At 53.3% G+C, this 140,664-nt stretch overlaps 1 protein-coding gene across 4 annotated transcripts; it reads left to right on the forward strand.

Moving 5' to 3' along the window:
• The first annotated feature begins 4,234 nt into the window (after positions 1 to 4,234).
• Positions 4,235 to 116,871, forward strand: NUP210 (nucleoporin 210). Of its 4 annotated transcripts, XR_007146632.1 has the most exons (41): positions 4,235 to 4,527; positions 23,683 to 23,819; positions 25,765 to 25,896; positions 29,162 to 29,258; positions 32,742 to 32,892; positions 34,975 to 35,107; positions 40,209 to 40,367; positions 40,947 to 41,015; positions 43,685 to 43,791; positions 44,778 to 44,918; positions 45,802 to 45,939; positions 46,941 to 47,096; positions 48,596 to 48,794; positions 53,599 to 53,744; positions 63,197 to 63,418; positions 65,547 to 65,720; positions 71,266 to 71,458; positions 71,986 to 72,092; positions 73,847 to 73,951; positions 74,034 to 74,135; positions 82,490 to 82,618; positions 83,701 to 83,828; positions 83,918 to 84,053; positions 85,657 to 85,719; positions 85,887 to 86,066; positions 89,366 to 89,446; positions 90,508 to 90,639; positions 91,737 to 91,895; positions 94,977 to 95,068; positions 96,674 to 96,848; positions 98,268 to 98,443; positions 100,365 to 100,585; positions 101,801 to 101,937; positions 104,740 to 104,857; positions 105,874 to 106,020; positions 107,581 to 107,831; positions 108,819 to 109,035; positions 110,778 to 110,873; positions 110,952 to 111,035; positions 112,237 to 113,706; positions 116,851 to 116,871. XR_007146632.1 is itself a non-coding variant. In XM_047831570.1 (40 exons), the coding sequence occupies exons 1-40, from the start codon at positions 4,355 to 4,357 to the stop codon at positions 112,335 to 112,337; spliced, it is 5,664 nt and encodes a 1,887-aa protein (XP_047687526.1). In that variant the 5' UTR covers positions 4,235 to 4,354; the 3' UTR covers positions 112,338 to 113,750. The 4 variants fall into 4 exon arrangements, 3 of the variants coding, with proteins under 3 accessions (XP_047687526.1, XP_047687527.1, XP_047687528.1); XM_047831570.1 differs by lacking the exon at positions 116,851 to 116,871 and having other exon boundaries at positions 112,237 to 113,750; XM_047831571.1 differs by lacking the exon at positions 116,851 to 116,871 and having other exon boundaries at positions 65,547 to 65,717; positions 112,237 to 113,750.
• Positions 116,872 to 140,664: the final 23,793 nt, after the last annotated feature.

The following is a 140,664-nucleotide window of genomic DNA, read 5'->3' on the forward strand; positions in this document are numbered from 1 at the left end:
GGAAATTTGAACTGACTGGATATAACCGAGGAATTATTATTAGTTTTTTAGATGATAATAGTATTGTGGTTATAGTGTACATATCAAAGGGTCCTTCTCTCTTAGAGATACACGTGTTAAAATACAGAGGAAATGACAGGATCTCCTGGATTTGTTTCAGAATGATATGGGGACATTCAGCCTGGGGTTGTCTGCAGAAGACATCGGACTGGCCGTGGACTGTTATCAATGGAGTTCAGTATACTACCCTATCTACTATTGTGAATGTTTGAGATTCTCTATTGCAAAATTAAAAAAAAAAAATTGTTGCAGAGTGATAGTGGATAGGCTCGAATAACAACATCCCACTAGGAAGAAAATTACTTGCCTTTTAAATGATCGCTCAACCCTCATCTGCTCAAGAGCAAGGCCCTTTCATTGGGCCAGTCTGTGATCCTGTCTAGTGCTTGATTGTGGCCCCACCCGGGAGATGTAGGCCTTGGGCCCTAAGCCTTTGGCAGGGGAAACAGCGTCTGTTTGTAACTTAATGGCTTCCCTTTGCTTCGTTGTATTTATTTTTTGGCTACCTCTATTTTGGCAACTATTTTGGTTTCCTATTTACAGAAGTGACAAAGTTTTCTTCTTAAATGTATGTAAACAATTTGATTTAAAGACAAGAAATAGCACAGGTGGTACTCAGATATTGTAGGACTTTTTTTAGGGTGGCAGGAAATGACAAGTACGGGAGGCACCAATGCAGTCACAGGAAACATACAACCGTCTTAACAAAATCCCGGGTCCCTTCCATCCGGGAGGTTCTCTGTGCCTGGGCAAGATGGTCTGCTCAGGCCTACTGTCTCCCTGAATTTCAGACGAAGCACCTGACACACAGAAGGGAGGCCAACAGCAGGCAGCGGGGGCAGATCACACAGGGAAGGCTGGCTGCCAGAATGGACCCCAGCTGGGCATCAGACGCCATCCATTACCAGGTTCGGAACCAACTAAAACGAGGGAGGGGGTGAGTGCAAGGACAGCGTAAAGGGGAAAATCTTAAAGGGGGAAACTATTTTTATCCACCGTTTTGTTTCCCATTGGTTGTCTTCTGCTGGGGACATTTCCTAACTGCCTTAAGTGAACCAAACAGGCAGTCAGCAAGCTGTGTTTACCCAGATTACTTAGTTGGGGCTCTTTGTATGTTTGTTTTTGTGTAATTAAACTTTTGATATCTTTATAATTAAAAAATTTTTTAATGTTTTTAGTTTATTTTTGAGAGAGAGACAGACAGAGCATGAGCGGGTGAGGGGCAGAGAGAGAGGGAGACACAGAATGCGAAGCAGGCTCCAGGCTCTGAACTGTCAGCACAGGGCCCAACGCAGGGCCTGAACTCATGAATGGTGAGATCATGACCTGAGCCAAAGTCGGATGCCTACCCGACTGAGTCACCTAGGCACCCCAAACTTTTTATGGTTTTTAGTTTTTAAGATAATTTTATTCATTATTATTATTTTTAAGCTTAATTTTTAAAGTTTCTTTTGAGACAGAGAGGGAAAGCAGGGGAGGGGCAGAGAGGGAGGGAGACACAGAATCCCAAGCAGGCACTCTGCTGTCAGTACAGAACCCGACACTGGGCTCAAACCCACCCACCATGAGATCATGACCCCAGCTGAAACCAAGAGTCAGAAGCTCAACGAACCGGGCACCCAGGTGCCCCGAAGATCATTTTAGAGCCACCTGCAGTAGGAAATAATACAGAAGGATCCCACGCACCCTTACCCACCAATGGACTGCAACCAGAAAGCTGACACGGATGCAGTCACGATACAGAACATTTTCATCACCGCGAGCATCTCCCCTGTTGTCCTTTAAGAGTCACATCACCCCTAGGCCCGCTTGGCCAGACCCTCAGCCTTGGCAGTCGCTCGTCAGCTCTCCGTTTCTAGAATCTTGCCACTACAAGATGTCGTATGGATGAAATCAAACAGTATGAAACCTTTGGGGACTGGCTTTTTTCCACTTAGTGAAATTCCCTGGAGATTCACCTGAGACGTTGCATGTATCAACAGCTTGCTCCTTTACTACGAAGTGGTATTGCATGCCATGGGTGGGTCACAGTCTGTCTAACCATCATCCCCGGAAGGACCCCTGTGCTGTTGCCAGCTTCGGGTTACTCTGAATAAAGCTGCTATGAACATCTTATGTACAGGTTTTTGTGTGCACATAAATTTTCTTTTTCTTCTGGGATAAATGCCCAAGAGTATACATGTTTGTTTTTAATGAATTAGTTGTCATATTTTCCAGTCAAGAGATTTCACCTAAAAAAAATCCACGTTCCTGATTTCTCCTCCCTAATCACAACATCTGGAAAGACAAGGCACAGCAACTCATGATCCTAATGGGTCAGAGCATTCCAGTCCCCTTATGCCCTGCCTAGTCCCTTTTATTTATTTACCTGCCTGCCAAGGCTCCTGGTTTACCTAAGTAAGTGGGCAGAATTGGAACACGACGGGTTTTGTATATACACATGTCTGCAATTTCTCTGCTCAAGCAGAAAACACTGGTTGCCTATGGGGAAGTGGCCGTGAGGGGGAATCACTGTTACTGCGAGCCCTTTGGGGCTTTTTTAGTTTAAGCCACCTGACTGTATGACCACAAACATGAATAAAATGTGCAAACAAGAACACTAACATTTCCTCACAGATGCCCCTCTGGCACCGCTTTTCCCCTACAACTCTTCTGTTTCTTCAGGGAAGAGAATCCGGTGGAATTCCCCTTCCCAGAGCACCTGGTTCTACACAGGCAAAAAGCCCCTAGCTCTGGGATCTAGCTTCTCCAAATGCACATGTTCCCTGGTCTGGGGTCTTAAGGCTTTGACCCCCAAACACCCCTCATCACCATCCAAAAGCCCGATGACCCCTGGGCCTCTCTGAAGTCCAATCGGGTATCCATCTATACCCAGCCCTGGGGCCACCTCCTCCAAGAAGCCTTCCCAGCCTGACTGAAATTCAGCATCTCCTTCCTTGTCAGGCAGTGGCATTAATGCGTGCCTTTTTGGTTACAATTCAGTGCACACTTCCTGAAACTTTTACACAAGCTGGTCTGGTGCACCCTCACCCCACCCCTTTCCTGACCTCCCACTAGACTGCCCCCCTCACCCGCCCCCCCCCCCTTGCAATAGATTGACATTTTGGAGGCACTGGTGCCGCGTTGTGTCTGCTGAACCCACTCCCTCATGCAAATCATGACAAAGACATCTACAAACCACAGAGCACAAGACGTAGACTGAATGTAAGATCCAAGATCTCTGCATGCAGATGAATTCAGTGATGCTGAACATTCTTCTCTCTCTTTTGGAGGGGAGAGGGGGTAGAGTGAGCTCCCGCAGTGCTGGTGCTCCAAACCTGCCCTTTGGGTAACCTCCCTGACTTCCAGAAGCCAGAAGACAAGGGCTTTGGGATCTGAGAGCCCTAGCGCTGCTTGCTGGGTGATCTTTGGGCCACTCAACCTGTTTCCTCCAGGAGAAATGGGGATCATAATCTCTCTCCGGCCGGGCAGTGTGGAGGCTGAAGTGGGAGGAAGGACCCAGACAGCTCTCAGTGCTTCAGCAGGTCGCTGCCCCTTGTGGAACCCGGGTCCCTCTTCTGGAAAGCACAGACCGGGATGAAGCGCTCCTCGGCACTCCGCTTCCCCAGATTTCCGGGGTGCCTGACCCTTTGCGTGTCGACGGTCAGCCTCCCCGACCGAGTTCACGGTTACGGCCTCGTTTGAGCCGCGTCCAGGCCCGGCTCAATTGCCAGAGGCGAACAGAGCTGAATGAGTGGCTGCGGGCAAGGCCGCAAGGCTCCACACTGGCGCCCAGTACAGCTGGAGAGTTTGAAACCTCGGGGTTTGAGCGCGGAGACCAGAAAACCGGGCAGCGGATCCCGCGTGGTAGAGGGGTGGCCCGCAGGCGCAAGCGTTCAGGCTGACCCCACGTGGGCGCGCGCCCTAGCCTCTCATCCCCCGCCTTACGGTGGCTCGGGCACGGGCCCCAACCCCCACCGTGTCCCGGGGCGCGTGTCCCAGATTACCCACCCTCTCCCCGCCCGCACTGCGCGGCCAAGGGCGCGCGCGCTCTAGATGCTCCCTCCGCCCCGCGTGGTCGGGGGCGCGCGGGCCGGGGTCGGGGGTGGGGTCGCCACGGGCTCGGCCCCTTCAGTTCCCGCGCTCGGGCCCCGCCGAGGCCCAGGAAGTGGCCCTAGGCCGCGGCCCTCGCCCCGCCTCCTCCCGCCCGCGCTTATCACCTGCTGGCCCGGCGCACGCGGGCGGGGAAGGAGGGCGACAGGGGGAGCGCGCGGGCGGCCAGGAGCCGGGTCGCCGGAGGTGAAGCGCGGCGAGGATGGCGGCGCGGGGCCCGGGGCTACCGCCGCTGCTGCTCGCGCTCTCGGTGCTGCTGGCGCTGGGCCCCACCGCCGCGGCGGCCAAGCTCAACATCCCCAAAGTGCTGCTGCCCTTCACGCGGGCCACGCGCGTGAACTTCACGCTGGAGGCCTCGGAGGGCTGCTACCGCTGGTGAGGCGCGCGGCCCACGGCCGGAGGAGGGAGGGCCCCGGGGCCGGGCGGGCCGGCAGGCGGGCGCGCGCTGCAGGTGCGCCGGCGAGGGGAGAGCGCGGCCGCGGCTCGCCGGGCCGGGCCGCGCCGCGCGGGGCCGGCGGGAGCGCGCGGCTTCCGGGGCCGGGGCGGGCGCCCGGGGGCCGGCGGGGCGGCCGGGCGCGCCCCCAGCGGGCCCGCGCGCAGCAGGTGCGCCGGCGCGCGCTTTCTGGGCACCCGGGCCGCTGCCAGGCCGCCCAGGCCCGCCTGAGAGGCCGGCCGCGCGGAGCTCGGCGGCTTGCGCGCGGGTCGCCGTCACTGCGCATGGCGCCGCCTGGGCCTCCGCGCGCCTCCGGCTGGAAGGGAGCGGGGCCCGGGCCGCAGCTAGCTGTTTGTGCGGGAGGAGGGAGCCCGAGAGTCGGCCTGACTTGAGGAAGGGCTCCGGGAAGGCCCTACCAGGGAAAGGGGTCTTCAGGACTTCCCCTGTGGGGAGAGGAGTGCCCTGGAGCTCCTGGGCCGGGGATGGGGGTCCGCGTGGTCTTACTCTTCCCCTTCATGTCCAGGACTCCGGGGAGCGGATGCTCAAGGCCCTACAAAGCCCTAGCCCGGAGACGCAGGTTTCTTGGTTTTGTCCGGTGATGGGGGACTCATCCCTGGCGCCGGACTGGTGTGGGAGTTGGGTTTGTGGGGAAGTATGAAAGGCGTGCGTGGGAAGAATTATACCGGTTCGGCATCGTTGGGAGGAACATAAACCTTTGATGAAAGGTCTTGTGAGGGAAACCCTAGGGACCCATTTTACAGATGAGAAATGAAACGCAAGGACTGCTTGGTGATTCACCTCCGGTTGTCCAGAGTGGGGTTAAGCCTTTATGCTCAAAACTCAGGCTTTTTTTTCTGTCCCCTCCGCGCTTTCTGGGGCATCAGGAATTCCACATTCATTGTGGAGGGGTGGGATCTCGGAAACCCCAGAAAAGAATGAAACCAGAGGCCTCCGTTTGTTCCCTCTTACCCCCTAGACCGAGAGGCCTGGCTGGGCAGGGTAATGTGGCGCAGACCTTCCATCTAAGCCGCCAGAGAATTCAGCTTCTACTCTCACAGGTGGAGACAGCCCAGGGTGTGACTGAGGCCCCACCTTGCTAGAGATGAAAAAAGGCGGTTCTCTGCCCGCTGGCTTCCATGAGGCGCTTTTGCCTCTCTCTTCCTTTTCCTGTTTGATGCCTGGGTCAGTGCTGAGGCTCAACAAGGTGTGATCACGTTTCAGAGAACAGGTGTGCGTATGTATGTTTTGAGTCTGTCTGGATATCAGTGTGTGCATATCAGGCAGACATGCTTGACCCCGACCCTGGCCCAGAGCAGCGGTCTTCCTCCTTAAGTATGCTATTTGCAGCTATGTGTTTTCTGAAAGCGCCCTTGTGAAATAAAGCCATGCTGAGTCAGCCAATTGCATTTGGGGCTTAGTGCCTTATGCCCCGGGAGGGTCTTGTTTCTGGCTTGGCACCAGAGGCTGGCCTTTGGCTCAAAAGTTTTCTATATACCTGACTAGGGCCTTGTCTTGTGTGGGAAGATGAACTGCTAGTCCATGCTTTCCAGGAGATACATGCTTGTTCTCTGGTGGAGGTTGTCTGTTCTCTTGATATATGCGCAAGAAAGAGGAAGCTGATTGTTAAAAACAGCTGGCTTCAAATGAGTCCCTTTGGATGTATTTGTGTGCTACTTCCTTTGAGATTCTATAGCTACACTCTTTTTCCCCCTAAGTACATTTTCTTTTCTGAGAGGGGCTGGTGATTTTTAATTTACTTGTAAAGCTTCTTAGGAGAAAGGGGAGGGGGGAACCACATTCCTAATCTCCTATGCATCAGAGAAATGCTAAGTACCTTATGACTTGTTTTGCATCTGATCCATCATTTTCATCGCAAATGTGTGACTGCTTAGCTTATGTGTCTCTTCAGAGGTATTTGGTGGTGGTGATTTTCCCCTGAATTTCACAGGAAAATCTTCCATCAATCAAGCATTGAAAATATTTATTTTTAGTAGTGCTGTTCCTAGTTTAGTTCTCTGTTGCTTTAGTTTTTGAAGAATTTCCTCTGGAGGTTTTAAGAGTTGGCATGCAGATGAGCTACGTCCGCAGGTATCTAAACCTGGGAGGAAACTATCCCCTTCATCCAGGAAGTTAAGTCTGATGTGGAAGAACAAAAGAATTAAAACTCTCCTGGACCTTGGGGGAACTTTTGCTCAATCGTTTGAATTTGGAGCCAGGTTCCACGTTTACACTGAAACCGCTGCATGCCTCAGCCAGTGCCTTAAAGTTGACACTTTTCCTCTTTCTTGATTTTATAGCATCAAATATTCGGACAGCATTTGGCCCGGGGAGCCCTAGAGATCGTAATGCAAATTGTCCTCGGGGCCTCAGAGAAGGAAGGGCTCTGTGATGTGGCATAAACACAGGTGGTCCCCGACCAGCGATGGTTCTACTTAGATTGTTCAGCTTTATGATGGTGCAAAAGCGATAGGCATTCAGCAGAAACTGTACTTGGGACTTTGAGACTGTACTTGGGACTTTAGATCACTTCCCGGGCTAGCGGCATGCAGTCTGACGCTCCCTCTGCGAAGCTGGGCAGCAGGCAGCAGCTACAGGTCAGCCAGGCGATCACGCGGGTCAACACCCAATACCCTTACAAGCATTCTGTTATTCACTTCCAGGTACAGTATTCAACAGTTATAGGACACACTCAACCCTTCATTATCAGATAGGTCTCTGTTAGAGGATTTTGCCCAACCGGAGGCTAATATAAGTGTTCCCAGCACGGTTAAGGTAGGCCAAGCCAAACTATGATGTTTGGTACATTTGGTGTATTAAATGCACTTTCAACTTGTAATACATATGTTTCTGAAGTTTATTTTGGAGGGAGGGAGGGAGGGAGAGAGAGAGAATACAAGTGGGAGAGGGGCAGAGAGAGAGAGAGGGAGAGAGAGAATCCCAAGCAGGCTCCGCTCTGATGTGGGCCTTGAACTCACACACCATGAGATCATGACCTGAGCCAAAATCAAGAGTTGGACGCTTTACCGACTGAGTCACCTAGGCGCCCGATAGTTTCAATTTGAGATGCGTTTATCGGGGCCTGAGCCCATCGTAAGTCGAGGGAGATCTGTGGCAATAGTCTCTGAGTTGAGTGGGAGCTCCCGGGATGCCACCATTCCCACCTCCTTCCGGGACTTGCGGCCTCTGGCTAATTGGAGATTAAGAGTTGCACACTCTACGGACTGAGCCAGCCAGGAGCCTCAGGTCTTTTTTTTTTTTTTTTTTTAAGGTATCCTTTTATATACAAAATGGCATTACATAGAGAATTGGGAAAATACAGAAAAAGAGAAATAGGCCCTAATCCTTCAGCGTAACACGGCCAGTCACTATTTGAGCTTCCTTTTAGTCACTAATTCCCCCCCTGGAGCTCCTTTCTAACATTGCCTCATGCTTGGTACTTGGGTCATTTGGTATCTTTTTCTCTGCTAACCACCAGCTCACATTAAGGCTCAAGTATTTTTCTTTTCTTTTTCTTTTTTTTTTTAAGTTTATTTATTTATTTTGAGACAGAGAGAGAGAGGGAGAGAGAGAGAATGTGAGTGACAGAGGGGCAGGGAGAGAGAGAGTCCCAAGCAGGCTCTGCGATCTCAGCATGGAGCCTGACACGGGGCTTGATCTCATGAATCAAACGGTGAGGTCATGACCTGAGCCAAAATCAAGAGTCAGACACTTAACTGACTGGGCCACCCAGGTGCCCCAGGTCTCAAGTATTTCTTTATGGTGTTTCATTATCTTCCAAAATTCTGAGTGTCTGGGCACCATTCTGGTGTTCCATCATCTGCTCACGCTTTCCCCTGTGATTGAAGTCCCAGGTTGTTCTGCTTTCTCCCCTGGGCTTGTCTTGGAGAAAGTGAGTATCTTAGGTCAGTTACCCAGTGCAGCCTGAGACGAGGACTTGGTTGCCTGTGGTTTATTGGAGAGTGTGCTCTCCTGGGAGGCAGGATAGGGAAGAGGAAGGACATGAGTAAGGATGTGGTCCCAGAGAAAGTCTGTGTGACTCTTGTGACCTCGTGCAGTTGAAACGCACTTCAGGGCCATCTCCCTTGAGGTACAGGGGAAGCTGAGCTTTCGAGCTCGCACCCGCAGTCAGCCAGTGGCTGCCGCTGGGGAAGGGGGTGTTGTGCAGCCTTCTGGGGCTCTGGGTGAAGCAGCCCAATTGGCCAGGGGTGTTTGAATGGGTTAGGTTATGTGCGCACACCATGAGCGGCAGCATGCCCCCCGCTGAGGGGGGGGATCGGCCTGGTAAAGGGCATCTAGGCAGGGCATCCTAGAGCCCCCACTAAGCTGCTGTACCCAGACTTCTCCTCCTTCCCTGTGCCCGAAGAAGCCTTCCCAGGGCACCCTGAAGCTGCCTGGCGTGTTGGCCAGGCTGGGTCCTGAACCAGCGTGCACTTCTCAGCCACGGGTGTTAGGGTTCTTGGGAGGCAGATGGGAGCCCTTCCTGCTGTGGCGGTCCCCATACAGTGGCCCTTGTCCTTGGCGTGTGTTGCGTCTCACGCACCTCAGATGACCCTTGGCGAATCGGGGCACTTAAGAGCCGACAGTCCCTCTGCCCTTGCTGACCCGCGGCTGTGTGAAGTCCAAGGCCGCAGCGCACCTCCCAGGGCCTCTCGGCCAGTCCCGCTGCAGCCTGGGGAAAGTGGAAGAGAAAGAGGAGGGGCAGGGTTTCCTCTGGCTCTTCCGGGGCCCCTTCTGCACACTGAGTCAAGGAGGAAAGTCAGCCAGCCAGCTGCCTTCTGCCAAGCTCACGGACTCGGCCTGAAGGACGAAGGCTGTTGATGTGCTTGAAACTGGACAGGTGAGGCAGTAGAACCCAGGGGAAACTGGAGAATCAGGCCCTGAAATCGAAATAAAAAATTGACAATGTGGAAGCTTAACCAAAAAAGTGGGCTTGATTCAGCGGGAGGCCCATCAGTGCTCACTGTGAAGGGCCATCCTGCCCAAGTGCACTGGTCAGCAACACACATTTCACAGATGAGGCCTGGGGGTCTACTTAGCAGGGGATGAATGTCTGTGACTTATACCCGAGCCAGGTGCCACTCCTGGGCCTGGGGCCTGGGATTGTGAACAGGCAGATGTGTTGGTGCCCTGCTGTCCTGGAGCTTGTAGCTGGCTGGGAGAGTTAAATGATAAACCAAGATGAAATGAATGGCTGCATTTCCTATGGTAAGAAGTCTGCGAAGGACATAAAACAACACATTGTGACAAGGGCTGCAGAAGATGGCATGCGATTTTGGGCAGGGTGGTCAGGAGAAGCCTTTTTGAAGCTGACCTGGGACCTGAATGGGTACCAGCCAGAGGGAGAAGCAGGTGCAAAGGCCCTGGGGAGGGGCCGAGCTTGCCGGAGGAGCACAGACAAGGCATGTTTGGTGAGGGGAAGGGCGACGTTAGAGAGGGTGACAGGGGCCGGGCCATGTGGGACCTTGTGGGCTGTGGTTAGGAGACAGGAAGCGGGTTGCCAGGGTCAGGACTTGGGACGTGTTAGCCTGGGACCAGTTCATTCTTAGGGCCTTGCTCTCTGCTCTGCACCCGCCTCGAGGTCGGCCTGCAGCTCGGGGCTGCCTGGGCCTCGTGCGGTTCCCTTCGACGACTCACAGAGGGAGGTGCCAGGAAATGTGTGTTGACTTGAGTTGACCTGGTGCTGGGTTGTTTTCTTCCTGCCTCCTTTGCGGTCTGCTCTGCCCTGCTCTGCCCCCACAATTGGGTGGCTTCTTCCCTGCAGGCCCTGCCTCTGCCCCAGAGGGGCCGGAGCCTGCAGGTGGAGGGGAGGCGGGCTGTGCGTCCCTCCACTCCCACCCACCCCCTGCTCCTGTGCATCTCTCACTTCTCGTTTTTGGACTCTCTTTCTGGCCTGGCCTTGGGTTCCCCTGCCCAGCTCCTGTTCCTGTGTTCTGAGGAGTGGTGAGTGGTTCCCTCAAGGCCGCGGGGCCCCAGAGCGCCTGACGCAGTGTGTGTGAGCTGGCCTTCTGTCCCACGGAATGGGAAAGACTGACCCTTCCAGAAGCCACTGTCAGCCCGTTAGGTTTCCTCAAAATAAAAGTGGATTTCTGGTGCCAATGTGCAGCTTACATTTTTGTTTGTTTGTTTTTTAAATTGTGGTAAGATACGCATCTTGCAAAATTTACCATCTTAATCATGTTTAGGTGCACAGTTCAGTGGCTTGAAGTACATTCACACTGTCGTGCAGCCGTCCCCACCGTCCATGTGCAGAACTTTCGATAATCCTCAACTGAAACTCTGCCCCATCAGACAGAAACTCCCCCTCCTCCTCCCCCCACAGCCCTGGGAAACCACCATTCTGCTTTCCTTAACACCTTTGAATATTTGCATGTCTCCTGAGAGCAGACATGCCCCCCTCCTCCTGCCAGAGTCTGGTAACATTGTTTTGATACATTTGTTTTTATGGTTACCAGAGATGTAGGGCAAACGGTATGGGCTTTTCCTTTTCACTAGTGATACAAGGTTTCCTTTAAGAAAAATTTTTTTGGGGGTGCCTGGGTGACTTAGTTGCTTAAGTGTCCCAACTTTGGCTCAAGTCATGATCTTGCAGTTTGTGGGTTCGAGCCCCGCATTGGGCTCTGTGCTGACAGCTCGGAGCCTGGAGCCTGCTTCAGATTCTCTGTCTCCCTCTCTCTCTGCCCCTCCTCTGCTTGCTCTCTGTCTCTCTCTCTCTAAATAAATAAAACATTAAAAAAATTTTTTTAATTATTATTTTTTAACATGTTTTATTTACTTATTTTGAGAGAGAGGAGGGGCAGAGAGAGGGAGAGAGAGAATCCCAAGCATGCTCCGCGCTGTCAGCAGAGAGCCTGATGTGGGGCTTAAGCCCACGAACGGTGAGATCACAACTTGAGCCCAAATCAAGAGTCCGACGCTTAACCGATGGAGCCACCCCACAGGGTTTGCTTTTAAAGTGCTTTTTCTTTAAAGAAGAATCCATCTAGAAGAAAAAAATAAGAAAACGATGCAAGGGTCACCTGGATGTGACTGGACCCCTGGAGGGCAGCATACAGAGAGGGGGCCTGGAGGTGGGGAAGGGGCTGGCAGACCGCAGCTGTGCAGGCAGCTGGCCCGGGAAGCCGGACATGCACATCCAGAGGCTTCAGATATCGAAGGGGGTGTGTGGCAGAGGGAGCCAAGATAGCAGAACCAGTTTTTTTTTTTTTTCTGCGAATCCCTTTATATTATTCCCCACTTAATCCTAAAAAAAAAAAAAAAAAAAAAAAAAAAAAACCACACACAAAAACAAAAAACCCTTTTTGGTAAGAAGGACTACTCCCTGTGCAAATTGGTAGCCGGAGATACACGTGGGGTTGTGATTCAGGAGGGGGCTGAGGCCTCTTCTGCTGGAGTCTGGGAGCCCAGGCCCTCCCCTCGGGCAGCCCCAGGGCGGGTGGGAGGCCTTTGGCCCTGTTTTGAATAACAGCGCCTCCAGCAGGAGGGAGTAGGGCCCTGTCTGGACTGGGACTGGGGCCGGGAACGGGACCGGACCGGGTCCAGAGCCAGGCTGGGCTGAGCCTTTTTTTTTTCTAGGAATGTGACCTTGGGCTGGTGACTTAACATCTCTGTGGAGATCTCAGGCGTCAAATGGGGGTTTTACCAGGATGCTAGGAGCAAATGAAACAGTTGCGTTGTGTTTCACCCTGTGCCTGACAGAATAAACACATAATGAATACAAGGGTTTTTTTTGGGGGGTTTTGCTTAAAAAGAGAAAAATACCAGTACTTTGAATGAAATAAAGCAATAAGCCTTGAAGAATTCAGTCAGGGGTGTTTCTTTCGTCCAGATTCTTCTGCCTATTAGGCAACAGGAAGCTCAAGCCAAAATAGTTTAAATAAAACCAAGGAATGTTGTTTTGGCTTCCGGAACTGAACTGAACGCCCTCGCTTCTGTGCTGCAGGGGTTCGTGTGACGTCAGCAGGACCTGGCTTCTTGGTCCTTGGGTCTTGGCTTTGGCCGGGTACCCTCCTGGGGTGTCAAGGTCACAGTTCCAGCCGTACAGCCCCCAGAGGCCAGTCTAGGGGGGCACAGGCCACAGCACCCATTCGGGCTGACTCACCTGGGCACGTGCCTGGGTCTGAACCCCTCTCCAGTCAGGTGAACACAGAGAGCCGATTGGCCAGGCCCCAGCTACCTGTCTCCTAGAGTCTGGAGCAGGGTGAGCTCTCTGCAGCCTTATGGTCTGAGAGTGTGAGGAGAGGCAGCACCCACAGAAAAGCTGGGTACTGTGACTGAGAGAGGTGGATGGGGGCTGGGCAGCCAAAATCCAACATGGGCCACCAATGGGAATGACATCCTCCTTGCCTTCCATTCAGTTAGGACATTTGGTGAAATTAGGTTTCTAATTAAAAACCTTCTCAGGGGCACCTGGGTGGCGCAGTCGGTTAAGCGTCCGACTTCAGCCAGGTCACGATCTCGCGGTCCGTGAGTTCGAGCCCCGCGTCAGGCTCTGGGCTGATGGCTCAGAGCCTGGAGCCTGTTTCCAATTCTGTGTCTCCCTCTCTCTCTCTGCCTCTCCCCCATTCATGCTCTGTCTCTCTCTGTCCCAAAAATAAATAAACATTGAAAAAAAAAATAATAAATAAAATAAAAACCTTCTCACAAAGAAAAGTCCAAGCCCAGGGGTGCCTGGGTGACTCAGTCGGTTGAGTGTCCGACTTCGGCTTAGGTCACAATCTCGCAGTTTGTGTGTTTGAGCCCCACGTCGGGCTCTGTGCTGGTAAGCCTGGAGCCTGGAGCCTGCCTGGGATTCTGTGTCTCTCTCTCCCTCTGTCCCTCCCCACTCACGCTCTGTCTTTCTCTCTCAAAAATAAATAAACATTAAAAAAAAAAAAGAAAGAAAGAAAATTCCAAGCCCAGATGGCCTGTCTGTAAATCCTACAAAACACTTAAGGGATGGATAGTACATGTTTTGTATAAAGTCAAGAAAGAAAAAGGAGTGATGATACCCTAGGTCATTTTTATGAGGTCAACATTCCACTTGTTGCCAACCAGACAAAAACATTACAAGAATAAGAAATCCACAGGAGAAAAGCACAAATTCTTTAACGGAATAGTAGCAAGTCAGATCCAGAAAACTATAAAAAGGATGATGAGTCATCATGACCCACTGGGATAAATCCCAGAAATGCAAGGTTGGTTTAACATTCACGATCATGGTAAGTCACCGTATCAATGGAATGAAGAAGAAAAGCCATATAATTGTCTCTATAGGTGCAGTGCATTCAACACCCATTCACGGTTAAACATTTGTAGTAAACTAGGCGTAGGAGAGAATGTATAACCTGATACAGGGCACCTGCCAAACCTTGTACCAGAGTCTTGTGCTAAAGGTATTGGGGGCAAGAAGTCCCCAAGGAGTCCACAAGCCGCGGACTCGGTCTTCACATTGTCTCTGAGGGAAGTTGGACAGGAAAAGGTCATTGCCAAGCCGCTGCCTGGAGACATTTGTGCTTGCTGAGCCGTTTGCCTTGAATGCTCTTCCCTCAGATATTCAAAGGGCCAACGTCTGCCTCTCCTTCAGAGACATTTGAGTCTGTGCTCGTTTCACCCTCTCTGCTAAGGCTTCCTCTGACCATCCTCCTAAAAATCGCAACCTTTCCCATCCCTGCTTTATGTTTGTCCGCAGCCCTATTGTGTAAGATCCTGTATTCACTTACTTGTTTTGTTTATTCTTCCCACTGAAATGTAAGCTCCATGAAGATGGGGATTAATGCATATCTTGTCCCTTGGTGTATCCCCAGCACTTAGAGCAGCAGATAACCTGGAGTACAGCATATAACCCAGCAAATGTGGATTCGGTGCATGAATGCATGAGGACCAGTGGGGCTGTGCGGGCTGAGAGGAGGGGGTGAGGAGGCTTGGGGATGGGGCCGTGCAAGAGCTGCCATTTACCGCGAGCCACGAAGCCATGAAGGCCGGCAGCCTGAGAGCTGGGAGAAGGAAGGGCATGTGAGGTGGCGGGAACGGCAGAAGCAAAGGAATGGAGGTATGAAAGCTGGGAGGGAGGGTGGGAGGGAGTTCCGGGCAGAGGTTAGACTTGAAGTCTGATGGGTCGGGATCTTGCTGGCGGTGTGGTTTTCGGCCAGTTACCCTGTCTTGGCTCCACCGTTGACGGTGGGGGTCCCTGATAAAGCTGCTATGGGGGCCTGACAACAGGGACCAGGGTCAGGCTTCGCTCAGGGAAAGGGATGGACACGGTGAGGCATAAATGTTCATGATCTAGAAGGACCTGCATTGTCTTCCTTCCCTTAAAAAGCTAAGTTCTCCTGGTCAGCACTGCACGAAAGGCCTCTCATTTGAGAACCTTGTGTTTCCTGAACTTGAGAGCTTGCTATGTTCAAGGCCCATAATGAGAGCTTTATATCTTCTATCCCATCTAATCCACCCCGATCCTTTGCGGCAGGAACTATTTTTATTCCACCATGCAAGAGAAGAGACAGAGGCCTGGAGAGATTAGATTGTTTGCTTAAGGCCACACAGCAGGTGAGTGGCAGCACCCTGCTGTCTTAGGACGTCACCTTGTAGCAGAGACCAACAGAGAACAGAGGGAGGCCTGTCACCATCACCAAGTGCCGCTTACCACGCTGCGCCAGGGGCCTGGGGGAGCCCTGGGAGCCTGTCCTGTGGGCCCTGGGGCGTGCCGGTCAGTGGGAAGACGGGGCCCATCGACCACCGGCTGAGATGTATGGAGGGACCGTGCACGTGCGAGCTGGGGCATCACGAATCCTGCCGGTTGACTGACAGTTAATTTAAACTGGGGTCAGAGGAAGGCTCTTCAGCAGAAAAGCTGTAGGAGCCAGGACTTGTCTCTTCGGTGGAACACGGTGTTATGTGCAAATGAATTGGGCTGTGCAAATTCATTCATTCATTCATATGTGCAAATGAATTGGGCTGTGGCCGCAGAGAGCTGGCTTCCGTGGGTGGCAGGTTACCTAGAGGGTGTCTCAGCTGTCTGGGCTGCACGCGGACCTGCCTCCTAGGCTGTTAGTGCTTGTCTGTCTCTGAGCCCCGTCCCCGGGGGTCTGTCCCGAGGATCCCGTGCGCTGTTGCCTGGGATGTGTGCGGCCGCCACGTTCGGTCTTGTGGCACGGGACACATCCTCCGCTCCTCGCCGTGGGACCTGCCCAACCAGAGAGGGGACTTGCTGGTCTCCAGAGCCCCTGACGTCAGTGCGTGAGGCTGCTCTGTCCTTGTTTTTCTGGAAGCATGGGGAAATGGCAGCTGATAGACTAGTGCCAGAGAGAAGGTGTAGCTGGCGTGGTGGGACCGGGTCGCTCTCCCTCTGCCCCTTGTCTCCCACGCCGTGAAGCTGCAGACGCTTCGGGCCACTGTCAGAGTTTGGCTTTGTCTTACTCATGACCTGCATTGGAATTTACTTACTGTCTCCTACAAAATGACTCACTTTTTTGGGAAATTGATACTGTCTTTAGTATAAACATTTATGAACTCATGAGTTTGATACATTTGTTTTTCGTAACACACTTTACAATGGAAGAATAACAATTGAGGGACACCTAGGTGGCTCAGTCGGTTAAGCATCCAACCTCCACTCAGGTCATGATCTCGTGCTTTGCAAGTTCAAGCCCTGCATCAGGCTCCGTGCTGGCATTGTGGGGCCTTCCTGGGATTCTCTCTCTCTCTCTCTCTCTCTCTCTCTCTCTGTCTCTCAAAACAAATAAACCTTTTTAAAAATTTTTAAAAAATAAAGTGAAAGAGGGGCGCCTGGGTGGCTCAGTCGGTTAAACGGCCGACTTCAGCTCAGGTCACAATCTCATAGTCCGTGAGTTCAAGCCCCGCGTTGGGCTCTGTGATGACAGCTCAGAGCCTGGAGCCTGTTTCAGATTCTGTGTCTCCCTCTCTCTCTGCCCCTCCCCTGTTCATGCTCTGTCTCTCTCTGTCTCAAAAATAAATAAACGTTAAAAAATTTTTTTAAAAAAATAATAAAGTGAAAGAATAAGAATTGAAATACGTAAAGAGTTCATTTAAAAAATAGTTCGTCTGTAAATGACTCCTCTTTGCTGTTGTGTGTATCATACCCCGGTGAAAATACTTATGAAGGGGGAGAAGTATCTGACCTGGAGTTGCACAGACCTTGCTGTGATCCCTGGCCCTGCCACTGACAGCTGTGGGGCTTGGGGAAAATTACTTGACCTCTCTGAGCCTCAGTTTTGTTTTCCCAGATAGGCCAGCTGGAGGATAAGTAATCTGATGGATGTAAGTATTCAACCCTGGTTTAACATGTGGTGGACAATCCCCTTTCTTATCTTCTAGCCCCTCCCTGCGTTAGTAAGGATTCTCTAGAGAAACAGGACCAATAACATATAATTTTATTACATACGAAGGGATTTATTACAAGGAATTGGCCCATATGATTATGGACGTTCACAAGTCCCAAGATCTGCAGGGTGAGTTGGCGAGCTGGAGACCCAGGGAAGCCAATGATGTAATTCCCATCCAAAGGCTGGCAGACTGGAGACCCAAGAAAAGCTGATGTTTGAGTCTGAAGGCAAGAATAAGCCAATGTCCCAATTCAGAGGCAGTCAGGCAAGAGAAATTCTTTTCTTCTTGGAGGAGGGTGAGCCCTTTTGGGCTCTCCAAGCCTTCAACTGATTGGGTAAGGCCCACCGATATTAGGGCAATCTGCTTTACTCGGTCTACTGGTGTAAATGTTAATCTCATCCAAAAATACCCTTGCAGAAACACCCAGAATGATGTTTGCCCAGTTAACCTCGTGGCCCAGTCAAGCTGACCCCTAAGATTAATTACCATATTCTCCTAGCACACACACACACACACACACACACACACACACACATTAAAAAAAAATTTTTTTTAAGTTTATTTTTTGACAGAGACAGAGTATGAGCATGAGCTGGGGAGGGGAAGAGAGAGAGACAGAGGGAGACACAGAATCCAAAGCAGGCTCCAGGCTCCGAGCTGACAGCACAGAGCCCAACGTGGGGCTCGAACTCATGAACTGTGAAATCATGACCTGGGCCGAAGTTGGACGCTTAACCGACTGAGCCACCCAGGCACCCCCCCCCCCTTTTTTTAAGTTTTATGTAAGTAATCTCTATACCCAACATGGGGCTCGAACTTACGACCCTGAGATCAAGAGTCATACGCTCTTCCAACTAAGCCAACCAAGTGCCCACCGCTTTTATACTTTAATCGAAACACGGTCCCTGGATGTCTCAGCACTAGCCAGATGTGAGGTACGCCTGCCCATCATCACCTCTGCTATCTCCTCCGGCACTCCCTGTCTCTGTCTGCCTGCCTCTGCGTGATTAGCCACTGTGTCTCCTCCCCCTTTGGAAAAGCGAATCTTCTCTTGCCTGATCCTAGACGCAGAAACATTCCAGAATTGCATATGTGTGGCCAACTCTTCCATTCCCAGCCCTGGGAGGAGCCAGCCTGAGTCTCCGGGGCATCTGTGGGGTTTTATGAGCCCACCCTAGAGAGCTGTGAGATGCAGACACAGCCCTTCTGTGTGGTTGGGAGGGGACTCGAGTAGCAAAACACACCCAGACCTGGCCTTGATCACGTGTATCCTGGCCCTGGCATGGCCTTTAACTAGGTCCCCTTGTCTTTCTGAGCCTCAGTTTGCGTCCCTGTACAAAGAGGGCACAGCAGTAGTTTTCTAAGTTGCGTCCAATGTTAGGGGGAAGTATGTGCATTTCAAAGCTGAAATAGTTCTGGGGCACATTGGTGGCTCGGTTGGCTGAGTGTCCGACTCTTGATTTCGGCTCAGGTCGTGATATCATGTTTGTGGGTTTGAGCCCCGCGTCAGGCTCTGTGCTGACGGTGCGGAGCTTGCTTGGGATTCTCTTTGTCTCCCTCTCTGCCCCTCCCTCATGCATGTGCGCTCACTCTCTGTCTCTCTCTCTCAAAATAAATGAAGAAAGAACAAAGTTGAAATAGTATAGAAAATAACGAAGAATAACATAATGCATACCCACAATGTTACCATTGGAATTAGCCATGGGTTACAATTTATGTATTTGTTTCCAGTCTGTTTCTTTTGGGTGAGAAATCCAACACTGCCAGTAAAGCTCAAGTTCCCTTTGCCGCCACCCCACGTTTCACCCCTTACCCCTGGCAGTCTCTGTTCAGAGCTCGAGTCCTGAGGGTACCTTTCCCTTTGTAATTCCCAACACTTTGAGTGTGCTGTTTCATCCAGAATCCACTTGAACTTCACCATGACAGGGGCACATAATTGCTGGATTCTGTCATTCTTTTGTGCCTCCTAAAAGTATAGCTGAGGGGCACCTGGGTGGTGGCTCAGTGGGTTAAGCATCTGACTTCGGCTCAGGTCACGATCTCGCGGTTCGTGAGTTCGAGCCCCTCATCAGGCTCTACACTGACCGTGCAAAGCCTACTTGCGATTCTCTCTGCCCCTACCCCACTTGTGCTCTCTCTCTGTCTCTCTCAAAATAAATAAACTTAAAAAAAAAAAAAAAAGAAAAGTATGGCTGAAGCAGGCAGGCCTCAGGACGCCCCAGAAAGACTCAGATAACTGAAAAGAACCCTTTTGCTGGTAACAGAAACACCACTGGAACGACTGTCTCAAGCCCTCCTGTAGGGGGGTGGCGTGAGCCTTCCCAGCTTCACATGCAGCCCCCTGGTGCTGAGAGAAGATTCACGGGTGAAATGGGCAGGGGTGGGGGGGGGGGGGGAGCGTGGTGCGGTCTGTCCCAATCCTGGCTGTCCGCCACATCTGTTGACGTTCTTTGTCACTTTATGAGGTGCCTTCTGGCCCTCCCAGCTGCTCCGTGAGGAGAGAGCCTGGCTCCCATTGTCCCAGCTTAGCCGAGGCGAGCAGGTGCAGGGCTCACATCCCACCACACGCCCGCGCTGGAGGCTGCCCTCCCCTGCCTGCGCGGATCGCGCTGTCTTCTGGCGGGGCCCTGGACAGCCCGCTCACTGCAGGCCCGAGGGTGGGTGGGGTGGGCACCTCCTTCCAGGCGGCTGGAGGCCACACACACTGCTTTTCTTATCTGGAGGCTGCACTTCGTGCCCTTGTATCAGCCCTAAGTGTGAAGACGGGGAACTTTCTCAAGAGGGGCAAGAGCTCTCAGCACCCACCAACTCCAGAGCTGGTCCTCGGGTGGGGGGGGATTAGAGGATATCCCCAGGACAAGTGGTGAGCTGGGAATAGTGTTTGCCTGCCTGGCTCTCAGTCCTCTGAGCTGGCTGACGCATGCCTTCACCACTCACCTCATGGGACAGTGACAGCTTGGGATGCAGCTGGTCCGCATGTTGGAATGATGAGGCCTGGGGTATGTTGGGTTACATCATAGGTATAATTAAGGTTAATTCACCTGTTGCTTGAATAGGGCTTTTTAATAGGAACTTCAAAACATAGGCATGAATCGGCCGAGCACAGCATTTTTAGGGCAGTCGACTGCTCCGTGTGATGTTACAGATGGTGGATACATGTCCTCATACACAGACCGTACAACCCCAGGAGCGAACCCCCCACAAACGATGGGCCCTGGGTAATGATGCTGTGTCCGTGTAGGCGCCCCAGTTGTCACAAGTGTGCCTTCTGTCCAGGGGTGTTGACAGCGGGGGAGGCAGTGCGTGTGTGGGGGTAGAGAGTATGGAACTTTCCACACTTAGCACTCAGTTGTGTGCAAACTTAAAACTGCTCTAAACAGTCTATTAGGGCGCCCGGGTGGCTCAGTCGGTTAAGCGTCTGACTCTTGGTTTTGGCTCAGGTCACGATCTCACAGTTCGTGGGTTCGAGCCCCGCATCAGGCTCTTTGCTGACAGCTCAGAGCCTGGAGCCTGCTTCGGATTCTGTGTCCTCGGGGGCTTGGATTCCCTCCCTTGACGGTAGGTGAGGTTTATGTTCTGAGTACTTCCGGTGGCGGTGTTGGTCCATCTCCAGGCATCCTGCCAGCAGCTCAGCGTGGGCTCGTGATGTCTGTGCCACACAAGCATCCCTAGGTGTGTGTGGAGGTGCCACTGTGCCTGCCTGGCCCCGGGAGAAGCACTCGGTGACAAGTGGAGATAGATGTCTTTTTGGCTGTGGTTTCACACCATTGCTTTTTAGCCCCAGGCATTTTTGTTTTCTTACAAGTTTCTTTCTGAATACCCCAGATCAATGGAGTTCCAGTGAGTTTAAGCCAACGGCTGGGAGGGGAGCTAAGACTGGTAGAACCTGATCTGTGCAGAGTGCAGCTCCTAGGACAGTGCTGGGTGGGCACCCCTCCCCTGGGTCCTGCACGCTTCCTGAGGGCAACACCTTATTCTCTGCTCTGCAGAGTGAATCGGAGGAGATTGTGCACCTGCTGACGATCCCCTGCTGGCTTGTCATGGCTCCCAGAATAAATCTGAGCTCTTTACTTGTGGCCCCCCGAACCTCCCTGACCTCAGTTCCTGCCATCTCTTTGACCTCAACCTCCACCATCTCCTTCAAAGATTTTTTTTCCCCCGGTTTTATTGAGCTATAATTGACACAGAACATTGTATTAGTTTAAGGTGGACAACAGAATGAGTTGATACAGGTGTATGTTGCCAAATGATCACGCAGTACATCTAGCTAACATCCATCACCATACATAGTTACAATTTTCTTCTTGTGTTGACAACTTTTGAGATCTATTCCCTTAGCAACTTTCAAATGTGCAATACAGGATTGTTAACTGTAGTAACCATGCTGTACCTTACATCACCAGGATTTATTTTATAGCCAGAAGTTTGTACCTCTTGATTCCCTTCACCCATTTCCTCCATCCCCCTGCCTCTGGCAACCACCAGTGTATTCTCTGTTTCTGTGAGTTTGGTTGCTTTTAGAGTCCACGTGTAAGTGAAATCATACAGTATTTGTCTTTCTCTTTCTGACTTACTCCACTTAGCATAACACCCTGAAGGTCCATCCATGTTGTCACCCAACGGCAGGGTTTCCTTCTCTTTTATGGTTCAGTAATATTCGTGTGTGTGTGGGGGGGGGGGGGGTGGGTGTTCCACATGTTCTTTATCCACTTGACCACTGATGGTCACTGAGGTTGGTCCAGTGTCTTGGCTGTTGTGAATAGTGCTGCAGTACTCATGGGGGTGCAGATAGCTTCTCAAGTCAGTGATTTCATTTCCTCTGGTTATATTCCCAGAAGTGGAATTGATGAATCCTATACGGGACTTGTATTTTTAGTTTTAAACATTTTTTTTTTCAACGTTTATTTATTTTTCGGACAGAGAGAGACAGAGCATGAACGGGGGAGGGGCAGAGAGAGAGGGAGACACAGAATCGGAAACAGGCTCCAGGCTCTGAGCCATCAGCCCAGAGCCTGACGCGGGGCTCGAACTCCCGGACCGCGAGATCGTGACCTGGCTGAAGTCGGACGCTTAACCGACTGCGCCACCCAGGTGCCCCATATTTTTAGTTTTTTCGAGGAACCTCATACGGTTTTCCACGGTGGCTGCCCCAATTTGTATTCCCACCGATGGTGCACGAAGGCTCCCTTTTCCCCACATCCTCGCCTTGTCTTTTTGATAATAGCCATTCTAGCGGGCGTGAGGTGATAATCTCATTGTGGCTCTGATTTGTGTTTTCCTGATGATGGGACTCCAGATTTTGAAAACTGCTCAAGAAAGGCCGTTAGCGGCTTGGGGTGGTGGTTAGGAGCACAGGCTTTGGTCAACGCCTCTGGTCTCCTGGAATGGCGTCCCAGGCCTCAGATCACACTAGTCTTTCTGTTCCTGGAGCCCTCCTGGCTGCTGCCCACCTTGGGCCTTGCCCGAACCCCCCGATCTTTGTGTCGTCTTCACCGAGACGCCTTCCCCGGAAGCTTCCATGAGCACCCTGTCTGCAGAGAGCTGTAATGGCACATGCTCACCCAGCACTTTCTGTGGAGTCTCCTCTCTGCTCACCCCCACGACTTCTCATCCCACCTTGGCCCAGGACTGTCATCAGCCTGTCATAGGCCGTGGCACCGGCCTTGGGTCACTCCCCCAATCACGCCGTCCCTTCATCCTGTCGTGGAGCCCCGTCTCTCCATGGGAAGCCATCTCCTAGATTTTGCTGGTTTATTTGCGCTTATCTGCCTTTCTTCCCATCTTTCCCTAATGTCACCTCTGTGTGCACTGGGACTTTACGATTGTGGTTGTCTTCACAGCTGGTGATCTCCAGGTTTTGTAGGACCTGTTGGGGGGTGGCTAATGCTTGGGTGGCTGCTCTGTGCCAGGCCCGGCCCAGAGGTCAGCACAGATCCACGGTGTTTCCTCCTCACCTGACACCAAAGGCAGTTTTCCCACTGATAGAGAATTATTTCCTTTTTTCCCCCAATGTTCATTTATTTATTTTAATTTTTTAATGTTTATTTATTTTTGAGAGAGAGAGAGAGAGAGAGAGAAAGACAGAGCGTGAGCGGGGGAGGGACACAGAGAGAGAGACACAGAATCCGAAGCAGGTTCCAGGCTCCGAGCTGTCAGCACAGAGCCTGATGCGGGGCTTGAACTCACGAACTGTGAGATCATGACCTGAGTCGAACTCGGACGCTTAACCGACTGAGCCACCTAAGTGGCCCTCTTAGTGTTTATTTTTGAGAGGGAGGGAGAGAGAGAGAAAGAGAGTGAGAGGGCAAAGAGAGAGGGGGACAGAGGATCTGAAGTGAGCTCTGAGCTGTCAGCACAGACCCCGACGTGGGGCTCAAACTCATGAACCGCAAGATCATGACTTGAGCTGAAGTCAGATGCTTAACCAACTGAGCCACCCAGGCGCCCTGAGAATTATTTCTTGTTCCATAGAGAAGTCTTATAAGGCTTGTAAGGTGTTCCGCTGTGTTTGGTCCCCTGTTTGATTTGCTCAGTGTGTGTGTGTTCGGGAGGGGAGGTCCCATGTCCTTCGGTGGTCATGCTTGCATTAGAGGGGCCTCAGCCGGGCCCCATTTCTCCCCTGGGTGTGAAACCCCCTGGACACCACCCACCTCCACTCTGTGTTGGCGTCTGGGACAGGGCCCCGGATGGGGACCTGCAGCTCTGGCTTCTGGTCCCAGCTGTGCCTCTGGGGGTAGCCCCACCCCAGAGAGTGAAGTCTCATCTTCCTGCTGTAGGTCATCGACCCGGCCGGAGGTGGCCAGTATAGAGCCGCTGGGCGTGGATGAAGCGCAGTGCTCCCAGAAGGCAGTGGTACAGGCCCGCCTGTCCCAGCCCGCCCGCCTGACCAGCATCATCTTCGCGGAGGACATCAGTAAGAGCTCAGTGCCCTGGGACCCGTGGTGGGACAAGAGGCGGGAAGCACCCCACTGAGACCTCGGCCACACAGCCTGCCTGGGCCTGTGGCAGCGCTTCCTCTCTCTTTTGTTGGGTCAGAGGATGCTCAGGCAGGAGGAGAGGCCATGCAGGCAGCACCCCCCCTCTCCACCCCCCGTCCCTCCCCCTGGCGCTGTGTCCTGTTTTCTCCCTCATGGAGGCTGGCTTTCCTTTCTTTTTAAAAAAAAATTTTTTTTTTAATGTTTTTATTTATTTTTGAGACAGAGAGAGACAGAGCATGAGCCAGGGATGGGCAGAGAGAGAGGGAGACGGAATCCGAAGCAGGCTCCAGGCTCTGAGCCGTCAACACAGAGCCCGACGTGGGGCTCAAACTCACGGACTGTGAGATCATGACCTGAGCCGAAGTCAGATGCTTGACCAGCTGAGCCATCCAGGCGCCCCTGGCTTTCCTTTCTAAATTATTATTTGTTACCCAAATAACTCTTCAATAGGGGTTGAATCAAAATGAAGAAAATTGTTGTGATTCTTTTTGTGATTCTCTTACTGCCCCATACTTAATTGACCACATCATAGTTGTAAAATGCTTAGAAGACAATTAACGCTATTTTCTGTCATGCTTTCTTCCATTTAACGTGATATGAAAAGTTTTCATTTTGATAGTCATTTTTTTTTTTTTAATTTTTTTTTTCAACGTTTATTTATTTTTGGGACAGAGAGAGATAGAGCATGAACGGGGGAGGGGCAGAGAGAGAGGGAGGCACAGAATCGGAAACAGGCTCCAGGCTCCGAGCCATCAGCCCAGAGCCTGACGCGGGGCTCGAACTCACGGACCGCGAGATCGTGACCTGGCTGAAGTCGGACGCTTAACCGACTGTGCCACCCAGGCGCCCCGATTGATAGTCATTTTTAACAGCTGAATAACACTTCCCACAGGGGGTTGTCCTGTAAGGATCCCGTTATAGTGGACATTTAGATTGTTTTCAAGCTGCTTGTTTCAGTGTTATATTTATACAGAGAACAATTAAGAAAAAAATTTGTTTTAAATAGGCCCCATGCCCAGCATGGAGCCCAATGCAGGGCTTGAAATTAAGACTCTGAGATCAAGACCTGAGTTGAGATCAAGAGTCAGATGCTTAACCAACTGAGCTGCCCAGGCGCCCCACTTTTGGGTTGTTTTAAGTTATTTACTACCAAGGATAGAGTCCCAGTTTTACATATGAATATCTGTAAGGATTTTGATGACTGCTTTCTAACAAGGTACCATTAACAGCGCACAAAGGGTTTTATATGGTGCCTGGAGAATGGTCAGAATGATTTTGTGTCACATGCTGTTATTTTTACACTGGAGAATTCTCCAGGCAATGCCATTTGTGTATCTTCTTTATGGGGCATGTAAAAAAGTCTGTGTGCTTGCTCACATAACCCATTTATTCGATAGTGCAGTTGATAGTCTGTGTAAAAGCACCCGTGTAAACGAACAGACAGACTCAGGGCGCAGTTCCTGATTTCAGCATGGGGACGAGCATTCAGAACAGCCTCAGCTTTCTGGATGCTAACTCCTCATAATGTACCCTGGTCATTTAACTTAGTGGTCACACCCTGAATAAAACTAGGTTTTCTCGGAGGAGTTTTTTCGCACACCGCTTTAAATGTTGGTGCTCACGTTGGAGGAGTACGAGATGGGCACCCGAAATGTCTCCGAGCCCTTTCTGTGCACAGGTCCGTGCTGCCTTTTAGAAGGCCCATGTGCTGGTCAGCAGCTTGGCTTCTGAGGGTTAGTGTGGTTCTTCCAGCCCCATCTCGGGGTGCTGGTTTTGTTGACTGCTCTCATCTTTGCCAAAATGCAAGAGCACCTGACCGGCGAGACCCTGGCGGTCGGGGCGCCGCCTTCTGTGCTGACCGGTCCGTTCCCGTCCCTCCAGCCACGGGCCAGGTCCTGCGCTGCGATGCCATCGTCGACCTCATCCACGGCATTCAGATCGTCTCCACCACCCGCGAGCTGTACCTGGAGGACTCGCCCCTGGAACTGAAGATCCAGGCCCTGGACTCCGAAGGTGAGGAGGTGCCCCTGCTTCTCTGTCCCCTCTCGTCTGACCCTGCTGTCCCCCAGGGAGGGCTGCCCCAGCCAGGATGGCGAAGCTGGCGCTGGGAAGACACCGAAGAGGTCGGGATCGCTCTGAGTGGCCCCCAGGCGCTCGGGGGCAGCAGGGCCATGGCCGTGCCTGGCACACCCCGGCCTCTGCAGCAGTGCCTGTGAGATGAGAGCTTTGGCGTTTCCTGGAGGGGGACTCTGCACCTGTGCACAGGGTCATGCTGGGTAGAACGCGTCTTTGGGAAGCTAGTGTCCGGCGTCGTGGAGCTGTGGGATGGTGGGAGAGGGTCACGGGGTCAGTACGCTCTAAACAGTGGCAGTGTTCTCCCTGCCTGGCTTTGAGGGCCGGAGTTGGCTTCCTGGTCCAGACTGTGGGGCGCACGTGTGTGTACGTGCATGTGTGCACGCCAGGAAGCATCCCTGTGCCGGCCTCTGCACCATCCTTCACTTTGTTTCGCTGGAGTCTAATACTGAATTGTTCTGGGATTCTTAGAAGATCTGTTCTTGGTACCAAGTGGTCTGTGTTGGCTGCAGCCCGACCTCGTGGTCGAGGAGCAAAGGGAAACCTGCCAGTTGAGATTCCTGTTGGAGAAACTAAGTCAGGCAATAGATGTCTTCCAGGCTGAGGGATCTCCCAAAAAACTTCAGCCCAGACCTTGGCACACCTTGTCTTTGAAATCTTCCCTGACCATCCCAGCTGCCTCTGCTTTAAAAAAAAAAAAAAAAAGAATTCTCTAGATTGGAATTTCCCAGCCCGGCTGCTATCCACACTTGGGGCTAGATAATGATCTGTGGTCGGGGCTCCAGTACGTCGTAGCAAGTTCAGGAGCATCCCTGGCCTCCACCCACCAGAGGGAAGGAGAACTCCCCCCAAGCTTCATGACCAAAAGTATCTCCAGCCATTGCCAAATGCCCCCTGGGGGTGAAATCACTGCTCTAGAGCATCTGACAGTTCCCTTGTCCCTATTTATTTATCAGGTAAGCCGCCTCACTTCTCCGAGCTGTTGTCTGGTCTGTGAAACTGAGATAGTGGTGTTTATCGGGGGGGTTGCAAGGATTTGGTGGGAAGTGTGTGCGGGGCTTAGTGCCGGGCGGCAGGTAGTGGTTCCCAGTGAGCCGGCAGCTGAGCGTTTCCATCTGCTGGGCGTCCTGCCAGGTGCTTCTGCCCCCGCAGCTCAGGCTGTGGGGGAGGGGGGAGGGGCACATGCATCTCAGCAGGTGCCGCTTCTCATCACCTTGGATGCAGGTGTGAAAGCGCTGCACAGCTGGGGGAGCCGACCCCAGGGAAGGTTGGAGGCTGGTGTGCGGGGGACAGAATTCAGGACAGTTTCTTAGGGACGTGATGTTTGACCGAGCCGTCGTTCTGAAGCAGTCATAGAGGATGCTTCGCGGGCTGTGTTCTAATAAAGCTTTATTTATAAAAACTGACGGTGTGCCATAGTTTGCCAAGCCCTGCTCTAGCCCAGTCCGTTTTATTTTCTGTCTTATGTTGCTTAAAACAAACAAAAAAAAGATTTATTTATTTTTGAGATTCCAATACCATGAAATTCATCCATTTAAATTTAAATTCATCCAGTTCATTTTATATGCTTTTAATATATTCACAGAGTTGTGCAACCATCCCCACTCGCTAATTTTAGAACATTTTCGTCACTACAGAAATGAAACCCTGGACCCAAGAATGGCTGCTTCCCATTCTTTCCTCTCTCCAGCCCCTGGCAGCCGCTACTTTCCGTGTATAGATTTCTCTGTTGTGAACATTTCGTATAAATAGAATCATACGATGTATGGCCTTTTGTGTCTGACTTCTTTCACTTAGCATAATGTTTATCTATGTAGTTGCATGGATTTCCTTCCTTTTTATGGGTGAATAATATCCTGCTGTATGAATGGACCACATTTGTTTATCCATTCATTTGTTGATGGACATTCAGGTTGTTTCCACTTTTTGGCTGTTGTGAATAATACTGCTGGGGCCATTCGTGTGCAAGTCTTTATGTGGACATAGTTTCTCGTTTCCCCTGAGTGTGTATACCCAGGGGTGGAATTGCTGGGTCACAGAGTACCTCTGTGTTGCCCTAAAAGTGATGGCAAAGGCGGCCCCGTTTTCTGGAGCTTTTGCTGAGCACTGTTTCATCTGGCTTCTAAAATCACATGGGTGGGGAGGGGCGGGACCCCTCTGACTCTAAATGCCTTACCCCTTGCTCTGTAGAAAGAGCTTTCCCAGACCTCTGACGTTCTATTTGGGAGCTGGCAAGACAGGGAATGTAGATGAGGACTACAGAGTGGGGGTGGGACAACAGAGCATGGTGGGGAGTGTGGCAAACCGGAGACCGTGATCCCTTCTAGTGAGGCTGGGCCAGCCACTGGTTGGTCACCAGAGGGACGAGGGCCCAGGAGGCTGGATCTGCAGACTCTTCAAGAGAACACGGAAGTTGGATTTATAGGTTGCATTTCTTAACTTGAAACGGTGGGAAATACCTCAAAAATGCAAAAGAAGCATTGACTGGGTAACAGCAAAGCCACAGCTCCTGGGAGATCAGGCCTCGGAGTGACCAGTTTCCACCCTCTGCCCTGTTGCAGGGTTTCCAGGCGGGACCAGATCTGGTACTTAGACTAAGAAGGTCTTTATGGCGTGTTAGGACCCACACCGGGTCCTGTCTCCAAAAACCATCGCCTGGTCGCTCTGGCTGGGCTCCACTCGTCCTGACGTCCTATCAGAAGGCTCACGGGCAGCAAGCTGGCACTTCAGAGCTCGGGCCGGCTGGGTGGCTTGCCACCTCCTCCACGCTGGGACCCTGGGAGTCTCAGCGCCTAGGTGGAGAGACCAGACGCTGCCCCTCATCCCCAGCTTCTTTCCCCGCAGAGGGAGGGTGAGGAGGAACCAATGGCTCAGGTCTCAGAGGCTGCGTCTAAACTGTAAAGTGCTTCCAGACGTGAGGGGTGATGGTGTCACGCACTTCACCGCGCCTGTCGTGAGCAGTCAGAGGCTGGAGGTACAGTGGGAAGAACACAGATGCTCACCTGAGACAGATTTGGTTCACATCCCAGCTTAGTCCCTCACAGTCACCCGACCCTGGCCCTTTATGCCTCAGTTTCCCTTTCCTGAAATGGAGGCGTGACACCTGCTTTGCAGAAGGGTGGTGCTGAGTGCCTTTGCCCCTTCCCCTGGCAGCGGGGAGTTAAGTCTGATGCATTTTTTGCTCCCCCACCACCTGCTCTTACAGGGAACACGTTCAGCACCCTCGCTGGGCTCGTCTTTGACTGGACAATCGTGAAGGACACGGAGGCCAACGGGTTCTCAGACTCCCACAACGCCCTGCGGTAAGAGGCGCCTCACCTTTGCAGGAAAGCAGGAGGGGGGCCGTCGGTTGGCTGCATGCAGCTGGGGGCTTTTATCGTCACCGTCACCATCCCACCTTCAGCAAGGAGCCCAGGAAAGTTCCCGGGATGCTGGCCAGCATTCCCCATGACTGACTGAGGCGGGGCGTTTCGGCTCACACAGCTGTGCCAGGAGCTTACAGCCTCTGCAGCCCGCTGGGGCGCTCTCCGTGGGAAGTGGTCGAGGGGGTTGGGGTGCCCGGCTGTGAAACAGAAAACTTGTCCCAGGTAATGGAAGGCTGTCACGGGGCGCAGGGAACGGTGGCACATGGCCTCAGAGGGCAGCCCTCCCGTGGGGATACGTTAAAGGCGAGACAGTTTTCGGCCAGCAGGACATTCCGGCAGTGACAGCCAGCCCTTCACAGGCGCAAGAGGCTGCGTCCCTCAGCGCTGGGGGATGCAGACGGACTCCTTATGCGACGGGCTCGTTCAGGATCTTGCCTCACTCAGTCCCCCCGCCAGCCACGTGGGCTCACATACCACTGTTTTTTTGCAATTTTTCAGACCTAGAAACAAAGGTGTAAGCCACTTGTCTGGTTGATGAGTGGCTGGACCTAGAATTTGCACTCGGATCTGCGCACATCTGCACTATCCAATATGGTAGCCACTAACCCAAGCCAACCCTGGCTCTTTAAATTTAGATTCATAAAATGAAAACTCTCGCTCCTCAGCTGTACTAGCTGTGTTTCAAGCGCTTGTTAGCTATGCGGCTAGTGGCTCCTACCCATTGGACAGAGCAGGTGTGGACCAGGAAGTCCTGTTGGCCAGAGAGGTGGTGGTGCAGACTCAGGGTCTGGGTTCATATCCCCTACTATATACTGCTTTGCCTCATGCCTTATTAAGTAAAATTTCCAAGTCCCTCTTGGGGGGGAAGACTTAATTTTTTGCTGTGACTAGCCACTTATAACCTTTATTTTTTTTTTTTACTTTGTTTTATTTTGATTCTGGTACAGTTAACGTACAGTGTTGTATTAGTGTCGGGTGCACGTGTAGCGATTCAGCGCTTCCGTACGACACCCGGTGCTCCTCGTGACAAGTGGCTTCCTGAATCCCCATCACCTGTTTCACCCATCCCCCCGCACCCACCTCCCCTCTGGTAACCATCAGTTTGTTCTGTGTAGTCAGGAGTCTGTTTTCTGCTTGGCCTCTGTCTCCCTCTTCTTTTTCCCTTCCTTGGTTGTTTCTTAAATTCCACATATGAGTGAAGTCATACGGTGTTTGTATTTCTCTGGCTGACGTGTGTCACTTAGCATCATGCTCTCGAGCTCTGAGGAAGACTTAATTAAAAAAGAAAACAAAGACTTGCAGTTATTTTCAGCCTACGGAAAAGTTGCAAGTACGGTACACAGAGTGGTGTCCCTGAAGCATTTGAGAGCAAGTTGTCGACCTCATGTCCCTAATATTGACCGTGCACTGACAACTGCTAAGGACATTTTTCTGCACATCTACAAGATGGTCATCAAAATGAGGAGATTGACACCGCCTGCAGGCATCGGATGCCAGTCAAACCTTGGCGGTCTATCCCAATTCTATCCTTCGTGTGAAGCAAAGAACCCAGCCAGAGCCACCTGCTGTATACTGTCCGTTCTCTTAGTTTCTATCAGCCTAGGACAGCTTCTTGGTCTTTGTTTGGCTTTTGGGACCTTGGTGCTTGTGAAGATTATAGTCCAGTTATTTTGCAGAATGTCCCTCATTTCGGGATTATCTGATATTCCCTCCTGGTTAGACTCAGAGCTTTGCGTCTTGGGCGGGAATGTCACCGAGGCGAGATTCTGTATTCTCCCGAGTGCATCTTGTCATGACTTTGTGGGTCTGTCACCAACGATGTTCCCTGTCGTCACTTGGGTGAGATGGTGTCTGCCTGGGTGCCCCACTGTGAAGTCACTTTCTTACCACTTTGCAGTTAGTAAGTATTTTGTGGGGAGTTAAGGGTCTGGTCTTTGCTTTATACTTTTAAAAGTGCAGCTCCAGGGGCGCCTGGGTGGCGCAGTCGGTTAAGCGTCCGACTTCAGCCAGGTCACGATCTCGCGGTCCGTGGGTTCGAGCCCCGCGTCGGGCTCTGGGCTGATGGCTCAGAGCCTGGAGCCTGTTTCCGATTCTGTGTCTCCCTCTCTCTCTGCCCCTCCCCCGTTCATGCTCTGTCTCTCTCTGTCCCAAAAATAAATAAACATGGAAAAAAATAAATAAATAAAAGTGCAGCTCTGGGCTTTAGGGAACATCTTGGCTTTGCTCACGCTTGTCCCCATGGCACACATCCTCCTGCCCTGACGCTGTGCAACCTAGGCTTCCCTCTTGGGTCCGAGGTCTTTTGGGAAATGGGGCCCTCAGGCTCTGTCTTCTGAATGAGCTCTGGAATTTCTGGTGTCTCATAAAGCCGGACACATGGGCTGTGCATCAAAGAGACCTGGATTCCAGTCCTGGCCCGAATCCTGGCCCGGTCACTTCCTGCCTGTGGCCTTAGTCAAGGAACGCAACCCATCTGGGCCTCAGCAGCTCTGTGGGTTAGCATGGTGACTGGTATTCAGAGCCCCTCTCTGGGCCTGACGCCCCAGATGCTCAGAGAACACTGGTTCCCTGCCCCGTTCTGTGCCGCCAGGTGCATTTCCCGTCAAGCCCCCCGAACTTCCAGACACTCTAGACTTGAGCAGAGTGTTGACCAAAATCTAAGGCGCGAAGGCATAAGGAAATACATCACAGTGTAGTGCAGCGCCCGGTGGGTCTTGGGAGAATGAAAGCGTGTCCAGGGGATGCTCTTGTTCAAGTGGAAAGGCAGGCTGACTTGTAGATCACAGGCTGCAAGAGAGAGACTGTATGGAAAGCCCTCAAGCCCTGCTTCCAGCCTACACTGCAGGGAGGGTCACCGCATCCTGACTTCTCTCCCGACCTGGGGCTTCTCCCCACAGCCCAATCCCCAGAACGATAAGATGGGTGTGATCCCCTCGTCCCGACACCTGAGGGGGGGGGTCATTGAGAATCATTTCCCAGCGATAGGAGCTGGCCCAGAGGGGTGGATAGAATGGAGCAGGGAGCCCTGGGAGGCTGGTGGCTTGGCTGGCACCACCCCTGCTGGCTCTGTGGTCATGGGCCCGCTTGTCAGTTTCCATGGACCTCACCTGCCACATCTGTGAGAGAAGCATTTCGACTAAGCAGGCGGTCCTCCTAATTTGGTGTTTCCCATAACCACATGCACATTTTGACACAAGGCAGATCGCCAGGCTTCGTGTAGACAAAGACCTGGGCCAGGGGCCAAGAGCCTGCGTTTTTTCCAAGGAGGTTGGCAGTTCCGATGTAGGAGGTTCAGGGACACATTTCTAAGCAACGCCACTCACTGTTAGCTCCTGGCCCTCCTAGAGGTGCCGATAGATGGTGCATATGTTAGGGTCTTTGGTTCCATGTACCAGGTCTGATGACACATTCCCTTTCCAGAATCCTCACATTCCTGGAGTCCACATACATCCCTCCTTCCTACATCTCCGAGATGGAGAAAGTGGCCAAGCAGGGGGACACCATCCTGGTGTCCGGGATGAAGACTGGAAGCTCCAAGCTCAAGGCGTGCATCCAGGAGGCCGTCTACAAGGTGGGGCCCTGGGGCTGGGGAGGTGCCGGGCTTCCTGGGGGGACACCAGGCCGGCCATGCCGCTCACATCCATGCACACATTCAGGAGTGGGAACGAGTTGCTCCTCTGTGAAAGCTCCATCGTTGGTGCCGTGGGAACTTCAGGCTGTAGTTCTATATTTCTGTTTCTTTGGTCTGGTTTTTTTGGGGGCCACAGCTTTTGAGAGAGGTAGTTGGGGGAACTGGAGTACGCTGTCCCCAGAGTCACAAAGTAGTTGGGCCGTTGTCATTTTTTTTTTTTTTAAGTTTATTTATTTATTTGGAGAGAGACAGAGACAGCACGAGTGGGGGAGGGGAACTGAAAGAAGGCAGAGAATCCCAAGCAGGCTTTGCGCTGTCAGCACAGCGCCTGACGCGGGACTCGAACCCGTGAACTGTGAGATCGTGACCTGAGCCGAAACCAAGAGTCAGATGCGCTTAACCGACTGAGCCACCAGGTGCCCTGGTCCGTTGTCAGTTTTGAGGGAGGCCAGGAGCGGCAGGATTTTCATTAACTAGCAGATTTTTGACAAATACCCACGTGTCCCAGTAGAGGGATGCATCCAAGCATTTGGGGCTCTGGAAAGATTGGGGGCTTCCTGGTATCCCCCATGCTGTTTCTTCTTGGGTCCCACTTTGAGCCCCGGGACTGGTGGTCCCATCTGTGGAGGGCTCCCCACCCCACCCCACCCCACCCCATGTCTTTCTTTACTTTCTAAAGCGGCAGGTGAGAGAACTCCTCCTGATTCACTCTTTTTCGTGGTTTAGCCAGTAGGCTGGGGGTCCTGGGGGGGTTTAGAAGCACAGGACATGCCATATCCCAGGCGTTATCCTGTAGCACCCTGCAATTAGTATTTGGAGACAGTTTGCCTCCATTTATCAGAGCCCCAGCCCAGCCCGCCCCACTGCTGACCTGGAAAGGCACCCTTATCCTGCCTGCTGTCTGTAAGTGGCTTCTCTGCCTGTCGTGCTAGAAAGTACCACCACCAAGCCCAGCCCAAGGCCTGTTTTTTTTTTCTTTTTTGATGAGTCAAAGATACTATTTAAGCTAGCATTAAGTGACGAAACCTAAAGATGTTACAAATGGGTTAAAGGAGAATCCCAAGAATTTAGAAATGGAAGCAGAACTTGTCAATATCCACGGGACGATGGGGCGCCTGGGTGGCTCAGTCGGTTAAGTGTCCGACTTGGGCTCAGGTCATGATCTCGCAGTTTGTGGGTTCGAGCCTCGCGTCGGTCTCTGTGCTGACAGCTCGATGCCTGGAGCCTGCTTGGGATTCTGTGTCTCCCTCTCTCTCTGCCCCTCCCTGGCTCACGCTCTGTCTCTGTCTCTCTCTCAAAATCAATAAATAAACATAAAAAAAATATCCACGGGATGAAAATCAGCCACATCTCCACCTGAGACAATGTATTTGCATTTCTGTGGATGAGAATTGTTTCCTTTGCCAAGTTTTCTCCGACTGGAAGAGTTGCCAGCAGATCAAAGGCAGTGGAAGGTGCGGGCCCCCGCAGACTGGTAACCGGAGGGGTGCGCTGGACTCGAGATGGGGTCTTTCTCCCGTTTCAAGTCTCTCGTGCCTTTTCCTGGTGAGGAGGTCGCAGTGTGGGGTGAGAGGTGGGCAGGATGGGCTGAGCACTCATCAGGGGCGTGCATCTCTGCCCTTTTCAGGTTTGCCAGTGGCCTCCCAACCTCCCTGGCCTTTGGGTTTATGCGGGGGGAGACCCCGAGCTCCTGTTGGCCACAGTGTCCGTGGATCTCACTCCTCACTTTTCTTTCCATTTAATTAAGATTGTACCCAGAGTTACAGTGTGCGTAATGTGAGGCGACTTGCTCGGTCCGTGTGGCAATGGCCACTGAATACGTGCCTGATGTTCACACTGGTTCCCCTGGGGTTTCAGGGGACCGAAGGTGTGGGGCTGGGAGCATTGCCTTGTTTCTGTCTCCCTAACTTCTCGGTCCGCACACGAGCATCCTGAAAAGTTCTAGATTCTCTTTCTCTTGCCCACACTGCTCTCCGTTCCCCAACCTCACCTCACTTTCTCTGCCCTCCTCCGTCTTCCAAGCATGTGCACCCTGCGGAGGTCAGGCTGCTGATCTTGGAGAACATCCTTCTGAACCCAGCGTACGACGTCTACCTGATGGTGGGGACCTCCATTCGCTATAAGGTGCAGAAAATCAGACAAGGAAAGATTACAGGTGGGTCGCTGACTCTGCGGGGGAATCACGGCAGAGGCTCCCCTTTTTATTATTGTGGTAAAATACACATGGCATAAAATTTCCCATTTTGATGCTTTTCAAGCGTTTAGTAGCATGGAGTACACACGTGTTGTCGTGCAACCATCACGACCATCCGGCTCTGGAACTTTTTTCATCTTCCCAAGTTGAGACTCTGTTTTCATTCAACACCAACTCCCCATCCCTCCCGCCTCCCTCAGTCCCTGGCACCCACCGTCCTCCTTTCTGTCTCTGTGGATCTGACTTCTCTAGAGACCTCAAGGAAGTGGAATCCTACCATATTTGTCCCTTTGTGACCGGCTTATTTCACTTAGCCATGATGTCCTCAAGGCTCGTCCCTGTTGTAGCCAGTGTCCGAATTTCCTTCCTTTTTTAAGGCTAAAGAGTAGTCCACTGCATGGGTATTCACGTCTGTTGAATGTTTATCTCCGTTCACCTGCTGATGGGCACTTACTGCTTCCTTGCCTTGTTAACTGTTAATAAAGCTGCTATGAGCACAGGAGTGCAAACATCTTTGCGAGATGCTGCTTTCAGTCCTCTTGGGTGTGTGTCCATCCCTTTGTTTTCAGAACGTCAGAAGCTGTGAACCTCACATGGGAGTGAGTCTTGCCCTCGGCCTGCCACTGAGTGCCGGGCAGCCTTGGCAGGCCACTGTCCCCCCTTGGGGCTCAGTTTCTCCATCAGAGCCCTTGAGGCCTTTCTGTCTGTGCTGTGAGGGCAAAACTACTTAACGGATGTGCATTTGTTCTGGAAGTTCTAGACGGCCTTGGACCTGGGATGCATTTTATGTGATGAGCATTCTTCATGCAGCACCAGTCCTCCTAAGAATTATTACTGTTATTATCCTTTTTAAAAAACATTTACCCATGTTTCATGGTCAGAGCACAGGATGTTAGGATCTTGGGCACAGGAGTGTCACTTGTCCATCCGAGGGCTTTGATGAGTGTCTGGGCAGGTGCCTCCCTTAGGTTAGAGGGTCACTCTGTGATGCGGGGTGCATAGATGCTTCAGTATCCAAGAAATTTGGGTTTTTGTGGCATAGATGGGGTCCTCAAAGAGACTGCCTCACCTCAGAGCAGTGGATCCGGTCAGAAGCCACTGTGTGGCTCTCTGCCCTCAGACCACAGAAGCTGAGAAACCAACCCCTTCTGCATAGGACACAGGGTGGGGGCTGAGGGCTGAGCCCCAACCAGGGAGGGCAGTGAGCATGGTTAAGGGTGGATGATTTTTAAAAAAAAATTTTTTTATGTTTATTTAATTTTGAGAGAGAGAGGGACAGAGACAGAGCATGAGCAGGAGAGGGCAGAGAGAGAAGGAGGCACAGAATCCGAAGCAGGCTCCAGGCTCTGAGCTGTCAGCACAGGGCCCGACGTGGGGGCTCAAACCCACAGACCGTGAGATCATGACCTGAGCCGAAGTCGGACATTTAACCGACTGAGCCACCCAGGCACTCCAGTATTTACTCATTTTTTGAGAGAGAGACAGAGTGTGAGCAGGGGAGGGAAGAGACAGAGGGAGACACAGAATCCGAAGCAGGCTCCAGGCTCCGAGCTGTCAGCACAGAGCCCGACGTGGGGCTCGAACCCACGGACCGCGAGATCATGACCTGAGCCGAAGTCGGACACTTAACTGACTGAGCCACCCAGGCGCCCCAAGGGTGGGTGATTTAATTAAGATGACTGAAGAGCTCACCCTGAATGAGTTCAGGGGCCATAGTTCAGGGGAACAGCACATCCCAAGTACCCAGGAAGCTTGTGGGTTTAGTGACTGCTATAGACATCAAAGAATTGGAACACACAAGAGATACCCCAGGACCAGAAATAGTCATGTTGCCTCCCTTTCATCAGTGAGGTAATGAGATGGAAAATTCGTCCAAAGATAAACACACCTGTGTGATTGATGGTTGTGGTTGGCACAGCTCTGGAGAGGATTCCAGACAGATGCCTTGAGAACTGAGCCAGCCAAGGCCTGCCGTGAACAAGTCATATAAACGGAAACTCTGTCCATTCATTTTAGATGGATTTGTTTTTTTTTTTTTTAATTGAGATATAATTCACATCACTGTCATGCGAAACAAGTTGACTAGACAGGAAAGCCAGGACTGATGGTGTTACAGGGGACATGAATTTCAGCCACTGTCTGTCTTGCATGACATCCTGCTTTGGCTCGGAGAATTATAGGTTAGAGGACAGTCACGTGGATTTATTAGCATGTAGATAATTGTAACCCCAAGTTTATTCTTTCTGGGCTTTTTTTTTTTTTTTTGCGGTTTTCCTTCCTTAAAAATATAATTATTTTTTCTTCCATGTTGCCCTATGTCCCGCCTCTCTTTATTTGGTGCTTGCTGTCTTGCAAGCCCATTTATTGAGCACCTACTGTGTGCCGCAGCCTGCTGGGTGCTGTGTATGTGGCCCAGGTCCCTGCCCTCCTGGAGCGCACAGCCCAGCAGTCAATCCAATGATTACCCTGCAAACATGTTACAAGTGGGGGCCGGTGAGGGAGGAGAGGGGCTCTTGGAGCTCATGACAGGAGCCTCGGTGTTGCCTGCAGACCAGTGGGGGCCGCAGGCCTCTCCCCTCGGTTCTCCACCCTGTTGGTGTTTGTGTTGCTTGCAGACCTGGCTGGCACAGTAACCACACCATCAGACAGAAGAAACCCTAGAAAGGACAATGCTGACTGAGGGCAGTGGAATAGTGGAAATGACTGAGCTAAAATGCACTGAAGCTGGGAAAACCAACCGCATAGACGGGTGTCTGTGTCCCAGGTGGCGAAGGACTTGGCACCCAGCACACCCTTGAGCTGTGCTTCCCAGCACTGAGTCACACGGGCTACGTGAGCAGGTGCTGGAGTTGGAGGCAGGGGAGTGAGCCCCCCACGGTCCTGGGCTCAGGCCCACTTCCCCAGGAGCTCCGTGAGCCTACACGGGGTGGGTGGATTAGGAGCATGTCTGGAGCATTAGACGGGGTCCGGAGGGGTCCCAGAGCCTGTCTCCTAGAAGCATGTGGGCCTCTTGGCTTACAGAGGGGCAGCCTTTGGGGATGGCCCTTTCCCCTCTGCAGACGGTAGACGGGCTGGTCTCGTGTCCCAAGAGCAACCTTCCTATGTTTCCAGACAGATAGTGACCCTTAGCATTCAGTGCCTCTTAGAAGCAGCTGGTTCTGCGTTTGTAAGAGGTGTTTAAGGAGTCAGACAAGCCCCTTATTTTCGTTGTCTTAGGCTTTTGTAAATACGTCGTCGTGCAAGATTTTGTGAGAATCAGTATATTCCCTTCCCAAAATGGCCTATTCGTTTGGAGAACTTTAAATAAGGGAGGGAGCTAGTGCTTCATAAAACAACATGAAGTAATACTGCTCTATTGAGCAGCGGCATTATTTTATCATGGCATGGATCCTTGACGTGCTGCTGCTATTTTCTGAACATACGGTCTGCAAGCATCACAGCCCAGCTTGGCTGGGCTTCCCCCAGTTAGACACAAGAAATGGGCTGTGTGTTTGCTAAGGGATTCTCAGTTCTAGTGTGCACTGGAATCCCCTGGAGAGCCTGTTCAAACTCTGAGCACTGGGCCCCCAGAGTTTGATCCAGAAGCTCTGGGGTGGGGCCAGTCATTTGTAGTTGGCAGGTGACGCAGATGGTCCAGGGACCACGCTTTGAGAGTCTCTGCTTGAGAGCAAGTTCTTGGGGGCTTACTGGAACACACAGAAGATACCCTAAGACAGGAAATAGACCAGTTGCCTCCCTTTTAGAGTTCCCATTGGAATCCTTGGGGATTCTGAAGGATGCTCGAGCTGCAATTCCTCCTGGTCCTTGTCCTGGACGCCTCCCGTGGCAAGGCCCTGAGCCGGGACCCAGAGATGAGCAACAAGCAGGGATGCTGTCAGCGGCTCTCCGCTTTCTCTTTTCTCTCTCTTGCCGGAGGGCGGGGACGTGGCAGCACCTACAGGCTGCACAAGTGGGTTGCTGGGTAGGAAATTTGATGGACTAGGAAGAAGTCATATGAAAGTGCTTGTGGTCTCTGGTTTGAATCCCAGCTCTGCCGCTGCCTGCTGTGGGACCTCCAGCGGGCTTCTTGTCCTGACTTTTGCAGCACCACCATCTTGAGGGTGTGGGCATCAGTAGTGGCTGTTTCAAGGGTTGTTGTGGGATAAAATGGGGTAATGTGCACATCAAACACCAGGCGCAGTCCTGCCACATCTCAATTTCGTGGTCAGTGGCAGCCATTTGTATCAAAAGTGCTCGTGGCCACTACCATAGTGTGGAAAATGGATGCAGGGGTGGTGGGTTTTGTGGAACCCCTTATGTCCTTGGGGAAATTGTTTTTCATCCTGGTCCAGAATGAGCGAGTTCTCTTCTACAACATGACACAGAGAGGGGAAGCATTGATGGATGGGCAGGATGGCCACAGAGAGAATTCTAGACTGAGCTCCCAAAACCCGGTGGGAAACCACGGATTGGTGCCTTTTTGGAAACTCCCAGAGGATGCACAGATCCAGTGAGCCCCATGCTGGACCCTTAGTGCAGTAATAGAGTTCATTTAACTCCTGTATTCTGTAAGCAGTCTGTAATTGGAGTCGGAAGCTGTGCTTCATTAAAAAAAAAAAAAAGGCAGTTTACAGCAGTCACTGAAAAACTGTCTCTGAAAAATTGTCTCTGAAAATTCATGAAGAGTGTCAGCTTTCTCCACAGGCATTGAGCGTAATGTTAAAATTAAAAGGGTTGATAAGATATAACACTGTATGTTAACTATACTGGAATTAAAAAAAAGTATTGAGAAAGCTAAGCAAAAGAAAGAAATAGGAAGGAAGGAAAGAAGGAGGGAGGGAAGGAAGAAAGGGAGGGAGAGGGAAGGGAGGGAACGGAGGGAGGGAAGGAAGGGGGGGTAGAGAGGGAAGGAGGGAGGGCAAGAAGGAAGGAAAGAAGAAAGGAAGGAAGAAACAAGGAAAGTCCGTCCGTTAAGCAGCAGCCCTGGGAGATGCTTCCAGGGATTTGGGGCGGGACTGCCACATTGGCTACTAACGTTTCCTGTCTTTGCTCTTGTCTCCCCTTTTTGACTCCGGGTGGTCAGAGCTCTCAATGCCTTCCGAGCAGTATGAGCTGCAGCTTCAGAACAGCATCCCGAGCCCCGAGGGAGACCCGAGCCGGCCCGTGGCTGTCTTGGACCAGGACACGTCGATGGTCACTGCAGTGCAGCTGGGACAGAGCAACCTGGTTCTCAGCCACAGGAGTACCCTTTTCCCTGGCCAGTCTGCAAGTGCATATGTGTGCCCCACGCGGGATATCTGCTGTTGGGAAGCCCTTTTTCTCCCTGAAAGCTTGGCTAGGCTAAAAATAACCCTGTTTTCCCTCAAGGTCTGACAATCAGAAGGAACCGAAATAGCAACACGGCCGTGTAGAATTGCTCACCTCGGTGGGTGACTCACCGGAGAGGCTCCCCGGATGGGAGGTGGTGGCAGGAGCTGAGCTGTGCTCCTCGCCTCCGGAACCATCTTGGGCGTGGGCAGCCTCATTCGAGGGGCCTGGCCGCGGCTGTTTGCACACTGGCACATGGGTTGTCCCTGTCCTAGACCTGCTCCCGTGGTCTCCAGTGTCTCTTGCAGAGATCCACCTTTGCTCATATAGGAAGTGTGCTGGGCCCTTGGGTTCTGGAAAATGGCCTTATTCTATTTGGCCTCAGGCGAGCAAGCTTTCATCCCCTCTCCTTTGCCTGTGATGTCTAGATGGTAATCAAGTCATCCAAGCCAGCTGAATCCTGCCAGCCAGTCTGTTTTCCTTCCTATGTTTTGTTCCTTAATTAAGAATTCAGGTATCCGCATGCAGGGTGCTTCTAGATTACCCAACAGCACCATCTACGTGGTTGAACCTGGATACCTGGGTGAGTTGGGTCATCGTGGGTCCCCCTGGATGTTGTTTATTTATAGGAGTTAAAAAATACAAGTAAAGGGAACGGCTCCCTAGAAAGTGCTTCAGTCTGGCCAGCTCTGCCAGTCCTTGTCTGGCTGCTCCCTAGTCCTTCCCCCACTGATGCACAGACAAGCAGAGGGTAGGCCAAGGTCAGGGTAGGTGACTGGCTCAACAGAGACAGAAATATTTCGGTCGAGTCAGTAGGGCTTTGTCCCTTCTTGGGTTTTATTCCAAGGCTCTGTCCAGACCCGACTGTGGCTGTGGCCATTTGGAGGTCGGGGGCCCCAGTGGGCAGCGCAGTTACAAAGGAGCCCCTAAAGCAGTGTGGCACTTGGTAAAAGTCTCAGTGGGGAGGAAGGGGAGGTGTTTGGGGGAGGAAGGGAGGAATCTGCAGTTATGGAGGACCTATAGGGGCAGAGCCGGGGCCCAGGGGCTGCCGTAACTGACCGCAGCTTGGCAGATGTCCGCAACACGTGTCACCCCTGGTCACAGTGACGGTGCTTCCTTTGTGTTTCCTCGGAGTTGACTCCTTGTTGAGCGTACTGAACTGGTTCAGGCCAGGCAGCACTTGACTGACACGCGGCAACCCCTTGGGTCCTCTTGTTAGCCGCCACGTGAGCTTGCTGCTTGGTGCGGACCCCAGCTGACCGTGCAGTGACACCTGGCAGGGGAGCCCTGTGTGTCTCAGGGACTTCATTTATTCAGAAAGATTTTCTTGGTACCTTCCCTCTGTCTGGCCTCTGCTGGGCATGGGGGCTCTGGAGGGAGGAAGCTTAGGTCCTTGCGCAGGAGAGACCAGTGTGAACAGATGGTGACAGGACAGGGGTCCAGAGCCAGTAGATGTGAGTGCAGAGGAAAGGCCTCTGGGAGATGATGTTCGAGGCAGGTGTTTCAGAGTGGCTCCTTCCGAGGCAGGTCAGCCTGGCCGAAGTAACAGCTCGGGCGCAGGTGTGGTGAGAAAACGCGTGGCGTCTTGGGGGTCAGCCAGCAGCTGGTGTGGCCCCATGTGGGAACACGGCCGGAGGCCTGGGAGGGAGGGCTGCTCACCCGGGTAGAATGCTCAGTGCCAGGCCTCAGAGGAAAACCCCGTGGATTCAGAGCATTACTTACTGGGGATTCAGTGGGTAGAAGTCCTGCGGATTAACAGCATAGACTCACAGTGGATTCAGAGGTAGACTCACTTTGGATTTGGATCATAGACTCACTGCGGGCTCAGAGTGTAGACCTCCTGTGGATTCAGTGTAGACTTGTGGAGTCACAGTGTAGACCTCCTGTGGATTCAGTGTAGACTCACTGCGGATTCACAGTGTAGACCTCCTGTGGGTTCAGTGTAGACTCACTGTGGGTTCAGAGTGTAGACCTCCTGTGGATTCAGATGTAGACTCCCTGCGGATTCACAGTGTAGACCTACTGTGGATTCAGTGTAGACTCACTGTGGATTCAGAGTATAGACCTACTGTGGATTCAGTGTAGACTCACTGCGGGTTCAGAGTGCAGACCTACTGTGGATTCAGTGTAGACTCGCTGCGGGTTCAGAGTGTAGACCTGTGGATTCAGATGTAGACTCACTGTGGGTTCAGAGTGTAGACCTACTGTGGACTCAGATGTAGGCTCCCTGCGGATTCACAGTGTAGACCTACTGTGGATTCAGTGTAGACTCACTGTGGGTTCAGAGTGTAGACCTACTGTGGATTCAGTGTAGACTCACTGCAGGTTCACAGTGTAGACCTCCTGTGGATTTGGTGTAGACTCGCTGCGGGTTCAGAGTGTAGACCTACTATGGACTCAGATGTAGACTCCCTGTGGGTTCAGAGTACAGATGTACTGTGGATTCAGTGTAGACTCGCTGCAGGTTCAGAGTGTAGATGTACTGTGGATTCAGATGTAGGCTCCCTGCGGATTCACAGTGTAGACCTCCTGTGGATTCAGTGTAGACTCACTGTGGGTTCAGAGTGTAGACCTCCTGTGGATTCAGTGTAGACTCACTGCAGGTTCAGAGTGTTGACCTACTGTGGATTCAGTGTAGACTCCCTGCAGATCACAGTGTAGACCTCCTGTGGATTTGGTGTAGACTCACTGTGGGTTCAGAGTGTAGACCTACTATGGATTCAGATGTAGACTCCCTGCGGGTTCAGAGTACAGACGTACTGTGGATTCAGTGTAGACTCGCTGCGGGTTCAGAGCGTAGACCTACTGTGGATTCAGATGTAGACTCCCTGCGGATTCACAGTGTAGACCTACTGTGGATTCAGTGTAGACTCGCTGCGAGTTCAGAGTGTAGACCTACTGTGGATTCAGATGTAAACTCCCTGTGGATTCACAGTGTAGACCTACTGTGGATTCAGTGTAGACCATCCGTGGACCATCCGATCAAGTGTGAGTGAGCCCTTGAGCAGCCAGTGAGGGATGTGCTCAGGTTGGTCCTGGGCATCTGAGAGATCACCTCAGGTTCTGAGGGCTCAGGTTGGTGGTGGGCGTCAGATCTCACCATGATCAGCAGCTGTTCTTTCTCCTCGGAGGAGAGCAGGTTGTGAACGGCTGCGGGGCCCTGGGGCTGATGGTGCCTGGTACCATCCTCTTCCTCAGCTGCACGCCCCTGTGGTCCGGGTGGTCAGGCTTTGTTGCTTGCCTGTTTTGTAGGGTTCGCCGTCCAGCCTGGTGACAGGTGGGTGCTGGAGACTGGCCGCCTGTATGAAATTACCATTGAAGTGCTTGACAAGTCCGGCAACAAGGTCTACCTGTCTGACGTGAGTGCCTGCCTCGGGGCCCGGCGGGGTGTGGGATGCGTCTCCCAGAGCAGCGCCCAAAGCAGCAGGGCCCCCACGCGGGCAAGCTGAGTCTGGTGATTCCTGGTGGTGCTGCCGGGTCCATGGGAGACAGCACTGTGGGATCCCGGGGGCTTCTCAGGACGTTGTGAGCCTGGGAGTCTGCACCCCTGGCCCTCTCCCTGTAGGGCTGGAGCGGGGAGAGGAAGCCACAGGCAGCACAGTCCAAGGAGGCGGTGACGGGAAGCAAGCGTTGTCTGCCTTCCTGCTCCCTTGTCATTAGCCTGAGACTTACCTCACTCTGCTGAGGATGCATCTTTTCCTGCAGGGCCAGGAATACCTATAACTCTGTCTGGAAGTCCCAGGTGACCAAGGCCAACATCCGTTAGCTTTCTGGCTCTAGAAAGGAACGGCAGACATAGGTGGGGGGAGAGGAGTCTTGGCACGTTTTGTTCCTTCAGGAGAGGTTTCCAGGATCCTCATTTGGACCATCTGGGACCTTCCTGGCGGCTTCTGAGGTTTGAGAAGGAGGCAAGGTTCCCCCTTAGGCAGCTTTGCAGGTTATTGCTTTCTTTGTGTTACTGAACAAGGACCCTGACGATCCCCCTTTTTGGGGGGTGAGGGGGGGTCAGGCTCTCGTGGATAGTCACGACCTTTTTTGTGGTTTGGTGTTTAGTGGTTTCTTTGCTGGGACCTCAGGGTCTGAGAAAGCTGACATGGGCTTGAGCACCACCGGGTGATCGCAGCAGGAGCGCTGGGTCCCCGGGCCCTGCGGGGAGGGTGGCCTGGGAGGGCTCAAAGGCCAGAGTGGTCAGAGCTCAGTTCTGGGGCCTCGCCCAGCTCGTCTGCTGGTTTTGAGGCCCCTGGGCCTCAGGCGGCCCCATGGCCTGACCTTGCTCCTTTCCTGCATTCTGACTTCCGGACTCGTCCCAGAAGCGCCTCTCTCACCCATCCTGCCCCCCTTCCAGAATCTCCGCATCGACACCGTGTTACCTCCTGAGTTCTTTGAGGTGCTCGCTTCTTCCCAGAATGGCTCGTACCATCACGTCAGGGCGACAAAGAAGGGCCAGACGGCTATCGAGGCAGCCCTCACCTCCGTGGTGGACCAGGCAAGTTGGCACCTCCCTCCGTGTTCACCCCCCGTGCCCTCCCAGGCCGGACATGAGCCCTGGAAGGCCGGGGACCCCCGGCTCAGCCTGGTGTGCTGCTCTCATGGGTACCGTGAGGGTCGCCTCCGTCTGGGCTCTCGAGGGCTGTCTGGTGGTGGGGCTTGGGGCTTTCCCTGTCCCCCGTCCCCATACTGGGTGCCCCTCTTCCCCTGCCCTTTGCCAGCCCCTGTGAAGGTGAGTCTGCCCTTCTGGGATTGGGGCAGAAACCCTGTTGGGGAAACCACGCTGGGCCCGTGTGTCTAGCTGTGCTGCAGCCAGGAGCCAGGAGCATCCCTTTGGCCATTTTGGCTGCTTGGGTCCTTCCAGGTCCTTTCATTTAAAAGGCCGGTCAGTTTTAGGTGTGAGCAGGTTTTTACTGATTGGGAAATTGGCATGGGTGACGGGTGATCTCTTCCTACCCTGCACAAACCTGCCCCGGACCTGGAGGAGGCAGCTAGAGGCAGCAGAGAGAACAGCCTGGGGGTTAGACAACGATTCCTACCAGTCTTACTTCAGCTCTGGGGGTTTTGGGCAAGTTGCTTTCATGCCCCATGCCTCAGTTTTCCTGCCTGTAAAGTGGGATAACCACATCGTCCCACCTGGGGTGCCGTGAAGATGAAGTCAGGCAGCATTTACTTGAGTGGCTGTTACAGAGCCGTGGAAAGCTGTCTCCATGGAGACAGAGGAGGCTGGAGGGTATCCGGCATCATCCTTCCTGCTCCCCGACAATCACAAAATCTCCTTGTGACCTGATCTCTGGGGAGGGGTGGGGGTCTGCTTGGGTGCAAAAACTTCTGATGACCTGATTGTCATGGTGACATGCAGCTCCCTTACCCCCTTGTAGGATGGAGGGGTCCACACATTGCGGGTACCTGTGTGGAACCAGCAGGAGGTAGAAATTCACGTCCCCATCACCCTCTATCCGAGCATCTTGACGTTTCCGTGGCAACCAAAGACGGGCGCCTATCAGTACACAATAAAGGTAACTGTGACACCCCACATCTGGGTTCGCTCCTTTGGGGGTTTCCACGGGATTAGGGCTTTTTGTCTATTCTGTGTCTTTTACTGTTACCTTCTAGTGGTCGGAGAGAATTTAAAATCGGGGACTTTTTATGCTTTTTCTACTTTCTGGGGTGTCCGTCACAGCATCATATTTTGGCAATCAGAAAAAACAAAAACCCAGATCAACAGACAAGGAAGCACAATAAAGAAAGCCTCGAGGGCACATTCAACTTCAGCATTTGTTTTTGTTAAAAAATAAAATAATACTGATAAAAAAAAGGTTGTTTTCCAAAAGCAGTGTAAATATCCTAGGAGAAGAATTTGAAATTCAAGGCGAGAACATCTCTAACTGTCACCTATCAAGTGTTCTCGGTCTTTGATATGCACGCGCCCACCTGGCCTCAGTCAGCGGGCACTGACCGACTCCCATGGGGGCTCGAGCCCCGGTGGCCAGCACTGTCCCTGCTGTCTCCCTGGCCGTGACGACTGTCACCGGCACCTGCTGCCTGTTCACTCAGGTGTGTCCCCGTCCAGGGCTTGGGGTGCTGGCCCCCGATGTGGGGAGCCACTGGACTGCCTGTACTTCAAGGGAGATGGCTAGCAGCGGGGGGGCTGTGTGCCGGGAGGGAGCCTGTGCCTGGTCGGGGAAGCAGCTTCCTGGACCTTGCCGTGTGGCCCAGGGTCCTCCCACTTGGGTCTGGGGGTGCCGCCAGGTCTGGGGCCAGTGTCACGGGCGTGTGCGTGTGTGTGTGTCGGCCACAAGGCCCCCACAGTATGAGGACCGGAAATGAGACCCGGTAGAGAGAGCGAGGTGGGGAGGCGGCCTCCAGCCGGGGGTCGGCTGGTGCTGCAGGTGGTGAGAGGCTGCTGACCGTGAGAGTCAGAGAGTGAGCGTGAGTGTGCGGCAGGAAGAGACGGACGGAGGGAGAGAGAGAGCGCGCGGGCAGGCAGGCGGGCTGATGCACTGGTTTTCCTCCCCAGGCCCACGGCGGGAGTGGGAACTTCAGCTGGTCTTCGTCAAGCCACATGGTGGCCATGGTCACCGTCAAGGGCGTCATGACCACAGGCAGTAACACTGGACTCAGTGTGATCCAGGCACATGACGTGCAGAACCCGCTCCACTTTGGGGAGATGAAGGTGAGACCTCGGGGGCCCCCGGACAGCTTGGGGGCGGGGTTGGGGGTGGGGAGAGGCACAGGACAGAGGTCTCCAGCCCCCCTCCTCACATCCAGCCTTCAGGCTTATTCAGAAGCACTTCGGCCCTCAGTCTTGGACTGGGTTTTGGTGGCCGGCAGGGGGATGGGGGTCAGGCCCCAGCCCCGCCCTTGAGGAGCTCAGGTCACAGCAGGGGGATGGGTGTGACGTCCCCTGCCAGGCAGGGGATGAGACCAGAAGGGGCAGGGTCAGCATAGTGAGAGTTTCTGGAAGGAAGACCAGGGAACACAGAAGACATGAGGTAACCAAGGGGTCATTCTAGAAAAGTCCTCAGACCTGAAAGGAATGAAATCTCCAAGTCAGAAGTGCTGCTGAGCGTTGGCAAATTCATGGTCAAAGGGAGGCCCCAGACTCCGTGAGACCTGGCTCTGACTCATTTCCTTCTCTGTACTGGAGCCCTGCACCTGGCTGTTGACCCCAGGTGGTGCAGGACCAACTCACGTGGCGAAGGCCGTGGGTGGTGGGTATGAGTCACTGCCATCCACCTTGGCCTTCTGACTTCCTGACCCTGACCCCGACCTCCACCTACCTCTATGAGTTCACTTAGGCAGAAGTCAAATCTCCTTACACAGCGTGTCCAGTCTCAACCTGCTCGTATATTATTTGGGACGTGGATGGACAGGTTGTCCTGGTCTTTATATCTGGATCCACATAGACACACACACACACACACACACACACACACACACACACACTCCTAAGGATCGATCTCATTCTCACGTAAAAAGGGTCGTAACCGAGACCCTTTAGCTACAGCATGATTGTCACATTATGGATGAACTGTGACCACTGTCCTCCTCCCCCTGAGTTTCCTTAATCTCAGTACACGTGCCACCTTTCATCCAGTTGCTCAGCAGCCTGGGGACGGTTCCTCGAGAGACTGTGTAATGGCCCCAGAGGCCAGGCTGCCCGGCTCAGACCCACCGTCCAGGTTTTCTCAAGTAGAGGTGGCTAATAAAATCTTAACAAAGAGCCCGAGAGCACTGAATGAATTAGCAGTGTTTTTAGAACAGAACCTGGAGTGTGACAAGTTTTGTTCTATAGAACTGTCATCTGTGGGTGATGATGCCTCTCTCACCCTGTATTGTGGCCTTCTTTATATTCCTCCAGCAAGCTGAGCTGGTACGTGGCTCAGGACCTTTGCACCGACTGTCTCTGCTTCCCGGAATGTTTTCCCCCTACACTTCTGTCTGGCTGCGTCTGACATGGCTCTCAGGTCTGAGCTCCTGGGTCACCTTATCAGAGCGACCTTCCCTGACAGCTCTGTCCCCCAATTCAGTGCACACACCTGTCCTCCCAGCTCAGTCTTCCCACTGACGTGTCCTCAGTGCCCAGTGCACGGCAGCTCTTAGGAAACACTAGCACAGACCCTTCCTCTCCCGCGGAGCCCGATGACCTCAGTCCACGCTGCTGTCCCGCAGGTGTACGTGATCGAGCCCAGCAGCATGGAGTTCGCGCCGTGCCAGGTGGAGGCACGCGTGGGCCAGACCTTGGAGCTGCCGCTGAGGATCAACGGCCTCATTCCTGGTGGGGCCGACGAGGTGGTCACCCTAAGCGACTGCTCCCATTTCGACTTGGCGATCGAGGTGGAGAACCAGGGCGTGTTCCAGCCACTCCCAGGTGAGCCAGCACTGATGAGTGGGCACCAGACAGAATGCCTAAGTTCTCAACAGGGGCTGCCCCTGATTGCCCACTGGAGGGCTTGAGACAGCGGTGGGGGGGGGGGGTCATAGCCTGAGGAATGACACGTGTCCCCTTGTCCACCATCAGCAGTGGTCTGGTCCGGCTCCTGCCCATCGTGTGACCCACCCTGTCATTGGGCTTTGGGAGCCCTCAGTTGCCACATCTCTAAAATGGGTGTCATCTTAAATAGAATCGCATGTCCTCGTGCCCTTTGCAGTGCCTGGATTTGCAGTAGGTACTCGGGATACCTGTCGGTAGGGACTTTGGCTGGTGACAGAATCCTGACACCTTGGTGGCATGAAGCATGTCCACCCCCTCAATGCACATTGACCTTTCCTCTTTGGCTTGCCCCGCGGGGCTTCGGTGGTGATGTCGGTGGTAATGGTGGCGGTGGTAGTCAGTTTAAAGAACGTCAACCCCACCAGGTGCAGAGTAAGCACTCAGCGTGTTTGTGTGACTCATCAGACTTCGTGGGAGGGCGGGCTGTGGTTGGCCTACGTGTCAGATGAAGAGACAGGGAGCTGCTCTTCACTAGCTAGCTGCTCAAGGTCACATAAGGGCACAGGTGAGGGTGGGATACAGACCTGGGTGTGTCTGACACTGACCGTGGAGCCATCATCCCCTGAGAGGTGGAGACGGGGCAGCGAGGGGATTCCTGTGGATGAAGAAAGCCAAGGACTGACAATCCAGTGAGGGAGGAAGGTTCGGGGAGGGGTTGGAAGTAACAGGTGGGCAGGGCCTCGGTGGTCAGCCGCCCGGGATAAAGACCTCCGCGTGAGGGAGAAAGAGGCCCGCTGAGGCAGGAGAGGAGCTGCCCCCCCTGCGCTGCCCCCGACGTGTGTCCGGGAGGGGAGCCTGCAGGCCGCAGCCCAGGCACCGGCTTGGCACCCAGGAGGTCCTGGGAATGGGGGACAAGTTTGGGATTCACAGCTATGGGTCTGAGCGTCACTTCTTCCTCACATTGGCTGTGTGATGGTGGACAAGTTGCCCGCTCCTCACTAGCTGTGAGGGTTACGAACGAATGTCCCTCAGCCCAGTGCAAGAAGCGTGTTTCAAGGAGATTGGTTCTGAAGGTGGCAGCCGAGACCAAAACCCGTGGCGTCAAAATTTCCCTCAGAAAGCTCCTGGAATGTCCCTTGGTGTAGAGTACGTGTGGCTTGGTGAAGCCTCGCGTATAGGGTCCAGGCTATATGAGAAATACATACCTTCTAACCTGGAGCCTAGCCTAGCCACAGAGATGCAGGTGTCCAGAGGACCTGTGGGGCCGGTGACCAGGTGGGGCCAGCGGGTTGAGTGACATCTGTCTGGGGCCCAGGAGGCTCATGGAACAGGTGCTTGGGGGCAGATGTATCCCCACGCTAGGCTTCCTTCTCTGTCTGTCTGTCTCAGCTGAGATTGCCTGGTTGAGAGGACACATGATGGGTCCCTCAGTGGCTGCAGCCCCAGGCCCCAAGACCCCTCTTGGTGAGTTTGGGGCTCCACTTTCTTCCTGCTGGAGTTGGCAGCTGGGGTCCCATTTCCTCCTTGTCCTCATCGCTGAAGCCCCCTTGGAAGCTGTTTGGCCGTGGGCACCATTGCAAGCCTTTGATGGAGCCCCAGGGCTCCGGGCTTGGCGGGGTGCTGCGACACCTGGGCTCCTGCTCCGCCCTGGCCCTTGCTCTGCTCCCAGCCTCGGCTGGTTTTCAGCAGCCTGTTCGCTGAGCACCTAGTAAGTGCTGTGCTCTGGGGGTTCCTGGTGAACACGAGACGCGTGGTGTCTCCTTCATGGCCCACCAACAACCAAGACAGGTGGTTCCACAGGCATTTACCGTACCTGGGACGGAGTGGGCCAGCGGGCGAGCACAGGGACCATGAGTTCTGTCCCACCCCTGGGCGTGCACTCGGCAGGAAAACCTGAACATATTCCTTGGCAGAAACGTGCAGAAGTTGGGTGCCTAAGCCAGTTTGGGGATGTCTGGGAAGGCTGCTTAAATGAAGTGAGAGCTGAACCTGAAGGATGAGAGGGGGAAAATTGGGAGAAGAGTGTTCTGAGAAGCAGGAAGAGTAGGTCAGGAGCCAGAGACCGCAGAGGGAGTGACACGTTCCAAGTTCGGCCCCAGGTCAGGGCAGAGGTCGTGGGACGGGAGAGCCTGGCACTCGGGGAGTGCTGAGTCTCTACACCAGGCAGGCTGGGGCAGGGGGCAGAGGGCATCACGCTCAGGCCGCCCCGCCCCCACTCCCCAGCACCCACTTCCCAGCTCTGCAGAGGACCCGGCGTCCTATCTCATATTCAGGGCCGAGTCCAGGAGAGCATTCGCCCAGCCTCTCTGAACCCGACCGGAAGCCAGCAGGGTCCACCCTCAGACCTAGCATTGCCCTATTCGCTGTGTGTGATTGTGGACACAGGCCCACTGGGCAGAGCTGCAGTTTTCCGGGGCTCATGGGCTCTGCCCGTGGACTCTATAGCCCACCCTTCCTGGCGGTGCGGGGACTTCTGCCCTGGCCACAGTGGTGGCCATTGACACAACAGCGTGCTCTGTTCCATGATCGCCCCAACCTAGAAACATCGCCAGTCCTCCTCAGCTGGTGAATGGATGAGCAGACTGACTGTTGGACACCCTCGCAGCACAGTATTCTGCAATAAAAAGGAACCGGCTTACTGATCATGGGACGGCATAGATGAATTTCAAAAACATGATGCGTGACAGCCGCCAGACCCAAATAATGCGCTTCATTGACGTGCAGTGGGGGGCACACCGATCTCCATGGAGAGAGATGGAAAGTACAGCAGTGGCTGCCGGGGACTGGAGAGGGGAGGGTGCCACTGGCCATGGGTGCAGGTTTCGTTTTGGGAGATGAGATGTTCTAGAATTAGTGGTGGTAGTTGCCCAACTCTGTGAACGTGTTAAAAAAACCACTGAATTGTGTGTGCACTCGAAATGGGTGATTCTGGGGGGCCTGGGTGGCTCAGTCGGTTAAGCGTCAGACTTCGGCCTGGGTCATGATCTCGTGGTTCATCAGTTCGAGCCCCGCACCGGGCTCTGTGCTGACAGCTCGGAGGCTGGAGCCTGCTGCGGGTTCTGTGTCTCCTTCTCTCTCTCTGCCCCACTCCTGCTCACACTCTCTCTCTCTCTCTCTCTCAAAAATAAACAAACATTAAAAAAAAGCTAAAAAAAAATAAATGGGTGATTCTGTGACATGTGAGTTATAGTTCAATAAAATTATTATTTAATAAAACCCCCAAACCCTTAAACCATGATGCTTGCTTCCAGGGAAAGGGGTGAGCGGGGATTGCCTGAGAAGGAGCAGGAGGGAACCGTGGGGATAGGTCGTGCCCCGCATCTTGGTAGAGGTTAGGGCTTCACAGGTAGACGCGTCTGTCAGAACTCATGGCATGGTCCACTTAAGATCTGTACTGTTTCACTATGTGTAAATTTGACCTTCGGGAAAGAGAACCATGAAGAAAAACCGGACTGTGGATAATTATATGTATGCTAAAGCGTTTGGAATGAAGTGTACTGATGCCTGCAACTTACTTTTAAATGCATAAAAAAAGTAAGATCAGTGGGTAGATGGGTAGGGGGATGGATGGATATGCGGTAGGAGAAAGATAGCAAAATATTCATTGTAGAATTTAGGGGATGGGTATGTGGGGTTTCACAGAATTTTTTTCTAAATGTTTGGAAACAAAACAATAAAATACCGTTACACTCCCACTAGAATGCCTTTTTTAAAAATTGTGGAAAACGCCAAGTATTGGCAGGGATGCTGTGCAGCAACTAGGAACAGTATAGTTTGATGTAACCATTTTAGGGAACATATCTGGCAACGATGATGATATACAAACATACCCATGCTCCTGAGGAATAAGGACTAGGGGTGAAGATACCGGACTCTTAGGGATACGCCCAGCAGAAATGCCGAAATGCGTCCACCCCAGAAAACACGCATACGTGTTCACAGCAGCACCCTGCTTCAAAGCCCCACTCTGCAAACAACCCAGATGTTTGCAGTAGCATGGGGAAATCGGTCGCTATGTATTCATACAGTGAAGTCATATTTACAAATGCGGATAAAAGATGTACATTATGCAAAGTGTAAGGAGAGCTCTCACCACCAGTTGTTGAGCTTAAGAGGATAGACGCACAGGAGTTTATGCTCGGTGACTCCCTTCATGTAAAATATAGAAGCCAGCAAAATTAAGCTGTTAGAAGTCAGGTGACAGTGGTTTTCCTCTGGGGAGGGCTAGTGACCAGAAAGATCTATGGGATCTATGGGATCTATGAGATTCAGGGATACAGGTCATAGTGTTTCTCTAGATACAGGGTGTGTTCAGTTGGTGGGGGAAAAAATATCATTATGAATGGTATGCTTATGATAAGTGTATTTTGGTATGGGAATTATACTTCAGATTTTTTTAAAATTTTTTTAATGTTTATTTATTATTTTTGAGACAGAGAGACAGAGTGCGAGTGGGGGAGGGACAGAGAGAGAGGGAGACACAGAATCCGAAGCAGGCTCCAGGCCCTGAGCTGTCAGCACAGAGCCTGATGCGGAGCTCGAACCCACGAACCGTGAGATCATGACCTGAGCCGAAGTCGGACGCTTAACCGACTGAGCCACCCAGGCGCCCCGGTTCAGATTTTTCAGTTAAAAAAGTTAGATTGTGTATCAAGCCCAGGATGAAGGAGGGGCTGTCAGCCTGTCATGTTTTTCTTGGCAAAGGCAAGTTCACAGGGATCGTTTGGTTCTCTTCTTACAGGGAGGCTGCAGCCAGGGTCTGAGCACTGCAGCGGGGTCAAGGTGAGAGCGGAGGCCCAGGGCTACACCACGCTCCTCGTGAGCTACAAATATGGCCACATCCACCTGAGTGCCCGGATCACCATCGCTGCCTACCTGCCCCTCAAGGTGAGCCCACCTCTTCCCCTTGATGCGAATAATTCAGTTGCTCTGGCAAATTTGTATTAAAACCCGATTGGTGGGGCACCTGCGTGGCTCAGTCGGTTGAGTGTCTGACTCTGGCTCAGGTCATGATCTCACTGTTCGTGAGTTTGAGTCCTGCGTCGGGCTCTGTGCTGACAGCTCGGAGCCTGGAGCCTGCTTCCGATTCTGTCTCTCTCTGCCCCTCCCCTGCTCACACTCTGTTTCTCTCTCTCTGAAATATACAATGGAACATAAAAAAAAACTTTTTTTAAACGCTGATTGGTCAGAATAGCTTTTGGAATAGCTCCCGCTCCCTATCGTCATCAAACTGAAATCAGGAAGTGTGTAGAAAGAGCAGGGCCTCCCTGATGGCAGAAGGTGATCGTTGACATCTGTGGGGATGAAATGCTGTCTGCAGAGGATTCTGGTGCCTGCCTGACATCAGGTACCCAGCTGGTGTGTGAGTCCCCCTTCATCTCTCTGTGGCGAGAGGCCTTCAGAGCTCAGAACTCACTGCCTCGGCTTTGACACTGACTGCTGAGTTTGAATCCAGGTCTGACACCAACTCGGTGGCATTGACTAGTTTAATTTTCTGGGCCTCTGTTTCCCTGCCTGTAAAATGGGGCTAATACAGCACCTAAATCATAGGGTTATGGTGTGGATTAGCGGGGCTAGTGAATGAGAGGGGCTTAGAACAGTGCCTGGGAGGTAGTGAGTGCTCAGTAAGGGTTAGTTTAAAATACAGATGAAAGAGAACCAGACCTTCCTCCAAGGGTAGATGGGAAGGCTTCACGCAGGCCCCGCCGCAGGAAGTGGACCGAATGCAAAGCCTGCCTCTCACACAGGAGGCCCAGAGAGGGTGAGTCAGCTCCTCCTTCAGGGGGCAAAAGGGTTGTCCCGGGGGGCCTCCCAGGGGCCTCCCGGGCTGGGACAGTCAGGGCTTACATTTCCCTGACCCCCAGCTCCAGCCTGCAGGACAGTTCTGGTCCCCTTGGTTTTCGGCAACATGTTTTCTTCCCCCATGTTTCTCTCACCCATTAGAAGCAGGGTCCGTGAGATTAGAGCCTTTCACCTCTGAAACCCTAGCCTGGAGCATGGTGTTTGATACAGAGAGATAACCACCAACAGGTTTTTTTTCTCCTTTTTTTTTTTCAATTGAGGTATAATTGACATATAACATTATATTAGTTTCAGGTGTATGACATAATGATTCAATATTTGTGTATATTGTGAAATGATCGCCGCAGTAAGTCTGGTTAATATCCAGCACCGAAGGTACACATCTTTTTCTTGTGGTGACAACTTTTGAGATCTACTCTTAGCAACTTTCAAATATACAATACGGTATTATTAACTGCAGGCTTCATGCTGTGCATTACATCCCCGTGAGTTATTTATTTTATAACTGGAAGTTTCTACCTTTTGACTCCCTTCACCCATTTCCTGCCCCACACCCCTCCGCAGCAACCACCAATCTATTCTCTGTATCTGTGACTTCTTTCTTTTTTTTTTTTTAGATTACACATATCAGTGAGATCATACGGTGCTTGTCTTATTCTGTCTGACTTAATTCACTTAGCATAATGCCCTCAAGGTCCATCCACGGTGTTGCAAATAGGAGATTTCCTTCTTTTTTATGGTTAAATAATATTCCTCTGTGTGTGTGTGTGTGTGTGTGTGTGTGTGTGTGTGTGTGTATCATCTTTATTCATGCATCAATGGACACTTAAGTTATTTCCGTATCTTGGCTATGGTAAATAATGCTATAATGAACACAGGAGTGCAAATATCTTTTTGAGTTAGTGTTTTCCTTTCCTGTGGTTAAATACCCAGAAGTGGGTATTATTTGAGAAGGGTTGTTTTGTTTAGAATGAATGAGTGGGCAAATGTGTCCAGGCTTACCAGCCAGGACTGGAGCCAGGTCTCCTGACCGCCCCCCCCCCGCCCCCGCCACCAAAATTTATATGAATACCTACTACACCAGTCCCGGCTCTACACCTTAGGGATACAACAGAGCAAAAAACACACAGAAATCCCTGCCCTCACGAACTGACATTCTAGCAGAGACAGAGGTGGAGACAGTAATAAGCCAATGCATACCATGGAAAAAGGAAGGAAGGAGAGGGTGATAGGGAAGGTAGAAGAAGGGAGGGTGGCAATGTAAAATTAGGAAGTCAGGATCCCCTCACTGATCAGGAAGCACTGAGGGCTCAGAGAACAGGTTTCAAGAGGATCGACCTCCCTGAGATGGCGTCAGTCACTTTTGAGGAACCCCTGCTGGAGCCTTCCATGAGGTGCGGTTTCCCTAGGACCCTGAGGAGAGATTCTTCAGGGCTCTTCCGGGGTGCTTGCTTTATGACCAGACATCCCGATTATCTGGGGTGTGTGGCTGAAGCATCAGAGGGCACCGACTGAGCTCACTGTCCTGAGGTGGGATTAAGGGTGAAGATAATGTAGACGTGTCCCCAGTCAAGGCTTCCTGACTAGACAAGCTGTAGGAGAAAGATATGACTTTCTTTTTTTTATCTTTCTTCTGTCTTGATAACAGTTAAGATCAGGTTTATTTACATGTAACAAAACCTAAAACAGTGTCTTAGCCAAAAGAGAGTTTATTTCTCTTTCACGTGAGAGGTCTTGCCTGGGGCTAGTGTGACAGTTCCATAGTATCGGGGACCTAGGTTTCTTCTGTCTTTCCTCATTCTAGTATGTGGCTTTCATCCCCCAAGTTTGTCTCACAGTCTAAAATAGCTGCTGGAGCTCCAGCTATCACATCTGTATCCCACATAGCTAAAAGAGGAAAGAGCTTTCCTTTCAGCTAAGTTAGCTTCTTGTAGTAGCCTTGTCAGGAGTTTAAAAGAACAGTTTCTACCTGCATCTCACTGGCCAGAACTAAATCCATTGGCCATACCTAGCTTCAACAGAGACCGGGAAATATTTTAGCTAGATAGTTTTCTACCCTAACAAAATGAGGGTTCTTTTCTTTAAGGAAGAGGGGAGCATAGAAACTAGGAAAGCAACTATCAGTGACTGTTTGCTTGTCCATCCGTCAATTTACCCTGCAGATTGTCCCTGGGCACTTTGTTGGTACAGTCCAGGCTGGGGAGACAGAGATCCCAGGTGAAGTCCCATACTGTGCCCTGGGTGGCCACTGGTCTGTGGGGGAGGCACATGAGCATGACAGAGATAAGGAGGAGTCCCGAGGGGGACAGGTCACCAGTGAACACAGAAGGAGAAGACGGGCATGGAGGCAGGAAGCTTGGCTGCTGAGGGCACTGGAAATAGTATATCTCGGGTGAGATAAGAGGCTGGGAAGTCTCCCTGGGTCAGATCAAGGAGGGTTTTGAATGCTGGGCTAGGGGCTAGATATTTATTCTGTTCTCACCCAGCAGTGGGCAGCTGGTGAAGGTCAGGGGAGGCAGCTGGTGAAGGTCAGGGGAGGACAAAATCAGGTCCACACATAAGATGGGCACCGCTCAGCTCTGGCCCCCACCCCCGGCTTACATGTACCTTCCTCCGTCTGTTTGGACTATGGAGGCCTTGTGCTTGCTGGCTACCTAATTCCCTCCGCGGTCCGCACCCCAAGTACTCTTCAGCTTTTGTCTGCTGCAGGGATCTGGAGACCCTTGACCCCTGTGCAGGTTACTCTCTGGGAGCCCCCAGTGCCCAGGTGTGAGGACCCCCCCGGCTCCCCGTTCCCACGATGGAGCCGTTCAGTACGGCTGAACACGATGACCCTGGAGCTGCTGGGATAGCCGGGGGAAGTGGGGCCTTCACTTCCAACCACCCCGCCCCTCTCCTGCTGTCTTTTGGTCCTAGACCAAGCGTGAGTATCCTGTGAAGGGGCGTGTGCGTTCCATCTGCTAGAAATGTAAACCGTCCGCGCTAAGGGCCTCTGGATGTTTAGACTCACCCTCTTGTTCTGCAAATCAGGAGACCGAGGCCCGGAGTAGACGTCTGGTCTGACGTGCACAGGCCCTCTCCTCTCTGGCTTTGCCCCTTCAAGTATCTGTGCTCTGACATCCACTGAGGAGCCCTTATGATTTATGAGCGTCCTTCGTTAGCAGTGGTGATTATTAACCTTTCTCCCTGGCACAGAATTCTCTGGCCCGTTTATGCCTGAATGCGAGGAGAATTACACGCGAAGGTGGTAATTCATAGTTTGGCAGCTGTTAATTATAGGACGTGTGGTGCCTTTACACAGTCTTTCCCTTTGGGCTGGTGGTGGGAAAAAAAAATCCTTTAGCAGGGTTTACAGTGACCTGCTTTGCCCACAGTGAAGTTTTGCTGGTTGTAGCATCGACACACGGGGAAGAACAGGGGATCTGCAGTCGGAACAGACTGGATACACTTGGACACGTTGCTTCACTTTGCTGGGATTCATGTTTTCCATAGTTGATATTATCAAATATCAAATGGCACAGGCCATTTTTTTTTTTTTAATGTTCACTTATGTTTGAACATTATGCGAGTGGGAGAGGGGCAGAGACCGCACAGAGGATCCGAAGCAGGCTCTGAGCTGTCAGTGCAGAGCCTGATGCAGGGCTCAAACTCATGAACCGAGAGAGCACAACCTGAGCTGAAGTCTGACACTCAAATGACTGAGCCACCCAGGTGCCCTAGCTCAGGTCCTTTATTGAGCCCGTGTTGCTGGACATGTATTTGGGGCTTTCATTCACATTCCCTTGAATCTCTTTTTTAAAAAATTTATTTACTTATTTTGAGACAGAGAGGGAAAGCGAGAATCCCAAGCAGGCTCTGCACTGTCAGCACAGAGCACGATGTGGGTCTCCAACTCACACACCATGAGATCATGACCTGAGCCAAAGTCAAGATCAGAGGCTTAACCGACTGAGCCACCCAGGCACCCCCTGCCCCCAACTCCTTGAATCTCTGTGGTAATCCCACGAGGTGCAAGTTCTTGTTATACCCATTTTACAGAATGCAGAGACTGAGCCTCCTAGAGGTTAACCTGCTTGCGGTCACACAGCTAGCCAGTAACAACTTCATTCTAGTTGTGGCGACAGAAACAAATGACTACATACAAAGTGATGGCAGGTAGTAATAAGGGCAGTTGAGCGGGAAAGGAGGTAGCAGGTGACAAGAGGTTCTGCCTTACGGGATCAGAGAAGGCCTCTTGGAGGAGGTGATGTTTGAGCAAAGAGGCCTGAGTGGAGTAGGAGGGCCAGGGAGGAAAAGTCAAAGGCCCTGGTCATGCTTGGCCATTCACATGCAGAAAAAGGGCTATCTTGATGGTTTCAAAATCTGGGCATGCAACAAGGCAGAGTCTGCGGGTGGGGGCGCCCCGGGGTTTTTGAAATTGTCTGCGTCTACACACGTGCATATGTGTGCAGGGAGGGATTCCTGGAGGGTTGATAACCAATAGCAAATTCAGAAAAATACTGGAAAAAAAAAAGTTAAAAGGACAGAATTCTCATTGACAAGTGATTCCCTTTCTTTGCTAAGGGTTTAATATAAGTCCCCGTAGGCCTCAGCAGATCGTCACCCTGTGCCCCTTGAGGGCGTGTGCATCTTAAAGCTGTCACTCCGGTGACTCCCCTCCGTAGCGAGGTGGCAACTGGCTGGGGCACTGCTCTGGGTCCAGGACTACGGGTGACAGCCAGGTGGTTGGCTGAATCTGTGAGGACGTCAGGTTCTTGGCAGTTGAGGAATTACACAGCCGCCGTGGGGGTGAGGGCATGGAGGGAGCTAGGTGAAGGGTCAGGGGGCCCTGAGGGGTGGGTCCGTCACCCCAGTCCTGGCAGGTGACTACAGAAATAGACTAACACCCTACAGTGAGTGGAGTTCACACATGCGGGGCCAAAATGGAAGGGGCTGGCTCTGTCTGAGCGCTGGGATGCTTTGGTTCAGCCCAGGCTTTATGACATCCCAGCAATACATCCTGGTCTCTACCCGCAGAGGGGTGGGAGACTGGATGTTCTGCCTCAAGCAGCACCAACACTCAGGGCTCCGAGGATTCTTGGAGAGGAGAGCTTGGGAGAGCCAGACGTGGACATAGCTGTCAAGTACTCTACGTTCTAGGCATTAAACTAAGGACTCCCTCGATCTGTGTTAGCGGTAGCCTCCATACTCCCAGCATGCTGGCCATTCTGAACCAGAAGCGGCCCCTGCCCAGTGGACTCCGGGCTAATGCAGACACGGCACCTGTGTGCATCTGTGCCGTGCCCACAGCAGACATAGCTGATGGATCCTGGCGCCCTTTACTGCCTGGTGCTGATTCCACCTTAGGAACCGGCTCCGTGGACCCCCACCCTCGCCAGCTGTTGAAAGGCAGTCAGAGGAACAGGTGTTTGTAACTCTTGTTCTAAAAGACGTTGGGAATCATGAGAGGTTAAGGTATCATTTAGGCCAAGAGTAGGGGACAGGCACACACTTAGTCACTGCAGCTTTGTAATGACCCATCTGTCAGACACATTGGTCTGTTTCCAGGTGTCAGTTTTAGGGTTTGGTTTTTGTTTTTACTATTATGTATATGTAAGTTATATAGTTCCAGAGTTAAAGCTATATCAGAAAGATACTTAGGGGTGCCTGGTGGCCCAGTTAAGCATCCAATTCTTGGTTTCAGCTTGGGTCGTGGTCTCATGGTTCCTGAATTTGAGCCCTGCGTCGAGCTCTGAGCTGACAGTGCAGAGGCTGCTTCAGATTCTCTCTCCCCCTCTCTCTCTGCCCTTCTCTCAAAATAAGTAAATAAAACTTAAAAAAAAAAAGAGAGATACTTAGAAATCTCACCTCCGTTCCTTTTTGGGGGAGTCAAGAGTCACATGTAGACTTTTGACGTGCTGGGTGGGTCAGCACCCCTAACCCCTGCGTAGTTCAAAGGTCAAGTCTCTATACAAATATCAAATTGTTATGCTGTACATCTGAAACCAATGCTATGTTATGTCAATTATATCTCAATAAAAAGTTAAGTAAAAAAGTGAGTAACTGAATAAATTCTTTAAAAAGAGTGCACATTTCCCTGCATACTCACCAGCACAGTGTGTGCTCAAACTTTTAGATTCTTGCTAATCATGTGGCTACGAAATAGTATCACGGGGTTGCCTAGGTGGCTCAGTTGGTTGAGCATCTGACTTTGGCTCAGGTCATGATCTCATGGTTCATGGGTTCAAGCCCCACATCGGGCTCTGTGCTGACAGCTCAGAGCCTGGAGCCTGCTTCGGATTCTGTATCTCCCTCTCTCTCTGACCCATCCTCTGCTCATGTTCTGTCTCTCTCTCTCTCTCTCAAAAAATAAATACACATAAAAAAAAAAAAAAAGAATCTAGGGGCAGGGCGCCTGGGTGGCTCAGTTGGTTAAGCATCAGACTTCAGCTCAGGTTATGATCTCACAGTTTGTGAGTTGGAGGCCCACATCGGGCTCTGTGCTAACAGCTCAGAGCCTGGAGCCTGCTTCGGATTCTGTGTCTCCCTCTCTCTCTGCCCCTCCCTGCTCATGTTCTGTCTGTCTCTCTCAAAAATAAATAAACATTAAAAAAAAAAAAAAGAAATAGTACCACAGAGTCGTTGTAATTTCCCCTGTCTTTTTTAAAAAAATATTCTTGTTTTCTCTACGTTTTTCATTTCTCATACAGTTTGATTGCTGTGGTTATAGAAGAAAGCAGGCCCTACCTTTAATGAGCCCTTAGGCTGATCAGGGAGGTAGGTCCCCAGACCAATCATTTCCTTGCAGTATGCTGACACGAGGCAAAACAGGGACCAGAGAATGAGCTGTCTGCCCTGGCAGGCTGGGAGTCATGGGGTGAGGGAGGAAGTGGGGGCTTCTTGGAGAAAGGAGTAGGTAAGGGGACAGGGTCAGTGGGGTGGCTTCTGTGAGGGCTAGTCTAAAGGTGGGACTAGGAGAGATGAGGCGAGGGCTACCCTGGAAGAGCCCGAATCCTGGGCTAACTAAGCCTTTCTTCTGAGGACAACAGGTGCTATAGAATGGTTTAGTGCAGAAGTGACGGGGTCAGATCTGTGCTTTCAGAAGGGACATCTGGAAGTTCTTGGAGGGTAGAGTGGGGTCCAACAGGGAAGCCCGCTGGTAAGTAAGTAGTTGGGGCAACCTCAGCGAGACCCTCTGGAGCAGAGCAGGTAAGCCCCAGCAGGGAGCCAGGGAGCAAGGCTGCAGGACCCCTCAAAGAGACCCCAGCTGTGTCTGTGGAGGGAGGTGTCCTTGGGTAGAGCAAACCACGTCTTCCTGGCAGAGCTGGCCCTCTCCCTGATGTTGGATGGGAATGGCACCCTTTCTTATAGACTCTAAGCTCTGCCCTTGTCTGTGCAGGGAGGCCCTGGGACCCCAGCACAAAGATTGTGAAAGCAGATGAGGGCTTTTATAAAAAAAAAAAAAAAATATTTTATTTTAAAGCTTATTTATTTTTGAGAGAGAGAGAGAAAGCACGTGCTCAAGTGGGGAAGGGGCAGATAGAGAGGGAGACACAGAATCCCAAGCAGGCCCCAGGATCTGAGCTGTTAGCACACAGCCTGATGTGGGGCTCAAACCCACGAACCACGAGTTCATGACCTGAGCTGAATTCGGACGCTTAACCGACTAAGCCACCCAGGCGCTCCTAAAAAATTATTTTACTTTGTCCTTATTTGTTGAGTACTTTTAGGACTTAACGTTCACTCTTTCCTTCAGCAAATAATGATTGAGCACCGACTATGGGCCAGGCACTGTTGTTCTAAGTGCTGGGGACAAAACAGGCAAAAAAGTCTTGCCCCCTCCCCTTCCCCCCAGAGCTTATCCGTACGTTGTAGAAAGTGTGGGAGAGTCTGCGGAGGAAAAAGGAAACAAACCGCCAGCAAGGACAGGCTGCCTGCGTTTCCCTCCGTCTTCTGGTGTGTTTCTTTGTAGGATGGCTTTATGCTTTTTAAAGCCACGTGGCTGTGATCAAACTGGAGTCAGTTTCGTATCCGGCTCTTTGTAAATGCTGCCTCGGGGACCCGTGGAACCTCCCATTGTGTGGATGTACCACGTTTATTTACCCGGCCCCGCACTGTGGATTTCAGATTGTTGCCCATGATTTGCTATTGTAGGTAATAGTGTGACGAACGTCTCTTTGTGCGTGAATCTGTTTCTGTCCTTCCTGTTCTGTTTAGGTTAGATTCCAGGTGAGGAGTTCCTGGGTTCCAGGGCAAGTGCTGGGGGTATTTTCAAGGCTTTTACTGATTATTTTACAGAAGAGGCAAGTCTGTTTAGCCCTCCCCTCAGCGGCATATCAGAGAATGAGGAAACAGTTCTTCCCAGAGCCTTCCTATGCCTTTGGATCTTGACAACAGTCCTGGTAGTGTTGCTGATGAGCAGACTGAGTTCCAGAGAGGACTTGGGGCTTGCCTGACCTCTGCAGGGGCGAGTCAGCAGCAGGGCGAGGCCTCGCCTGCACAGGCCTCCCAGAGGAATACTGCCTCTCCTTTCCCCCTCACCCCCCCGCCCCCCACAGGCTGTTGACCCCTCCTCCGTCGCCTTGGTGACCTTTGGCTCCTCAAAGGAGATGCTGTTCGAAGGAGGTCCCAGACCCTGGGTCCTCGAGCCTTCCAAATTCTTCCGGAACATCACCTCTGAGGACACAGACAGCATCAGTCTGGCTCTCTTTGGGCCCTCTACCTCCCGGAATTACCAGCAACACTGGATCCTCGTGACCTGCCAGGCCTTGGGCGAGCAGGTAAGAACATGGCTGTCCCTAGACCCACCTTGCCCAGAGGGAGAGGGGTGCAGAGTCGTGTTGCCTGAGTACCCTGCTGTGCTCACAGCACCATTTCACAGACAGGCAAACTGAGGATCAGTGAGGTGGAATGACTGAGTAGACACAGGCAGGTTGGTCTGGGGGCAGCAGCTGGGACCCTCCTGACACATGGCGGCTTTGCTAGAGCCAGTCAGTCTCAGCTCCCTCTCCACTAGTGGGGGGACCTCTTGTCTCTCTGGACTGCATCGTTTCCTGCCACCATATCAGAGGATGGGACGAGATCGGGGGTCACAGTCAGAGGCCTCTGGGGTTCAGGCGGATATAAACGAGTGAGGCCTCAGCCCAGATTTGGCAGATTGTTTTTGGTGTTTCAGGATAAGCCAGGAATCCCAGTAGCTTTTCTTCTTTTTTTTTTTTCTGTGAAATCTCTTGATTTTTGTTTTTCACAACGCTGAATGAAAACCGAAAAAATTAGGAGACTGGGTGGACCAAACACAACACAACTGTGGCCGAACTCTCGTGGGGCTAGAGCCACACCAGAGCCCCTGTGTGAAGGACTGGGCTGGACGGGGTGGCAGCTTACCCATCCAGTCCCTGTGCCTGGCCCTCCGGAGGCTCAGGGCTGCCCGCCAATTTGCTTCTAGCAGGGATGTAGCCCTCCATTCACAGGGTGCCCCGGAGCCGGGAAACAGAAAGAGGGTGGGAGGCCAGCGTGACCCAAGAAAGAAGGAGAGGGGCGCCTGGGTGGCTCAGTCGGTTGAGCATCCAACTCTTGATTTTGGCTCAGGTCACGATCCCAGGTTCGTGGGTCAAGCCCCATGTCAGGCTCTGCACGGATCATGGAGCCTGCTTAGATTCTCTTTCTCCCTCTGCCCCTCTCCCCCCACTCTTGTGTCCTCTCTCTCTAAAATAAAATTTAAAAAACATTAAAAAAAAAAAAAAGAAAGAGAACACATGTCTTCAGGGAAGTGGAGAATCCCCTTGCATGTGTAATAGTGTCAGCTGGTGTTAAAACACACATGCACCCTCCCCCCCCAAGGTACCCTTTCATAAGGGTACCCCAAACTTGCCACACGGAGACTCCCTTGGTGTGAGCAGAAAAGATGCACAGTGAAAGACCCTGATTCCCGCTGGCTTTGTCTTTTTTAACTAATAGGTAAAAGAAATGCAAATAATACCATGAGGATAAACCCAGTCCAGAACTAAGCTAGAGAGCTTTCTTCTCCCTGACTCGGCTTGCTCATCCATGTCCCCCCCTGGGCTATAGGGGTTGGGCCTCTGAACAGAGGCGCCTCCGGGACCCTTCCACTCCCATGTGCCTCAGTTCCTTGGGACGTCGGGGTGGAGGCCGAGAGCCTGCAGGGCAGCATGGAAACCGCCCTCCGTCCTGTCTTGGGATCAGGAAGGCTGAGGGGCTCTGGGGCGGACCACGTGTCCTAAAGAAAGTGCGTGTCATTGCAGGGGCCTGGGGCACTCTCTGGGGATGGACCGTTAGCTGCGGTCATAAAACCCGGGCCTGGGCTTGATTTCTGATGCCCCAGCTCTCAAAGCAGACTCAAGCTTCCCTCTTTTCTGGCGCCTTTAATTTTGGCCTCTGCAGTGGCCAGCCGAGCTTCTCTCAAGAAGGAAGTGTGCAGGCCGAGGCCCCCCACAGCCCTTCTCCCGTCCGGCTGCCATGCAGGCCTCTGTCCATTGGCACATGCCCTCCCACACCTGCGCCTTGCTGTGATGAATCCTCCAAAGTCAGTGTGGGCTCCTCCTTTAGAAAACCTACAGGCTTGTGAATTCGCTCAGTCAACTATGAGGTGTTCGCAGGGTCCTGCGCAGCTGCAAGGCGTCACCGATCTGCCTCCTCCCTGGCTCACGGAGCAGGCGGCGTTCGGCCGGCATTCGTAGAGGGCATCAGAGCCCCTGCGGGAAGGCCTTTCGCATGTTAAAAGAGCACGCTGCCACACAAATGTCACTGGACCTTTGTAACCCCCTGGTGGGGTAGCTCTCACCTTCCCATTCTACGGAGCAGCAAACCGAGTCCAAGGTTGCTGGGTGGGGAGGCCAGGCTCACGGTGGAGCAGGCACTCGGACCCTGAGTGCTCCTGTGCCCCGCCAGGTCATTGCCCTCTCGGTGGGGAACAAGCCCAGTGTCACCAACCCCTTCCCCGCGCTGGAGCCCGCCGTGGTGAAGTTCGTCTGCGCCCCGCCCTCCAGGCTCACCTTGACGCCCGTCTACGCCAGCCCCCAGCTGGACCTGTCGTGCCCGCTGCTGCAGCAGAACAAGCAGGTGGTGAGTGGGCAGTTCTCGCGGGGGGCGGCGGGGGCGTGGTGACAAGGACGGGTCAGCACTGTGCCACCTCCCCTCCGTGCACGGGGCCTGCTTTTGTCCGGCTTTTACGTATCGGGGGGCTGTGTTTCAAACGTAAATGTGGGAGGGGGAAGAAAGTCACTCGGGGGTTCTTCTGACGAGCGGGGCTGGAAGGTGAACCCACGGGCCTGGAGCACCTGGGCTTCTGGCCAGTCTAGCCCTCCACGCCAGGACACCCAGAGACCGGGCGACAGATGTGGAGGACTTAGAAGCCCTGCTGTTCAGGATCAGGGGTATGGACATATCATAATATGGGCCCCAGCTCCCAGCCCCTTCACAGAGGCAGAGACTAGGCAGGTTTCTTTCCCTTCATTCCTTCACCGTGTATTTGTTGAGCACCTTCTCAGTGTGAGGCACGGAACTCGGGGTTCTAGAATACAAGAGTGCTCCGGTTGGGGAGACACCTGCCCCACGGAGGTGACAGCAAGAGCAGGAGACCCGCAAACAGTAGGCAAGACAGACAGAAGGTGGGAAGTGCCGTGGAGCAAGTGAGGCAGGGTGCGGGATGGCTGCCACGGGAGGCCGCTTCAGATGGAGCCAGGAAAGGCCTCCGTGAGGAGGGCACATACCGTGTCAGGAGATGCCAGCCGAGAAGAGCTGAAGGAAGGGTGGTCCGGGCAGGTAGAACAGCAAGTGCAAAGGCCCTGAGGTTAGCCTGGGGTCTCTGCATCCCTGCTGCCCACACAGCAATCAGAACCATCGTGTGTTCTCTGACACAGCTCTCACCTGTGTGCCTTATTCCCCATCGCCGGACCATCTGTGAGGTCAGGCTCATTGCATCCCCTTCATGAGTTTGTCCACAAGGCCCGGAGGTGGGCAGGGTCCCAGAGGCCCTACATCCGCCCGGCTCCCAAGTTTAGTGCCCTCTCTTTGGTCCTTGCAGCTGCTTCTCTTCTCCCGGCCCCAGCCCTGTGATCAGCTCCCCCCGCTCCAAGGCATGTCCAGCTGCCCCCTGCCTTGGTGGCTCCTGAGGGCCCCGTTCTGGGGATGGGAGCCCCTCACCTCTTTGCTGCTTGCCCTGAGAGCGCTCAGCGCATCTCCTCTGTGCACCTGACGGAAGCTTTCTGAGGCTGTTTCTGTGGGCAGCCTCTCCCACCACCCGCAGAGAGATTTGGGATTTGGCTCCCCGTGGGTGAAGCAGGAGGATGGCTTTGTGTTTTGTTGAAGTGCATTTCTTTGACGCTCTGCGGGAGGTCCCAGACTCCAGTGTCTAAGACTTGGGACCACTCCTGCCTGTCTGGCATGTGACTCTTGGCCTCCATGTCCCCTGCGAGTTTAGTTGGCTTTTCTTCCTGCTGTTCTGGTGGGCTTCTGTCTTCTCTCAGGCTTTCCTGATTGCTCAGCTCGGAGACACATGGGCGTGTGAGCCCCTCTGCTGCCCCCAGTGCCGGTCCCTTACGGGTCAGTACCTCAACAGCATCAGTTACAAATGAGGACGCTTTGCGCCCAGCGTCGGGGCATTCTCCCACCTACCCCGTGGGGGCCGGGCACCCATGTTCCCTCTTGACAGGTGAGAAGAACTGGCCCCGAGCCTAGAGCCCCTCTGGAGTCTTGTCACCATGACACCTCATTTAGCCCTAGCTCAGGCCTGGGTGTTACTGGAAGGGAGCAGGTGGCTGTCATTCCCAAGCTGAAAATCTGTGTGTTCAGGACTTTTCTGCCTCCTGACTTTGGGGGCTGTCGAGGCGAATGTCCTGAAAGGGTCACATTTTAAAACACTTTTATGTATTTAAAAAAAATTTTTTTTTAATGTTTATTTATTTTTGAGAGAGAGAGAGAGAGAGACAGAGCATGAGCAGGGGAGGGGCAGAGAGAGAGGGAGACACAGAATCTAAAGCAGGCTCCAGGTTCTGAGCCATCAGCACAGAGCCGTATGCCGGGCTTGAACCCACAAGCTGTGAGATCATGACCTGAGCTGAAGTCGGACACTTAACCGACTGAGCCACCCAGGCACCCCAACACTTTTATGTATTAACAAATTACCTCTTTATAAAGAGTATAGTCCTGCTAAGTCTGGACTCTTCTGGAAAAGCCGCTCTGCTGGTCCACCGAGTGTGAGGTCACAAGCCAGACAGCAGCTGACATCAGTAGGAACTGACAGCTGGGCCTGAATTCCTCCTTGAATGACAATGGGTGACAGCGGTCCCCTAGGGTTGTAGGGGAGAAGCGTGAGTGGTAAATGTTACACTTTAACCTTCTCCTCTGCTTAGACCCAGCCAACAGCTTTCCGCTCCCCCAGAGCAAAAGCCAAGCCCCTTTTATAACCCGTAGTCTCTGAGCTCCGGTCCCCATTAATCCACCACCCTGCTCTTCCTGTCCTTGGACACCCTGTCATACCCTGAGCATACCAGAACGTGCCCTGCATGCATCCCGAACTTACTGTCCCTCTGGCTTCTCTCTACTCCTGTGTCCCCAAGCCTCCCTCCCTGCCTCCCTCAGTTTTTTATTCAAATGTTACCCCTTGCAGTTAGGGAGTACTCAGCCTTTAGACCTTACCTAAAGTTTCTCCCTTCCCTCAACATTTCATATTCCAGTTCCCTGTTCCCCTGCCCCCAAGCTCTGCACATCATCTAATGCTGTCGAATTTACATATTTATCTTATTCTCTGCGAGTCTCTAGAAAAGACCTCAGCTCATGCTAGGAGCTCAGTAAATGTGATGGATGAATGAACACAGAAACATGCACACCATGCCAGTGTCCCTGTGCCTTCTGGCCCTGACTCTTGCAGGCTCAAATGTCTGGAGAAGCCAAGCGGGGCACTGCTGAAGAAAGGGGGCTGGGGGTAGGGGGGTGGGTGGTGCAGGCCTGGAGAGCAGGTGCCCCTCCATAGTGACGGTCTGCCCAGCTCGACTCTAGCCCATTGAACCCCAGGCTGGTCAAACGTTCTTATTTTCAAAGAAAAAACCAGGCAGATCTATATGTATCTTCCCTGTCTTTGCACGCCGGGCATTTGCCAAGTGAGCCGTGTCTGGCCGTCTGTTGGCTGTGACCTCTGGGTCAGCGCGGGGTTGTCTCTCTTGACGGAAAGACGACAGTCAAGGCAGCAGAGCACGGATCTGAATTGGCTTGCGTGTGTCGTAGATCCCGCTTGCCAGGAAATAATGGACTTCAAATACAGAATTGCTGTGTGATCCATCAGCCCTGGAGTTCCAGAGCTGTGAGCCAATCGGGCACGGCCCCTGCGATTTATGATCTCACTAGGGGACCTTGAGAAAGCTGTATCCCTGCCATGCATCCTGGGTACAGTATCAATTTAATTTTATACCTCTCCAAAGCCAGAGGCCACCCGAGACGTGTTTGCTGAGTAAATTACTGGCGAGGCCACACACCAGAATGGAGCTGACCAGTCAGAGTGACAAAGTGGAACCAGACTCCGGCCTGACCCCAGCCCTCTGCACGGGTCGTCCTGTGTTCAGCTCACTATGGCTGAGCACCCATCGTGTGCCAGGAGACTGATTAGTGGGGGCTCGGATGGAGCCTGACTGGTGTACCGGGGAGAGGCCTCACGGTCAGGGGAGGTTGCACAGTCACGGGGGAGGCCTGTGCGCTTTAAAACCAGACCAACAGTGTTCCACCCCTAAACCTGTGTGACCTCGGGCAACTTGCTTAATGTCTCTGAGCCTCCGCCTTCCCATTTGTAGAATGGGGATAATGCTGTTCCCTCAGATGCCCACTGGAAGGATCCAAGCATGCTTGGAGCAGACTGTTAACATCCTTCCCTGGGAGCACAGGGGGAGGGAAGGGCATCGGCTTCCCACCCAGGACGCATCTAGGGGAAAGAGTGGGGCCACTCCCGTCCCTGCCCGTGGTTGTAGCTCCTGACCGAAGCCAGCATCCCCAGTTGATTGGGCTGTGACCTGCAGTGAAAATTTGCAGCGTGCTTGGGCTCGGTGTTCTCTGGGGGCAAGAGAGCTAGAAGGACTTGTGGCCGAGCCCTCACGGTGCCGGTCAGTAGTTCGGTGACAGCATCAGTCTGGACAGGCGAGGCGAGGCTGCGGGAACAGACAAGCACAGATCGCGTAATTCACACAGCACGGTTCACTTCTTGCACGTCCTGCGTGTGCACCGTGGTGGCGGGGGGACCCTGCTTCATGTCGCTGTTCCCATCCTTCCAGGGCGTGGTGAACGTGGTTGGGTGCCACTGCAGAGAGAAGGAGGCGGCACTCCCTGGCGGGTTGTGTTCTGGCCGTTAAGGCTTCCCCCCGGAATTGCTGTCAAGTCCCGTTTCACCTTTCACGGGTCAAAGCAAGTGACACGGTCACTCCTAACTTGCAAAGGCCAAAACAGTGCTGTCCTCGCTCCTGGCCCCGTGCGTGCATCAGTGGGTACGCCGGGGGACACTGCGCATGACTGCCCGTGTCCCTGCCTGCACGTTTGTTACAGTGAGCCGACCTCTTGCAAATGGTCTCATACGACCCTTGGTTAAAGCAGAGTCCTGGGAGGTGGGTCCTGTTGTGACTCCCACTGGCTTGCCTGGGGTGGTGACAGGCCGAGCTTCCAGGCCAGGCAGGGGGACGTGGATGCCTGTGTACCTAGGGTCCCTGCTTCACTACCTGCCCCACCTGCCCCCTTGCCAGGAGGCGGGGAGGGTGGGGGATAAACCAGCATCCTGGGAGGAAGGAGGGCGACTTGGCTTGGGTTGCCCAGGGCGGGTTTGCCTGGGGAGCAAGAGGTAATGGTAGAGTGGTTAGTAATTCAGGGTTTGGAGCTGAACCCCGAAGGGTGTGCCACTCATTCTCGGAGTTGCCTTTTATTTGTTCCTTTTCTTCCCTGGAACTCTGCTTCCTCACCCTTTATATAGGGACGACAGCTCCCATCTCATTGGGATATTTAAGGATCAGGTGAGAACTTGGCTCTGCAAGGAGCCTTGTAAGCCGAATGGCTCTGGAACATTTTGGAGGTTGTAACTGGCGTTCCTATGAAACCCAGGTGGGGGCAGCCTTCCTCTTGGAGGGGCTCAGTGGGGCAGGGAGGAGGTAGCAAGGATTTGGAAAGGTGAGGCCAAGAGAGGAAGGAGAGAGCAGCCTGGCTGGGGGAGGGCTCTAGGGCGGGGTGTCTTGACCTTGGCACTCCTGACCTTGAGGGCCAGATCCTTACTTCTTGAGGGCTGTCCTGTGCATTAGAGGGTGTTAGGCAGCATCCCTGACCTCTACCCACTAGATGCCTGTTGCACCCCCACCCAGCTATAAAAATCAAAAATGCTTTCAGATATCGCCAAGCCCTCCTTGAAAGGACAAACCGGTCCCCCCTAGAGGACCGCGGGGTGGACTAAGACACCAGGTTGGACCAGCCTATAAAGCATCTGGACTGCTGCACAGCAGTAGTTAGTGACTTGCCCCCCTCCATCGCCAGGATGCTGGGAGCCCTTCCGAAGGCAGTCAGCCAGGTTCAGGGTGCACCGCATGGTCGAGAGTGGCTGTGCCCAGGCCTGGGCTTGGCCACGACGTCTGACTTTTGCTTCTCGCAGGTTCCAGTCTCCAGCCACCGCAACCCCCTGCTGGACCTGGCCGCCTACGACCAGCAGGGCCGCAGATTCGACAACTTCAGCTCTCTGAACATCCAATGGGAGTCGACCAGGCCGTCGCTGGCCAGCATCAACCTTGACCTGCCCATGCAGCTGGTGGCCCGGGACGATGGGAGCGGCCAGAAGAAGTTGCACGGTGAGCTGGGTGGTGAGCCCGACGACCCAGGTCAGGAGGACAGGGTGTTGTGAAACCCCAGACAGACGAGAGGGGTGCTGAGGAGGGTTGGTGGCTGCTGGGAGCTTTCGTCGAGGACTCCCCTTTATCCAGAACGGAAAGGAAGCAAGTTCACTCCTCTGCTTTGATCCTGCACAGACGTTCTGTGAGGCAGGAACTGGAATCTCTATTTCAGGGATGGGGACACGGGCTCAGGGTGCACGCAGGTGAGTCTCCCATCCCCGGTTGTACGGATCAGCCAGCCTCTGGGACCCGTGCTGCTCTGAGTCATGCTGCCTTCACAGACCCCTCGGCAGCCACACATGGAGTCCCGTGCAGCTCCCCGAAGCTGCACCGTGGGCCTTTTGCTCAGGGCCCGCTAACTCTTATGGTGCATGCAGTTTAAACAGACTCAGTGATGTATGTTTAGGACTATGGAGATTTAAGACTGCAAATCACAGGGAGGCAGGGGGCAAACCCGACACCCGTTTTCCTCTCCCTGGACTCAGGTTTGCAGGCCATCTCGGTGCACGAGGCGTCGGGAACCACAGCCATCTCTGCCACCGCAACTGGCTACCAGCAGTCCCATCTCAGCACGGCCAGAGTGGTGCAGCCGGTACGTCCCCAGGCCCGCCGGTGGCGGGGAGGCCCCCGCGTCTGCCCGCATCCTGTCCGGCCTCCCAGTGTCCTGAGTCCCTTTGCTGGGTCACGCCCTCTGTTCACTAACTCATCCCTGAATCGAGCGCCTTCCCTCTGGCTTCTGGCCGTCAGTACCCCTGCCCCACACGCCTGGCATTCAGGCAGTCTGGCCCTGTCACCTCGAGGCCCCAGCGCACAGCTTTGGGAGCCCTCAGCCTCATCTGTCCAGCCTGTTTCCTGCCCCGCCCCCGACCCGTGGCCCTGACCTCAGACCCCGCCCGAGGTTGTGCCCAGGTGGCTCGGGCTTCTGTGCCTTTGCAGCTCCAGTCCCCGCTGCCTGGAATGCTGTCCCCTCACTCCCTTACTTCCTGTTTGTTAGGCTCAGCCACAGTGTCAGCCTCTGGGAAGCAGTCCCTGAACCCTGGGCACACAGTAGCTGCCCAAGGCCTCAGATCCCCCTGTGCGCCCCCTGGTATGGTACAGACACCCCTGCACATACAGACTGTTGCCATCGTCTGCGTATGCTTGGGTCAAGGCCCGCTGACCCTAGTCTCCCCACCCCGGCATCTCATGGGCCCCCCGCAGAGGCACTGCTCCTGGGTGGCAAATGGGTGCATGGAAGGGCTCCCCAAGAACGGTCCTGCCGAATGATACCCACACCAACGTGGGTTTTGAGTAGGGTGAAAGCAGCAGATAATGGCTGGAAGGAGAGGGTGGGATGGGGTTCCCAGGGACCCTAAGTTCCAGCAGACAGGGCTTGAAATGGGGAGCAAGGGGGTGGAGACCCCAATGGGAGCGGCACTGAGGCTGGCCCTGAAGGAGCACACCTACGCCCCTGGTGGCTTCAGCCCTGGGTTGTCTGTCCCCACCTGCACAGGGAGTCCTTTGGCTGTGGGTGGCCTCGCGGGCCTCCCCCTCCAGGGCATCTGCACTTAGGCTTGTTGGCCTGTGGGCTTTTCTCTAGCAGTACTGCTCACGCCTTCGCTTCTGGGTGTCTGCTCATTTGAGAGTCCCCCCCCCCCCCACCCCTCACCCCTACCTGGCCCTTCGCCGCCTTCACAACCTGTCCTACGCGCTGACACAGGCCATTCGTTTACTGTCCCTTGTAATGTAATCCTGACATTGGATTAAATTTGCATCATTGCCTGAGGACCGCTGTGGAACCCCCAGGGCTAGCACAGGGCTGGGCGGGGGCGGGTGCTGAAGCAGGTGAGTACAGGGCCGGGTTGGGTCCAGCAGTCTCCCTGGAAGCACAGGCAGCAGCTTCGCATACGGATACGGGCAGCACCCAGGGGAGTGAGGGCTGTGCTGCATCCCCCATGAGCCCCCCGTGAGGACACCTCCACGCCTCCTCCTCTCAGCACCTATATGCTGTTTGCCCATGTCCCTGTCCCTCACACAGGGCACTGCAGCAGGTCATCTGCTGTGCACCCCCACTTTCCTGGAGTGCGTGGGAATCACCACTCTCATGGGGCCAAGCCACCTGGGGTGGGGCACCGGCCTTGGCAGAATTCTGGTTGCCTCAAAGGAATGTGTCCTCTAAGCTGGGCTTGAAACATGATGGTTTTACTGGGGCTTATGTCCCCAACATAATGAGTGCCCTGGGGGTGACGCCAGGACCTGGGGTTTCTATGTTCCTTCAGGGCAGGGGTTGGTGGGGGGGGCGACCCGCAGACTGGCCAGGGTTGGGCCGTTGCCTTTGGATCTAATAGCACTGCCTCACCCCTTCAGCACGACCCTCTCACGCCTGTGTCGGCCTCCATAGAACTCATCCTGGTGGAGGACGTGAGGGTGAGCCCGGAAGAGGTGACCATCTACAACCACCCCGATGTGCAGGTACGGTCCCTTCTACCTGCCACCTGGGCGTGACCCACGGGGGAGCCTCGCCTTCGACACCCAGGCCCACCCTTCCTTGCAGGCTGAGCTGCACATCAGAGAAGGCTCTGGCTACTTCTTCCTCAACACCAGCACCACAGACATCATCAAGGTGACCTACCAGGAGACCAGGGGCGTGGCCACGGTGAGTACGGGCCCATCCCCACCGTCCTTGTCATCCCTTGTCCGGTGGCCTTGTGGTTATCAGACTGGTTGTGTCAGAAGCAGACTCTCAATCGCAGCAGATGCGACTTGTAACGTCTTCAGAGTCTCTGATTCATTGTTCGCGAAACTTCCATCATTTGTGACTTTTGTTCCTTCTCTGCAAACTACCCACACTCTTAGTTAGCTAATGGTTTCCTGTCAATCAGTCTTTGAATTAAAACATTATCATATAAACACAAGTCTGACAACCGTAAGGAAGATTGCTTTTTTTAAAACAAAGTTTACTGATTTACTTTGAGAGAGGGAGAGAGAAGAGAGAGTGGGAAACAGGCTCTGTACTGTTAGCACAGAGGCCAACACGGGGCTCAGTCCCACGAACTGTGAGATCGTGACCTGAGCCGAAATAAAGAGTTGGACGCTGAACCGACTGAGCCGCCCCAGGCGCCCCAGGAAGATTGCTTTTGAAAGATGTATCTGCTTTTTGTGTTTTTCCATATTCCTTTCTTGACCTTCTTCCTATTCTTGCAAATATTGACTTAGCTCTGCCTGTGATATGGAAGAATTTAGTATTCTGCTTTGGTCACTGGTTACACCCTTAGTATTCCCCCCCCCCCCCCCCCCGTGTTGCTCTGTAGGCTGGCTGATTATTTCTATGCTGTCATTTGTACTTAGCCATTCTCTCTTTGTAGAGCATTTCGGTTGTTTAAATCTCTCTCTCTCTCTCTTTTTTTAAATAGCCCTATAGTTGTAGCAAAGGGTAAAAACAAACACCAGTATCCTAAATGTCTGCATATCTGCACAATGAGTTATCTTTGCAGTTGTGAAAACCGAACTTCCTTTAAAATAAACTCACTACGGAATGTGTCAGAGAACGTATCATACCACTACCAGAAGTCATAAATGTAGGCGGCCAAGAACAAAGACCTGACACCTAAGTCGTGTCATTAAATTGCCACTGTGATGTTGCCTTTGGGTGGCTCCAGAGGTCCTTTTCTCGGTTTGCATTCACTGACCATCTTGACACGGGTGTCACAAAATTATTTGCCTCTGGAGTGGGATAGGTGGAAAGTAAATGAGGGACATGAGCAGGGTTTCCCATGAGGAACGTACCTGGAAGTGTGGGAGAGGCTTAGTTTCAATGTCAGGGAGTAGTAGGGGGTGGTGGGGACTGTGGCAGAGTGGAAAGCAGAGACTGTGTTCTAAGGGACAGCTGCGGTGTGCCTCTAGTGGCCTTTTGTTATTTTTAAAAAGATTTTTATTTTTGTTTTTGAGAGAGAGAAAGCACACAAGGGGGGGTGAGGGACAGAGGAGGAGAGAGAGAGAGAGAATGAATGAATGAATGAATGAATGAATGAATGAATCCCAAGCAGGCTCCATGATCAGTGCAGAGCCCAGGGCAGGGCTCCATCCCACAACCCCGGGATTATGAGCTGAGCTGAAATCAAGAGTCCAACGCTCAACCGCCTGAGCCACCCAGGCACCCCTTTCTGTTGTTTCTTAACAGCAGCTTAATATTGTGGTATAATTCCTATGCCATACCACCCACCTATTTAAAGTTTGCGATTCAGTGGTGTCTAATACATTCCTAGGCAGGTGCAGCCATGACCACAGTCAGTTCTGGGGCGTTTTCATCACCTCAAACAGAAACCCCGGACGGTTGAGCCATCTCCTCCCTGCTTTTACACACACACACACACACACACACACACACACACACACACACACACGAGTGTTGGACTTTGGCAAATGCTCTGTGTCTCTTGAAATATTGATGTGGTTTTTTGTTTTGTATTCTGTTGATATGATGAATGGCGTTAGTTGCCTTTCAGATGTTAAACTAACCTTGCATTCTTGGGACAAGCGCTACTTGTCGTGACATATAGTTCTTTTTATATGGAACTGGGTTCCGTGTGCCAATATTTTGGCGGGTTTGTGTCATTAAGAGTCGGAAGAGATGCTGGTCCGTGCTTTTCTCTTCTGTGATTTCTTTGTCCGGTTTGGGTATCAGGGTAACACTGGCCTCACAGAATGGCTTAGAAGTGTTTCTTCTTATTTTTGGAACAGTTTTGTAGACTTGGTAGTAATTACTCTTTTTAAAAAAAAATAAATATTTATTCATTTTAGAAAGAGAGAGCAGGGGAGGCTCACAGCAAGAGAGGGACAGGGGATCTGAAGCGGGCTCTGAGCTGACAGCAAGTGAGCCCGATGTGGGACTCAAACTCATGAACTGTGAAGTCATGACCTGAGCCAAAGTCGGACGCTCAGCTGACTGAACCACCCAGGCACCCTGCTAATAATTACTCTTAAATGTCTGGTAGGATTAACCGGTGAAGCCACTAGGCCATCATCTTTCCTTCGTGGGTAGTTTTTTGATTATAAATTCAGTCTCTTTGTTTGTTATCGGCCTATTCACATGGTTTCTTTCTGAGTCAGTTTTGGTGACTTGGGTCTTTTGAGGACAGTTGAGGTTTTTTTTTTTTTGTTTTTGTTATTTGTTTTTACATTTTTTTACATTCTTCCAGTGGTCGGCCTTGGTCTTTACCTGTCTGTGGAGAGGACGCTTTTCCCTGGTATGGCCCTTCAGTGAAGGGTGAGGAACCACGTCATAATGTTCTTGTTCCTCTCAGAGGCACAGTCTCACATGGCAGGACCTCTGAGGTGTGTGGCCGTAAATCAGAGCAAGAAAACACGATCTCTCAGCACCTGGGAATAAATGTGTGCTGCTAGAAGCCCTAGATCATAGGAAGCTGTCCCCTGAGCATTTTTGTTCCCTTTATAAAAGAAAGAATAATTCCCTGGCCATCCCTCCTGCCATGTAAATGAGTGTTTGCTGTCACATCCTTCATATTAAAAGGAAAAGCTCAAATCGTAAATAATTCTGACTGCTTGAGATTTGCCTTGCTTTGCTTTACTTCTGGAAACTAAAAACAACTCCCCTGTTATCAGGAAGAGGGAAGTTTCGGGGCCCCTGGGTGGCTCAGTCAGTTGAGTGTCCAACTTTGCCTCAAGTCTCGTAGTGCACTAGTTCGAGCCCCACGTCGGGCTCTGTGCTGGCAGTTCAGAGCCTGGAGCCTGCTTCAGATTCTGTGTCTCCCTCTCTATCTCTGCCCCTCCCCCACTCATGCTTGCTCTCTCTCACTCTCAAAAATAAACATTAAAAAAAATAAAGAGGGAAGTTGCAGTTCAGAAAAATGTGCACAGTGCCAACAATGCTTGGGGACCCCTTTACTCATATTTACCTCGCACCATACGTTTTGAGTAAGCCCTGAGGATAATCCTGCAGCCAGAGAGAGAACTTTCCTCCAAGAACAAATGCTTTGAAGAGCCCGTGTTGGACTGGGCTGCCTCTGTAGGTAGTGAGTGCCCCGTCTCTGGAGGCAACCAAATGGGAGCTGGGACCCTTGTCTGGAAGACTAGAGATGGGATTTCAGCATCAGAGGCAAGTTTCCCCAGGCGACCTGTGAGCCCCTGTTCAGTCCTACAATCCTGCAGTTCCCTGTGCAATCCCCCTCAGCAACAGATGCTAGGATTCTCCAATCAAGACAAATATTGATGTCCCCATTTTATAGATGGTTCTAGTAGAGCTATAGCCCTTCTCTCTTGCCTGGGGACTGGCCCTTTGCTCGCATGTCTCATTGCTTCGTGGCCCTTATGGAATGGGACGCGGTGCCCAGTGCAGACGTCCCACAGGACAAGCCTAGCACACTATGGGACGTACCAGCAGCAGCCCGTGTGACAGGCCCTACGAGAGTCGCTTTTGCCCCAGAAGGTGTCCTGAAGGCACCTTGAGCCCTGGTGTCTCTGCTTCCCATCACCTGTGCAGAGACCTCTGCACCTCGAGGTGGAGATTGGGATCCGGTTCCCCTTGCGTCTTCTGCAACCTGCCGGGGAAGTTTTTCACGGAGCGTTGACAATCTGTGACAAATCCTAGCAGCTTCTCTCAGACGGTTGTTTCTGAAGGACGTTTACACATTTCTTTGGCATTTTCCAGCTGCTAATTAGCAACATTCTCATTTCCCTTAATCACAGAGACAAGAAAGCCCACAGGAGTTTTTCAATTAGCTCATAGAAAATGTTTCTTTCTTTCCTATTGATACACATTCGGGATGCAAGAATGGCTTCTGGGTGTGTTTCGGCTTCTGAGCGTCTGTCTCTGGAAGGCAGCCGCGGAGCTCACGCACCGGGCCCATTGTGGAGGCTATTATGTCCACACAATGCATAGAGGGCTGTGCGGAATTCTGCCCACACCCCCTAAAACTCTGCAAGGGGCCTTCGTTTCAGTTTTAGCTGGGTTGCCCCTAGGAGTGTTTACCCGAGTTAAACTTAGGGTTTCTTTCTTCTCACCGATTCTTTATATTTCAAACCAAGTCGTTCCAACAGAAGGATCTTATAATCATGCGATTATAAGAGCAGCGGGGAAGGCCCTACTGTGCGCCAAGCACTTTGTACCTTTAACTAACGCATTCATCTCGCAAAGATCGGTGCCTGTCGTGGGCCTGGTCCCGGTCTAGGCACTGGGAGTCCGTGGGGAACACCTCATGAGCCACAGTGTTTCTGCCCATTTCCTTGGTCCCGTGATGCATAGCCGATCATGGTGACATTGTACGTCTGTGGAAGCGCGTCAGGAAGGAAGATGAGGCGGGTAGCAGGTGCGAGCCTCAGGGTTTGAACTTGGGTGTGTCCTGCTTTCCCCCTGAGTGTGACCCGTGGACACAGGTACCCGTCCCAGTCCTGGCCCTGCAGGAAGGCATAGGGCTGGCTGGGGTCCCTGGCTGGATTTCCACCCAGCCTCCAAGCCAGGGTTCTTCTCGGTGTCTGTGATCTTCATGGGCTCGTGGTCACCCCCTCGGGGTCTCGATGGCATCCAGTCAGGGGCACAGACCCCAGTGCTTGCGTGGCACGGCCTGACCCACCACACAACATTGACAAGCACGCTATATAATAGGAAGCGGGAGCTGATGGCTCCTGTGACGTGTGGAAATATTTATAGGGTCCTTATTCTTCTATGAATGCTACCCATCAAGGGACAAGTCTGAAGTGTGTGGGGGCCCAGGGAAACGAGGAACCGGGATGATGCGGGCAGACCCTCAGGGCCTGACGGGCGCAAGTAGACGTCACGGCTCCAGCCCACTCACGAGCTGCCTCCGGTGCCACTGACAGTGTCTTAATGAGCAGTAATGCATTCATCGCCTCTGAAAAGATGACAGGACTTTCCTCTGGGCTCAGTGTTCGCTGAAGTTCTCAGGTGGCACCTTCAACACTTGGAAATTAGAATTCACTCTGGGCTTGGATTTTTCTCCTCCTCCTCTCCTTCATACTCGTGCCTCAATGTCGGTCAAGAAGCGAGTGGACCCAGAATGCCTGCAGAAACAGACGTGCACAGTCTAGAGTTTGCAGTGAGGCAGGCCCCCACTCTGCCTCCAGCTGCCTGGCAGGTCCCCCTGCTTCCCCCAGAGCAGCTTCTTCGTCTCCCAAGGGGCCTGGTGAACTCTCTCCCTTAAAGCTTTGTTCAGGGGGGGCGAGGCGAGCTGATGGGTGCCAGCAGGCAGGCCGGCCGGGCCACACAGCATCTCTGCGTCTGTCACCCGGAAGGTGGCCGGACCTCCAGCCTCTGGGAAATCAAGCGGAAGACGAATTGATTTCCCCTCGCCACTTTACGTCTTTGTTTAAAATGTGCAAAATGGTCCTTTTGAAGGAGAGAAAAAAAGAAAACGAGAAAGCTTTCCGTGCATTCCCCTGTGCGGGTCTTTCAGCAGCCAGTGCAACGTGTAATTTCTTCGCGCTGTGAAGGACACGCCAGGTCCTGACAGCAATAACTTCTGCAGGAGGATTAGATCGGAGCCTCGTGTTAGGCTTTCAAAGAAAGCTCTCATTTCTCTCTCAAGTTTTTAAATGAGTTTCCGTTGAGTGAAAGAGAATAAGCCAGGATGAATCGTCCTCGGCAAAACTGGAGGCCCCTGGTTTCCAGACCCCACTCCTTGGCCTGTATTTAATTCCGGACTCGTGTGGCAATGGCTCAAATTGCACAGGCATCGCTTTGGAAGGCGAGTGTGATTTCCGCCATGGGATCTTTGTTAATCGAATCTAAGTCATCGTGTGGAATAACTCAGGCACGCCTCATCCGGGTTGATGTGCCCTTGAGCTCAATGACACCGGCAGGGTTTCCAGCTTGGCCGAGCTTGCTAATGGGGCTGGGGCCTGCCTCAGCTCTGGCCTTTTCCGGCCGGCCCCGCCCTCCTCCCCTGCCCACAGTTCCATTTTGGTTGCTCTGGCAGAGTGTGGCAGAAGGAGCCCTGAACTGGGAGCTTGGGCACCTGGGTTCTCTCCCCAGTGCTGCCCTTCCAAGGCTGGGTTCCCGTCCTGAGTGGGCCTCAGTTTCCCCATATGTGCTTTGAAGGAGTTGGATCACAGCACTTCCCAAAGAGATGAGGGTACATGGGGTTTGCAGACTTTTTTTTTTTCCCTAGAATTTCTAGGTTTTAGCAAAGCAAAAAGTGAAGCTAAGGAAGCAAGCTGGAAAGTCAGGTTTCTTTGCCGTAACTGCAGTGACCTAGAGCTGTGATCCTGCATCTTGACCTGATTGGTACATGTTTTTTGGTACTGTGCCGGGTGCCAGGCTCGACCCTGAGGCTACAGCTGGCGAGAAGACAGCCTGAGGGAGAATGGACACTAGGCCACGGTCTCCGTCATGGCCAAATTATATGCAGTAAAGCTGCACTAGGAGAAGTGAACAGAGGTAGCTCTTAGCTGTCTGGTCAGGGAAGACTTTTCTGAGGAAGGATGCTTGAACAGGGGCCTGAAGGATGAGCAGGAGCCAGCAGGTGAAGACAGGGTGCAGGGGAAGAACCCCAGATCATTAAGATGGACTGTGTGGTCTGCAGGCAAGCAGGCAGGTGCTAGCTGGCTTTGAAGAACAGAGCAGAACTGTGGCTGGAGCCTGACAGTGGTGAGGGATCATGGTTTACAGTGACATTAGAGCCATGGGCAAGGGCCAGCTCGTGCCAGTTTCTTCCAGGATGGGCTAAGGATTTGGACTCACTCTCTGGGCAGTCTTTGAAGGATTTAGAAAAAAAAAATTTTAATGCTTATTTATTTTTGAGAGAGACAGAGAGAGACAGAGTGTGAGCAGGGGAGGGGCAGAGAGAGAGGAAGACACAGAATCCGAAACAGGCTCCAGGCTCCGATCTGTCAGCACAGAGTCTGACGTGGGGCTCAACCCCACAAACCGTGAGATCATGACCTGAGCTGAAGTCAGACACGTAACCAGCTGAGCCGCCCAGGTGCCCCATTTTTTGAAGGATTTTAACCTGGATATGATGTGATCATATTTGGCTATCTCATTAGGGTCAGAAATCTGCTTTTTATTTCCCCCACTGGTTCTTGATATTGAAATTCTAGCTTTGCAAGCACTGAACCATTCACTGTAAACATCCCCTGCCCCCCATGACTGTAACACCACAAGCTGCAGGCAGCAAAGCCAGGGTTAGAGACAGGAAGCACCTCTCTGGATTCACCCACCAGCTCTGTGGCGTACCCCACTTGCCCGGCCCCCAGACCACGTAGTTGAGATACATGCCTAAACAATACGACACATCACTGCAAGTGCATCCACAGCGTGGGAGAGTGATTATGGTGCAGTTTATTTGGGGAGAGATGCTTCTGAACGTGTGGTCCCAGGAAACAGATAGGGAAAGAAGGAGGTTTAAAATTGGGGGTGGGGGGGGTCTTTGCAGTGAAGACCGGAACACAGTAACCCGGGTGTGTCCATCTCCTCGGAATGTTCACAAGGTCTCTACTTCAAGCACGGCTGAGGCAGAGATGAACGAGACTCACAGAGCTAAACCTTGAGACTGTGGTGGCCTCTATGGTCTCTTTGCGGGTTCTGAGGTTCTGCAAGGTCAGGTTAGGACTTCTGAGTAAGAGATTTGTTTGGAAAGAAGCTGTGTCATGCATGACACTCTTCTGTCACCAGAGCTGCAGAGGCGGGTGGCCTGCACAGAAGCTGGGAAATCCCGGGTTGGAATCCTCATTCTACGTCCGAATTGCTCTGTGCCCCGTGGCCATCGACTGCCCTGCTTTAAGCAGCTTCCGTTTTCTCCTTCTCATAAATTGGAGTAAATGCTCTCGGAGATCCATCGCAGTTCCACCATTTTACATTCCAAGCACTTCCCCTGGCTGGCAGTGGGGGCTCATGGCGAGGGGTGGGCAGGGCAATGCTTGGGTTAGGATCTTCCTCTGAGCCCTGGCCCAGTCGTCTCCTGGAGATGGTGTCCCATGGGCAATGGGCTGCTGCCATGAGCAGCTGCAGGACTGAGCCCCACTGCAACCTTCCAGGTGTTCCCTTTGCTCCCGGGCGTGTCGACCATCATGATCCATGACCTGTGCCTGGCCTTCCCGGCCCCGGCGAAGGCCGATGTCTACGTCTCGGACATTCAGGAGCTGTACGTCCGTGTGGTTGACAAGGTCAGTAGCCACTCTCTAAAAGGCCCCTCGCTGCCGATTCACAGAGGCTGGGAGAGCGGTGTTTCTGTGGGAGTTATCTTCCTCATGCCCTGTTTCTGAGTCCCTGTACCCAGCTCCCCCTGCCCCCCCACCCCCACCCCGCCAAGTTGCTTTGAGCTTATGATGTTGTCTCACCTCTGTCGCTCCGCGTGTGTGATGTCAAGCAACCTCTGAGGTTATACTTCTTCCTGCCAGTTGACATCGGTAAAGCTCAATTGCGAATCCCGCCCGACGTCGTCTCCTCGTGAGCCCCGACTTGGGGATTCTCGGTCGCTAGCTGGTGTAGTTACTAACCGGCCAGGCATACCCCTTGCCGATGGTGAATTTTCTCCCTAGCGTGAGGGTTTTGGAATCTCATCAGCAAATGAGTAAAATGAACTATGCCAAGTGCTTTTGCAGAAGGAATGCATAATAGATCTAGGCTTTTCTTTAATGTAAACAGGGAATTTTTATTACTGCGAATACCTGAAGGAGGTGCAGCCAGGCTTATAGAGGGTTGCTGTCAGGTTCCTATCTTCCTGACTGGAGAGAATGGTTAGTAATTAAAAGGGGAATGTTCGAGCAGCTTAGAGTGCTTGAAAAGCCAATATTCTCTCACACCGCCTCAAATGTTCCTTCTGTGGTTTTACTTCCACTGGTAATTTGCTGACCAGAGTTCTACTTCTTCACTAAGCATTTCTGACTCTTGGTATCTTAAAGTTCTTACTGTATGTATTATATGGTGCCAGATGTGAGCTGTTCAGTCAGTGAGCACTTATGGAACTCCTACTGTATGCCATTCTGGCTGTGTCTGTTCACTCTAACTAGATTCTTAATTCTTTAAGAGCGGAGAGCGTAATTTTTGCATTTAAGGATCCCCAAAGCTCTTTGTGTGCAGTAGGCACTTAATTAATTTTCGTCTGTTGATTGGCTGATTGTCCGGAGTTCAAGCTAGGTCTGTGGGTTTAAGGTTGATGACGCTTTCACAGAAAGCCTTAGGGTACAGTAGGTGATGAAACTGGTCATTCAAAGGCTACCCTGAGTTTCTGTCCCCTATGATGCAGGTGGAGATTGGAAAGACGGTCAAGGCATATGTCCGGGTGCTGGACTTTCACAAGAAGCCTTTCCTGGCCAAATACTTCGCCTTCATGGACCTGAAGCTCCGAGCAGCCTCCCAGATCATTACATTGGTGTGAGTCCTCCTAGGGGTCAGAGGAAGGCATCTCAGGGACAGGACTGGCAGGTCCAGGGGAGAAGTCCTAGCCCTTCCCTCTGTTCCAGGGCCCTCGATGAAGCCCTTGATAATTATACCGCCACGTTCCGCGTCCACGGTGTGGCCATTGGCCAGACCAGCCTCACCGCAACCGTGAGTGATAAAGCTGGACAGCGAATCAACTCAGCCCTGCAGCAGATTGAGGTAAAGCTGTTTCCCTTCCCACCTTCCTGTGTGGGATCAGTCCAGCCCTTACTGCATGCGTGCACGGGGTGGGAAGTGTGTCATTTCTGTGGCGGGCCAGGAGTTATGGGGGTAGCCCAGGAAGCTGCCGTGGAGAAACCGTGTTAAAATCTATGCCCTGCGATGTCCCCTGATTAAAAGGGAGCCATCACCAGTCCCAGGGATCTGGGGAGGCAGCTCCAGAGGGAGGGACCTGAGTGATTTTTACCTCCCTCTGGGACAGAGTGGGCAGGATGTGGCTCAGAGAAAGGGAGCCGCTCGTCACACAGCCGGGGAGTGGAAGAACACTCTTGAAACCCTTTGGTGCCAGAAGGGAGCGGCTGGGTAGAAGCCGTGGGCAGATTTAGGCTCCTGTGTGGAAGCCCATCTTGACAGTCGGTCTGAACCCGCCCTTAGAAGCAGTGGGCTTTTGTCGTGAGCTCCTGGAGCAAGCAGGTCCTGAGTGAGGGAGCTCTGGGGCGCCCCGCGGTCATCTCAGTGTGTGACTTGGGACTCGTCTTGTGGCATTAGGTGTTCACACAAGCCTCCCAGACCCCATTGGCCAAAATTTCCCGTCCAAGTTTTTCCATCAGCTGCTTGCCTCCTGCCAGCGTCCTCCACGGGTCTCGTCCACCCAGGGGCGGATAGACTTTATATTAAACTGTGCCAGAGCTGGTGGTTCTGGTTCGTGCCTCTAGAAGGAAGGGCTCCTTTCTTCTGGTGAAGAATTCATTTCTGCTATAAATAGCTCAGCCCTGCGGAGACTAATCCTGATGCACAAAGCAGCCCCTCGGCCAACCGCCACACTCGTTCACTGCACAGGCTCTTCCTGTGCTCCTGCCGGGCGGGCACTGCGGGGGGTGCAGGACGATGGTGTTGGGCTTCTTTGTGCTGCAGAGACCAGGACATCCTTGTCCTTGACCCCCCACACCCCTCTTTCTTCATCTGAGAAGTTCTGAGGGCATCGAAGTAGAGCACTATTCTTAGGCAATTTATCAGTAGAAATTGGAGAAGTTCAGTGAAACGGAACATCTTGAAGGCACTGGAATGTAAACCTTGACGTACATCGGAATCCCCTGGAGGACTTGTTAACACATAGATTTCAGCCCCCCCCTCCCCCCCCCCCCCCCGCCGCCCTGCCTCATTCTGGTTCCATAGACCGGGGTGGGCTGGAGAATGTGTATTTCTAATGATTGCCGGGTGACCCTGGTGCTGCTGGTCAGGGGACCGTGCCGTGAGAACCACTGCTCTACGCAGGGGTCTCACATGAATAAAATTGTCTTTCTTTTCATGGGGTTTCACATCTGGTGACATGAAGCATCGTTGTAAACAACAGAACATGCCCCTGAGAACTACAGATCCTCAGGCCCATGGGCGGGCTGAAATCCTGGGGGGGGGGGGGGGGCGCTCAGGCCCCCCCCCCCCCCCAGAGCTGGTCAGGACCCCAGGCCCTCGCCAGTCCCTTCTAACAGAGGAGGGATGTCCAGGCACCGTGCCTCCCTGAAAATGTTCAGGGGTGAATTCTGTCCAGCTGCGCGAGCTTGGAACACGACGGCCCCCTTCTCTCTTGTGTCTCCACACGCAGGTCTTTCCCCCGTTTAGGTTGATACCCAGGAAGGTGACGCTGATCATCGGGGCTATGATGCAGGTAGGAACCAAAGGCCGCGTGCTCGCCCACCCCCACCCGTGGCCCCTGCCTGGCTCCAGGCTGGCCTGCCCTCCTGGGTGCCAGAGGGCTAAGATGGGGCGCTCCGGGCCCTGAGCTCTGAGGATGAGGCGGGGGCTGATGGGCACTGCTATTTCTCCCTACTCCAGATCACCTCGGAGGGTGGCCCCCAGCCCCAGTCCAACATCCTCTTCTCCATCAGCAATGAGACCGTTGCCGTGGTAAACAGTGCCGGGCTGGTGCGGGGACTGGCCGTTGGCAATGGCACCGTGTCTGGGGTCGTGCAGGCCGTGGACGCTGAGACCGGCAAGCTTGTCATCGTGTCTCAGGTAACGAGCGTGGGCTCCACTGGACGTGGGTGCTTCTGAAGCCTCCCTGGGCATGAGCCCTCTAAGTGCTGGGGTGCACTGCGCCCCTCAAGAGCTGGGGTGCTGCTCAGCTGGGATGGGGAGGAAGTCTGTTAACTGGGTTCTGGCTCTGCTCATGAGGACCACCCCTCTCTGAGGGTCCTGCTTCTGCCCTCTGAGTCCACAGCCCCTGTCTGCCACCTGACTCCCCACCAGGGCCAGCCTAGCCAACTTGGGGCCCCCCAAGATCGCTCAGAATTCTCCAGACTGCGTCTCCCCAAGTGCTCTTTTTTTTTTTAATGTTTGTCTTTGAGAGAGAGAGCACATATGTGGTGGAGGGGGAGAGAGAGAGAGAGAGAGAGAGAGAGAGAGAGAGGATCCAAAGCAGGCTCTGTGCTGACAGCATAGAGCCCAACGTGGGATTTGAACTCACAAACCGTGAGACCATAACCTGAGCTGAAGTCGGATGCTTAACTGACTGAGCCACCCAGGCGCCCCTCCCCAGCTGCTCCTTAAGGGACAGAGCCTGATCTCCAACCCCGTCCCTGCCCTGGGGACATTCCAGTGCATGGTGGTCACGCAGCCTGCAGCCCTCTAGTTCTCTCAGCACCCCTGCCCCAGGGGGTCTATGGCTACCCTGTTTCCAGACGACAGTCCTGAGGCACAGCTAGTGGGCCAGGGCTTGGGGACATTCTGATGGAAAAGGGGTTACTGTTAGTTCCGACACGCTTCATGGATCGCAGTGTGTGTTTTCAGGGGCGTGCGTAGCCAGGCTGCTCCAAGCATGTGGACAATCGGACATCAGTAGTGTTTCAGACCCAGAGTTCTATTTCCAGGAGAGAAGGAGACCCTGAATCACGCACCAATGAACTTAAGTTATCCCCCAAGCCTCTCGGCTGGACTTGGGGACTTTTGCTAAGCGCTTTTCTGGATCAGCAGAGACAATGGAAGGCCGAGCTAGGGGAGTCCTCCCCCCAGGAGGGTCTTCCTGCCCCTCATTAGTGGCACTGACACTAGGCGGGTGAAAGTCGGTTTCTAAGTCTGATAGTTTCCCTTGTTTCCCAGGGGGTAGAGACCTCACCGGGGTCCGAAAGGGAGACGGGAGATGGTTTCCACCTCCTGAGCAGGGCTCAGAGTGCTTGGATTCTCCCTGACGGTGCCCTGTGGAAGCGTCTCAGGGGAGACTGCAGCATGGATGTGACTGTGCCAGAAATCTGGGCTCTAAGAAGAGCATTGTTTTGTGTAACATGACTGTGGACAGCCTTTTCAGAACCCTGTCACCCTGCTCCTTGTCCAGCATTCAGGGCCCCCTGGAAGGAGTCCATGAGCTCCCATGAGCTCATAGCATCTGAACACAGGGCACCCAGGGGAGCTGGCTCTGTGCACTGCCCTGGAGATGTGCCCTTCTTCCCTGCAGCTGACTTTGATCTGACATTGAGTTCATTGATTTACTCCTGTTTGCCGGAGTTTCAGTGTCTCTGCAAGTAACCGGTTAAGCCACAAAGTCCTTTTGCATCGTGGAGGTAGATGCCCTGATTGTACCTATTGATTTTTATAAAGACAAAGTGTCGGGAATGTGAAATCTGCCCTGTGGCATACAGCGGGATTCAGATAGACGTCTTGGAGGAGAAGATGAAGGACCAACGAGGCCTTGCCTTTTTTTTTTTTTTTTCTTTTCTTCTGAAGAAAGGATTAGGGCTTCGGGAACCAGCCTATTTTTCTCCCCCTGGGGGCCCAGGTGGCTGAGATGGCAGCTGGCTGGAACTATGGCCAGAGGAGCTGACGGCCATGCATTTCCCTCCCAGCCACTTCTCTCTCTCTTTTCTTTAAATAATTTTTTTTGAGAGATAAAGTGTGCAATGAGGGGAGGAGCAGAAAGAGAGAGAGAGAGAGAGAGAGAGAGTCCCAAGCAGGCTCCCCACTGTCTGTATGGAGCCCAATGTGGGGCTTGAACCCATCAACTGTGAGATCATGACCCGAGCTGAAACCAAGAGTCGGACGCTCAATTGACTGAGCCACCCAGGCACCCCACTTCTCTTTGTGGTCTGACCTTGCTGGGCCACCTCTCTCTCCGTGTGTCTCTCATCGGGTGGGGTGGGAGAGGAACTGGGGGAGGGTCTGGCACCCCTGGGCAGGTGGAGCGACTTTGCCAGCAGTTCCATCTGAAATCCATCTCCTAGAGCCCAGGCAGGCAGTGGTTCAGCCTGAGGTCCATGTGTCCACAAAGTGTAGGGGGTTCTGCTCAGAAGCTCCCAGTTTATCTGTCTAAACCAGATCATAGAATCAGCACCTATGGCCAAAGCATGGGCCAGGACTGGCAGAAGGAGACTTGGCAGTGAAAAGGACAAAGGCAAGGAAGAGAATGGATGTTTATTGAGTACCTACTATATGCCAGGCATTAGCCCGTATCACAAGACACAGGGTGGGCTCAGTATATAGAAAAGGCTTAAGGGTTTTGGTAGCCTGGGTTCAACAGAGTCAATAGCACTATAAAGAAGCCTGATAAAAAAAAAAATTAAAAAAAAAAAGGGGGTGCAGTTGGTTAAGCGTCCGACTTCAGCCAGGTCACGATCTCGCGGTCCGTGAGTTCGAGCCCCGCGTCAGGCTCTGGGCTGATGGCTCAGAGCCTGGAGCCTATTTCCGATTCTGTGTCTCCCTCTCTCTCTGCCCCTCCCCCGTTCATGCTCTGTCTCTCTCTGTCCCAAAAATAAATAAACGTTGAAAAAAAAATTAAAAAAAAAAAAGCCTGATAAGGTTAATCTTTGACCAGATTAACAAGAGTATAGACTTCAGAATGAAGGAGAGTGTACAGTCTGCTCTAACCAGACTCTATCTGTATCCTGCATTTGTCCCAATACCCTGATCATTGACAGAGAGTAACACATTAGATTTAGGGTCAGGAGCATCTGGAATCCTGTCCTGTGAGGGCCACCCAACCTAGAGAAGAACAGTGTCCAGTGACCGCCCCCTCGTCTCTCTGGTGCTGACCCGGAACAACTCCATCCAATAGGTCTGCGGGCTCAGAGGACAAGGCTGGGAGCCCCAAGGGAACGGGAGGAACGGTGGCCAGATCTGGGTGGGGTGAGCCACCCACAAAACCAGGCTGCCTTGGGAAGAGGAGGGTGGTGCTGGACATCCGTGAGCACCTTCCAGCCATGCAGCTCCCAAGCTGGCCTTGGCAAGAGCCTCCCTGTTTGGAGGGGTCCCTTGGTGAAACACCTGTTGTTGGCTGATAGTACTCCCCTGCCCCAGCCAGCCTGAGCCCAAAGCCCTTTCCCTAGGACCTCGTGGAGGTGGAGGTGCTGCTTCTCCAGGCGGTGAGGATCCGTGCCCCCATCACTCGGATGAGGACGGGAACCCAGGTGAGACGGGCACCCTCCACACCTGCTGCCGGTGTCGCTGTCTGAGCAGCCCCCTGGCGGGTCTCAGGCTCTGAGTTCTGGTTCCGGCTGAGCTTGCGGGGAGTGGAAGTCGCTGCTAGGTCGCTGTTTCCTCTCCTGCTCAACCCCTGCTTATCTCTGGGGTATGACTGAGCTTTAGGAAGGAGCCCTACCGTTTCCTGCTCTAGGCCTCGCAGGCATTCTGTGTGTTCTCGCTCCTGGCGCAAAGCCCTCGTGGGCATAGCATTTACCCTTCTCCAGTTCTGTGTCAGCACAGTTATTGAGTGATGCCTGTGTCTCCCTCCCCCGAGCCTGTCACCCTTCCACACCTGGAATAGCACCTGGCAGGGAACAGGAGCCAACGCTTGGATAGCAGGACCTCAGGGCTTTCTGTGCGGTGACTCATTAGACGCTCATCAACAAGCCGTGAGGTGGCTCCCGGTGTCAGTCTCTATGTTACGGGTGGAGAAATGAAAGCCTAGAAAGCTTACAGCCTCTGCCCAAGGTCGCATGGCTAGTAAGTGCCAGAACTGGAAGTTGACCCAGGCGGCCTGGCATGGAGTCCATTCTTCCCGTTAGCGGTATTGCCTCCCCTGGTGGGCACTCAGGAAGCACGGGTTGAGGGAGCCCGTGAACCCCACCTGTGCCCATTCCACATGAGCAGGGAGCCCCTGGTAGATTGAGAGAGGAGCAGAGGCACGGATGGCAGGGTGGCGTGGGCTGGGCTGCCTGGGGGGCTGCAGGCCCCCTGGGGCTGTAGGGGGCCACGTCACCAAGGGGGTCTGTCAGCCAAGGTGAGACGCCGTGCACAGCTCAAGAAGGACCGCGTGCGGAGGGGCTGGCTCTGTCTCTTGTTTGTTCATTTGCTATTTCACCAGAGCTTCTCGCCCCTGTGCCAGGCCCTTCTCTGGTTAGGGAGGAAGGGCCCCCGTTGCACAAAGGAGACAGGAAAGCGCCTGGGCTGCTGGAGGTGCCCCAGGGTTTGGGGGGGCACTCTTGGTGGTGGGACTCTGCTGGTCACGGGCCTGGCTTCTCTCCTGCAGATGCCTGTTTACATCACTGGGATCACCAACAGCCAGAACCCTTTCTCCTTTGGCAATGCCGTGCCGGGCCTGACCTTCCACTGGTCTGTCACCAAGCGGGACATCCTGGACATCCGGGGGCGGCACCAGGAGGTAACCTCCCCCCCCCCCCCCAGAGTCCCCTGCCCCCTGCGTGCACCGGCGTCCGGAGCTGGGAGGGTTCTCCCCACCTTTCTGCACATGAGCTCTGCCCCCTCCCTCCCAGGCTGGTCCTGGCCCTGCCCTGCTCTCTCTCAGGGCTCGTTGGGACACCTTCTCCCAGACACTGTCCACCCCCCACCCCCAGTGACCTGCCTCCGTTCCCAGTCCTCTCGTGACCAGGAATAGGGGCTCCTAGCTCTCCCTCCTTCCCGGTCCCGGACTGCCTGCAACCCTTTCCACTTTAAGCACGTTCTTGCTAGGCGCCAGAGAGGGGCGTCGCAGGTAACCCGCTTCAGAAGGCAGCCTTGTGGAGAAGTCACAAAAGTTCCAGGCCGTCACAGGGTCTTAGTCAGGGCCCCTAGTCTGTACTTCTGACCTTCTTTCTGAGGCTATGCCTCACAGCCCTGGGGCTTTTTCCAGATTTACCCCAGAGGGCAAACCCGCCTCCCCTTAGCCCTTCTTAGAGCGACCCTGGCCTCTCCTCAGACCTCAGAGCTGGACGAGTAGTTATAACCCCCTTGTTGTGTTGACGAGCCCATACGGAAGGGACATGCCTGTCTGGCCCAGGGAGCCAGTGGGGAAATGGGACAATGGGACCAGGTTCCAGCCCTGGTGACTCTAGTCTGCCCTCCCTGGGTTATGCAGGACTCGAGTGTGGGGTGGTTTTGAGAGGTTTCTTCTTGCCTTGTCTGTGCATCGTGGGGAGGGTCCTGTCTCCAGTGCCAGGGGCTTCCTCAGACTGTTCCCATAACACGGACATCCCAGAATAGAGGGTCCCTTCGCGGAAAACTGCCAGGTCTAGCAAATACCTCTCAGTTCATCACCCACCCCACACGCTAAGGGCTCTGAGAAGCCCCGCCCGCCTGGGTTGGCCCAACATCCCCCACATGCACCCATGAACCTCGTGAAACTCCGCCTTCCGCACCTTTGATGGGTTAGCGGGCCCTGGCTGGAGCGGTGAGGCGACGGCCTTTGAGAACAGGCAGGTGGATGTCAGGGGGACTGGAGCCCCTGGCCCTCCCTGAGAACCTGTTTGGTGTCCGTCCCAGGCTTCGCTCCGGCTCCCGTCACAGTACAACTTTGCCATGAACGTGCACGGCCGGGTGAAAGGCCGGACCGGGCTGAGGGTGGTGGTCAAGGCTCTGGACCCCGCTGCTGGACAGCTGCACGGCCTCGCCAAAGAGCTCACTGACGAGATCCAAATCCAGGTAAAGGACAGGTGGGCAGAAGCCACCGTCAGAGGGAGAGGAGGTGCCAACCCAGCGGCCTCTCCCCCTGGGGACCATTCGGGGGCACATCAGCCCTTCTGCCACCCCACACCTGAGGAGTTCTCGGGCTGCAGGGGAGCCCGGAGATGGGGCTGCCTGAGGGCATAGGGTGGGGGCGGGTGGCTGGCAGGCCAGGAGGTCCGAAATAGCTTGATGTATTCCCCAAAGAGCGGGTAATCCTGAGCTGGGAGTCTGAGGCACTTTCATGGTAGAAAGAAGCCGGAGAACTGTCTGAGTGGGGCATTAATTGAATTGTCTGTGTTTATTTCGCAAACACTCACAGACCACTTACCAGAGGCGGACTTGCCATTCCCCAGTCCCCAGTGTTGCCTCACCCGTGAAGTGCCTCCCGAAGCCTGTGGGGCAGGCGCTGTGGGCGTTGCTGCTTGATGATGAGCCCGAGGCCTTAGGGGGGAGGGGTCAGAGTGTGCCCCCAGGTTGCAGTGAGTGGGTGGTGGGTCCTGAAAGGCCTGGAGGGCTGTGCTGTGTGTACGGCCTGGGAGACGGTGTGACCCATCGATTCACAGATGGAAACCGAGCCTCAGAGAGGGAGGGGGCCTGCTCCAAGCCCCCAGAGGAGCCCCACTGAGTCAGGACCAGGAGCCCAGCAGTTTTTCTCCCGCCCAGGCCTCAGTGCCTGCGTCTCTCTCTCCAGTCTGCCCTCCTCCCTCCCCTGACTGTCAGGGCCCCTCAGTGAAACTAAGGATCTGGGACCTAATAACCTCTGGGATGCCTTAAATGGCAAAGAAAAATTGGGGGTACTTGGGTGGCTCAGTCAGTTAAGCGTCCGACTTCAGCTCAGGTCATGATCTCACGGTTTGTGGGTTCAAGCCCCGCGTCAGGCTCTGAGCTAACAGCCCAGAGCCTGGAGCCTGCTTCGGATTCTGTGTCTCCCTCTCTGTCTGCCCCTCTCCCACTCAGGCCCTGTCCCTCTCTCTCTCTCCCTCTCAAAAATAAACGTTAAAAAAAATTGCAAGAAAAAAATTGAAAGCAGCTCCTGAACGTGAGAAAAGAAACAGATCAGGTCCCCTCTTCAAGAAGAAATAAAGCATTTTCTAACCTAGGCGCCTACCTAGTCAGGGGTAAAGATTTTCAAAGAAAGAAACTGTCATTTACCAACCCCCCTCACCTCAGGCTGCACATGTGTGCATGCACACACACACAGACACAAACACACACAGACACGTAACATACATACACATGCAGAGACACAGACACATATGTATACACAGATAAATACAAACACAGACACGTGCAAATATATCTTCTTCCCAGTTAAAAATGAAAGCATGTCTGGCACCTTCTCACTGGATAAAGACGGGGCTTTGCAGCCTTCGAATTCTGTGACCTTGCGTGAGTCACTGAGCATCTTTGTGCCTCAGTTTCCCTAGCTGATAGCAATTGGAAGTTTGGGTATGTCAGAGACTTAGCGATGCTGGATCCAGCCCACAGATGTATTTGATTTGGCTCATTCTGTGCTCCGAAACCATTTTTATTTGTTGCAAACATTTAAAAATAGGAAGATGTATAAAAATCCAATAGGCAGCTTGTCCTGAAGATACATGGCATTTTTCCACATGTGCCAAAATCAGCAGGAGATGGGAAGCAGCCCCTCCTGGCCCCATTGCCCCCCGCTTCTCCCCGATGGTGAGACCACCTGTCAGTTGCCATTGACCCTGGTGCTTGCATTATTCCTTTTCTTAAACTTGAGTTAACAGGAAAGTAAGATCTCTCTTGCACCTTAATTTACCTCTAAAGAGGGACAATAGGGGCGCCTGGGTGGCTCAGTCACTTAAGCATCTGACTTCGGCTCAGGTCATGATCTTGCAGTTCATGAGTTCAAGCCCTGCGTCGGGCTCTGTGCCGACAGCTCGGAGCCTGGAGCCTGCTTCGGATTCTGTCTCCCTCTCTCTCTGCCCCTCCCCTGCTCATGCTTTGTCCCTCTCTGTCTTTCCCTGAAAAATAAACATTAAAAAAAATAAAGAGGGACAATAAAGAATATGCATTTAAGACAAATAGGAAGTAGGAGGAGACATTTTTTGCATATACTTCCTGTACAGTGGCATGCATCCGAGTCAAAACCAGTCTGCTCCACTCTGGGTGCCATCTGCCTAGTGGAAGGACTCCCCTGATGCCAGAACCCCATCTAGCTCCCAAGGTCATTTATCATTCACCATTTTGGAAGTGCTGCCACACACATTGCTACTAGAATCCTGCGGCTCTTTGAGACAGACATGGCAAGAATTATTAGTTTTAGACCCATTTTACAGATAAAGAAATCTAGACTTACATATATGATCAGAACATAGCAGTGCTGGGAGGGAGGGAGTTTTCTTGGAAAACCGAGCCCTTGGGATCCAGCCAGTCTGATCAGATCAGAAGCCAGTGGGGAGCTCAGAGCTGTGCTCAGCATCCAGGCCCGGATGCCAGGGAAGGTCCTTCCAAGGGTTCCTGGAGAAAGGGACTTGGAAGGGTGGTGGGCAATTAGGGTGCATGTAGGGAGGGGTGTGGAGTGGAGTTACCATAAGTGAAGCAACCATGGGCTGGGGAGCCGTCGAGGGCCCCGGGGCTCCTGGGGAGTGATGATCAGATTCACTCAGACATTACCAGGTTTATCACCTGCCCTGGTTCGCCAACATGCCCTGTACCCACACTGTGCGGATCCCGTGGGAGCATGGCAGGAGGGAGTGAGATGGGGGTTATTCTGAGACGGTCACACTGAGGAGCAGCTGAGCAAGACCCTGGGTCCTGTAACTCTGTACGCTGCCTTCCGTGCCCAGAGAGATGTCCCCACCACCGGGAATCTGGGGAGGGGCCCGTGCTTCCTGGCTCTGTGAAGCAGATGCCGTCGGGGCCTCTCTTAAAAGTCAGCGCTCCCCGTCCCATCCCCAGCCACCTGACAGGTGCTGGCAACAGTGACCCTCCTGTCTTCCTCCCCATTGGTCTCCCTCCCTGGAGGGGAGCTGGTGCCTGGCCGTGACTCCAGTAGCATGACAGGAAACAAAACTCCCTCCATTCTAGGTATTCGAAAAGCTGCTGCTGCTGAGCCCTGAAATAGAAGCAGAGCAAATATTAATGTCGCCCAACTCGTTTATAAAGCTTCAGACAAACAGGTACGTGACTCAGCGCTTGTTTGCAGCTGGGCTGAGACGCTGCGCTCGGCATCCGACGGCTCATTTGTCAAAGTTGTCAGGAGCCGCGGGTGCTTCAAGCGAACGGCATCTTCCTGGGCTTGAAGTGGGTGCGGCTTCTGCATTCCCCCCTCTCTCCGCCATGGATGTCGTCTTCTGCTGCTCCGCATCACGTGTTCCCAAGGGTCCTTCTTATCTTCCCCGTAGCCTCGAAAGGTTTTAATGCCCACTGCTCAAACCCGCTACCTTAAAGGGAAAGAAATGCTACCTTGGAAGAGTTAAATTTTCAAATGCCCCTTTGTCTTCAAGGCTTGCTGTTCAGTGTGAATAATTCCTGACCCAGCAGCATGGGCATCACCTGGGAGCCTGTTAAAATGCAGACCCCAGACCTGCACGTAACAAGACCCCCCACTCGATGGGGATGCACATCATTGTCTACAAGGCACAGGTGTAAAACACGTCTGCAAATGTCATTCCCACCTTGCATTCAAATGGGGCGCCTTTGGTGGCAATGACTTGCACGTGACCTACAGTTGCACGGTGGGGGAGGGGCTGTAAGGACCACAGGAGTGCTCACGTGTTCCGTGGAACGCACACATGTGGTGGTCATTCGTGCACATGTATAGATGCCAGGCTGTGTGCTAGGCTCTTGGAACAGGTGCATGACGTGCTGGTGGGGAAGCGAGAAGTACGGCACGAGAAGGGGACAACGAAACAAGGTATAACGGTTAAGCCAAGGCCCAAAGAAGGGCCTTCTGTGCAAGGATTTAGGGGAGGCCTGTCTGAGATAGTGAGGCTTGAGCTATTAAAGGATGAAGAGGAATTCTGCAGGTTCCCAGCAAGGGGTTACTGATGGGGGAGAAAGTTGAAGCAGAAGCAATAACATTTACTTTAAGGTCATCTGAGGAGGGTCTGTAGGGCTGCACGCAAAGAGCACGGGGAAGGGGACAGGCCCTGAGGGCTGGACACCTTTGCTCCCTGCTGTTTCTTTGTTCTGTAACAAGCCTGAAAGAGAGTATGAAACACTGTGAGATGTGTCTCCCACCCAGCCCAAACCACTTTCTGAGCCAGCAGCCCATTTTCATCCCATTCCCTGCCCTTGGAAACAGGACAGGGCAACACCATTGCTTCCCTTTCACAGCTGGGGAGACCGAGGCCAAGAGAGGAGGCACGCAGCTGTTTGCGGGGCATTGGGACTGCACTCAGCTTCTGCCTGACGATGGTCTTTCACTGTGCCAGGCTGCCTTATGGCAGCAAATGGGGAAGTTTGCCCCAGAAACGATCTTTGACAGCGTATGTCCCATGCAGCTGATGAGAGGAGCTCAGGCCTCAGTCTCTTCTCCCAGAAGCAGCGCCCTCTTTGGAACCATCGGTTTTGCAAATTAAGTTTCCCGTGGGTGACTGATGAGGCTGAAGTTGAGCTGAGCACCCAGGTCCTAATGCACAGTGGGGCTAAGATCAGGCTTTTTCCTTCTCCCAGGAGCCATCGGGAAGCCCAGATGGCTGGATCTCAGGGCAGGGATTTCGGGCCCCTTGCTGCGACCCGCTCCCACACTCTGAAAAACCGAGTCTGTTTTTTTTCCAAAGGGACGGAGCAGCATCTCTGAGCTACCGCGTCCTGGATGGGCCGGAGAAGGTTCCTGTCGTGCATGTTGACGACAAAGGCTGCCTGACGTCAGGGTCCGTGATTGGGATGTCCACAATCCAAGTGACTGCCCAAGAGCCTTTTGGGGCCAACCAGACCATCCTCTTTGCTGTAAAGGTAGGATCATGCTTTCCTGCTTTTTGGAGTAATGAAAGCAATCGTGTCGAGGTAAAAAAAAAAAAAAATCTCCCCTCGCAGGTATAAAATAGATCTATCACTTTCCAGCTCAGAAATTGTAGGTAAGAATTTATTGAAGAATAACTTGGGGGCAGAGGTCCTAGCTGAAAAGTTCTAGCATCTTCTAGATGTCAGAGCGGAAGATCCTTGGAGATTGATTGCAGTGGCCTCATTTCATAGATGGGGAAACTGAGGCCCAGCGAGGCCCATGATTTGCTGGGACCAGCACCCATGTCCTGACTGGGCAGCCGGCACCTGGAACGTGATAGGTGCCTATGCACATTGACTGCATGTGCTGGGCACCCGACACAAAAATGGTTGCATTATACATGTGGCAGCATGTACAGTTCAGTGACCCATTTTACAGGCAAGGACACCGGGACTCACCATGGAAATGACTCGCTCGGTGAGTCACTTCAGTGGTGGAGAGTCAGGGTCTGGTCAGCCGGGCTCAGGTCATGTCATCTGGCCACATCACGGCGCTTCCCATGTCCCTCTGCCCTCCGTGCTCCGTGGTGATGGGAACTTTCTCCTCCTCAAGCATCCTCGGGTCGGGTCCCCGGAATTTCCTTCCACTATCTCGTCATAGCCACTTTCTGAATCCTGGGTGACAGACAAGATACATGACTTCATGTTTGAGATTTTGCCATGGTCACAGATCTGTTTCCTTAATAATGTCTTTTTGTTTCCGTAATTAATGCCTGGCAGGGAACCTTCAGCCTGGTTTTTGAGTTGGTGAAAGCAGCTTCCTGCTCATCCTACCTCAGCAACTATGTAGTGAGCACCAGCTGAGTAGAGGTCGCTGCACCCGCCGATCTTTATCCAAGAAATTGGGTCTTCTGAGCGGAGCTAACTTTCTGGCCAGGATAGATTTTACCCAGAGTTGGAGGGCCAGGGCCGCTCTCCCTGGAGCTCGGGTTTCTGGGCTCCGGGATTCTTTCCCTGGAGCACCTGCCAGCACGTCGTGGCTCCTGGTTAATACTTGCTCTGCCGTCCAAGTGGGCATTACTTCCACTTTAAACACCCAGAGAGCCTGGTTTTCGAAGGAAACTGAACATCGAAAGCCCAGGGGAAATTTTTGCCAATGTGAATAATGATCTAATTTTTCAAAGTCATGGGTTTTGACTCTTGTAGATTGGGGGGTTTTCTTGTAGTGAGGCCAGCCCACTGTGTGGGAAGGTGGGATTCTTGTCGCTAGGTTGGGACGCTTAGCAGACCAAGGCCTTTTCTCTTTCTGTGACCCCTGAGTCAATCAGCCTCCCGATCCCTCCCGAGGCGGGTCCCACTGGGGGCAAGTGACTCCTCCCTGGGAGGCTGGTCCCCAGGGCAGTCATCACCACACCTGCTCACTGTCCCCAGGTATCTCCTGTGTCTTACCTGAGGCTCTCCATGAGCCCCGCCCTGCACACCCAGAACAAGGAGGCTCTGGCAGCCCTGCCTTTGGGAATGACCGTGACCTTCACCGTCCACTTCCACGACAACTCCGGAGACACCTTCCATGCTCACAATTCGGTCCTCAGCTTTGCGACTAACAGGTAGGGTGTGGGTGATGCTCATCTCCCCTGTGAAGATGTGTGTCAGTTGTACTTAGATTTGATGTATGGGGGCGGCTGAGTCCACTAGACCCTCCGTGCCACTGGAAGGGAGCTTTGTTCCCTTCAGTCTTGAGGAGGGAGCGTGTCGTGCTTGCGGGACCACAGGGGGAGCACTGGGCTTGGGCGGGAGGCAGTGGTGAGGGGAAGGCAGGGCACAGAGCCTGTACCACCGCGTGGTGGGAAGCTGCTGGCGATGTCCCGTGGCGGGCCGGAAGCGAGACACAGGTGTTGGGGTTTGTGATAAACTTTGGTGTACCCGTGAAAGCCGGACTGCAGGGGAGACGTAGCCACCCTGGCCATTGCACTGGCCCTGTGATCAGCGGATGCAAATCAGTGATCACAGACGTTATAAAAGTTGGTCAGAGCAAGGCACACACATTCCAATGCTCTGGTGCCGGCGAGGAAGGGGTCTGACCTTCACTGCATCCCCTTGTGTGTGTACAGGCCTTTCCACGTGACGTCTCGCTGACTCCTCACTGCCGCCTGTTTGTAGAGGCCCAGAGAGGTCAAGCCACTTGCTCAGGGTCACGCGGAGTTTGAACACCAGGCTCCACATGCGGTTCATTTTGGCTGGCCCTGTAAATACCCCAACAACCTGGGGTTTCTTTTTAATGTTTATTTTTGAGAGACAGAGCGTGAGTGCGGAGGGGCAGAGAGAGGGGGACACAGAATCCGAAGCAGGCTCCAGGCTCCGAGCTGTCAGCACAGAGCCCGACGCGGGGCTCAAACTCACAAACCGCAAGATCATGACCTGAGCTGAAGTGGGATGCTTAACCCACTGAGCCACCCAGGGGCCCCACCATCAGTCTGTTTTAATTAGACCTCCGGGCGATTCTAAAGGTTGAGAACTACTGCCCCGGGGGCATGCAGACTAGCTCAGAGGAGGAGAGAGAAGCATCAGGCATAGGAAGAAGGACGGCTTGGGCAGGGGTTCTAGGGCCTATGGGGGGCAGAAGATTGTATCCAGGTGTGGGTGACCATTGCAACTTGGCCTCCTCACAGGCCTGCTTAGCACGCCCAGGGCCAGGTGTAGGGGGGGCTTAGCATGGTGGGGGAACTGGGGCTTGGAGTTGCAGCCCGTTCAAGCCCTAGCTCTGGCCTTTGTGGCGCCTTCCCAAACAAGGCGGCTCACCTCTCCAGGCCTCTGTTTCCACACCTGTCATACGGGGAACATGCCTAGTCCTCGGGGCCGGCAGCTGAAGCCATAGTCGTGAAGGCGTCTGGCAAAGTGTGGAGCTCTTTGCACGTTGTATGGGCCATCCATGAGTCTGGGATCTAGGCCACCCTGGAGGAAATGGAGCCAGCTCCTCCCAGCCCCTCAGCTACCCCACAGAAGTCCCGCTGGCCCTTGAGCCTCTCTCCTAGAGACCAGCGGGAGCTCCGAAGAGAGACGGCGTGGCAGAGGAGACGAAGCCAGAGACCCTACCCCTCAGACCTGCCGGTCTGGGCCTTTCCACCAGAGCGACATTGGCTGGTGTTGACCAAGCACTCACTGTGCCAGGCCCTGGTCTCGGTGCTTTATAGCTACCCATGAGGAAGTGGGCAGAGGCCATGCCTCCTGAGAATGTCCTTGTTCCCTGTTGGGAAGGGACCAGCAAGCATCTCGAAGCTCGCCTTGCCCTCTGACCTCAGCTTTCCCTCCTGGGACGTGGGGCATGTGCTGTGGGCCATGGGCTCCTCCCAGGGGAGATGAGATGAGACCAGGTTTGGGCAGCTGCTTGGTAAACTTAAGCTGGAGGAGCGCCCTGGGGCCACCGTTAGCAAGAAGCTTCGTCCAGCAGAGGACTCAGCTATGTTTCTCCCTCCGGAGTTGGGGGCTCTTTCCTGAGACTGAGAGCCCGCATCCCCCTCCTGTGCCTAGAGACGAGTTCGTGCAGATTGGGAAGGGCGTCGCCAACAACACCTGCATCGTCCGGACCATCAGCGTGGGCCTGACGCTGCTCAGCGTGCGGGACACGGAGCACGTGGGCCTGTCCGACTTCGTCCCATTGCCCGTCCTACAGGCCATCTCCCCGGAGCTGTCCGGAGCGGTGGTGGTGGGGGACGTCCTCTGTCTGGCCACAGTTCTGGTCGGCCTGGAAGGTGAGAGAGAGAGAGAGATACTGGCCGGGGTCGGGGTGGGGGGCTTCCTTTTGAGTCCGGGGCAGCCCCAAAGATGGGAGGGGGCTCCTGTCGTGGGGGTGAGACAAGCAGGGCTGGCATGACGTTCAAGAGCAGGAGTCAGAAAACCACCGGCCAAATCCAGCATGCTGTCTCTTTTTGCAAACACAAGTGCCTGGGAACTCTGGCACACCCTCATTTACATGTTGTCAGGGGCCGTTTTTACCCTCCAGCTGCCGGGTTTGAGCGCTGGCATCAGAGACCTCTGGGCCCGCATGGCCCAACAGATGTACCATCTGGCCCTTTGTGGAGGAAGCTGGCCAACCCGTGCGCTCATATAGCCCTGTCCGCTAGAAGTTTCTAGCACTGTGGAAACATCCCATATCTACACTGTCTGACACGGGGCACTCACGATCCAGTACTCTAAATGTGGCTAATGCAACCGAGGAGCTATGTGTTTCATTTTAATTCATCTCGTGCCTAGTGGTTACCATGTATTGCCAACAGCCCACATCTAGAAGGAAATGTAAGGAGAGAACAGCTATCGGGCCTGTTCCCATGCCACCTGTAGATTCACCACCTACGTTACTCAACTTCTTTTTTCAATTTGACTCCCTGTTTTTTTTTTTTACCTAATTAAATTCATTTCAAAAAGACGTTCAACACTGCCCTTAAAAGAAAGCAAATACAATTTGCCAGAAATAGAACGTGGCTGTTGAGTTATTTTGTTGTATCTGTTATATAATGCAATTGGCTTTTAACTAAGAAACGCTCTTGAACCTGACACTTGCTTTGTTTGCACAAAGGGGTTGATAAACAGTCGGGGGTGGGCAGGGGTGGTGCGTGGGGAGGTTCAGCACCCGGGTCATCCCAGGACAAGGAAGTGATCAAGAGATTCCAAGCAGGGAAGCACTGGAGTGAACATAGGGCCAGAGGTTCACTCTGGGCAGGGTCACAGCCGGGCAGAGAGCAGGTGTGCTCCAGGTGGCCGCAGCCAGGAGCCAGGGGAGGTGGGGGGCGGGGGCCAGAGCCAGGGTGCAGAGGCCAGTGGCGTGGATTCTACCCTGAGGGTGATGAGTGAGCTCCCCCGGGAGCAGGGTGGAGCATGGTGGTGGGGCAGTGTCACCCAGGTGACAGGGCTGGGCGGGAATGGCAGACGTGGGAAAGATGAGTGACAGCCAGGGCTTTCTCTCCCAGGCCTCTCTGGAACCTGGAGCTCTTCAGCTCACAGCATCCTCCGCATCGACCCCAGGACGGGCGTGGCTGTGGCCCAAGAGGCAGGGTCTGTGACGGTTTACTACGAGATTGCTGGGCACCTGAGAACCTACAAGGAGGTAGGGCTTCGTGGCATATGTGGCTCACCCTCTTGGGGTAAAAGCCTCGGCTTTCTATCCTGAATGGCACCCTTCCCTTTAAAAAAAAGAAGCACCAGCACCCTGCTAGGCAGTCAGGATCCGGAGTCGTGAGTCTGGGGTCTGCTCCCCACTTCCTCCGGGATTGGAACAGGTGCCCTTTCCTTTCCAGGCCCCTGCCTCCCACGCTCAAAATGGTGTCATGACAAGGGCTGACCTCCCGGGGCCGCCCCCCCCCCCAGCTCCCACGCACGCTGGCGTAAGGGCGGGAGTGTCCCCTGTGGGCGCTTCCCCAGGAGTCTCGGGGCGGGCGGGCCGGCGTGGCCATTTGGCATCACCGGCAAAGTTAAGCCTCCCCGGCAAGTCACTTTTTGAGTCTTTCTGGAGGTGAACAAAACCGTTCTCTCTTCTATTTATCTCCAGCCGAGAATGAATCAATGAGCAGCGTCTGGCTGCGTTCCAAACGTGTCTCATTTTAGAGCCAGCGTGCACGTGATCGAATCCAGCAGTTTAACCTAATAGCTTGCATATTTAGTGCCGGGGCTCTGCAGTGGGTGAGCGGGTTGCAGATAGAGGCACCTTGTGACTAATAAAGCTGTGCTCTCCCAGGAGGAGCCGCGGAGAGTGGGCAGGGGCGGGTGGGAGGGGGGCTGGAGGAGAGGGCACGGCGTAGGCAAAAGTGTGCAGGGCTCAAGAGTCGAGCCCCGATGGCTGGAACATAGGCAGTGGGGGGAGGGTGGAGGCTGGCGTTGCAGTCAGATCGTGTGATGCACATTGTGTTCTGGGTAGTTCCTGGTGAAGCACGTGAGCTCTGGGGCCAGGCTGCCTGGGTTCAAATCCCAGCCAGGCCACTGAGAGGCTGCGTGGCATTGGATAAGTTATTTCACCTCTCTGTGTCTGTAAAATGGAGGTAAGAGGGCTAAGAGGATTAAGAGTTAACCTATGTGAAGCGCTTAGAATGGTACTCAGCACCTAGCAAATGTTCAGTAGGTATTAGCTGCACCTGTTACTATTCCGGAGCAAAGAGGAGAAGCTTATGCCAGACCCAGTAGGGATTTATCAGGGTTTTTGGTTTTTTATTTTATTTTATTTTAATTTTTTTTTAATTTTGTAAAAAAATTTTTAATGTTTATTTATTTGGAGGGAGGGACAGAGAGAGGGGGTGACACAGAATCTGAAACAGGCTCTAGGCTCTGAGCTGTTAGCACGGGGCCCGATGCAGGGCTTGAACCCGGGAACCGTGAGATCATGACCTGAGCCAAAGTCGGACGCTTAACTGACTGAGCCACCCAGGCATCCCTGTCAGAATTTTTTTTTTTTTTTTTTAAGTAAAGAGTGATCACAATCAGAGGTAATGTTTGGAATGAGTATCCAGTGCCTGGTGGAGTCTAAGAGCCCAAGAGATGGGGAGTAGCTGCAGGGGTAGTGAGCCAGGAGACAGGATGGGCGCTCTGCTGGCCCTGTTGGGTGGGCAGAAACTAAGGGAGGGTCGTCAGAGCTTGGTGACCATTTGGAAGTAGGGGTTGAGGGAGAACCCTTTGGGGGATGACCTCCCCGGCATCCGGACTGAGTGACAAGGTGGATGTCGGTCCTTTGCCCTGATGGCGGTAGGGGGTTGCAGAAGGAGGGGCCGGCGCTGGGGAAAGATGATGAGTGGATGGAGGCGTGGCCAGTTGGAGGCGTTTGCAGCTCCTCTAGGTGAGGCGGTGATGAGGCAGCAGGTGTTTCTGGAGCTCCAAGACAGCAAGCTGGAGATGGGGTGGGAGTCCACAGCACAGACGTGGTTCTGGAAGACCTGAGAGTGGACGGGTGCACATACATGCAGCACATACCAGAGCAAGGCCTTGGGCCCCCTCTGCCAGGTGTGGGGGGAGGAGGCAGAGGAAGCAGGGACAAGATGGCAGGCAGCCAGGAGTACAGGAGAAGGTGGGAAGAACCAGGACCCGGATGTGGGTGCCCACCAGTGAGCGTGGAGGTGATGGGGCCAGCCTGACGGCCTGCCTGTGCTCTTGTGTCAGCCACAGGAGCTGCCTGGGCTTTGGGGAGGAGTGAGACCCCATCCCTGCTCTTTACGAGATCACATTCCGCTAGAAATCCTGTGGAAGGCAGGAAGTGCTCAGCGCCTGCCCAGAGGTGGGAGGACAGCCTGCCGGCTGGAGGGGACCATGCTGGAGCTGCGCCTGCGAGGGCCGATGGGGTCAGGCTCTGTGGGGGGAGGGGGGAGGGTGATCCCAGCTTAAGAGGGGCGCACGACTGGGGTGTTTGGGTGCAGCCAGTGCAGGCTGGGCCAAGGGGGGTGAGCAGGGGAAAGTCTGGGAAGACTGGAGTCTGGAGGGGCGTTCAATACCCAGGCTATGTGAGTTGCCTTTTGGTCAGGTTGATTTATTTTGAATAAATGACAGTAAAGTAAAATGGCTCCTTCTCTCATTGCTGAAAGACTAATTAAGCAAACTGATGAACAGAGAAGTGATCTGCCGCTGTCCCAGGAGCCAAACCCCACAGCCCACCCCGGACTGAATGCATTCAGACCTGCTGTTCAGCACCGCACTCCGCTGTTAGGAAAAGCAGCTCGTTCAGAGGGAGGCAGAGTCTGACCCGCCTGGGGTCTAAGCCCAGCTCTGCCACATCTGGCCAAGTCTCAAAAAGACGTGGAGCCTCAGTTTTGTCCCCTGTGCAATGGGCAGTGCCTGCATCCCAGGCAACGGGGTGAGGTCACAAAAATGCCCGTCAACTGAGCCCACACGTGGTCGGTGCTCAGTGCAGCTGCCTCGGCTCCCTCCCCAGATAGCGATCGGTGTCCCTCAAAGGATCGTGGCCCATTCCGTCCGCCCAGGCCAGACCAGCTTCCAGGAGGCCTCCAAAGTGACCGTCACCTTGGGAGACAGAGGCTCTAACCTGAGAGGTAAAGAGTGAGGGGCTTGCTTGGTCTGGGGAGGGGCCCCGCCAGTCGCACGAGCAGGGAGGAGGTTCCCCGTGGCCCTGCTTAAACTCACGCCAAAGGCAGAGAGAGCATTTAACCCCTGCTGGCCCTTTCCTTCCAGCTTTTTCGAAACCCGAGTGTTCTTTCTAAAAGAGCCCGGCACCCAGAAGCTGTCTGTGTCTGAGCTGGAAGTGCCACTTCAGCCCCAGGGCAGCCGAGTAAAGAAAGCCCCAGCTGACTGCTGGTAATCCCAAGAAAGTAATGATTTAGCAGGCCTCGTGGCCGATTTTGATTTTTGTAATTACCTTTTCCAAGTCATGCGTAGAACATCCGACCCTGGCCCTGCCCGTGACAGCCCTGGACAGCAACTGCCAGAAATAAATACATCGATGTGGGCTGGTTTGGTTTTTTTTGTTTTTGTTTTTTTTTAAACCATGTACCCAGTGGAATTAAATACCACTGTTCTTGTTCTGATTGATGAGGTAGCTTTTCTGCATCATATAACCTCTTTTTTCCTACTTCAGGGCACGGGGCCAATACTGCACAATTGCCGAGATGATACTCAGTGTATTAGTGGGAAACTGTTGCCCTCCTGAAGTCCAGAAATAAATTGCCCATTTTCCCCCTGCCGACAGGAACAGACGATGTGCATTAGTGGGCCCGACCCATCTGCTGTGCTGCGGGACGCAGGCTCTGTAGCCCAAATGCTGAAATTCTGATCTGAAATTGCCCACGATTCGGAATGACCCTCCTCCCCCATAGAATTCTCCCCAGCTCTTATAAACTGTGGTGCTGTCACGAAGCTTTGGGCAGCCCTCGGGGGGCCCTGTGTGGAAGGAATGTGGGGCATTTCGCGGCCCGGCTAGCCTGCACCTGGCCTGCTCTTGCTCCCTCGTTTCAGGGCTCTAACAGACGGATGCAGAAGCCTGTGCAGGGGGGCCGGGGTGGGGCGCCTAGTAGGTCTGGCCCATGCCCTTCTCACCCCTTCCCCTCTCCAGGTGAGTGCTCTCCCTCCCAGATGGAAACCATTGAGACTCTGCACCCAGAATCCCTCATTAGCTGCCACCTCCAGTTCAAGCAAGATGTCTTCGATTTCCCAGCGCGTGACGTTTTCACGGCAGAACCAGGATTTGATGCCACTCTGGGTACGTTTGCAAGGGTTTGCATGGGACGACTGGCTTGCGTGGAGGGTTCCTGTTGGCGTGCTGGGCTTATGGCAGCCATCTGTCCGGAAGGGCCATGTCTGTCAGGAGCCCAGCCTGGTGGTCGATGCCACCACTCTGGCCTGTCATTCATTTCGGCCGCTGGGCGGGGTTGGCGGTCCAATGCTGGGCGATGGCTGTCCTCGGCACCCACCTACACGCAGCAGGCAGGACACAGTTCAGAGTTGGAAAGCCTGGGTTTAGGTCCCTTTCTGCTCTTCCTACCTCAGGGCCAGTGGGTGTTAAGGCTGCCTCCCTCTGTGAAATGGGAAGGATGATGCCTTAGAGCTGAGCGCTGCAAGCGAGAGCTGGGCAGAAGGGCCCTTCCTTGTTAACTAGCCAAGGGCCCCACGGTGTGTCCGAACAGAACTTCCACTGCCCGTGATGCCCGCGCCACGGGCTGGAGTGACTGCCTGGCCCCGGGCATGCCGGCCACGTGGTGTGGAGTGTCTGAGAAGGGGGGTGCCCACGTGGGGTGCTTCGAGGGTTCAGTAGGATAGTTCCTGCCATATGCTGAGCACAGTGCCCAGCATACGCCATCGAGTCCTCGACAGGAGCTGCCCAGTGTTATTATGATAATGATTGTCGATGAGCATTTGGACCATTCTTCAGTTCCTTCCAAGAACATGCAGCCCGGTCTTAATTAGGAGGAGTTAGCGAGGGCATGACGCCAGACCATAATAAGCCCAGCCTGCAGCTTGCCATGGCCTGGGGTCAGCACCCAGGCCGCTGCCTAAGATGCAGGAGGTATGTCCTCAGGGCACCTGTGTGGGGCCCAAGTGCAGGGACAGAACAGGCATTTGATGGTCCCGTGCCCTGTTTATTGGCAAATGCGGCCCCATGAGGGGGTGTGAAGTTATTCCCACTTGATCCAAGAAAACCAGGCCAGCAAGGAGGCTGACTCACCCAGGGGCACTTGGCTGGCAAGGGCACGGAGGGGACTCCAGCCCAGGCATCCGGGTTCCAGGTACTTTCCAGGGCATTGCTCAACAGTGTGCATTGAACTCATTTATCTACCCAGGGCCAGCCGTGGAGGGTCCAACAAGCACCAAGGTAGCCCCAATCCACACCTTCAGAGGACTTTCTGCTGTTAGCTGGGGCCACGGGCCATACTGGGAGTCCGCTCCAGCTCAGCCTGTAGCTCAGCATCGGGTCACGGTATCCGTTCATTATTTACTCACCCCCATCCTGAGAGCCAGGATGGCTAGGCCCTGAAATGCAGAGCTGGCCCAGACGTTCCTTCCCCAGGCAACGTCAATGCAGTGGGGATCTGGCGAGCAGAGGATTCTGAGGAGTGAGCGAGAGTGCTGGTCACAGAAAGGGTGTCCAAGCTGGATCAGGGGTGCTGAAGAGGGACATCCCTGGAGGTCCCTGGAGGAGGTGACGCCTCACCTGGGCTCTGAAGGATGCATAGGAGTTTTGCAGTTAGAAGAGCAAGGAGAAAGTGCAGCGTCCGGGCGTGGGTGGGAGAGGGGACAACTCAGAGCTTGCTTGTCTCCACAGGCCGGTACCTCTGCTCAGTCACGATGCACAGGCTGACGGACAAGCAGCTGAAACACCTCAGCATGAAGAAGACGGCGCTGCTGGTCACCGCCTCCATCCCCGGCAGCCACATCTCTGGGGAGCATGTTGGTGCCGAGGTGCCCTTCAGCCCAGGGCTTTACACCGACCAGGCTGAAATCCTTTTGAGCAACCACTTCACCAGCTCTGAGGTCAAGGTCTTTGGTACCGTGGAGATTCTCGAGAACCTGGAGGTGAGTGGCGTCCATGCATGAGCCGGGGGCCTTGGAAAGGACCGGAAGGCAGGGAAGACGAGGTGAAAGGTGGAAGTCGTGGACCACCTCTCTTTAAAAGTGAAAAAAAGATTTTTTAAACGTAAATACCCTTAACCCTTTCTTTTCCCCCATACCATTATCTGTGAGCTTGTATCATTGAATTAGTTACTGGGAATGCTGCCGGACTTCCCCAACCAGGAGCTCGGTATGCGAGGGCAGTACTCAGCACAGAGCGTACCTAGCACATAGTATGTGCTCAGTGAACACTTAGTATGTTCAGTGAATGAAGTCAGTGCAGGAACGTACACTGACATGGGGGAGGAAGAAACGCTGTAATCCCTAACTTATCACCGACGCCCGCACAACTGGGGACGAGTCCCTAGCCCTGGGCCTCAGTTTCCCCATCTGCTGAATGCTGGGTGAACGATGTCCTAGGTCCCGCAGCCCAGCAGGCCGGTAAGAGATCTGGGGTGATGTGGCAAAGGGGTTTTTGGCTCCTCCGTTTGCCGTATCCCTGGTCTCACTGCAGCAAACGTGAACGTGGATGAACGTTCTTGGAGAGAGACGGCGATGAATTCATTGCTGCTGATGGAGGGTCCGCCAGCCCAGGGGTTGAGCTGTTGGCGATCAGCCATTAACAGAGCTCCAGGCTGCTGCCTTGGAAAGTTGGCGTTTGGTGGTAGTTCGTGTTGGTTTAGCATTTTTTTAAAGAGCACTTGATTAGAATTCAATGATATTGATTTGTCCTTTCCTTAAAAACACTCCCAAGTGTAGACAGTATGCTCCTTCCCTGACTTTGCAGATTTCATGCTGTCACTTAGAAGTACCCAGGCGTCATCGCCTACCTAGGAAGGTGGACCAGGGAAGGGTCCCCACCCCTACCGTCTGGGCCCCAGAGGGAAGCACAGCATGTCAGGCGGAAGTGGGGGTGGGGGTGCCGCTCTCCAGCCGCATTGTCTCTCCCAGGTGAAATCAGGGTCCCCAGCTGTGCTGGCCTTTGAGAAGGAAAAGTCTTTGGGGCTCCCCAGCTTCATCACATACACAGTCGGCATCTCGGATCCCACAGCTGGCAGTCAGGGGCCTCTGTCCACCGCCCTGACCTTCTCCAGCCCCATGACTAACCAAGCCCTCACCATTCCGGTCACCGTGGCCTTTGTGATGGATCGCCGAGGGCCTGGTCCTCGTGAGTCATGGGGTGGGACACCGCTGGGATGGACCTGGGCGAGGAGGGCCGGTCCGGGTGGTCTTGGCTGTGGGTGGAAATCTGGGCAGGAGAGCAGGAGGGGGGCGGGTCAAGACCTGGAGGACTCAGAAATGCAGATTGTCCCACAAAGTGAATTTGGCCCATTCGGGTAGCTAGAGGGATCCTGTTGAAATGTGACTGGATTGTACCCCCTCCTCTGCTCAACACTGCTTTGGTGCCCACCTCCCCTGGGGGGTGAAGCCCAAGCCTCTCCAGTGTCTTGAAAGGCTGGCCCCCCATAATCTGCCTCCCCAAACCATTGATGACTTGTCTCCCCGCTTGGGCACCTTGCTACAGCCACGCTGGCCTTCTTCCTACTTTGGGAACACGTGCAACTCCCAGCTAAGCCCTTGGCATACACTGTTCCCTCTGCCTGGGACGCCTCTCCCCCCGATAGCCCCTTGGCCACATCCCCACCTCAGTCAAACCCACCTTTCCTCACACATTCCCTGCTCAGGTATTAGGAAATTCTGAAACTTACTCCCATGTACATCCTTCTCCTTCCATAGCCCTGTTCCCCACTGTCAGCCTAGGGAATAATTAGTACAACTAATTATAATTTCTGCTGGTCTTCCCCAACTGGGAGCTGAGTACTGCATGTGGGGACAGCACTTAGAACAGGGCCTACCAAGCATATACAGTAGGTGCTCAGTAACGGATGCCTCATTTATCCCGCAGTCGTGGACGAGCACCTGTTGCACAGCAGCGCATGTGCTGGGCAGATGCCTGAGAAGCCCCCACCTCAAACAGGGCATGGAATATTACAGACACAGCGAGAAAGGAATGATCCTAAACATGGGGCTCAAGAAGTGGGGGGCACACGGAGCGGGTGATTTTACACCTGCTGGCCTGAGGGTGTGGTTCAAAGGGACTGCTTCCTTCAGGTCTGGAAGGATGAGTAGCCAGGGGGAGGGCCGAGCCGTCAGAAGGGCCCTGGGGTGAGGTGCAAGGTGAGGGGCCAGGCCACGAGGAGCCTCGAACCCCTGGCCAGGGGCTTGGGCTTTTTCTTGAGAGCAGGGAAGTGGCCTGGTCAGGTCTGGAGAGGAACAGCCTGAGGGGCTAAGGCCGATGTCAGGGGCACTTGAAGAGGCCACCTCCTTCCTCCCGTCAAGCAGGGATGTGTCCTGACTCAGGACAGTCCATTTAGGGGAGGAGGAGGGGCCCAGGATGAGGCAGAGGGAGATGCAAGAGGAAGCCACAGTCTGGGCCACCCCGAGCCAGGGCTCCAAAGGAGGAGTGGCTTTGGGGTAGCTGATGCCGGGCTCCCGTGGTGCATGGGCCTCAGTTCTGAGGGCGGCAACATCCCTGTCCAGAGCCTTTGCCCAACCCTGACCTCCGTTTTCATGACGGCAGCTCCTGGCTTGACATCTTCCACACTGCCTTGCCTTTCCGGGCACGTGGCTGACTCCTGGGCCACCCTTACCCTCCAAACTCCCCCAGACAGCTCTGCTCTTCCCCGGAATGGGTATGGAACCTGAACCCTCCTCCCAGCAGGGCCTCAGGTGGACGCAGGTCAGTTCAAGTGGCCCAAGATAGAATAGGACGGAGCGCTGGAGTGATAGCCCCACAGGGCCGGCTGCTGCCCCAGGCCTCAGGCAGGCCGCCTCGCCCTCCGGCCACGCACAGAGACACAAGGGGACTCCACATGGCCGTTTGGTAACTTGTCTTTCCATTGACTACAGATGGAGCCAGCCTTTTCCAGCACTTCCTGGATTCCTACCAGGTCATGTTCTTCACACTTTTTGCCCTGCTGGCTGGGACTGCTGTCATGATCATAGGTGAGGTGGGCTGCATTGTGTCCCCTGGGCTGCCCCCCACCCCTCACCCCAACTCTAACCAGCCATGTTGTCTTGCAGCCTACCACACGGTCTGCACACCCCGGGAGCTCACTGCACCCCCAGGCCTCTCCCCCGGAGCCAGCCCTCGCCACAGCCCCCACTGTGAGTCACCACCCTGCGGATGCAGCCAGGCAGAGCCGGGGCTACGAGGGAGGGTTGTGGGGATCAAGGCCCTGAACCCCAGGTCTCAGAAGCTCTGGCCCCACACAAAAGTGGCAGCTGGGGTGTGAGGCCCAGAAGGCAGATCTGGGAGCTGGTCCTGGGCAAGGAGAGCTTTCCCCCGGCAGAACCGTGGAGGGTGGAAGGCTGGTAGCGGGGGCCGTCTCTGCAGGGGTGCATGTTGGGACTGGTTCTTACCTGCTGGGGCTGCTGCAGAGGGCTCTAAGCTGGGTTGAACTGACTGACTCAGAGGTGAGGATTCTGGACAGTCCTGCTGATGGATCTCCCAGATGATCACAGGAGCCATTCCTCTTCAAGTCCAGTTGTCTCTGGTGACTCTGAGGCCCTGGTGATCCTACACAACTCCAGGGGACACTTCTCTCTGTGAGCGGTGTCCCTTGAACCTTGTGTAGTGCCCAACCTTCACAGCTGCACGTGGTGGCCTTTATATCTTTTCCGTTTGAGGGTTCTCTCCCCTATAGGAGGAATCCTTGAATGGTGTCTGCTGACCCAAAAGGGGCATGGCCAGGCTTCCAAGAGTCTGAAATTTTTTGGAAAAGGATGCAGTTATGTATATAGATACATTTTCCTGGGTAACCAGATCCCACGTGCATCCTGGACCCCTGGAATCATAGTCTTCCACAAATGTCATTCAGCCATCCTTACGACGGGCACTCACCTTTTCTAATCCCATCTTCCAACCCCTCCCTCTGTGTGTCGGAGCCATAGTGGAGTAGTTGTGTTACCTCCTGAACGCTCCAGGCCCTGGAGTCTTTGTTCATGCGGCTTTCTCTGCCCAAGAGGCTGTTCCTGCCCAGATGGACAGGCCCCGCTCCCTGCGTGCCCCACGGACCCACAGACGCGCGCCCATGTGGTTTTAAGACCCACTGCTTGTTCTCACTCCACAGCTGCGGGAGGTCAGGGCTCATGCTCCAAGCCTCTCGGCACGTCCAGCTGTCACCCCTTCCCTGGGTGACCTCACATCACTGGCCCAGGGCTGCCTGGGGGCACGGTCAGGGGGATGGCCAAGCTGGGCAGCAGATGCGTCCTTAGCGGCTATTCCGGTGCAGGCACGGAGGGCTCCCTGCGGAGCGCCGAGCTCTCCCGTATGCTCTGTTGGTCACCTCATCTCTTTCCTCCCTAGATTTTGCTGCCTCATCGCCGACGCCTTTCAACGCACTGCCTCCCATCCGCAGAGCCAGCCCTCCATCGGGGCTGTGGAGCCCCGCGTACCCCTCCCACTAGTCCGCGGGCCGGGCCGGGACGCCCCTGCGCCCCCACGGTGGGCCCGGCCTGGAGCACCCCTGGGCCCCGAGCCCTCAGGCCCGTGTCGCTGCCTGCTGTGTTCTTGTAGACCTGTAGTTTAGGCTGTGCCCACTAGCTCACCCTTCCGTGTAGGGCTTTCTGTTGGCTCTTGTTTTCTGTTCTGTTCTTACTTCAGAATCTTACAAAGGCTAAGACTCTCGCTCATTCCTCTGTGCGCGGTTGTCTAGGGTTTCTGGACAACGTGCACTTAACGCTTTTCCTTCCCTGCAGTCTCTGGAATGACTCCCTTCTCGAGACTTTGAGCAGGCGAAGCTCCCTTCACTAGTGGTCTGTAAGGGATGTTCCTGAAGTGGCCTCAGGGAAAGGACTTTTTGATTTTTTCTTAACATTTGTGGGTTTTTTTTTTCCCCTCCTTGGAAACTTCACTTTTCCCCTACTCCGGCCCCTGCCAGGAAATGAGGGAGCGAGCAGACACGAGTGTCCGAAGCTGGCCCCGTGACTGCACGGAGGCCTCAGGTAGGCGCCAACGGGGCCCAACCCCACGCTGGCTCAGCCTCACCGGGAGACGCCGACGGGCCACAGGAGCCACGAGCCGGGCTGCTCTTTGCCTCCGTGGGGGCCACTGTGAATATAGACGGCGTCCTCTGTGGTTGCTTCCTGCGCGTGGAAGCGTCTCCTGGGCTCGGCCGCAGCTCCATCGAGGTGCTCTTTGGGGTCCGGCTCCTCCTCCCTATCCCGGCTTCTCTACCCACACAGGGACTTCGGAATCGTAGTTAGGAAAACATCCCTGAGCCAGAGACCGGGACCTTTTCTTCTGGTTTGTTTGTTTGTTTGTTTGTTTTGAGAAGCCACTGTGTTCCGCCCGAGCACCAGACCAAAACCCAGTGCTCTCCCTTCCTCCTTTTGTACCACGGTCGTGCACCTCAGCAGCCCTGAGCCTCTGGCCTGCCCCATGTGGGCACCAGTCTCCCCGCGGCAGCCCCCCAGCAGGCCACGGAGCCAGACCCGGCCAGTGAGGAGGGTGGGCCTGCCCTCCAGGAAGGGGCCGGGAAGGAGAAGACGTCTAGAAGATGCCCCCTCGTTCATTCAGCACCCGAGGCCTCCAGATCGCGGCCTCTCCGCCCTGGGCCGAGAGCTGTGCCGCTCTCAGGAAGAACTGGAGGCACACCCCGAGCCCGGCCCACGGGGTCGCTGTGTGGGGGGACCTCTTGGACTCTGAGCCGCAAGCGTGAACCTACCACAGGCCTTTTGGGCCGGGCCGTGCGATTTATTTTTCTAAAGCTGGAGACAGGAAGAATTGTGCCTTGCCTATCACTTGAGCTCAAACTGACGACTTGGATGTAAATAGGTGCGTTTCTACTTGGTTTATTTAATAAAGCTCTAATTTCTTAAGAGGGGCGTGATCACTGCCAGATCTGCGTGCGTCCTGCCTGGACGTGACCCAGGCTCCGGTGACTTGGCTTCCTTCCGGTTACAGAGATTTGGGGAGCGGGTCTGTTCCGCTGCCCTTCTGTGCCACACCCCCCTCCCACGGGGCCCCCACGGGTGCCGGGGGATGCCGCAGCCCCACCCACACATCACCAGGTATCACCACGTGTCCCACCCCTATCTCTTCCTCTCTCTCTCTCTCTCTCTCTCTCTCTCTCTCTCTCGGGTGCCTCTCACTCTGCAGCTGTCCTTTCCTTGTGTCACTCTGGCCTCTGCACCCACTCTCCGCACCGGCTGACCTCCCTGGTGTCACTGATCCTCTCGCTGACTCTGCAGCCTGGACCTCGCCCCGCTGCTCGCTGGCAGCCGCTCCTGCCTCCCCAGCCCCTCACCCTCCGCCTTCCCCATTCCTGCTCCCCTCGGGGTGGTCCTCTGCCCACCCTCCACAGCCCCCTCGTGCCCTGACTTCTGCCGTCGCCGAGCTCTCATGCAGGCTCACCCCAAGTGCCTGAGTCAGGTTCTCCTGTCCCACGTCGCAGGCAGATGCCTAGAGAGACCAGGTGGCCGCCCAAGGCGGCAGGCTATTGGAAGGTGCCTCTGGCAGAGACCCCCTGTAGCCCACATCATCCACCTTCTTCCTGACTCAGAGCTGGGCAGACAGCGGCCAGAATCCATACGAGGTGTCCCAGCCGTTTTGGCTGCTGGAAGCCAACATGTGACTACGTTTTGGGGACAGAATGTGAGCAGTGGTGTCCCGGGCAGCTCAGGAACTGGACTGACGGGAGGCGGTGCCCTCCGCACCACGTTGTCCCAACCCTGGCTGAGCTGGCTGGGAGGAGGCCACCAGGATGGCTCGGCCCTTGTCCTTGGAGCCTGTGCCCCGCCCAGGATGGCCTCCCTTGACAGGAAGGAAGGACACTCCCAGTGGCTTCCAGTGAGTCTTCTGCCACAGCCGAACCGAATCCCAGCCAATTCAATGGCAACGCCCCAACACGAGCCTGGCAGCCCAGCTCTGTGCCCCCTCTTGTAGCCACACCCCCACATCTGGCCACCACCAGAGCTCTCCCCCCTGCCCCCTCCCCCTGCTGTGGACACACTTGCTCCTGTACGACTTGTGTCCCCCCCTCAGACCTTCCTCTCCCATACCCTTCACGTGGCCAGTCTCCAAGTTCCCATGAATCTGCCCTCCCCACGACCCTCTTCTTGGCCCAGGGAGCCTCCCCTGGGGTGAGGTGCCAGCCTCCGTGTCCCCTGCACCAACCCGCTGCTCACAGATCTGACCGCTCACACCCTCCTGCTTAAACTCTGTTGCAGTCAGCTTGCCCTTGGGGTGGGTGCGGTCCCTTTGTTCACACCAGCTCCCCACCCCCCCAACCTCTTCACCTCTAGTAGAAGCAGCCAACCAGGCCACCCCCGCCCCCGGGTCCTGGGGCTTTGACACCAGCCAGGGTTGGGGCGGTCCTGCACCCACCCTCTCCCACCTGTGTGCTCCTGCTCTGCTCTCTCCCCCACTCTGGGCTTCAGTTTTCTGCTCTGCAAAGTGGGCACGGTGGTGCCATCAGTTACTGTAAACGTAAACCAGAAGCCATGTGTGGGGCCTTCTCTTTGGGCAGCGGGTTGGTGACTAGGGGTGCCTTCCTCTCCCGGAGGGAATGGCAGATCTGACTGTCAGAGGGGACGGCAGGGGAGGGAGAAGCCGAGGGGGAGGGCCCAGCTCCCCGAGGAACGAGGAATGTTCTGTGTGGCAGATCCGGTCCTGAGGGCCCTGGGCAGTGGGGGTGACTGGGCGCAGAAGCGCTTGGGGGACAAGTGACAACTCCAGGGCACTGAAGCCCTTGTGGCCCGCCCACACTGAGAAGTTAATGCCGAAGCTAAAAGGCTAAAAGCGCCGTCACCGCCCTGGGCCTGGTTTCCCTGACTGGAAAATGGGGAGGACGCTTTCCTCATGAGGATCCTGGGAGGACAAAATGAGCTGATAGGAGGTGCTAATCCACATATGCTGCTGTCACTGTTGTTGGGGAAAGCTGGCAGGGGCCCATGAGGAGCCCAGATGGTGGGAGAACATTTGTTTACAGAATGGTGAGATGCAGAGGCAGCAGGTGAGCAGCAGGGAGGGTGCTCCCCAGCCCCCTGGACCTCTGTTGTCATTCCCTGTGCTGTGTCGCCATTGTCTGACCCTGTTATCCCTCCCCAGCTGGGACCTCTTGGAGGCCCGTTCTTCTGTGTCCTCAGGACCTGGCACTTAAGAAGATCTAGAAAGCATTCAATCCATGTCCTACGTTCAGCACAGGGCCTGCCTGGCATGCAGCGCTCAATAATGACAGTATTGCCCCCAGGTAGGTCCCCCTCAGTGATGTAAGATGGCTGCCAAGATCCAGGCATCACAGCATGTCCAGACATGGCAGCATCCAGAAGAAGAAGAGAAGCAGAAGGATAATCTCTTCCTGTCTCCTTCTAAGGACTAAAGATTTCTTTCCTGGAGGGATCCTCAGCGGATGGTTCCCGTCATGTCTATAGCCAGAGTTGGCTCTTCTGGCCATTCCTGCCCCATGGCTAGTGAGGGCAACAGGATGATCACGTCCATGTATGGCAATCCTTCACAGTTGCGTGGAGGTCAGTGTATCAACACGCTCAACTTCTTTCAGATCAAAATAGAAAGGTCTCAGCATCTGCTGGTTTTCTCTGTGATGATGGCATTTTCTTCCCTTTACCCACCTCAGATACTCTAGAGAGAGAGCCAGATACAGGTGAGAGGCCCGGGCTTTCTTCTCCCCAGAGGCGACCACCATTTTAAAGCACATACAAAGGACCGTGAATGCACAGGCTGCCAGAAGCAGGCCCACCTTGCCAGAAGGGAGTGCTTTGACAAAACCAGGGGACGCACAGCACATTCAGCTTTCCGCTCCCAAGCGAACCGCCCAAAGAGTGCCAAAAAATGCTTTTAGCACCATTTAGCGCTAAAAATATAGTATTGCGTATAGGTTTTTTTTTTTTTTCCTCCAGAATTCCTAAGTTTGGGCAAAAATTAACTCTCTGTGTCTGCATCTTCCTGTTCTCTGCGCAGTCTGGAAATGTTACATTTCAAGGTCTGATGGACTGGCTAGAAGAAAGCCTAGGACCCGGGACATCCAGGATGGGCGGCAAAGGTCTAGGTGAGTGGGGAATGAATGAAGCTTAGAGATCAGGTGACCAGGAGTGTAGGCCTACCTTCTGGGGCTGAAGAGAAATCATTTTATCTTTCTGGGCCACAGCAGTCCCCTGTTCTACGAAGTGGCCATGCTGGCATCTGTCCTGCCCATCACCCCAAATGGCTGCCAGCAGGAAGCAGGTGCATTATTATTCCAGGCTCCTCCCTCTCTGCATACACACCCTTTGGCATGTAACTGCAGAACCTCCCACGAGAGGCTAAGTATATTCCCTCCCCGTGGAAGTTGGCCATGGTCCTGTGACTTGCTTTGGCTGGAAGGATGTGGTGGGAGGGACATCAGTTCAGAGCCTGGGACCTGAAGTTTCCACGCACCCTTCTTGTGCTTCTGCCATTGACGTAATAATAAGGAAGCCCAGGTAGCTGCTGGTGCAAGGAGGGAAAAAGACACCTAAAGGGGGACCTGATATGGATCTGCTCATCTTGGAACAACTGACCTGAAGATCCATGACTTGGAATAAATGACAGGTGTGAAAACCCACTGACTTTGGGGACGGTTTGTTAGGCAGCATTACTGTAGCAGTAGGTGGCGGATACAAAGCACGATATGATTCCCTTCTGGCTGAACCATCGAAGGCAAGTTTCCTGCCACTTGTCACAGAGTCTGAATGACATGGCTGAACCCTGAGCTGGGCCCCCTCGGCCCTTCCTGTTGGCACAGGGTTTGCTGGGTGACTCTGGCAAATGACTGGAAGGGTACCAGACCAGGCACCAGAGCCAAGGAAAGATAGCTTGGCAGGTAGCCACCACTTCCTATAGCCAGCCATGGCTCCCTGTGGCCAGCGTGAGCGACGGAAGAGGCCTAGGGCTGCACAGGCGAGCAAAGCTGCTGACATTTACTGCACCCCTCCCCCCCCCCAACCAGGCACATGCCAAGCCCTTTCTAATCTCTAGTTCGCTTCATCCTCACCTCAGCTATTGACAGGTGGGGAAACCGAGGCACACAAGGTTAAGCCTTCTGGCGTCCCATGACTGGCAGGTGGCAGAACCAGAATCCGAATCCACTCAGACTGGTGGCAGGGTTCGCTGTCCCACACCAGTTCCTGCCCCTGCCCACCTGGAGCGGGCAGTGGGGGATCCATCCCAGAGGGGCAGACTGTTGTGCGCAAGGAGCCAGGGCCGGCACCCACACCCCTCCGAGCAGCTCTGCTTCAGGCTGTCTCATGGGTCATTTGATTTTTCACAAGGAAAAAAATTGAATATGGTGGTGGTGTTTAAAAACACAGAAGAGCAAAAAACTAATATGACTTGAATTTCATTTACCTTCTGCCTTCTCCCCCTTCCCTCCCCTCTCAGAGAGGGGCATGTCCTTCCAAAGCAACATTTATTGTTAATAATAAGCATCGGTAAAAAATATATATACATATTGCTGTTTTGTGTGTATTTTTATACATTTGCATGACCTTGGTCATACTTTGTCTCATTCAACTCTTGTTTTTTTCCCTCCTTGTATTATTCTATCATATAGCTTCATTTCAATTGAATTCTTCCTTCCCCTGTTGTTGGACAGAAGCTTATTTCCGAGTTTTGCTATACTGAACAGTGCTGCAGTGAATGTTCCTGTACAAGGCTCCGTGGGCCCAGGGGCTGGAGTTTCCCAAGGCAAAGGGTGTGCCCATTATGAGTTTGCCTCGATGCTACTAAATTGATTTCCAAAGCATTGCACGATTCTCACACCTGCCAGCTGGATATGAGAGATTCGATTTCCCCTATCCTTGCCAGCACATCACATTGTCATATCTATGTATATTTAGTTTTACTGGTTTGATGGGTGACTTTGAATTTGATAAGTTGAATTCAAATTCTCGGATGGCTACGGAAGGTGAACTTTTTTTGTTTATCGGCCATTTATATTTTTCTCTGTCCTCCACCCAAATGTTGACTTTTTTAAAGCTTATTTGTCACTCCAAAAGAGAGATACTATAAGAAACCTATTCATATGCCCAATTTTGTCATCAATGTATCAGTTAGCTATTGCTGTGTAACAAACTCCCCCCCCCCCATTCTCAATGATTTATATCAGCTAACATTAATTATTTCTCATGAATCCAGGGTCAGCTAATCCAGGCTGGGCTCAGCTAGGAGTGACTGTGTCTCTCACCCTCCTTTCAGGACCCACAGGCCAGGTGAGACATGTCCCTCTCAGCGTGACAACCTTGATGTAAGAGAGCAGGTGGAATCACCATACAGCTACTTGAGGGCTAGGCTGGGACTGGCATGCTATCATCTGTGCTTCAGTCTATTGGACCAAACAAGTCACATGTCTGATTCTAGAATCAGGGCTTGGGGAATAGACTCTCCCTTTGATGGGAGGACCTACAAAGCCACAAGGGATAGGGTGTGAATGGAGGGGTGAAGAATCAAGATCATCAATGCAAATTTGTCATGGTTGTCTTTTTTTTGACTCATCAGCAATAGCCCTCTATTCAAGGTACACATTGATAGTTTATATTTTGATATTTTGTCAGAGATCTTCTGCATCTGAAATAAAATTTTGAAACCCGTGTGATTCCTTCATCATACAGATGGGAAAACTGAGGCTGAGACACGGGAAGGGACTCGCCCAGGGTCATACCTGAGTAACACACCATGTTCTAGCCCCTTCCCCTGACATTTAAGGCCCCCACCTGACCATGCTGGCCACCGCAACTAAGACAGTTCATGCGGATGTTTCGATAGATCGTTGTGAGCGTTTTAGCCTATGATGAATTCTCGAGGAGCTGGTTTAGAGCCACAATTTTTACATCCAATAAAGTGAGCAATTCCAAGAGTGAGAAAAAGGAGGAAAACAAAACCCAAGACCACGGGTTTGCCGATCATCTATTATTTTGTTAAGTTTTATGTTGTATGTAATTAGCAGATAAAATTCTGTGGAGGGTTTCATTAGCAGCCTCATCAGGTGACCACTTTCATGTGGGGAGTATTTACTGAAAGCAAATAAAGACCATTTATAAGCACCAGGAAAATGGAATCCTAAAGACCTATTGCTTCACTGCATTAAGGCACAATCACCCCAGGGCAGCAGGGCTCCGTCCCTCCTCCCCCAGAGAGAAGCTGGAGAGCCTGGTGGACAGGGCCCAGACGCTCCTGCTTTTGCCTTCTCACCAGACAGATGACCTTGACCTTGGGTAAGTCACATTGTCTCTCTGAGCCTCGGTTTCTCTGTCTGTAAAATTGGGATTATCATATGACCTCATCCAGCGGTTTGCTTTGTGGGCTTAACGAGCTCCTGCATAGAAACCCCCAGCACGGTGGGAGCAAATAGTTCGTGCTCAAAAACGTGAACTTTTCTTCCTTCCTCTCTCCCTGGGTGGTCCGGGACAGCCACCCTCACTCTCTCAGGGGCCACAACACATACCCTCTGGGAGTCTTTACAGCTGTCCCCTCTGCCACCTGCCAGCTGAGCAAATCGGTGATCAATCCGGGCTTACAAACATGAGTGTGACAGGCCAGGTAGATGATACCCCTGAGGAGCTGGCGGGGGCGGGGGGCAGTGACCTGGAGTGCCCGGCCTCACCCACTTGCTCCAGCTGCCACGTGAGAATAAAGGCCCATGGAGCTATTTTTTGTGGTTTTCTAGAGATTTCCCCAAATCCAATTTTGTGTGTGTGTGTGGGGAGATTGGGGGGTAAAACCTTCCACTTTATAAATAGTGGTAACAAAATTCAAGTTTAAAAAATAGAAAACACAGGGGTGCCTGGGTGGCTCAGTTGGTTAAGCGTCTGACTCTTGATTTTAGCTCACGTCATGTCACGGTTCATGGGTTCGAGCCCCGTGTCAGGTTCTCAGCTGACTGCTGGGAACCTACTTAGGATTCACTCTCCCTCTATCTCTGCCCCTCCCCTGCTCGTTCTCTCTCTCTCTCTCTCTCTCCTCAAAAAAAAATTTTTTTAAATAAGAAAAACAACTTGTGTGGGCCAAAGAAACCTGCCCTCAGACTACCGTTTTTCGATCTTCTCTGAATTTCATCAATGGCAACGTTCTGTGTGTGTATCTCCACATCCCCTTCCGATCACCCTGGCAGGCATTGCTAATTGCTCCTAGCATTCCTTCCCACTCCGCTCCAGCAGGACTTCATCCAGTGTTCTGGGAAGCCATAGCCAGTCATCTGGTGTTGACAGAGGAGCCCTTCGTTTTAGAGGTGGAGAAGGACTGGTTTTAGCTCACCCGTAGCCAAAGATGTGAACGTGTTAGCTTTTTTCTGGCCACTGGCCCGGGATGGACACAGATAGAAGAAGAGACAGAAGAGTGGCTAAAAGCTGCTGTGTATGCTTGGAGGTTTTTTACCCTCGTTCAAAATTATAGGTTTGGAGCTGAAGCATCTTAAAATGCAGAAGGCACAGGCAATGGCTGCAGCCCCAGCTGCCCGCCCCTACTCCCCACAGGCCCCAGAGGCAGTGGGCAAAGGGACTGCAGGGGGGGGGGGGGGCAGGGTGTGCAAATGTATGTAAATGTAATCATTTTGCTGTTTTCAGGAACCACTGAAATGACATTTCCTATTCTTGGAGGGGGGGGGTGGTGCGCGGGGAGAGGGCAGATGGGAGCTCATGATCTAAATCAAAGGACAATTATCAAGGGCTGTTTCTTAGACACCCAGGTTGGAGGCAGATTCATGTTGGTTGCCAAGTCACTAATTTTGTTCCCTAAGCCAGGAAGGTTGAGTTGCTGTTATCACCTCCAAGGGACGTTGGCACCCTTTATCAATGCCCTGCTTGCCCATGTATTTATTCTCTAAACATTTATTAGCTCAGGTTATGTGTTGGCAGCTTCCCAAGGAGCCAGCGGGGATGAGGGGGAGAGGAACAGAGTGTGAGTCAGATGGGGCTTCTTTAGGGAGGGACAGGGAGGGAGACAGATATGCACCTTCCATGGTATGGAAAGTGCTGGAACCTCAGGGAAGGGACTGTTCCAGGTTGGTAGGTCAGAGGAGGGTCCCAGGAAGAGGTAAGTCAGAACCTGTGCTGGGACAATGGACATCTCAGCATAGGAGCCAGTTTGAGCCCAAGGTCAGAAACTCAGGTAGGGACAGCATTGAGCAGTAGGGAGGAACACGTAGTGGCCTGGGTTTGAATCCTCACCTGTTTGGAATGCAGCTGTGGCATGTTGTGCTGGGTATAAAAAGCTCCCAGCCCCCAGACTCGGGATGATGGTGCTGGTTTGGGATGATTGAGATCACTATGTTCAAACTGCAGGCTCCCTGTCTCTTCCAGTCTTGTAACATCCGCTCCTGGGTACGTGTGGCCTGGGTGAAGATGTTCTGAATTCAGGGCAGCCCAAGAGAAGTCAGCAAAAATGATTCTTTCCAATTTCCCCAGACTCTTTTTGAGGTTTCCTGCATTTTATCCATTTTGAGTTACAAAATGGATAAAACCCATCCAATAAAAATTTTGCCTAATTTCAGATCCTGAGGAAGGTATTTAATTTGATTAAAATCTATTTTCTCAAGTCATATCATAAAGTATTCTAACTATGGTAGATCCTCATCACATTTCATCCTGTGAAATGTTTCGTACGTTCTATTTCCTATTAGTGAAAGTATATCTTTAAACATGAGAAGTCATAGATGCTAACTTAGAAAGGTTGAGGGGATGGGGTTCTGTGAAAATTCTGTGAGAGTCAACAAAAAATTGTAAAACCTCTCCCACAGGCAATGGGGAGCCATGGATGGTGCTTGAGCAGGAGCCTGATATGTTGGGGCTAATAAGGGTATCCTGGGGTGAATGTGAGGGTTGAATCGCTTCGGTGGTAGCTGGCGGGGATGACTGGTGAATCAAGGGAGTGGATGGGCTGTATCTGGGGAAAACACTGCCTCGCCTGTGCCCCTTTCTCTTCCCCAGGCTTCCACTTCTGGTCCTTTCTGGCTAGTCCCCTCCTCTGTCCAGGCCTCAGTGTCCCCCTCAGTTCTGATCAGGTGCTCCCAGCTCTGCAGTGCTGAGGGTCCAGTGAAGGAGTAGCCCCAGTGCCCGGGCCCCAGGCTGCCTTCTGAGCCTGGTCCTCAGGCAGCACATTTGCTGTCCTCAAGGGGCTGCCCTGTCCTCCGCAGCAGAGAGGTTAGACAGCAGAGGGATAGCTGAGCTGGGCTGGACAGGCCAGCAGGCCAGCTCCCCGCCAAACCCCGGCCCCATTTACCCAATAATGACCACTGTAAGGGGCTGAAGCCCCTGGCTCTCCCTGCCTGATTCCGGACATCTGAGAGAGAGAGAGAGAGAGAGAGAGAGAGAGAGAGAGACTAGCTCTTAGATTGAGAGCATGGGCGCCACCTGGAGCCCCGCCCCAGACCTGCTGGATCAGAACCTGTGCTTCAACGAGACCCCCCACGGACTCGTATGCACTTTTCTAATTACCGAGTAATCTGAGCTACTTGAAGCAGAAACTATAGATAAGCAAGAAGAAAAGAAACATCCCCTCACAGCCCCTCTGCTGATTGCATTTCGATTTCCTGTTCTTCCTTCCAAGATTTTTTTTCTTTTATATAAATGCCTACAGAGAAATTATGTTTCTTGCAAAAGCATCAGCAAGCAGTAGAGATTTTGTAACCTATGTTCTTCATGCATGTAAATATATCACAGGCATCTTGCCACGTCGGTAAGTGTGGGTCTGTATCCATTAGTGATTCATTAATATAAACATCCTTTCAACAAATATTGAGCACCCACTGTGTGCCAGGCACTGCGCTAGATGGGGAAGTGCAACAGATCAGTTCCTACCTTTGTGGAGCTTACGGTCCAATCGGGGAAAAAGATAAACCAAGAATCACACCAATCCAGGGACCATGGCGCGTATGACAGGTTCCTGGGAGGCCCACATTATTGCGGGATGTGATCTGGGCAGGGAGGGCCCCCACAAGGAAGTGAGGACTGGGTTGGGATTTGAGGAGTGAGTGGTAGTGGCCCAAGCAAGGAAGGGAGGGAGGAGTGATCCGGGCAGGGGGAACAGCCTGAGCAAAGGCTCTAGCTGAAGGGGATGTGGCTATTGTGGCTGACAGAGAACAGGACGAAAACGGTACAAGAGAAACAGCTGATGCAGGCAGAGCCAGTGGCCTGGCATAGATGCAGCACAAGTCAGAAAACCAGTCCCTGGGGAGTGGGCAGCAGCTGGTCTCCGATGTTTTATTTATCATTATAAAAAAACATTTCTTAATGTTCATTTTTGAGGGAGTGAGTGGGGGAGGGGCAGAGAGTGAGGGAGACACAGAATCCGAAGCAGGCTCCAGGCTCCGAGCTGTCAGCACAGAGCCCGGTGTGGGGCTCGAACCCACAAACCGCGAGATCACGACCTGAGCAGAAGTCGGACACTTAACTGACTGAGCCACCCGGCTGCCCCTATACCGTTTTACTGTTATAAATGTTTTCACTGTTTTGCTGGTCCCTGAAATGTCCATCCTCATTCGTCTCTGTGCACCTGATTATTTCCCTAGGATAACTTTCTTTAAAAAAAAAAAATGTTTTAATGTTTGTCTTTCAGAGCGAGTGCATGCAAGCAGGAGAGGGGCAGAGAGAGGGAGGCAGAGGATCTAAAGCGGGCTCCACACTGACAGCAGAGAACCCGATGTGGGGCTCGAACTCAACAAACAGTGAGATCATAACCTGAGCCGAAGGCAGATGCTTAACCAACTGAGCCACCCAGGTGCCCCTCCCTAGGATACCTTTCTAAATTTTTTTTTTCAACGTTTATTTATTTTTGGGATAGAGAGAGACAGAGCATGAACGGGGGAGGGGCAGAGAGAGAGGGAGACACAGAATCGGAAACAGGCTCCAGGCTCTGAGCCATCAGCCCAGAGCCCGACGCGGGGCTCGAACTCACGGACCGCGAGATTGTGACCTGGCTGAAGTCGGACGCTTAACTGACTGCGCCACCCAGGCACCCCTAGGATACCTTTCTAAATATAGGCATGGGCTTTCCTCTGGGTGGGTGTTGAGAGTTGTTGAGCCAAAGTCCCAACCTGGATGTAATTTCGGAAGCCCCTCCATGAACCAGCTGCCCCAACTCAGTGGCTGTCCCTGTTCCAGTTCGACCGGGGGAGTCAGCTCCAGGTGGCCAGGGATAGCCCGAGATGGGAACAAAAGTCCTGCTGAGGACAGAAGGGACAGAAGCAACTGAGGTTCCCTGCTGATGGGAGGGGTAGTGCTCACAGTCCTGAACTTCTATTACCCTCTCAGCCCGGTCTGCACTGGGTGCTGGGGCCCTGGGAGGCCTCCAGCCCACTTCTGCCCTTCCAGAGCTCATGGTCTAGCACGGAGAGAGCCCAGGCTTGGACCAGGGCCTGAGTGGGAGAAGTCCTGAGGAAGCCCCGGAGGAGGCCCCAGCCTAGTGCTGGGAGGGAGGGGATGGTCAGGGAGGGCTGCCTGGAAGAGGGGACGCTTGTCAGACATTTCGATGAAATAGTAAAATGTTTTCTGGTAAACAAGAGAAAGAAGGGTCCCCAAGAAGAGGGGCGGCGGTTGCTAAGTTGACCGGGACAAGACAGGGGATTGCGTGGGCGCTGGGTGGGCGATGGTGGGGGAAGAGAAGTGTCTGGCTGAGGTCGGGAGGGTGTTGAGGTTGTGCGGCGGGGGGCGGGGCTTCTGGGAGTCTGCTGTAAACACGTAAGAGAATGAAGCGAGGGGCTGGGCTGGGCCGCTGTTTTCCATGTGCAGGCTCTGGAATCAGAAGGCCCGGCTTTAGATTCTGACTCCACTTCTCCTGAGCTCTGTGACTGTGAGCACGCGGCTGAATCTCTCTGTGTCTCTGTTGCTTCCACTGGGAAATAGAAGCAGTAGTGGTGCCTCTGTCACCTGGGCTGATTTGAGGTTAAATGAGTCAACCAATGGAAGTCACCCCCCTACTCGGGTTTCTGGTGCTACAGTGTAGACAAAACGAAAGCTCCTTGCAAGGGGGGGGGGGGTAACTTGTACATACTGAACAACATCCAAGATGCAGGCACGTGCCCGGCCCCCTGCTGGGCAGACTCACTTCTCCCGTGGAGCTGACGCCGTGGGGGGAGAGACAGAAAAACACAGACACGTAAGATCACCTCAGAGATCACGCTGAACGCTCCAAGAGGCGTAAGACCAGATCGCGGAAGAGAGGACGATGGCAGTGACGGTGGGATAGTACTTCAGTCTGGTGGTCAGGGAGGATTTCTGCAGCAGTGATGTTTGAGTTGAGAAATCTGCAAAGATGGGGCAGGAAGAGTGTTCCGGACTGAAGGAACAGCACGTGCAAAGGCCCTGAGGTGGGGATGCTAGCAGGTGTGATCGTGGAATAGCACGGGGACAGTGTGGCTGGAACAGGGCTGCCAGATTTAGCAAATACAAACATAGAGCCCCCAGTTACATTTCTGAAATGAGAATTTCAGATAAAGGGCAAAAGAGCTTTTAGTATAAGTATGTCCCCAAATGTGGCGCAGGGCATCCTTATACTAAAAAATCATTTGGTCTCCTTGGGAGATTCCAATGTGGCTGGGCGCCCTGTATTTCCTCTGGCAATCCTAGGCTGGGGGGGAGGGGCAGGAGGGAGAGTTGGAGGAGAGAAGTCAGCAGCAGAGGCTTGGCAGGCCTGGGGAGGCGGCTGGGTTTTATTCTTAGGGTCATGGTTAACAGGGACCGTGGCCTCCAGCCCCCAGCCTGGTCCAGGTGCTAACTGGGTGGGCGTTCTTCACTTAATGGAGGACGCATCCGTCGGGGACCCCAGAACAAGGGATTCGAGTCACCCACGTTACCAAGAGCCCTCCAGAAGGTGATTCATCCCAAGTACCAGACAAGAGAGCTAGGGCCGCACGTGGTCTTTGGAGGCGAAAACATCCCTTGTCGAAGTGACAGGGAGGGTCAGAGGTAGTAGGGCACTGATGTTAAAATTAGAACAACCATGTTCTCTTAATTAGAAATGCAGGCGGTGCCACATGAATCTGTAATGGGCTTCCTCGCAGACTTCTGGAAGGAGGGGAGGCTGGATGGGGTCAGCCGTGTACATATTCATGAGGATCCAGGAGAGGGTCCCTGGGGGACGTAGGCCTGCCTGCTTGCAGGAGAGGCACAGCGGGGAGGCGTGGGTGCTAATCCCTGCTCTGCCACCGATGGGGTGAGCCTCCATGACCTCATGCCTGCCTTGCTCTCTCTGAGCCTCCGTTTCCCCATGTGTACGGGAGGGGCCCTGCACTGGGGGGAGATGGAGGGAGGAATCGAGTTCAGGATGAGATACTAACAGATGAGCACTGGAGGGAGGCAGTGACTCTGAGCGACCACCCAGCAGAATCAGGGACTGTCATGTGGGCTCTGCTGAGTTCGCAGACTCTCGGCTTGCTGGGCGAATGAATGAATGGGTGAATGAATGAATGCAAGTGGACTCCTTGACAAACCTCTTCCTTTGTGTGGGCAGGCCTATCTTAAGGCTTCTGCCAGGTCCTGTTTGGCCCATCCACACCACATCACGTCAAACGTATTAAAAGGCGCCCACATGCCTCATTAAATAGAATTTATATATAACTGTATCAGAGCTGAGTTGAAATGCCATTGACTAGTTGACTAATGTTACGTTCTCTGGACATTTAATTAAACATTCATTCATTTTGACGTGTTCGTCAGTGTGTTTCTTTCCTCCCTTCCCCACTCCCCTTCTCAAACATATTCATGGGCCCCTGAGAGGCTCCTGGCTGAAGACGCCTAGGGGAGAAGGCCTTGTCTCAGGGCCTCAGGCTTCCTGTCTGTAAAAGGGGAGAGATACGCATGCCTCCCGTGGTGGGTGTTGTTAAAGCTGTTCCCCCTCAGATTTATTGCAGCAATGGCAACTCTAAGTCCCTCCCAGGGCGACACTGTGCTAGGCAACTCACGTGTCCCTTCCTTCCTTCCTTCCTTCCTTCCTTCCTTCCTTCTCCCCTCCCCCCTCTCTCTTTGTTGTTTATTTTGAGAGAGAGAGAGAGCACATGAGAGCACAAGTCGGGGAAGGGCAGAGAGAGAGAATCCCAAGCAGGCTCCTCACTGTCAGCGCAGAGCCCGACGTGGGGCTCGATCCCATGAACCATGAGATCATGACCTGGGCCGAAGTCAAGAGTCAGATGCTCAACTGACTGAGCCACTTGAGCGCCCCTATTTCCTCATTTGATTGTATGGCCTCCACCAGCTCTCAGAAGTAGATATTCTTATGTCCATTTTACAGATGAAAGACGGAGACCTGGGGTGGGGTTAGGACCAGCCCTGCGGGGCCCTCATACACCTGAGACCAAGTCCCCAAGGTCGTTTGAGATGTGGACAAAAGCACACCAAACAGCACAGGGTCATAGGGAGAGAAAGGTCTCTCTTCTTCAGTCCCTCTGATTATATGAAGGGAAGGGCTCAGCTATGTGCTACTGGGCCTTTAACACCTCTCTAGCCCTTGTTAATCTAGAAAGAACAGCCGTCAACTCACAGTGTAGAATGACAACACTTTCTATCCAGATACTAACATTTTTTCCATCCTGTTTTATTATATAGATAAACTTCTAATTATGGCAAGTGCTACAAAGCTTTATTTCAAAAAGTTTCTTAATGTTTATTTATTTTTGAGAGAGAGCACGAGTGGGGGAAGGGCAGAGAGAGAGGGAGACACAGACTCCGAAGCAGGCTCCAGGGTCTGAGCTGTCAGCACAGAGTCTGATGCGGGGCTCGAACTCACAGCCCGTGAGACCACAGCCTCAGCCAAAGTTGGATACTTAACCAACTGAGCCACCCACGTGCCCCAACAAAGCTTTATTGCAGACTAAATATGTTTTAGTAACAAAACTTTTAAATTAAAAGTATTTTGTTAAGAAAAGTAAATCAAAGAAAAAAATCAAGAATGCATTTAGGAGTATCTGGTGATGGCAAAATTCACAAAGGCAGCATTAATGACCAAATTTGGGGTTACGTTGAGGGTGGGCTGTGTATCCTCGGACAAGCCACTCCCCCTCTCTGGGCCTCTTCATTTGTCATAAAGGGATTGTTTGCCTAGACAGGCGTTAGTGCTAACAATGTAATTCTGAAGATTCCTTTTTCTGAAGGGAAGATCAAAGGCTTCCATTTAGGCCCAGCAGACAGTGGACCAGGGCACTTAGAACAGGCCTGAGTCCTGATACTATGCTCTGTGCTCACACACTCCAGGAGCTTGGCACTGGGGGTGTCAGACCTCGGGAGGGTCTTCAATCCTACTTGTTGTGGGCAGCTGCTCCCAGGGGTCCTGAAAGCGGTTACCTGTTTGTGAAAGGCGGGACAGCTGAGGGATGAGCATCCTTCTGATTTGCAGAAAAATGATGACTGACAAGGTGACTGCATCCACCAGCAGGCCCTCATCTGGGCTGACCACAAAGTGCTCCCCAGCCCCCCACTGGGCAGGGCCAAATGGCCAAGTTTGAGGATTGGAGGTCTGGAACATCAGCACAGGTGAGGCGGGGGAGGGGGGCAGGAGGCGGGAGCTCCAACCTGGAGGGGGTCTTGTGATGCCTTTCCTCTTGTAAATACAGGCGGCTGGGCATCAGGACAGTCCTGAGAGTCTCACCCTTTTAATAAGGGAGTTGAAAACATTAATGTTTATTGCACTTGTTGATCTGTTTGGACTCATTTGGCCACCTTAGTTTATGTTTTTAATTATAATTTCATTGTTTCATTTGTAAACCAATCAAACTGGTTTTGTTCCATTTCTCCCCCACTACTGCTTTGAAAATCATGCCTTCTTTCTCTATTTTTCTGATGGCTACTTTGATATTTTTAACATATGTACTTAGTTTCCTAATCATGCTTACTGTTTAGTGGTGTCTCTATTCCAACTCCATCTTGGTGACACTGACAAATCAGAGTGTGGAGTGCGGAGATCAGAGTGTGGAGCAGGGGACAATGTACAACATCTACCATGTGCCAGGTTCTTTCTAAGCGTTTCCATACGTGACCCCATTTTGCCGTCAGAGCAGCCTGGAAAGGGGGCTTAGTCTGCCCATTTACAGATGAGGAACGTAAAGTTTAAAGAGACAGTTGAGAGAAGAGTTAAATAGCAAGTTGGTGGCCAAACGGAATTTCTGAGTCCTGATCCACCACTTTTTGTTTGTCTGCCTGTCTGTACTTTCTCCTACTTGTCTGTACTTAATAAAGGGTCAGGCAAAGTAGAGAGTGAAGACAGAAATGCCAAGGGTAGGGATGAGGATGTGCAGGGGGAGGAGGGAGCTTCCTCTCCGATCGTCTGGCCCCTAATTCCTGCCAGCGAGGGTTCAGGGAACCAGGGAGCCCAGCAGAGCTCTGGGAAGGATCCCTGTGCGGATTCAGGTCTGAACTAGGAGCTCAGGGACTGCCCCCGCCTCGTAACACTGCAGGCTTCTCGGTCACTTATTCCCTCCTCCATGCATTCGTTCATTCGTTTGTTCATTCGTTTGTTCTTTATTCATCACATATCTCCTGAGCCCTTCTTTGTGGCAGGATGTGGGAGTGGAGGTACAGGGATTCATCATACATGGTTCCAGCCTGCAGAATGTGGTGGAAATGACAGACAGATGTGCATAGAGAATGCAATGCCCTGAGATTTTTTGTTTTCTGTTGGTTAATTATTATGGCTATGTTTTGAAAAGGCAATACATGTGTGAATGGAAAACGATATCCGACCTCTACGAAAGTCTATAGGGTCAGTCTTCTTCCTGCTGCTAGGCTCTCAACACTTTGTAAAATGGTAAAATATACATGAGGAAGTAGAAAAATTCAGAGGCATCACTTTCAGCACTATCTGGAGTGTATCCTTCTGGAAATAGTCTATACATATTCAAGCACTCAATCTGCATATCCCTTCATATCGTCACACTGCTAGAAACATCCATGTCTACCGTTCCTGTGCCCAACTTTTGTCACTCCCTCTATCCTGAGGTCACTCTCGTCAATCCATAGGGAGCCACCCAATGTCCTCTAAGGCCACAGAAGGTCCTCAGAGCAGACTCTCCATGATTCCTTTGAGCATGCGAGTGAGTTTATCATGGGCTAGGCTTCTAATACTGGAGCTTTCGGGTCAAAGGGTGCATGCATTTGACATCTGGAGGACAGTTCGATTCTCCAGTTGTCCCTCAAGGAGCTTGTGCCAATTGTCACTCCAGCAGTGACTAAGAGTTAGTGCTTGTTTCTCTACAGCCCCATCAAACTGGTAAAGACCATCTTTTAAATATCACGAAGAACCAAAAGGAGCCTTCAAGTGGGCCAGGGAAGAAGTCTGAGAGGGCTTCTGGAGGGAGGTGTCACTTGGATTGGGTCTTGTAGGATGGGTAGGAATTTGCCAGTCTGGGGAGTACGGGAAAGGGAAAGGAGTATCTGGAAGAAGGAACAGCATGTGCAAAAAAGCAAAGGCATTAGAGCATGTGACGTGTCTAATGTGAGGAAATGCAGAATGGTAGAGTGGAGAGGAGGGAATGTGGGTGTCCAGTAATGGGGGGGCACTGGTAGTTGTACCTTGATCCCTTTTCTCTGTCCCCTCTATGATAGAGTATGAAAGAAGGCTTCACTTCAAGGTGAGGTCTTGTGAAATAATAAACCACTGGAAATGGTGCAGGTGGGGGGAAACCATGTATATAGAGCCTGGAGTTCAAGGACAAAACCCTCTGCCTCTAGCCCGCTGGGTGGCCTTGGGCAAGTGACTCTTTTCTTGGGTTTCAACCTCGTCATCCATACCCAGGAATCCATGCTGGGCTTGTTGGCACGGCCCCAGCTAGGGGTGAAGGGAAGGTGGCTGGAGCCAGGGTTTAGCAAGCAGTTGCTGTCCTGGCATGCGGGGACTTCAGCTCTCCTCAGGCTCCACTCATCTTGCCTCCACCTCCAGAGCCCTCTGCGCTCTTCCCATGGCCTTCTACAGTGAGACTCAACTTACCAAGCAGACACTGCGTGTTTCAGCAGGTCCGCTAGCTCCTCACGCTTGCCGGGAGTGGGAAGATGGGACGGGAGCCCCTTGACACAGTGTCCCCCCCGGGTAGGCAGACGGCCGCAGTAGCACCTAACATCATCGTCACCGACGTCAATGGAGGGCATGTGATGACACATGGAAGGCGACTACAACAGAGATTGGTCCTGCCGAGGAGGGGCCGGTTTACGATGCCATCCAGGGGCCCTGGCTGCTGGGGTGTCCTGAGAAAAAGCCCCTTCCCTCATCCCACCACAGTCCTGGCTTCAAGCTGCAGGAAGCGATGGATGTGCCCTTGAAATGAAATGTGAGCCTCACTTACGGAGCCCCTGTTGCACACCTGGTGCCACGTAAGCCACAATTACACCAACGGCCTGATGCTGCCCCCTTCCTGTCTCCACACCCTTGGCGGTGCACGGCTTCTCCCATCCAGGGGCTTCCTTTGAACCTGGCTGGACTCAGGACTTTGGCCAACAGAATGTGTCTGAGTGACAGGCCAGCGATGCTATTTCTTCAACAGGAACACAATGATCTGCGGTTTCTCTGGGCCAGGCCCCTGGCGGGAGGTTGCAGATGTGCACTGGGGTCAGGCAGGCCAGGTCTCCCCCATGGTCACATCGATGTCCCCAACTGGGCAGGGGTTCTGGGAGGGATTCATGCTGAGCCTGCAGAAACTGGTTACCCACCCCTGGCTCCCCACCCCACCACCCTGCACCCCATGGGGACTCTGGAAGAATGGTCAGTCTTCTTAACTAAAGCCATTCTAGTAAATAATCATTTTTTTTTCCTTTTAGCAGCTTCATTGAGGTTCAATTAACATACCACACAGTTCACCCTTTAAAAGTATACAACTCAACAACTTTCAGTACAGTCAGCGAGTTTTACAAACACCGTCACAGTCCATTTCAGGACGTTTTCTTTACCCCATAAAGAATTCTTCACCTACCCACTACCCCCAGCCCAGACCTTAAGCGACCACAGATCTGCTTTCTGTTTCTATGGATTTACCTGTTCTGGGAATTGTGCAGAAACGGAATCATACAATACATAGTCTTTTGTGCATGACTCCTTCCACTTAGCATAACGTTTGGAAGATTTATCCATATTAGAGCACATGTCAGTATTCTATTCCATTTTATTACCAAATAATACTCATGGTATGGATATACCATTGTTATGTATCCATTGTTCAATTGACGGACCTTTGGATTTATGTACAAGATTTTGTGTGAATGTATGTTTTTTCTCCCGGCTGTATACCTAGGAGTGGAATTTCGGGGTCATACAGCTTAAATGTTTGAGGAACTGCCAGATTATTTTCCAAAGCAGCCATACCATATTACATTCCCACCAGCAGTGTCTGAGTGTTCAATTTCTCTACATCCTTGCCAACACTTATTATTTTTTGTATTATTAATGTTAGCCAACCTACGGGCTAAATTAATTTTAGCCACACCTACGAGGTGTGAAGGGATATCTCAGTGGTTTTGATTTGCGTTTTCCTGAGGGCTACTGAAGGTGAGCATCTTTTCATGTGCTTATTATATCTGCTTGGGGAGAAATGTCTATTCAGATCCTTTACCCATTTTACATCGGGGTTATCCCGCCTTTTTAGTTATTGAGCTATAAAATCTCTTTAGATATTCTAGATACAAGTCTCTCATCAAATACATGATCAGCAAAAACTCTTTCTCCCTGTTCTGTAGGTTGTCAATTCCAGTTTCTTGACTGGTGTCCTTTGGAGCACAAATGTTTTTGATTTTGGTGATATTCAACTGATCTGCTTTTCCTTTGGTTGCTTACGGTTTGGGTGTCATTTATAAGTTGCTGTGGTGTTGATTTGCATTTCTCTAATGACTAATGATGTTGAGTATCTTTTTTTTTTTTCCAACGTTTTTTTTAAATTTATTTTTGGGACAGAGAGAGACAGAGCATGAACGGGAGAGGGGCAGAGAGAGAGGGAGACACAAAATCGGAAACAGGCTCCAGGCTCCGAGCCATCAGCCCAGAGCCTGACGCGGGGCTCGAACTCACGGACCGCGAGATCGTGACCTGGCTAAAGTCGGACGCTTAACCGACTGCGCCACCCAGGCGCCCCGAGTATCTTTTTTTTAAGGTTTATTTTTGAGGGGGGGAGAAGGAGAGAGAGGGAGAGGGAGAGAGGGAGAGAAGGAGAGAGGGAGGGAGGGAGAGAGAGAGAGAGACAGAGACAGAGACAGAGAATGATCGGGGTAGAGATCGGAGAGAGAATGATCTCTCTCCAGGCAGAGAGAGAGGGAGACACAGAATCTGAAGCAGGCTCCAGGCTCTGAGCTGTCAGCACAGAGCCCTGCATGGGGCTCGAACTCATCAACTGTGAGATCATGACCTGAGCTGAAGTCAGATGCTTAACCACTTGAGCCACCCAGGTGCCCCTTGGGCATCTTTTTATGGGCTTGCCACTTGTTTGTCTTCTTTGGTAAAATGTCTGTTTAAATCTTATGATGCATTTTATATTGGGTTATTTGTCTTGTTATTATTACATTTTAAGAGCTCGTCATATATTCTATATACAAGTCCTTCATTGAATACACATGTTGCCAAATATTTTCTCCCATACTTAGCTTGCTTCTTCTTCTTAACAGTGTGTATGGAAAAACAAGGTTTTGGGGCACCTGGGTGGCTCAGTCATTAAACATCTGACTTCAGCTCAAGTCATGATCTCACAGTTCATGAGTGTGAGTCCCACACAGGATAAACTTGAGCCCCGCTTCAGGTAAGCCCCACTTCTGTCTTTCTCTCTGCCCCTCACTCACTTGTGCCCTCTCTTGCTCTCAAAAAAAAAAAAAATAAGTTAATTTTTTTTTTTACTGTTTGTTCATGAGAGAGAGAGAGAGAGACAGAGAGACAGAGAGACAGAGAGACATAGAGAGAGGGAGACACAGAATCAGAAGCAGACTCCAGGCTCTGAGTTGTCAGCACAGCGCCTGATGTGGGACTTGAACTCATGAACCATGAGATCATGACTTGAGCTGAAGTCGGATGCTTAACCAACTGAGCCACCCAGATGGCCCCCAAAATAAGTTTTTTATTGCAATTAAGTCCCATTTATTGATTTTATTTTCTTCTAAAGTTCATGCTTTTGGTACCATAGACTTAAGAAATCTTTGCCAAAATGAAGGCCATTAAGATTTTTCCCTTCCCCCCTCCAGAAGTTATATGCATTTAACTCTCACATTTGGGTCTTCTTTCTTTTCCAAGTTAATTTTCATAGATGCTTTATAGAGGCATGGGTCAAAGGTCACTCTTTTGCTTGTGAATATCCGATTTTCCAATCACATTTGTTAAAAAACTATCCTTTCCCTCATCAAGGTGCCTTATTAGTGTCTTTGTTGATCTTTATGCCTGTCTTGATGCCGGTACCACTTGTTTTGATGACCCTTGCTTTACAATAAGTCTTGAAATAAGTAGCATGAGTCCTCTGACTTTGTTTCTCTTTTTGACAATTTGAGTGGGACAGTTTGGGTTGAGTGGGATTACTTTGCACAGTGTATCCCAGGCCCCTGCCCATTAAGACCAGAGTGTTCACAATCATTGTGATGATCAAAAATTTCCCTCATCATAGTTTCACATGTCCTGATTAGGGTCAGTACCATCTCCACCTCCCAAAGATAATCTCTTATTCAAGGGAACAATAATCAGATGAACATTAGTAATGGTACATGATAGAGGAAAACAGAGCAAACCCTTCCAGGTTCTGAGGAAATTGATTTTTAGTCTTGAAATCTATACCCAGCTAAACTGTCAGTCAAGTGGGAGGGCAAAATAAATACGTTTAGACACCCAAAGACTCAGAGACCTTCTGATAGGCTATCACTGGGAGAATTGTTAGAGGATGTACCTGGCAAAATAAAAAAATGATTCCAAGAAAGAGAATACATAGGATCCAAGAAACCATGGACCCAATCCAGAAGTGTAATGCCAAGAACTCTCCAATGATAGCCATGTAGCAGGCCAAGGAAGCAGCCAGCCCAAATTACAACGGTGAATCAGAGAGCTCTCAGAGGAACGTTTTTAAGAAGAAAAATGAATATGCTGCAACCGATGGTAATATTTAAAAACATAGATGTCTTACTGAGAAGCTGAATGTGGATAATAATAGTGAAAATGAATAAATAATCATAATAGGCTTATTCCTGTTTCCTCCTTCAAATTTTTGTTACCTGTATTTTCTTTTAAATGCACAGCTACGTCTTTTTCTGTGCAGTTCATTGTAAACTATTTGGCCCTGTATTTATATAATTACAATATTGGAAAAGCCAATTATTGGCTTTTCAGGGTTTAGAATCGATCTGTATACAAAGCATGGAGACCTTAACTAGAAATATGGAACAGCATGTAAACCCCACAAATCATAACCAGGTAAAAGTCATGGTGTACAGACAAAGTCAGTGTTCTTACCTGGGAAGATCATAAGAGACACCTGGACAGCTAAGTGTCTTGCCCAGAAGAGAGGTCAGTTTTCTCACAACACTGGGGTCTAGTAGTGGGGATCCAAGCCAGGGATACCCTAGCATGTGACAACAGACCTTATCGTAAGGCAGGTCTTGCTGGACCATCTTCCAAGGAAGGGCCTACGTGACCTTGTACGTAAGCATTTCAGTCCCCCCAGCCATTTAAGGAATGTGGGGGTGCGGGACACTCTCTAGCTTGGAGCAGGGTAGAGGTGTCCATGGAGACTTCTGTGGTGGGAATCTTTGCTCTCAGCTCTCAATCCTTTGACCCAAAGGCGAAACTCTTCTGCTGGCACCTTATTATTACTATTAGGTTTCTGCTGAATCTCAAACAGGCCAAGCACTTGTTACAGCTTCTGCAATGCCTTGTACCTCGTCTGCACTGCCATGCATGCCTCCCCCTAGCTCCACGTTCACTGCAGTCTGGTGGAATTGGCCGTGGTAGGAGCATTTACACGACAAAGATCAGCAAATGCCACAGACAGTGCTTTCTTCTGATTGTCCCATGCTCACCCAGCACGCCACTGCACTCCTCCAGGACTGGCCTCATGATTCAGGGGGCTCAGTGCAAAATTAAAATGCTCGGCCTCTTGTCCAAAAATTAAGACCACTAAGACGGTGACACGGGAGCGGGCCCTGCCTGACTGCCCAGAGCACACGCCCGCCCACCCTACTCGTTCAGGGTCTGTCTTCACAGGGGCGCTCCAGGAGAGCAGGGCTTGTCTGTCATGCACAGCGTCCCGAGAGCCTGGCCCGAGTCATTGCTCAGTGACATTTGCAAACTGAGCAACCAGGTGACGCGCTCTGAGGAAGAGGCCTTTGGGGAGGGGGCAGCCTTTGTTGTGGGTGTGAACCTGCGTGTGAACTGGGAGGGCTGGTGTACACGGCCTCATTGCTCGTGACAGACTCTCTTGTAACCACCCGTGTCAGGGATTTGGCACTGACTGGAACGCCCCAGAGTGCCAAGAATGGAGGTCAAGGAAAATGAGTAAGACCGAGGGCAGATGGCAAGTCAGCGATGGCTCACTCCCTTCACCTCTCCCATTGCCTAAGGCCGAGGAGCTCAGTGATAGCAGCTGGGAGGAGCAGAGAAATGCATCGCAAAACTCGCCATCATTCCTGCCACCCATGGGTGTTCTCTTTATGCTCCGTGGACATCTCTGTTTGGTTCGGGGGGCTGGGGGTGGCAGGTCCAGAAGGAAAGGGTCCTGCCTAGTCCCGGGGTATAGGTGCAGGTCCCCTGAGGCCCCCATGGTTGCAGGATGGCCTGGCCTGGCAGCGCCTGGGAGGCACGGATGGAGCCTCGTCTGCCCAGGGTCTCCAGCACCCACGAGGGCCTGGCACTGTGGAGTGGAGAGGGGGCAGGTTTCGGAGAGCAGGGAGTCAGTGTGGAAATGGAGAGGAGAGGTCAGCCTCCTCCTGGAACCGCTAGGAGGAGCCTCTGGGTTGGGGCTGGGAGAGGGGTCCACCACTCCATCTCCTCACTGTCATCCTCACTGCCATGCGCCAGGATTTAGAATTGAATTTCCTTCCCTCCCCAATACTGGCAGAGGCCCCACGCCTGACTCTGGGGTCAGGTATCCCCCCCAGAAAGTCAGGAGAGGCTGGGGGCACCTCCCTTTTTGGGAGGCTCTTGGCACATTTCTAAAATGTAGAAATGTTAAAATAGGATTGCAAAGACGTTGGTATATTGTAAATGTATAGACTGAAGTGACGAACACTTTTTACACATACACACACAAGTAGAGTGTAATAATTGTGTTCTTCAGAGGATAATTACAGGATTTAGAAAAATAATATTAATTTCTAGACCACTGCAAGTGCAGGACTTTTTAAAAAGAGTATTAATTTCTAGAGGACTATTACTGGTCTAGTAACAAGAGCCAAGTTTACAGTTGGCTGATGTAATAGTTCTTGAATTTGAGGACCCAAATAAATGGGGCCCTTCTATTCTCTTCCTCTCCATAGGCTGTGTCCAGGGGATACCCACAGAGGGCTTAGGACCTTGGAACTCCATGCAGGGACCATCCTCTCCTGGAGGTAGAGAGGGATCAACAAACATGGGTATGGAATATCAAGAGTCAGCAAAGCCAGTGCAGTGCGACCCTTAACAAAGAAAACAATACCATCAAATGTGCATTATAACAGAGTTTTAGAGACTTATGAGATGTAGCTAAAGCTTCCCCCAGAGGTAAATGTATAGCCTTAAAGGCATTTGCTGCAAAACAACAATGGAAAGAACCCAACTCCTCAAGCCAAAAAGATCGAAAAATAGGTTTAGCTCCAAAGAAATCTGGAGTATGAAAATAATAAAGATTACAAAAAGTAAAGAACTAGAAAACAGTGCTGAGGAAACAGCAGCTGGGAGGCAAAACAAGTTGCCCAAGGTCTTGATGCCAGTGTCTGGGTGGGTGTTTGCCCTACGGTCCCATGGGCTCCCAGAACTCGAGGTGCCATTGGAATGACCATGCCTGAATCTTGGTGGCTCGTCCACGTTGACATCTTGGAGGCATCAGGGCCACCAACCCGTTAGAACGCAGAATGGACGGTCTAGGAAACTTGTAGAGGTCTGCAACCAAACAAACCCGGCGCTTAGGAGACCGATGTTTTTAAAAATTCAAAGTTCTTCTGAATTTATTAACTATTTTCCTACTCACCCCGAAAATCGTTTGCTGATGGCAATATGAAGATATATTTTGCCGAATTTCTTTCTAAATTAAATGTATACATCAGAGCGGCTGGGAGGGGGCGGGTGATGAAGCGGTAATGGTTCGCGCGGGGCGCGGGGCGCGGGGCGCGGGGCGCGGGGCGCGGGGCGCGGGGCGCGGGGCGCGGGGCGCGGGGCGCGGGGCGCGGGGCGCGGGGCGCGGGGCGCGGGGCGCGGGGCGCGGGGCCCGGCAGGCGGCGCCCTCCCTCCCTCCCGCCTCCTCCCGCGCCGGCCGCTCCGGCTCCCTCTCCCCCTCGCGTCGCAGCCGGCACTTTGCAAAACTCCTCGCTTGCCCGCGGCGGCAGCAGCTCCGCGCCCTGCCCGCCCCGGCGCGTCCGTGGGGCAGCGGGCGGCGGCGGAGCGCGGCGGCGCGGGGAGCGCGAGGCGCGGAAGCGCCGGGGGCGGGCGCCGGCGGAGGCGGGAGCCGAGGCGGGGCCGCGCCAGCCCCGCGCCGCCGCGCCCCCCGGGCCGAGCCCCGCGCCGCGCCGCGCCGAGCCGCCGTCCCCGCCGCGCAGCCATGGCCGCCCCGCCGCCGCCGCCGCCGCTGCCGCCGCCGCCCCGCCGCCCGCTGGCCTGAGGCGCTGCCGGCCGCCGGGCGGGGGCCATGGCCAGCGCCGCCGAGCCCCCCGGCAAGGCGGCCGAGTACCTGCAAGAGCTGACCCGGATCGTCGCGGCGCAGCAGGAGCTGCTGGCGCGCCGGCGGCGGCGCATCGAGGAGCTGGAGCGCCAAGTGGCGCGGCTGAGCCGCGAGAACGCCGGCCTGCTGGAGCGGCACCGGCGACACCTGGCCGCGTGCGCCCGCCGCCCGGACCCCAGCCCCGGCGCCGGCCCGCAGCCGCTCGGCGTCATCCCGGAGCTCGGCTGCCGCCGCGACAAGTAAGCAGGCACCGGGGGCGGCGGGCGTGTCGAGGGTGCGCGAACTTCTTGGGGAGGGGGGCCCGCTCCCCTCGGGGCTGGGCGGGGAGTTGGGCGGAGGCGGGGAGAAGCCCGTCCGGAGGGCGCGCCGGGGGACCCCCGACCCGGGGCTGGAGCTCGGGCGGGGACCGGGTTCCCTGGGAAAGAGGTTCTGGGGCGCTGCCTGGCGCTTCCACCGGCCCGCTCTCCGAGGACGGACGGCTCCGGACTCGGGCTCCAGCGACCCCCGAAGCTCGGTGGCGGGATCGGCCTCGCTACGGGGTGCTTGCTGTCCGCGCGCACAACTGGGGCTCTGGGTAGTGGGGCCAGAACTCCTGACCCGGAGAGCCCGAGACCCAGTGGGAAGGGGGTGCGGGAGGCGCAGATCCCGCCCTCGAGCGGGCCTGGGTCACTCGCGGGTCACTGTCCCTCCGGGAGGGACCGTGTACTCCCTCTAGCCGGAGATGAGCGAGCCTCTTCCCTCTGGACGCCTCCGTCTCCTCCTTCGCGGCCCGGGGGTTATACCCCGCTCGCCTCACCCTGGGATTACCCCTGGCTATTTCGGACCAAGGATTAAGCGGGGGACAGGATGGGGGCGGGATTGCCCGGCCGCGCTGGCCCCAGGCGTCCTGGGTGAGCTCGCAGCTTGCGTGCAGCAGCCCGTTCGCTTTCCAGGGTTGCCCAAGTCGGGTGCGGGGCTCCTCTCCGCAGAAGTCCGGGTGCCTTTCT

The sequence above is a fragment of the Prionailurus viverrinus genome, chromosome A2 (assembly GCF_022837055.1).
Source record: "Prionailurus viverrinus isolate Anna chromosome A2, UM_Priviv_1.0, whole genome shotgun sequence".
NCBI classification, from domain to species: Eukaryota; Metazoa; Chordata; class Mammalia; order Carnivora; family Felidae; genus Prionailurus; species Prionailurus viverrinus.

What these genes read in the sequence shown, in the direction of transcription:
- NUP210 (XM_047831570.1), top strand. Translation starts at nt 4,355, where the DNA reads ATGGCGGCGCGGGGCCCGGGGCTACCGCCGCTGCTGCTCGCGCTCTCG. An exon ending in TCGGAGGGCTGCTACCGCTG is followed by an intron (nt 4,528 to 23,682) that starts GTGAGGCGCGCG and finishes TTCCTGCTGTAG; the next exon opens with GTCATCGACCCGGCCGGAGG. An exon ending in AGCTTGTCATCGTGTCTCAG is followed by an intron (nt 86,067 to 89,365) that starts GTAACGAGCGTG and finishes CCCTTTCCCTAG; the next exon opens with GACCTCGTGGAGGTGGAGGT.